We start from the raw sequence: 138,921 nt of genomic DNA on the forward strand, positions 1-138,921 counted from the left end.
TAGTGGTTCTTTTCCCTCCATGCTCTACCCCACAGCTCATCTGGGAAAAGGTACATACAACTCCTACAGCCTGAGAGGGTTCAACATTCTTTATTTTTTTTTTTTTTTAATGAAAGTAGATAGCTGCTTACCAAAAAAAAAAAAAAAAAAAAAATGCACATTTCCCCATCCCCCCCTTCTCTCCCATTCCTATACCACCCGCTTCTTTCCCCCACCCAGCCTCTCATTCACAGCTGTCTGTCAGTGGATGGGTTTGGTTCCATTTTGTTTGTTACGATCACAGAACAGAATTAAGCTGGAAAGACAAACACAAAACTGGAAAAACAAAGCCTTTGAGCACAGGGAAGGGGGCACGCTAGGTTGGCCTGCCCCTGATACCTCAAAGTAAAGCAATGATAACCCCACCCACCCATGTTACCTCCCTCCAATAACCCCAACACTACAGTGAAGGACACAGACCATCCCCCCAGATCCTAGGAAAAGGGGCTACAGACTGTAGAACTTCAGGCTCCTGTCCATGCCTGTGGAAGCGATGAATTTAGCATGGTGGCCAAAGGCCACACCCGTAGTCAGGCCACTGTGCTCTGTGGGGAGAGACACCACATGGTTAATTTGGAATTCATCCTACTAGACCTTGCCCTCCACCCCAAGGCCACCTCACACAGCGCACTCCATGGGAATGGGATCTCAGGAACACAGGGAGAGGAGCAGCTCGCTCATCCACTCGATGAGCCCAGCACAGGCACATGACTCTCCCAGCTGAGCACCTCACCTGTGAAGTGGAGGATTTCCGTCCACTGCTTGCAGATGTAGATCTGGACGTCCGTGCCACCCAGGGCCAAGTAGGTACCACTCTGGTCAAATATGAGGGACTTCACCTACAGAGAAGAGAGAGACCTGAGCCCCAGGCACAACTCTGAGCCAGACCTGGAGCAGGGGGGTGTGGAGAGATGTTCCAGGCTGCCAGGTACTCCCCCCCCACACACACATACTGGGCAACCCCCTCCCCCACACACTCACCTACTGCTACCATACACCTGGCTCCCAGAGGGACACCTCTCCCCATATACTCACCCTGGGTACCTGGGGAGAGGGAGAACCCCCAACACACACACACACACAGACCCCATACTAGGCACTGGCTCCCTGATGCAGGGAGAAGCCCAGTCAAACTAGGATGCACAAGGACGTAGAGGAAAAGCCCCCAGGTCACACCGCTCAGCTGGCTCATCATATCAGGGAGAGGGTGGGAGAGCAGGGACGGGGCTCGACAGAGCAGGAGGGTCACACGCACCTCAAAGTTATTGTCCAGCTGCAGCGTCTTGAAGTTCTTGAGCTTGCGCAGATCCCAGAGTTTGACGGAGGAGTCATCAGCGGCCGTGGCCAGGTAGTAGCCATTCTCTGAGAACGCGATGCTGGTGATGGGACCGGAGTGCCCTGGGAAGTTTGCCACGTTGGTGCGTTCCTGAGACAGACAGACAGTTAGTCGCCCGTCGCTGAAAGGCAGGCGCTGAGTCGAGCCTGGGCCAGCTGGGAAAAGATGGGGGCAGCAGGTAGGCTGGATCTTCTCTTCCCACAAAGAGAGCTTGGTCCAGGGGACAGGAGCCTTCTCCGCACCCCTTTCTGCTGTGATAGATTCTCATCCCCCACAACCAGACTCCAGCTACAGAGCGACTCTTCCCTGGGGAAAACACCCAGCTAGGACATCTGTGCACACTATCCAACAGGAGTAAGAGTGGAAGACATATGTGATAGCCAAGCTCCACCCACCACCCAAGCTCCGCCTACTCGTGGCCAGCTCTCCATAGTAAAACCATTCCTCTCTTTTCCTCCATGCTTCAAACAGCACTGAACACAATCACTGTTAATGTACAGCATCGTTACATTGCAGAGCTAACATCACTGAGCTGAATGGAGCACTTTGCCCCCACTGGTTCAGGCTGTCTGCAAACTCAGGAAGCCACTGCTGCCTCACTCACACACCAGTCACGTGGAGAATGGTTGTGACAACAAGGTAAGAGCTAGAAACATCTTTCTTTAAATGAAAGCAGAGATCGTAGTATGCCAGGGAGGAGGCCCTAGCTGGCCTGATGGCCCCATGCTCTAGAAAGTATATAGAGACCAGGCCTTAGTCTGAATGCACTCCTAGCCATGAGCCTGGAGGTGCCAAAATGCCAGCATCCTCCAGCACCAGGCTCCACAGCCATCGGGCACACCCAGTCAGCCAGCCCTACCTTCAAGTCCCAGATCTTGATTTGAGAGTCCATAGTCCCTGTCCCAAAAATGAGCCCATCAGGGTGGAACTGAGCACAGGTGAGAGCTGCAGAGACAGAGAGAGACAGAAAGATTCAGGGACACTGCCGGAGGGGACGTCTCACTTGGATAACAAAAGGACACAGCAGAAAGCAAGGCCCTCTCCCAGCCTTCCCCATGACAGGGTTCTGAAGGACTCGCGTGACACATAATACAGCCCTTCCTGCAGCCTCTTCCCCAGCAAGAGTATGGAAAAATTATCTAGGAGAAAATATTTTTTTAACATATAAAATAGTTTCTTTAAAAGGTCCTGCTAAAAATGTTACAGAAAGCAACTTTATCTGATTTTGATGTTGGACTCCACTTAAACTGTACACTAGATTAACATGCAAGAAGTGAGAACATGTAATCCAACGTTAATAGTGACCATTTTCTACAGTCTATTTCTGAAACAGATGTTCTTAACAAGCTCCTCATCTTATGCTCTAGAAAATCATCCAGCTAAAATAAAATGGAGCACAATGACCCTGCGAGCCAGGGGTCCTCAATACCCAATCCTTACCGCAGCCAGAGGTCTCATCTGTGACCTTGGTGAGCACACGGCCTGTCTGGATATCAGAGAAAGCCCAGTACTGAAAGAGAGGAACAAGGCGTGAGTGCATCCCACAGTTGCCAGCCCTCCGCTGCCTCCTGCCCACACCTGCTGATCGACATGGGGGGAAGGAGGGGCTGGGGCGACCTGAGTCTCACCTGGTCATCAGAGGAGCTCAGGAGATAGTCGCCCGTGGCATGCAAACTCAGCCCCGTCACGGCGCTCTCATGGGCCCGGACAACCTGCACGCAAGTGGCGCTTGGGACCGACCAGATCCGGATAGTGGCATCGGGAGAAGCAGAGAACACCAGCTCCTAGATGTGTGGGGAGAGAACATGCCTGGGGTTTAGAGCACCAGCATTGGGAGGGGCGAGAAGGGGTTAATACCAAGGCACATTGTAGGAGGGGACCAGACTGCGATATGGGCCTGGAGACCCCCAAGAGGTGGCCCCACAATCCCTCCCCTGGCATGGCATGGCCATAACGGAGATGGGGAGTCGGCCCTGGCCCTTACCTGGGATGGATGGAACACTACGCTGGTGACCTTCTTGGCGTGCCCTTTGAGAGTCGCCAGGATCTGCTCCGAGCTCTTGTCAAAGACAATGACGTTTTTATCCGCCCCGCCTGGAACACAAACAGAGGGGGTGGGGCCCAGAGCTGTGCAGATCTGTCTCCCCTCAACATCCACCACCTTGGAACTGAACAAGACCCACAATCCCCGGCAGCTGTGAGCAGAGAGGTCCTTACTGCCCTCTACCTCATCCCCACCAGCCCGCAGCCGGAAGAGGGGTGTCCCCAGGAAACAGGGTGACTTTTAACCCATATCCCCGCCCTCTGGCGAACATCAGCAGTAGGTCCCAGAGGCCACAATCCCCGGCAGCCCGGTGGGAGAAGCTGGCGCCGAGGCGGTTGCCTTACCTGTGAGGATCTTGTTGGTGTCGGAAGGACAAAGGTCCAGAGCGAGGATCCCAGGGATGCTGGCGCTGTGCAAGCCCTGTACAAAGAGAAGGGGATCAGACAGAACCACTGCCAAGCAGGAAGAGCCCCTCAAGACAGGGAGGGACCCTAACAAAGAGCTCTGGAAACAGACTCCATAACCAGGGCTCTTTGTTCCCACCCAGATCTGTTCCGCACCCTGCTATATCCCCCCTGCAGTGCTTGCGAGCCAGCACCTGTTCGGCTCCGATCATTAGCAGCAGCGTTAATGGCCAACAATGATGGGAGAAGCAAGCAGGAGACAGCTCAGGGTCCAGGTGCCAAGAGATGCACCAGTGCTAACGGCCCACCTACTGAGAGGAGACTCCAGAGCCTCAGTGGACCAAGAGGGAGAAGCAGCGACCATCCCCTAGCAGCACAGCGCCCCCTGCTGCCATGTCAGGGTGGTGACAAAGTGTGCCCAGGTTCTGAAGGGGGGACAGTACAGCCCAGTGTAGTTGCATAAGGGACTGTGCCATCCAGGGAAGGCATTCGCTGCCAGCAGCAAGGTTTGAGACCCCAAGTTAACCTTCAACCCTCTGCATCAGCGAACTCACCACATGTGAGGCCACCTGTCGATACTTGCTGAGCTCCTCCGGCTTCACCAACTCCTCTGGAACCGTCTTGCCTCTCTGCAGAAGGAAGAGCACCCAAAGAGAAATGACTATGCTTCTGGGAGAGCACCCAGCCCCCTGCCTTTCCCCCACCCAGCCTCCCCCACCCAGGGAGCGGAGAGATCCTCCTCCTCACAGGACAGATTCCCTCCATAGAGACCTCCAAAACCGCTGAGCTCACCTCCCTGCTTCTTTACTCCTGCTCCAATGGAGAGTCCCCTCCCAACTCAGGCCCCCCCAGATCCTGCCCCCCACCACAGGGAAGGAAGGGGATTCAGGGAGCAGGCTCTCACCTTCTTACGCTCCGTGGTCAGCACCGTGGCTTTGTCTTGAAGCTGGAAAACAGGAAAGTGAACTCAGGAAATGTGACGCTAATAGCCGAAAGGCTAGCACAGGAGGGCAGCTATCTGACTGCCTGCGCCATGCAAGCACCAGGGCACAACAGATGGGTCAGGGAGATGGAAAAGGAGTGACCTCATGGGAAGCAGGAATGAGAGTCACTCCTGCAGCAGAGCAAAGGGTGAATCTGGGACGGATGACTCCTTACCTTCTGGATGATCTCGGGGGTCATGCCTGCTAGCTCTCCCAGATCCATCGGCTCGCCAGCACCCTGGATCAGGGAAAGAAGAGGCCCGTGAGTCCAGTAGGAGGAGAGAGAGCACAGTCAGGAGACACACAGAGAGAGCTGTGCAGGGAGGACTCACCGTGATGTTGGGCTGGGAAGACGGCATGGCCTGGGGGACTATGAGGCCAGCCTGGGGTTTCAGAGTCGCCAACGCTGCGGAGACACAAACAGCAGCTAGATGGGTTAAAATGGGAGCCAACTGCAGGCTCACCGGAGTGCCACAGAGGTTTTGTTACAGCTACCTTTTCCCATCAGCACCGACCCCTGCCTGCTCCAGAGGCGCAAGCTGCTCCTCCCCCTCCTGCTCCCAGGGCATTAGAGTCAGAATCCCTCCCTGGACTGACTGTCCCCATGGTGCTGCAGCCTTTTCCTCAGTCAGACCCCCTGCCCCCACCGATTCACCTTCTCTGGCAGCAGTGACCTCTTTGGTGAGACGGGCGATGACACGGCAGGCAGCGTCATGCTGGTACAGTGCGTGCGACAGCTCCTGGCGGGTGGTCTGCAGCTGCTGGCGGAGTGTGAAGCTGTGCAGCATGACAGCGTCCTATGGAAGGACCCACAATGTGAGGGAGACAGCCAGGGTTCAATGCTCTGCCCACCCCAGCTCAGCAAGCTCCGCCCACCTGGGTAAGTAGAGTGAATGGCTCCACCCAACCTCAGCAACAAAAGAGGGCGGGTCCCCCCACCCAATCGGAGCAGAACCCTGTTCTTTCCGCTGCCCTGGCATCCATCCCATCAGCTGCCCACTTCAATGGCCCCCAACACTGTCCCCATGACAGCTCTTACCCACTCATCCTGAAGGGCTTTCAGAATGGCCGGGATGCTGGTGGCCGAGGGTGGTTTGGGCCGGATCGGGTGGGCAACTGTGAATGAGACACATGGGGGTGTTAGCCTCAGCAGCGAGGATTAATCCCTTTCCCTGTCTCCTGCATCCCTACTTCTCCATCCCCAGCGCCGACCCTCAAACACACCCGCTCACCCACCCCTTTATCCAGATCCATCTGCACCCTCATTTCATTCTCTACTTTATGCCTACATCAGTTGTTGGTGGAAGAATCCCATTGCAAAATGAGGCTGTTAACATATCTCTGCAGTCATCATACTGGGTCACAGCAGCTAAGCTGGTGTCTCAACTACTACACCAGATCAGGCTAGTAGCCCAGCTAGCCCAATAGTCTGCCTAGGACGGTGGCCAGTATCAGGTACAGCAGAGACCCCCTCCAAACCCCAGTGACGCAATTCTTGTGATACTGTGAACTGTCAATGGGAGGGAGAGGAACAGAAATCCCCAAGCAGCTGACTCCATTTAACCAGTCCTCTCAGAGGCTGCTGGGAGTAGGACGACTCTGGCCTATACAAGCCAAACCCAGCTCATTCCAACAGGGGAGAGGAAGAAGAGGCCGCATTCAAAAAGGCTGAAGGCATGTCAAGAGAAAAAACATCTCCAGAAAGGAGCCAGAGGAGAGCCAAACTCCTTGAGGAAAAGGTACAGAGTTCGGTGAGAGTGGGCCTGCCTCCCCAGGAAACTTTGGATTTGCCTGGCAAGTAAAAGGACTATGGGGAAATCCTAAAGATTTTGGGTGTCGGTGATGATAAAATGAATACTGATTCACCCCTTTCATAAGGGTTCCTACGTTCTCTTGGTGTCCTTCCTTCCCCAACCCTTTCTGTGATGGTCAGGCCCACCTGGCAATTGCTTGGTGAGTTGTGGGAGCTCAGGCAATCAGGGTAGCGATGGTCTGCCCAGCTCCCTGGAGCTGGTGAGAATCTACCAGGTCACACCTCTAGCTCTGCTCCCCTCTGCTTGATACCTTTGATGTCAATCAGTTGCTCTTCAGACAGCGGCTGGTTGTTCACTGGGTCAGTCCCATTTTCCGCGATGTATTTTTCAATCAGTCTTCGCTCATAGACATGGTTTGAGACCGGAGACACGCAGGGGTGCTCTGGCACTTCATTTGAGACTGCAAAGAGACAGAGACTGCAGGGGTGACAAGTGGACAAACAGAGCCTAAATCCCCACCCGTACCCCATACTTACCAGAGGACAGAGAAGCCCCAAGACACAGATCAATCTTTCCTACAGCCTCTACATGTGCAGCATTGTCACCAGGTTTTCTATGTACGCTACTGACACCACGGCCTAGTTTATTTTTAGCGACTTACACTTCTGTGCTCAGTCCTTCTCCCCAGGGTCTGCAGTCTAATAATGCTGTTAGTTCCTTTGTGCTACACATTTCCCTTTCAACCAGCAGCTCAGTCTTCCTCAGGGGCAGATCAGGCAGTTAATGATGAATCTAACATAACTACAAACACCATGGCTATTCTTCTGTGCTGTTACATGTAATCCATAGCGTAGGCTGCAAAACCTTGGCTTGCTTTTATACATCACAAGCTTCCAGAGGTGTGCAGACCAATGCTACATGCAACATTTGTACAGGTATAAAATGTGAGAAATACTCAGAAGTTTAATTGTTATGGTGCACATGCATAAGGGGAAGGAGCTAGCATGGAAAGCTCTATGAGCTCATTTCCGCATGAACTGGTAGGAGCTTGGCACCACTGAAAACTACACATGCAGATTTCCACCCAAACATCTAAAATGTTTTTACTGATATTTTAGCTCCACTGATTCTCCCCACCTTTATTTATTTAGCAGCACAGTGGCCAAGGCGTTACGGTGCTCTACCACAATACTGAAGGTTGTGAGTTCGAGTCCCACTAGATCTCACTCTGGAAGGCCACCTTCAATTCACCCAAGCTGCAAAATTAGTACCTGATCCCTTGGGCAGGCAAAGGCGGGTGATGCCGGCCCCATCACTGTGTTGGCTATGAAATTCCCTTGCCCTAACGCCTTGAGGTAGGGGGCGGGAATCTGTTTGTCTGTCCTTGACCCTTCCCAACCCAGAGATGGCTCCTTTCTCAAGAACCACACGGCGCCGGCGGGGGAGCGACTGGCCCCAGCGCGCCAGGCAGAAGCGGCCATGCAGAGGGATGGGTGCAGGCGCAGACTCGGGGCCCTGCGGGGGGGACGGGGTGGGGTCACTGGCTTTGCAGAGGAGCCGAGTTCCAGGCCCCCCCAAGCGAGCGGCACGTTGCGGGGGGCAGTTTTTAGAGTCTCCTCGTGGGGCTCCTTGAGCTGGGGAGACACCAGGGCCGGCGGGTGGGGGGGGGGTGTCAGCTCCACGGGGCGCGCGGCTCGGCCCGTAACTGGGGCCCACTCGGGAAGCCCCCCCGCAAGCCCCCAGCCCGTCACTCACTCGAGCAGATGAGGGACATAGCGGCGTCTCCCCGACGGGTCCCGGTTCTGCTTCCGGGTCACGGGCTCCGCTTCCGGGGCAGGGTGTCCCCTCTCCGTGCCCCAACCGAGGGCGGCCCCGTTCCGTGTCCACTCGCTCACGCGGGGCCCCAGCGCGCGGGAGACCCGGAGTCCCGCCCTCACCGGAAACGGAACTTTACTCTTCCCGGCATGCCCCGGGCCGGCTCGCCGCAGAGATCGGGACCTTCCGGCTACCGCTCGGGCGTTTCCGGAGGGGGGAACGAGCCTGGCTGGAACTGCCGCTCCCGGCATGCACCTCTTCCAGGAGACCGCAATTCCCAGAATGCACTGGGCGGACGCCTCCCGGCCCGCCCCCCAGCCCCTATGACTACAGTTCCCAGCGGGTCCGGGCCCGGTGCCGGATTTGACTTTCACTCCCAGCAGCTGCCCCAGCCGGGCAGCCTCCGCTCGGGCCCGCCCTGCCAGGAGCCGGACAGGCCCAGGCTGCCCCGCCCTCCGAGGGTGAGACGCGCGGCTGGGCCAGGGGCATTTCCTGGGAGTCACGGGCCTGGCGCTGACGTGCGAAGCCTGCAGCCCCCACGACGCTCGTTGCTCCCGCCGGGGCGACGCGCCCCCGTGTCACGCGCTGTGCTGGCTCCGCCATCGCCCGGAGGGCAGCCAGCCCTGGGGCAGCGCCGCGGCACCTGCTCCGGGCTGGCAGCTGACCTAATAGGGGACAGGAGCGGGGAGCTCACAATGACACAGGGGAGCTTGGGCCACCTGCACACCGTGATTGGAGCCAGCGAGCGGTGCCTGCGCTGCCCTCGCTGATTCCCTCTTGTTGTGTGCCACGCTGCGGCTTTGCAACATGCTGCTACGTGGGGCCTTGGCGTCAGGTCAGGAGTGGTCCTGGACCTGGCTTAGATGATTCTTCCCAAAGAAGAGGAGGACTTGTGGCACCTTAGAGACTAACCAATTTATTTGAGCATGAGCTTTCATGAGCTACACGATGAAGTGAGCTGTAGCTCACGAAAGCTTATGCTCAAATAAATTGGTTAGTCTCTAAGGTGCCACAAGTCCTCCTTTTCTTTTTGCGGATACAGACTAACACGGCTGCTACTCTGAAACCTTCCCAAAGATGGCACCTCTGGCTGCCGAGTCATTGCTGGTCCCAGTGCAGAGAGAGCGCCTCCTTTTGAGTCAGCCCGCCTGCAACACCCAGCTGTTCTTTCAATCTCTCCCATCGAAGTACTGAGCTACTGTGAACTTGCTCAGCAGGGGCTGTGTGATGCAATCACTGCCTAAGATGGGTGCAGGTTTGACCTTTGACCTCATTCCCACGTGCTGTGAATGCTTGGGGTCCAGAGGGTGGGACTTGGGTGTCAAATGACTCCCTCTAACTGGCTTGGTGCCCTGTCAGTCTGCATCATCACAGCTCACAGGCTGAAACATGAGTCACCTTTTCCTTTTCCATGGGGCTATGCAGCTCACAGGGAAATGAGGGGGGGGGGGGCTGGGGAGAGGTCACAAAGCCTATAAGTGAGGACTGGTAAGTGGCTGATTCTCAACTAAAAGGAGAGATTGCAATTGCCCTGTGGTTGCTAGGATGTTATTTGCCTACTTGGCATTCCTGACATTGCAGTTCTGGCCTGGGGCCAGCAAAATTACATGGATCCTATAACTTCATTATGATCTGTGCCTTTAGCCCTCTCTCTCGTTTCTCTCGGCAGAGATTCCTGGGGCTGAGAGGAGAGCTGGAGAGATGACTGGGTGGGATCCTAAGGTCTGGTGCTGCTGCCAAGCCCTGCTCCAACCTGCTGTGGCTATCCTGATGTCAGTCGCTTTCCTTCATGTAGCCGTGGGGAGCACTCGGCACTATCACAGGGAAGCTTGGAGAGAGGCGGCTGTCCAGGCTGACTTCCTGTCCCAGCTGGCTCAGGGCATGAGGGAGACCCTGGAGGAGTGGATTGGCCGGGACACACTTCAGCTAGTGACAGAGGTAAGGCAGGTTTCAGAGTAGCAGCTGTGTTAGTCTGTATTCGCAAAAAGAAAAGGAGTACTTGTGGCACCTTAGAGACTAACCAATTTATTTGAGCATAAGCTTTCGTGAGCTACAGCTCACTTCATCGGATGCATTCAGTGGAAAATACAGAGGAATCCTAGCTGAGTCAGGAAAAGGGGTTGGGGCTCCATGTATTTGTGTGGTGTGCTTGACTGCTTTCTAGGATCAAGGTTCACCTCCTCTGTCAGTTCCATTGAAATAACTTTATAAGCATTGCCAGAGCTGTAAAAAGAGGCCTATGGAGGGAGGCAGCATAGTCTAGTGGATTGAGCAGCCACTGGGACTCAGCAGATCAAGGTTCCATTCCCAGCTGGGCAAGGTGACCTTGGGTATGCCTCAATTTCCCCATCTATAAAATGAAGCAAAAGCTACTGTAGGGTATTTTGAGATCTAGTGATGACAAGTGATAGATATGAGCTAGGTGCTGGTAGTATTATTTTATTATCTACATTAGGCAAAATAACTGGTACAAGGGGGCATGGATCAGTGCTCACGTCACATTCCCCCGTCAGTACCCGGCCTGAGCTGGGAAAGCTAATGATCCAACCAGCGAACCAAATTTGGTGGTAAATCCTGTTCATGTGCCACCTGAAGCACATTGCGATAGGCTAGGAAGTCTGGTACAATACATTTCCAGTGCAGCCTCTATTGGCCAAAACCCAGCTTACCCATTTCCAGAAGCTTGGTATGTCCCCCCAGGGATTTCAGAGCAGGGAAGTTTAGATCAACTCAGCCATCTACTATGGCAGAAGGCAGGGTGTGCCAAAGTCTTGGGACTCTCAATTGGTTCTATTCCTAGCTCCTCTGGTGGCAACCCCCTGCAACCTCTTACCTGATCTGTCAAGTGACAGTTGCCTCCCAAGGTAGGGGGTGTTAGGCCTTGGTTTATTAAGGATCGTTAAGTGCACAGAAATGGTTATCGCAGAAGGATGGTCCATGGTTAGGGCAGTAGCCTGAGACTTGGGGACCTGGATTGAATTTCCTCCTCTGCCCCAGCTTTCCTGGTCAAGTCCGTTAGCCTCTCTGTGTCTCAGCTCCCATCTGTAAAAGGGGGACAACAGCCCTTTCCTGTCTGTGCTGTGAAGATAAATACATTAAAGATTGTGAGGTGCTCAGATAAAGGGGCTGTAAAAGTGTGTTAGAGAGAAGGAGCCCCTGTGTTTTTCGTCCGGGGTGGTGGAGCGAGCTGGCTGGTTCAGCAGCACTTCAGAGCATTAAGGCTTATTAAGTGAGTGAGATTCCAGCACCCAGGCTGACTTGTGTGTTGGGGAAACTGGCTGTGTCTCTGTCACCGGGGAAACCAGCCAGCCGGCTTTGAAAATAGCAGCATTGGCACCCAATTAGCTGAAGGTTTGGGATACGTTCCCTAAATACTTGTGCCTCTTGTATGCATTCGCTTGGATGCAAGAGCTGAGTGGAGTCTGTTTGCTCTGGGCTGGATTGCAGCCAGGATGGATAAAAATTTGTGGGTATTTTTCTTTTGTTTTTAAATTGGATTTTTTAAAATTATTTAAATCAGTTTCTTTTAAAAAATAAACCTGTCTAAAATGAAATCCTGAATTTAATCAAAATATGTTAAGGCCTGCATTTATTGTAATCTCTTAGAACATTTAAATAAAAAAATCCCTGAGCCTCTATCAAAAACTGTGAGTTAAAGGCTGCTTTACTAGATAAAGAATAAGGGGTAAAACATCTCACTTTTGAGGTCAAGCTTTCTACATATGGCACAACAGGTCATGTCCTGTATTAAGAGGGGACATGGGGGCTGGGCTACTGCACGAACGAGACTGATCTAGTCATCATGGGCATTGGGATCTGGCCTCTGACTCTAGGAGCCGCTACCATGTGTCTTATCACTAGGGAGCAAAAAGATGTACCAAATCTAGTGTCAAGGCTCTATTTAGCTGTAGATCAGCATGTTCTAAGATTAGATCAACCAATGAGAACACTTTTCTTTAGAAAATAACTGAAGTACAAATGGAACCATTAATTAAAATTGAGGCTTTCCACTTGGTGATTTAAATCACTGATGTAAATCGCCTTGATTTAAATCAATCCACCCTGATTGCAGCCCAGCTGAGCTTGGCACCAGGCCTCAGGGGTGGTGGGAAAACGGACTCCACACCACCTTTGTGGTTTTCCTATGATGAGGCTGTCTCAGCCCCTGGTAAAGTTAGGACAGCTTCAGAGGCTGCCCAAGGCCCCAAGAGCTTACCCTTGCAGTCAGGAATAGCCAGAGCACAATGACACTCAGGCCATGCCACCCCTTCCCCAAAGAAGACCGTAGCACTGTCCACCAACAGCTCCCAATGTAGTTAGAGCTCGCTTTAGGCTCTCCAGAGACTCTCCCTATGCCAGGGGAATTCCCCAGGCTCTTCCAGTTTCTATGATCTTGAAGGCAAGGGAGTGGTAGATCTGAAAGGCAGCCATGTCTCCAGACAGGCCCAAAGCCAGAGTGGAGAAATAGCCTTTGTTCTCCCCATCTTACAGCTGGGCAGCAGAGCTCTGCAGAGATGCAGTGACTTGCAGGTCACACGGGGGGTCTAACTTGGAGCCAAGAATGAGTCCTAAGCCAGCACTTTAAGCACAGCCCAGCCATCCCTCCTTCCTTTGCAGCTGGGGAGAGGGACCTGCTGGGGCTTTTCTGCTTGCCCTGGCTTCTACACAGGGCAAGCAATGGCAAGGTCTCCCTTCACCCTGGAGCAGAGGGGGGTACAGCAGGGGCACAGGGCTCCCTGTAGGAGGCAGCTTGGACAAATCTCCCATGCCAGGTGCTGCTCCCCTTACTGGCAGGGAAGGCTGTACTCACCCAGCCAGGCACCAGCTCCTGTTGGGAATCCCATGTGAATTTACCTTCCCAGCCAGAAAATTGGAGCTTGGCTCAAGTCAGGGACGAGGCTCTGTCCCGGTGCCTTTAGCAGACACGAAGGAGTGGGGTGCTCCCCCATTCTCCCCTTATTTTCCTCCATGGCCCTGTCTCCTCTCACCCTCTTGGGTACCTCCAAGCCGACTGAGAAAAGCGTTCTCACACTCTCTTCCCTGCAGAACGTCTCTGCCGGGTTCTGGATTGTGTCCTCCGGCATCTCGGCAGGTCTGATCATCCTGTCCGGAATCGCAGGGCAGATCCTAAGCACCTTCGGAGTGAATGGTAAGTTGTTTGTTATTTACCAGTGTCACCTAGAGACCCCAGCTGAGATCAGGTCCTCATTGTGCCAGGCGCTGCACAGACACACAGGGAGAGACCGTCCCTGCCCCAGCTGAGATCAGGGCCCTGTTGTGCCAGGCGCTGCACAGATAGTGAGAGATAGTCCCTGCCTCTGCTGAGATCAGGGTCCCATTGTGCCAAGTGCTGCACAGACACACAGTGAGAGACAGCCCCTGCCCCAAAGAGTTTACAGTCTAAACAGATCAAATAGGCACAGGGTGGGAGGGGAAACTGAGGCACAAAGAGTGTGAGGAAGCTGGCCCAGCAGGCCAGTGATAGAGCTGGGAATAAAACCCAGTTCTCCTGAGTCCCGGTTCAGTGTCTGATCCCCTGTTTGACACTGCCTTTGTGAGCCATCGGGACATATTCCTCACCTGCATGTGATGGAGGAGAGCGTGTGTTTCTCATTCACCTACTTTTCATCATTGTCTCTAAACGGACAAATTCATCATTGTCTCTAAACGGAGCATGAGGGACCCAGTCCCACCCTCCACAGCAAAGAGGGGTTTGTCCAACCTGCACTTGGTGCCTGTATCACTGTATGGTGCTTCTTCCCTTCCAGCACTTGATGGGTTAAAAATGGTCCTTCCCCTGAGGAAAGAGGGGCCTCCCAGTCTGATGGTGAAGGTTTGTGTCTCTCAAGGGGATCTCTCCTTCCAGTGCAGGAGGGTTACTTCACACATGCAGCCCCTAGTACCCCACCTCAGGATGCCTGAGCCTGTGTGGGGAGATCAGGAGACAACATGGTTTCTCCTTCCAGGACAGGAGGGGTTACTCCTGCAACCATCACCTCCTTCCCCATCATGCTCTTCTCTCCAGGAGCAGCCTGTCCCAGCCCTACAGGGGTGGGGATCCTCCTTCCAGCACAGGGATTAACCCACCCACCCCCCCAGCCTGTCCCAGCCCCACTAGGGTGGGGATCCTCCTGCCTGCACATGGGGGTTATCCCAGCCCCACAGAAGGTCAGCACAGCATCACGTCTCACATGCGTCTAACCACTTTCCTCCTCCTTCCCTTTCCAGGTGATCACGTGGTCCAGCCCCTTAAGCTGGGCCCTGCCCAGGTACAGACCCTGCTGCTGTGGGGCCTGGCTGCTGTGGTGGGCTATTGGCTGCTCTCGCAGCTGCTGGGCCTGTTGCTGTCCATCCTGGGACGTGTCATGTGGGGGCTGAAGGTGGTGGTCTTCCTGGGCTGCTTCCTGCTGATCGTCTCGGCGGCGCCCAACCCCTCGGTGCAGGCCTTGCTGCTGCTGTGCCTGCTCACCCTGTATGCCCTGCTGGGGAGGCTGAGTGGGGCGCGCCACTCCGGGAGCCAACTGGAGGCCAAGGTGCGCAACCTGGAGTGGCAGGTGGAGGAGCTGCGACGCCGGCAGAGGCGGGTATCCCCCAGGAACCTGGAGCAGGACGAGTGAGGGGCAGGAGGTGGCCCCTCCCAGCACACTACGGACTCTCACTCCACAATTCACAGCTACCCTGGTCCTCTGCACGTGCTCATGGGGGCATCTCCACCCTCGGGTACTCACAGCCCCTCCCCTCTGTGCACACTCACAGGCCCCATCTGCCCTATGGTCCTCCTGAGGTGCCTCCCCATTGTACAAACTGACAGACACTACCCACCTCAGGGACTCGCAGGCCCCACCCCCATGCATTAATTTACCCACACCTCTATTCCCCAGGGCACTTGCATTCTGTCCCCCACACCCACCCCAGAGACAAGCAAAGCCAAAAGGGAGCTCTCTGGAGTGGAGGAATGAACCAGTGGGAGGTGGTGTGATTTTTCCCCAGCCTGCCCTGGTCCCATGGACTGGGGATGGGAGGTGCTCCCTCAGCTGCCTGCCCCCACCCCTGCCATCTCCCATAGATTTGCTACCATGGAGCTCATCGTGCTGGGGCTTAAAAGGGCTGCTTTGATGTTGGTGAAGTCTGGGACGAAGTGAGATTTGGTCTTGGGTGCTAAGATGCTGAATTCCGCCCCTTCTTATTTCCCTGCTGTCTCCCTCTTCTCCCCTTCCCATGCTGCCCTACAGCTGCCACCGGGGTTCCTGGCATTTCCCTCCACCCTCTACCTGATCCTTTCCCCACCACCACCCCATCCTCATTTCTCCACCCCCTCACCTAGCCCCAGACCAGTCTCACTAAGAAGGCTGGGTCCTAAGGGCTTGATGCACAGAGGTTCTGAGTCTTGCCGCTCCCATTGACTTCAGCTGGAGCTGCGGGTTGCTCAGTGGTTTTAGAAATCAGATGCTGGGTAGATAAACTGGGAGCAGGGGCATTGTATCCCATTGCAGGAGGGGGTAGTGTACCCCTGGGGGATCTCTGATCAGGGAGGGTGTGTACAGGGGAAGGGTTTCCCCAAGTGCCTTCATCCAAGCCAATGGTGCCTTCTTATGCTAAGAGTGGATGGTGTTTGTTGTGGGGCGGGAGGGGAAACTGGGATATGTGGATGTGGGAAGATGTTTACAGGTCCTTTTTAAGAACCCTCCAACACCATCCAAGCCAAAGACACACAGCACATGGAAGTGGGCACATGGAAATTCCTCCTACATTTCTCACAGCTGGGGTGGGATTTGTCTTTTGGTGCCACCTCAAGCATGGCAGGTGGCCTTCGTGTTAGTCTGCCCCAGGATCGTGGTGGAGCGGGCCACGATTGATCAGAAAGGAGGGGTACGTAGCAATTCCTGTTCATCCTCCTATGTGCCCCTAGGGAACGTCTACACTTGGAGCAAGGGGTGTGATTCCCAGCTCGTGTAGACACTTGCGCTAGCTCTCATTCCGCTAGCGTGCTGAAAACAGTAGTGTACACAGCCTGGCCAAGTACAAACCCTCCTGAACCCCGTGGGTGCAGACTCGGCCCAGCTAGCCCCTTCCACCACTCTCTGCAGCTCCTGCTATCCCAGCTGCGCTGCTGTTTTTACTGTGCTAACTCCATGAGAACTAGGGCAAGCATCTCTGAGCTGCAGGGATTCGTAGCCCCATCCTGTCATGACCACAATGAGCTCAGCTGTTGTCTCCCCTGCCCCGCCAGCTAGGGGCTGGAGAGGAGGCCAGTGCGGCCGGGGCTTGGACTGGGCATGTGGTGTTGGCTGATAGTTGCCAGTCTGTGTTTTGAAAGTTCTGTCTATTTTAAACAAACAGGCCATTTTGTTACCAGGTTCGAAATAAAATCTATTTAACCACACTCTGTCCAGCCCATGGGCAAGTTTGGGTTTCTTTCTTCTGCCACTCCCAGCAGGTGGCGCTGCAGGGAATGACAGCACCCCAGTCCCAGTCTTTCCCAGCTGGGGGACTAGCGCACAGGAGTACTGGCTGTGGGGTAAACAATGTGCTACTCTGGTCCCAGCCTCTGCCAGCAAGGAGTGGGGCAGGAGCGCTGAGGGGAAGTAGAGCTGTAGAGAGTGGTGCCCTGGCTGCTGGGAGATGGATGGTGTGGGAGGTGCTGCTAGGCAAGGACAGCTGCTGCAAGCCTTGTGGGAGGGAGTCTTTGCCAACACCCTGGCTAAGCCCTTTCCTCTCCTCTCTGTGCCCAGCTGTCAGGATAGGGATTCCCAGAGCTGCTTATATTACAGTCGGGTTTTAGGCAACAAGCTCTGGTGTCTTAGGGAGGGAGGATTAAAGTCCATGAAGCTGTCTGTGCTCATCCCTCATCACCTGGAGCCCCCCGAAACCCCAGGGATGAACAAGGGTGTGTAGCGGGACAGGGGAGAGGAGTTGTGCTGCCATCCCTCACTGCGCTCGGTAGGAGAAGGGCCGGTTCCCCTGCTGGGTTACAGTCCCCCAGGGGCTGGAATTCAGGACATGCCGGGGGGAGTGGGGATACCATCCAGCAGGGTAGGAGCAAGAAGGGGCTGGAGCCCCAGAGCTCTCCCCTCTTTGGATGTGAATGGAGCGCTGGGATAGCCCAGCAGCTGGGTGGGGTCCCATCCCCTCGCCCCTGCAGGCTGATCAGTGCCTCTCAATTCCCTGCTGCTCCAGGGGTCTCAGGCATTGGCGCACCTTGTTCTCTCCTGGTCTCTGCCTCTGGCACACACTGGCCAGGTCTCCTGCAGGCTGGAATACTTTGCTGGTTGGGTTTAGCAGGTGGGTGCTGAGTGGTGGTGGTTTGGCGTGCAGGAGGTCAGGCTAGCTGACCTGATGTATCTTTGTGGCCTTAAACTCTAGGACTCTTGCAGCCCCACTTGTGGCCCAGGGCCCCATTACACTAGGCACTGTACAGTCACAGAGCGGAAAGGGGTGGGGTCCTGGGGGCTGCGTCTGGCTAGGCTGTGTCGACTCAGTATCACCCTCACCCCACCTCTCTCCCATGTCCCTTGTTTGCTTATCCTCTCTATCCCTGTATCGAATTCCTCCCCATGCCCGTGTCTGGGTCTCCCCCATGATCATCCAGCTGTTATATGATACAGGCTGAAGACTCCAAGCTCTTGCTTTTTGGCCTTTTTAACCCTTCAGTGCCTGGGCAGGTTTATTTCTGCCTTGGCATGGTGCGGGTGAAGTATGGTCCATGGCAGCCTGTGCTCTCCCAGAGCCTGAGGGCAGAGCCAACCAGCTGCAGCTCCTTGCTGCTGGCTGGCTCCTCTCGGTGGGGGGGAGGCATGTCAGAGCAAGAGCACTGGGCGTGAGCTCTCAGAGGCTCCCAGCACTCCTCCGGTGCCCGGGGGCTCTGGCAGGCTGCAGGCCTCGGCACAGGCCCTGCTGCAGCTGGGCTGGGGGAGCTGCAGGGCAACAGGCTTATGGCACTCTCAAGAATCCACTTGCTCTGTCCCGGCTGTCTGGTTATTTACAAAGCACCAGTCACCAGGGGGCTGAGCTGTCCCCACCTCTGTCTGTCCCTGTGGCTCTCTCTAGCTGTCTGCCCAGGGCCAGATTTACATCTTCAGCGCTCCCCCCGCAGCTGATCTTCGTGTTGCACACAATTTTAGAGAGAGAAGGGCACCCCTAGAATGCTGGTGCCCCTAGGCACATGTCTACTGTGCCTAATTGGAAATCCAGCCCTGTGTTTGCCTGCCTATCTGTCCCTGTGGGTCTCTTGCTGTCTGCCTGTCTGTCCCTTTCACCTTCCCTCACTCTCTCTCCTACCACTCTTCCTTGCTGCCTCTTGCTCTCTTTTGCTCTTTCTCCTTCTGCCTGTTTTTACCTCCTGCTCATGTTCTCTCTCCTTTGCACTTCCTCTCCTGTTGCTCCCTTGATCCGTCCCGTCCCTGTTATAGCCTGTATGATACTGGAGCCCCGAGCCCGAATCAGTGTTTCAGGAGCCATGGCGCCAGGCTCTGTACAAACAGCACGGGAGCCAGCCCCAGCCCCAAGCAGCTTCCAATCTCCCATGCACAGGGAAGCACCAATCCTGCCTCCAGCTGACACACCCTGTCCCCTCCCCCCTCACTGGCTTGCCCTGTCCATCCTTGGCTCCTTCTGCGCCTTGCTTGGCCGTCTCCAGCGCTCGCAGTCATTCCATTTGTCTCTTCCTCCTTCGATAGCTTCTCACTCATCCCCTTCCTCTTTCCCCTCCTTCATTTCCTTGCTCACACCTTCTCTTGTTCATTTTCTGCCATTATCTCGCTCTCTCCATTCTCCCATCTCTCCCTCACCCTCTGTCCCTCTCTACTGCTCCCTGCCTTGTTCTTTCCATCTCGGCCTCTTTCTCTCCCTCTCTGGCTCCTTCCCTCCTGCCTCTGGCTCCACCTAGGCCCCGTGTATTGCTGTTACTCTGGAATTCGCATTACTTTACCCGCTTTTCCAGGCCCCCTGCAGTGCTAGGCGCTGTACCGGGGGCGGCACTAGGATGCCGGCTGGAAAAGGAGGGGTTTAGGACCCGGCCGGGGCGCCAGGCGAGCAGCCCATGTGCTCCCTCCCTCCCCATCCGTCTATTGTCTGGGAGCGGTAGCCCCGAGCTGCCGGCTGCAGACGGAGGCGCGGCCGGGGCGCAGGGACAGAGAGGGCGCGACGCTCGGGGGCCGGGGCATGCTGCGGGTGCAGGGCGCGGGCGGGGGGATCTGAGCCCCGCGCCAGCCCCATGGCCCCAGGGCGGGCAGGGATGGGCCCCCCGCGGCTCGCTGCCCCCCTGGCCTCCGGACGCGGCTGCCTTGTCCTGCTGGCCGCACTGCTGGCCCTGGAGACGGCGAGAGGTGAGTGTGCGGGCTCGGGGTGCGCCCCTCGCTTGGCGCCCCACGGACACCCCGGCAGCGCCGCTGGGACCCCCCCCCCGCCGGGCTCCGTCGGACCTCGCAGGAGCCGTGCGCCCTGCGCGCCCCGCCCCCGTGGGATGCAGGGGGGACCCTTGCCCCAGTGACCCGGTTCTGAGCCGCATAAGACCTGTGCGGCCCCGGCCCCAATCACCTAGGTCTGAGCCCCATTGGACCCTTGAGCCCCCCCCCCGTGGTATCCAGTGGGGACCCCGTCCCAGTGACTCAGTTCTGAGCCCCAAAGGACCCGTGCAACACCCCCCATGGGATCCAGTGGGGACCCTAGTTGCAGTACCTGGCTCTGAGCTCTATTGAACCCATGGGCTCCCCCCAGGATCCAATGGGTACCCTGGCCCCAATGACCCAACTCTGAGCCCCATTGGATCCTGCAGGACCCATATACTTCCCAGACCCCCATGGGATCTAGTGGTGACTCCTGCTACTGGGACCTGGCTCTGAGCCCCATTGGACCCCACAGAACTTGTGCCCTCTCCTAATATCCATAAGAACCAACATCTCACTCCTGTGGTTTCCCTCATGCTCTATGATCCAGAGCCAGCAGGGCCCCTTGTCTTTCCTCTTAGGTCACAGTAGGGAACCCCACAGGCTTCCCCACATTCCCTTTATGGTCTGGTCCTGGTGGAACCCCAGGTCCGCCTCAGGCGCTAACAAGGTCCCCAGAGTTCTCCCCAGTTCCTCTGATCTGTTCCTGAGCCGCCGTATCTGCACCTCCCTGCATCCCCTGCTCATGATACAGCCAGGCTGGAGCCCGCGTGACAGCAGGACTCCCCCTAGAAAGAGGCCAATCAATCTTCCCTGGGGCATGCAATGCTCCTGATGTGGCTAGCCCTGACGGCAGGGCAGGTCGGGCCCTTGCGGGCACTCCCCAAGGCAGTCTAGTTGTGAAGGTCTCAAGCAATGGGGCTGACCCCCATCCCTTGGGAGGCTGCTCCCCAGGTTAATGCATCTCTCTGTTAGCAAACGCTCCCAGCTTAGCCAGTCCTTACCTCTTCTGTACCAGCCGCTGTCTGTTAGCCTGAAGGGGCCTCCTCCCTCCTGGGTATGTTGACTGTCCTCAGCTCTAGTTACTCCCTCCTGCCGTGCCCCCCCGCATCCTTTCTGCCACCTCCCCCCCAAAATCTTTCCTGCTCTGAGATGTTTAGCCCCCAGTGCTCTAGGGGCAATGGGAGCAGAACTGTGCAGGGCTTGGTGGCCCCACATGCTGGGACGGGATGGGTTGGACCTGATGGAGCAGGTGTGTCAGTTTCCCCATCTGTGCTCCACGGGGTCACCAAACCCAATCGATTCTGTGTTGCATTGGTAGCAAAATCACCTGCTTGTGATTCTACAGGGTCCGTTCCTGATCCTCTAGATCCCAAGCGTGATGGGGAACTTCTGGGATCTCAAGGCACCACCGGAGCTGTGGTTCAGAGCAAGCCATCTCTGCGGGGTTTGTTCTGTCCCACGGGGCTGGTGCCTGTGGTGGGATTGTGACATTTCATGGTGAATCCTGACCTCGGCAGGGACAAATGGAGAAGGGGCTTGGGCCATAGGAGAGAGAAGGGTCCCTGGGCTGAGTAGGAGGGTTTGGAGAGGGGTCTGGGAAGAGAGGTAGGGAGCCAGACCCCCAGCAGGAGAGGGGGCGATATGGGAGGCAGGAGGTAGGCTGGAGCTGTCAGGATGATGAGGGGAAATAGATGAGAGTGCAATGTAATTAGCAGGCCAATCAAGCAGGGGGAGGGGAGATGGCAAAGGTCACTGCCTGTGGGAGGCAGATACCAGGCTGTAAAGAACCCACCTGTTTCTTCCCACCCCCTGGATCTTGGGATGTAGTGACCCAGAGGGGGATGTCACAGTATCTCTCAGCCACCTGCTCCCTCCCCGGGGGTCAGGGACTGGGGCAGGCGTGATAAGGGATCACAACGGTGGGGAAATCAACATTTAATGGGCTGGCTGGTGGGGCAGGGGGATCATAGCCCTGGACATGCTGGGGAGGAAGGTTTGGTGATCTCCATCCCTCTGTGTGGAAGGAGCTGGCTTGTCTGGCAGAACCGTCATAGAGCCTCTTACCCCATATGTGTGACCTCCCCAGTCCCACGGTCTGTGACAGGTACCATCTTGTCCAGTGCTGATGGTAGCCCATTAGGGCCCTAAACAGGAATAGCACATATTAATAATTAATGGGGGCCCCCTTGAGCTGCTTGGGGCCTTAAGCAATTGTTTAGTCTGCTTAGGCCCCGGCTCCTATCTTCGCTGATGCTGGGGATTGAACCTGGGACCTCCAGAGCTAAAAAGCAGGAGCTGCTACTACCAGGGTTGTAACAGACGCAAATCCTCTGTAGATCGGGCACAGTTGGGGAACTTGCTAAAGACTGAAGACTCCTCATTTTTGAAAATGGCTCCTGTGCAAGCTGAAAGGTGCTAGCCCAGGCGAGATTCCTGCTAGTCCTGGCCCAGTAAGGGAAGTGGCTTTCAAGCTCCATGCAGTGACCCGCTCTGCATCCTATCTGCAGGTCGAGATGGTGCTAACATTGAGTTGCGGCTGTTAAGTAAAGATCAGCCCATTTCTGACCATCAGAGCAGGTTGGGTTATTATTTTTGGAACTGCCCTCTCTTTGAGAGGCAGGGAAATTCCAGAGTAAAGCACACCCAAGACTCTTAAAAAACACTGAAATCAACTGATTTCTGAGATCTCCCAAATGGCTGGTTCCGTTGCCATCGAAGTATTGACTCTTTGACAAATTGTGTCAACTCTAGGGCTGGGTGAAGAATAAAATAACCATTTTTGCAAACCATGTTGAAATCATTTTTGTATTGTTTTTTAATTAGTCGGGGGGGATATTGGTGGGGGTTTTTTACTGAAAATGGTATCGACCTTTTTTTGTTATCGGAAACCCAATGGGTGAAAAATCTCAATGATTTTCATCATTTTTGTGGGGTTTGGAGGGGTATGGGGGGTGTCTTTTTTTTTTTTTTTATAAAAAGAAAAAGTGAATCAGCTCCACCAGAATGCCATGTTGTTGTGTGTTCAGTTGTGTCATTTGTGTGCTTAGGTTCTGTACAGACCCAGAACAAAAACACAGCCCGTGCCCCAGAGAGCAACAATCTCAGACGCTTTTGAACCCACTAAGTTCAGATGTTAACAGAAGCAAAGACCAGCACATGATTAGCAGTCAGGCTAACGGCCCCTTCCTCTCTGTCACTCAGCTTTGGCCTTCCTGCCTCATCATGTCAAAGTCCCACTGAATCTCCAAGTGTCTGTGGAAACCCTGGGGAAACAACATCTGAATTTCCACTGGCTCTGTACATCACAAAGAAGCAGGCGAACACAAGCCTGTTTGTATTACAATTGCACCTACTCCCCGCAACGGAGATAGTGGGACTCCGTTTTGCTAGGTGCTGCACGTGTTCACGGAAGAAACAGTCCCTGCCCGGCAGAGCTAGCAAGCTCAATAGAGAAAGCTGTGGGGAGGGGGAGAGGGATCATTTGCCAAATGGAGAATTGAGGTAGAGGGAGCTTAGGCCAGTGTTTTCAAGAGCTCAGCCCTCTGCTGAGCACTTTTGATAACCCGACTCTAATTTGGATGCTGAATGAGAGCTGAACTCTGGCAGATTGAACGTAAGCTTCGTTGCTGAGCCGTAGACAATCTGGCCATAAGTGGCTTGCCAAAGGTTTGCTCAGGTTCAGAAAGTGAAATCCTGACCCTGTTGAAGCCCATGTCAAATTTCCCACTGATTTCAGTGCGGCCAGGATTTCACCCAGACTGTACTGTTCTTGTCCTGTCTGATCTGCATCACACAGGCCATGGAGCCTTGGTTGTGAGAAAGGCTGGTCTTTTGTTTAAATCACTGGACAGGGACTCTGGAGGTTTGGGTTCAACCCCATTTATGCCACAGACTCCCTGGGGGAGTCACTTAAAAAAATCTGTGCCTCAGTTTCCCACCTGTAACATGGGAGAAATAATAATTTTATGTAGATATGAACTCTTTGGGGCTGGGCCTTTCTCCCTGTGTGTCTGTGCAGCACCTGGCACAACGGGGCCCTGATCTCAGCCAGGGCAGGGTCTGTCTCTCCCTATGTGTCTGGGCAGCGCCTGGCACAACAGGGCCCTGATCTCAGCCAGGACCTCTAGATGCTGCTGTAATACAAATAATTTAGCTTCCTTTTCTCCAGCAGGAGGCAGGCTTGGTCCACCCCCTTGAATAGCTCAGGAACAGTGACGCTCCACTCCAGCTGACGTCCTGGCATCTCCTTCTCTCAGGAGGGGTTGGGTGAGGGGGAGGACACGTGCTCTGGTAAGTGTGTAGGGTAGGGGGCACATGACTACTGGCCGCAGACCTGGTTTTTCTTCTCCCCGCAGTGAGTGGAGAATCAGACCCCCATGACCTGGTGTACCTGCCGGCCGAACTCAAGGTGCTGGACATTCCAGACCATTTCCGGCTGCAGCGGGTGGATCGGTACCTGCCGGGAAATGCTTCCCTGGGCTCCCGCTCTGAGACTTACCTCCTCCTCCATCGCCGGCCCACAGCAAAGCCTGTCATCCAAGCCACCTACCTGCCCTTCACTGCCCAACAGGTAACCCTGCCCATCCAGCAGTGCCTCCACTCTGGGCTCAGCTAGGTATCTCGGTGTCCCATCTGACCCATCTCTCCTGGTCTCAACCTGTGTCTCTTTCTCCAGGTGGTGCCGGCAGCCGATCCCCACCACAGGTACGGCTCCGCGGCCTGGGACGTCCGAGCCGTGTCCATTGAGGGCACAGTGTCTCCAGCTGAGCCGTATGCCAGGGTCCTCTTCCACCTCAAGGGGCAGGACTGGCTGCCGGGACGGCATGACCTGCCCTGTGTCTCCCTGCATGCTTTCCACCAGACACGGGCCGTGCATGGAGCCTGCCGCCTCCAGGTCAGTACGTGACCCACCAACATCTGCCCTCCCAGGAGATAGAGGGTCCAGCACCCAGACATCCTTGGAGGAGTGGGGGGAGGGGGAGGGGCAGTGGGAGCTGAAAGTCCCTCTGGCTGGGTATGTTGCGCCCCTTCCTGGCACCAGATCGTGGTGTGTAGGGGTCACCATGGAGAAGATGAAGGTTGCGTGTCCCCCATAGCAAGGCTGCAGGGGCAGCTGGGGTTGGGGGGCTCCCTGGGACAAGGCTAGCTCTTCTCCAGGGGTTGAACTTGGGGTCTAAGTGATCTTAGACTTGGGGAAAGAGGGGTGCTCTGTGCTGGGGACAGCAGTGCAGTGTAGGTCGGGCTGGAGCAGGAGTTGGTTTCCCCCTGGGGTAGGTGATGGAGACTTCAGGGCCCACCCTAGAGGTGGGTGGTCAATGAAGTTGGGGTAGACCTGTGCTCTCTGAGCCCGCTCCCTGCTCTTCCCACTCAGGCACCCCTGGGAGTGTGCGTGGTGGAGCTGGAGTTCCCCCCACGCTGGTTCTCTGCCACACACCCCTCTGCACACAGCCGGCGCAGAGCTGCAGAGCCCGCCCGGCCCTCCGAGCGAGCCGAGCTGTACTACAGCCTGGGGACCGTGGAAACGTCTGCAGAGTGCAGCTATGCGGGGCCCCAGGAGAGGCCCCGGCCGGGTGCTGAGGGCACCAAGGAGAGACTGCACTATGTCGGCGCTGTGGAGCTGCGAGGCACGGACCCGCCTCGGCGCCAGGAGGTGCGGCTGGACGACAACGTGCTCATCCGGGTCCCCGACATGGCACTCCGGCCAGGGCAGCTCTTCACGGCCACCCTGATCCTCCAGCAGAACTTCACCGCCAACCTGCTGACCCTGAGGTGAGATCCAGGGGGACCCAGGGACACAGCCTAAGGCACGGGGACCCTACCCTAACCTGCTGTCCCTCAGGTGAGATCAAGGGGCCCACCCTGAGATATGGGGGACCCTACCTGACCTTCAGGTGAGATCCGGGGGACCCAGGAACCTACCCTGATACACAGGGACCCTACCCTGGCCTGCTGACCCTCAGGTGAGATCCAAGGGGATCCAGGGATCCAGCCAAGGACTCTGTAGGGTTCAGAGGGTCTCTGCTTTGGGTGACGTCTCCTCAGGAGTCCATGCTCTGACTCTGAGCCGTGCTTCTTTCAGGATCAAGGTGAAGAAGGGGCTGCAGGTCCTAGCTGCCCGCCCTGCCGTCCCCGAGGCATGGACGGCCAAGCTGGACAAGTTCAAGGGTTCAAAGCACCACACCGCTGTGGTCACCTGTCGCCGGCTGGACGCTCACCAGTTGGCCTGGAGGTAGTAACCACATGACTCCTGGAGGGGACAGGGCTGACACGCTTATTCTCCTGGGTATTGGCCAACTGGGCAGGATGTAGGGAACCATGTGACTCCTGCGGGGGGCTGGGCTGATACCTGTATTCTCCTGGGCATCAGCCAGTGGAGACAGGAGGCCATGTGACGCGGGAGAGCAGTGATAACGTAGCTGTTCTCCCAGGACCCAGCCAATCAGACTTTAGGTCTGATGCCGTTGGCCTGGGGATGGGATGGCTGTTGCTACTCCGCCACATACTGACCAATCAGATCGGAGGGAGGGAACCATGGGCCGCTGAACAGGACAGTCCCTCTCTCTGGTCACCTCCCGGTTGTGCTTGGAGGTGAAATTTGTGTGGCTCGTGATGGAGCAGGGATGAGATGCCACAGCCCCTGGGGGCGCTGTATCCGTCCTCTGCTTCACTGCCCCCTCACTTCCCTCCTGCCTCCATCTAGGGCAGCGGATTTCCCCGAGTTCCTCTACCTGGACTTGGCGGTGGAGAACGGCACGAGCGGCCTAGCCTCCACGCGCCCTGTCACCTGGCAGGTGGAGTACCCTGGCCAGGACCCTGAAGCCGAGAAGGACAAGATGGTGTGGGAGATCCAGGTGTCGGAGCGCGACGTCAGGGCCCTGGTCCCGTTGGTGAAGGTAAGGCCTTGTGGTTCTGTTCCCGCGCCAGGCAGCCCCCCAGAGGCAGGGTCTCAATCTGTGTACCCTCTTGGTCTGCCCAGGAGCAAGAGATTGTGAACACCGCCCCCCTGACGGGGATCCCGCTGGCAGTGCCGGTGAAGCTGGTCGCTGTGGAGATGGGGGGAGCTGTGTTCGAGGTCACTGAGCAGATGGGGTGTGAGTCTGCCAACAAGCAGGTCCTGAAGGTGAGAAACAAATGAACCACCCACTGACCCATAGGGAAGTGCCCTCCTGGGCCATCATCCCCCATCCTGGCCCTCTGAGACCCAGATCTCTCCCCTCTCACTGTCAGTTGCCTCCCAGAGCATCATTCCCTAGCTCTGCCCTCTGAGACACCAGGTCCCCTCTCACCATCCTCAGGTGCCCTCCTGGGCCATCATACCTTGTCCTTGCCCTCTGCAATGCGAGATCCCCCACCATCACCCTCAAGTGCCCTCCTCGCCCTCTGAGACACCAGATCCCCTCTCACCATCCTCAGGTGCCCTCTTGGGCCATCATCCCTGTCCTCACCCTCTGCAATGCCAGATCTCCCCTGACCCCTCAGGCTAGGGCAGGAGCAGAGGTTACACGGGAGTCTAGTGTGACCACTCCCCAGGTCATAGTTCAGCCCGGTCGGTAGTGGGACCGCCTCTTCCATCTGGAAGGTCTGGGCTTCCCCACTGCTCCCCCTTCAGGCTTTCAGCACCCCAGGTTCCCCTCACCCCCATTCCACAACTCAACATCTCTGCCAGGCGCCTCCTGTTCCCTCCCCAATGGCCCAGCCCCTGCTCTCTCCACCTTCAGCTCCATAGCCACATGTCCTTGGCCCCCTCCTACCGCTTGGGGCTCAGCCCCTATGTGGTTCCCATCCCCACCGCCTCTCACCCTGAGGCCAGGGGTCGCTGGTTCCCTTCTGCTCTGTTTCCTCTTTGCAAGCTACTCCCCACACCCTTTCCCTGGTTCCGTGGAGTGTCCCGAGTGGCAGGCTTGGAGGTTTGGGGGGCGGGACAGGGGTGAAGGTGTCTGGATGTTTGTCCACAGATGTGCTGTTCTTCATGCCCTCCTGGCCCCCAGGTGACGGACACATGCAACTCCGTCTATGTGGGGGGCAAGGAGAACCGGGGCGACCGCGGGGCGCGAGTGGATTTCTGGTTCCGGCGGCTCCACGCCTCGCTGCTCTTCACCGTCTGGGTGCCACTGCTGCCTCTGCGCATCGAGCTGACCGACACCACGCTGGAGCAGGTGCGCGGCTGGAGGGTGCCCGGCGCCACTCCAGACAGGTCAGTCCCTCTGGCTCCCAACCTGGAGCAGGGATTGGGGCTGCCGGAAGGGTGCCGGGGCCTTGTGGATGGGCAGGGAGAGTGCCAGGGCATGGTGTGTTGGGAGGACACCAGGGCCTGTCCAGGGGGAGGGTGGGCAGGGCCTGGCAGGCAGAGAGGGCATTGTTGCCTGGTGCATGGGAAGGATGTGTTGGAGATAGGGGAGGTGGGGACATGAAGGAAGCAGGCAGGGCTGGCACCGGGGCCATGTCCAGACTCCAGTGTACGCTATGGGGCAGCTCAGATGCCACAGTGATGGGCGCAGTCTAAGAACCTGGCCGGACTAGAACGGAGAGGGGGCCCAGGGGAGACTTCCCCTTGGAGCGGGCAGGTCGGTTGAGTGAGGAGCCCAGAGTCTCTACTGGCTGGTTGAGTGAAAGGCTCTGCACTCGGGGCGCAGGCAGTTAGGGGTGGGGGCCAGAAGCTGGCGGGGAGGAGCCGGAGTCTCTGTGATGGGGAAGGGGGACCTGCGGAGGGGTGTCACAGATCCACAGGATTGGTGCTGTGCCCCAGCTTTGGAACAGTCTCTAGGAGGAACCTCTCAGTGGCCAGACCCCCGAGGGGTCTCGCTTTTCCTCCAGGGCAAGCCACATGGTGTCACCGTGTCCTCAGCCTGAACCTCTGGGCTTTCCGCACTCCTGCGTCACACCGTGAGCTCTGTTCAGCGAGTCCCATGCAGACAGACTCCTGGCAGAGACCTGTCCACCCTTCAGGGATTAATGCACCTCACCCAGCATGAGCAGTGACACCAAACGGTGTTGTCAGAACAGCTGGGTTTATTAGTCAGTGGGAACGCGGCATAGGAAGGCCTTAGGTTAGCACAGAGGAATGAAGTAGCCGAGCTAAGCTGTAGTGACCTCCAGGGTTCAAGCTGTGTGTCTCTGTCCGTCTGGCCTCCTTCAGCTGGAGCCTGGGCACTAGGACCCTGCGAGGTGGGAGGGTCCCAGAGCCTGGGCAGCAGCCTGAGCCAATTAACCAGCCCCACAAACCTGAGTCAGCTGGCATGGGCCAGACACAGGCATCTAATTGCAGTGTGGGCATACCCTCAGAGGCTCCACTGATATGGGGACCAAGATCCAGACAGCTAGGTGACACCCATGTCTACGTCTCTTCACCTGCCCTGAGAGCAAACAGCCCTTTTCCACTCCCTAGGTAACACGGGGGAAATTGAGGCACACCTAGTCTTCATACAAAAAATTCCCACTTCATAACAGGGAGTCCCAGAGTTGCTGACTGGGCAGAGGCCGAGGGGGGGTCCCAGTGTCTCTGATGGGGCAGATGAACAGAGAGCAGGCTCTCCATGTCAGTGCAGAGGCTGGCAGCGTGGGGTCCTGGAAGCCATGGCACCGGGATGGGGTGGCTCTCGGCCACCTGCACCATGTGGGGTTAGAGCCCCATGCCTGGGCGCTCCCTGCTGAGACCGTGGCGCTCTTCTCTGCGAGCAGTGGCCTGGCGGAGCCCGAGGAGGCTGGGGAGGAGGCAGAGAAGCGAGCTCGCGGCTGTCGGCTCCAGTACCAGCGTGCTGGTGTCCGCTTCCTGGCGCACTTCGTGGCTCACCCACTGGACGGCGGATGGCACCTGACCTACATGCCGAGCTCTGACTGGCTCCTGGACGTCTCCCACCTGGTGGGCGGGCAAGCCAAGGTGCAGGACCCCCGCGTGGCCACTCTGGAGGGCGGGAGCGTGGTGATAGGCCGCGAGCCGGGAGTGACGTCAGTGGAGGTAGGGACTGGGGTAACTGGAGGGTGCCCAGGGAGGTGGGAGCTAGGGGAGGGGTACGAGGGATGGTGTGGGGTGAGCTGGGGGATGCATGTAGTAGCAGGGAATGGTGTGGGAGAGGTGCAGGGGGATGGTGTGGGGGGACAGCTGAGCAGAGGGATGGAATGGGGGACACCAGGGAGGTTGAGGGGGAGGAACAGAGGATGGGTGTGGGGTTGGCTGGGGGGGTGGGGGAAGCGTGGGAGATGGGAGGGGTGGCTGGGGAAGAGTGGCTGAGGCTGGGGGAGGCACAAGAGGTGAGTGGCGGTGGCTGCGGGAGCACGGGGGTAGCGTGGGAGATGAGGGGTGGCTGGGAGATGGGGGACATGGGAGATCGGGGGCACAGGGGGGAGTGTGGGAGATTGGGGGAGGCTTTGTGGAGGTTTTCTGTCCAGACCAGAGCTGCTGCTAGTGCCTGTATCCCCTCCTCTCCCGCCGGTGCAGGTGCGCTCCCCTGTCTCGGATTCCATCCTGGGCGAGCAGACCCTGGTGGTGTCGGATGAGAAGGTGGCCGTGTCAGAGCTGCAGGCCCAGCTGGTGTCGGGCCTCTCGCTGGCACTGAGCACGGAGCCACGACACCCCGACATCCTCACTGCCACCTGCCAGGCACTCTCTGCCCTGCACTCCCCAAAGCAGGTGAGAGGGGAGGTCCGTGGGGCCTGGGAGGCAGAGCGCAGGGCTGGGGACACGGGGTGTAGCCAGGTGATTCCTGGGGACATCCCAGGCTACTGGAGCTGAACAAGCCTGGCTATATCGGGCCTTTAAAGCTGCAGCTTCTGCCCCTCCAGTGCTGGGTCTTGGCATGCGATCCAGACCTCTCTGGTGGCAGATGAGGGTGGGGACCCTGGCTTTTGGCAGAGCCCTAGAACCCATGGGGTTGGGCCTTGCCCAGTGTCTCTCCTTGCTGCAGCACGGGTGGGAGGAGGGAGTCAAGCGCACATTGCTTGGGGGAGTTGGGAAGTGGGGCCTGCTGCAGCTGTGGCCCCCACACAAAGCGGGGAGGGCAGCAGCATCGGGATCACGGGTGTGTCTCTTCTCGCACCCTCCATTTACACCCACCCCCCTGCCTGTCTGTGTCCCGTCCCCCCTCTCCCCGCCCCCCCAACACTACATGCTTGTTGCCTGATCCCTGTGGCCCCGGATGTCCCCCCTCCAGGAAGCAGCACTCAGTGTCTGGCTGGCATTCACCGACCACACCCTGGCCCCCGTGGAGCTCTATGGCTGGCGGGACGTGGCGCTCTCTGTCTCCTCCCTGGACCCTGGTGTGGCCTGGGTGCGGCCAGACGAGGAGCTAGCTCGCCCGCTGATCGTGGCTGAGGGGCCGGGCCGGGGACCCCTCCTGCAGCTGGGCCTGCACACCGCAGACTCCTGCCGCAAAGGCAAGCACCGGGCGCCGCTGGCCACTGGCACTGCCTGGCTGGAGGTTGGCATCAGCCGGCGGCTCCCAACCCCCGGTAGCCCACGGCCCCGCAATCCCCACCCTGAGTCCCCCTTCCAGCGGGCCGAGGGGGCCATGTCGGGGGAGGCGGTGACGGCGGCAGCTACGGAGACCATGGTGGGGCCCCGGAAGCGGGCCCCAGCCAGGGTGGGACCCAACCTGACCAAGTCTGAGAGGCCCGAGGGTGGCACCTTCTCTGAGGATGGCTGGCCTGAGGAGGAGGAGGAGGAGGAGGATGAGATGGTGAAGGCCCCGGAGCGGGTGACGGACCTGGAGATCGGGATGTACGTTCTCCTGGGTGTCTTCTGCTTGGCCATCTTCATCTTCCTCGTCAACTGCATTGTCTTTGTGCTGCGCTACCAGCGCAAGGAGCCCCCCGACACCGGGCCCAGCCCGGCCCCCTCCACCCAGCAGCCCCACAACTGGGTGTGGCTGGGCACCGACCAGGAGGAGCTGAGCCGCCAGCTGGATCGCCGCAGCCAACACCAAGAGCTCAGCCCCAATCCCTCCCCCAACCCCTCCGCCGCTGCCAAAGATGGCAGCTGCTGCTGCTGCGGGACTCCCCCGGGCACGGAGGGGGGCAAAGGGGAGGCTGGTGCCCCTGAGATCACAGGGCCCGACGGGGGGGTCTCCTCCTGCACTTTCCTCCCTGCGGCTCTGGGGAGCCCAGCCCCCCCCAGCACCTTGTCCCGGAAGGAGGTGGCTGCGCCAGGGGGCAGGCGTAAGCGGGTGGAGTTTGTGACCTTTGCCTCACCCCGGGCCCCTGAGGGTGCCGTGTCCCCCCCGCCCTCCTCTGCCCCCACCGTCCAGTCCATCCTGGTGGCCAGCGAGGACGACATCCGCTGGGTATGCGAGGACATGGGGCTGCGGGACCCCGACGAGCTGAGGAGCTACATGGAGAGGATCCGAGGCAGCTCCTGACCTCGGGGCCCCTGCACCCCACTGACACCGTGAAGGGCAAAGCAGTAAGGGACCAGCCCCCGCTCCCATTGGCCACCCTCCCAGGGATCTGCCCTGGGATCCACTGGGCATTCTCTGTCCAAACCTGCTCCTTCCCAGTCAGTGTTAGGAGGAGAGCACTGTCCCCTGGGGTTGCTGCCAGGGGTCAGGGCTCTACCCACTAGGGATGAGTCGTAGGCCCCTGGATCACTGAGATAGAGGGCTGCATCCTATAGAATTGTCTCTGACTCTTTGTCCTGGGGATCCAGCCTGCGCTCCGTCAGTTTCTATCTTGATCCCAGCTGAGGCCCCTCTTTCCCTCTCACTGGAGGGAGTTTGACCTCCCGAATTTGGAACCCAGGTGTCCTGGTTATCGCCCAGGTTCTGGGGGTGCTTTCCCCGCTGATCTCCAACCCATTGAGGGGCGAGCCGGGGCCGGATTCCAATTTTGCTTTGGCTCTCATTGCAATGTTGTGTTGATTGTGATGGTCTTCATGGCGAGTGTCCTTCCTGTGGTCTGACCCTTGGGATATCCCCCCCAACCTGCCCACCATTCAGGGGTGGGCCCCCTCCCAGGGGGCGCCGGCCAGCCCCCTTCACCCTGGCCGTGCGTTCGTTTTGTACGATCTCTGGCATTTTATACCTGTAGCGTCGGGAGGCTGCCACGACGGGTCCTTTATTTATGGAAGATTTTTAATTCTTATGTTGTTACAAAAATAAAGTATTTAAAAACAAATACCCAGCCCCTGGGCGAATGGGGGGACCTGTTCCATTCCTCCCTGCCTTTGTACTCAGAGCACCCCCTGGGTGGAAGGAGGAGATGACCAGCTGCAGGCTCCCTCTGCTATCAAACTTCTCCAGTCTCTCGGCCTCATTCTCTGGCCCCATCTGCCAGTGTAGGCCATTCTTCCACTGGACTGTAGAGGGGAATGGGGGATGGCCCCTTGAGAATACCCCCTGCACTGAGGGGCCTTCCCAGCTGGTAAAGAATTGGGAGAAGAGCCTAGCTACCAGCCCCCAGCAAACGAGGTGGATCAGGGGCGAGGTGGATCAGGGGCATGACTGGATTGCATTCACTGTGACTGTTACCCGCTTGCCATAGGAAGCAGCTCATAGATCAGAGCAGCCCTGGGGCTGCTCTAAGCTATCCCTGGGCCAGGCACAGCTCAAGAATGCAGGGAGCATGACGGTGGCTTAACACCAGCCCCATGCTGGAGGCTCGAAGAGGTGAGAGGTGTCTCCATGAACAGAGTAACGTGCTGCGTGTGAGGTCAGCAGGAATATGCTCAGTGGTTTGAGCATTGGCCTGCTAAACCCAGGGTTGTGAGTTCAATCCCCAAGGGGGCTGTTTAGGGATCTGGGGCAAAAAATGGGGATTGGTCCTGCTTTGAGCAGGAGGTTGGACTAGATGACCTCCTGAGGTCCCTTCCAACCCTGATATTCTATGATTCTATGCGTGCACTCGATTCACAGCCGCACAGTGAGAACAGACCTTTTTAGAAGCAGCCTTCATCGAAAAGGGAAAGTTTCCTTCAGGGCCCGGGCCAGGCCACAGGGCTCCCCTCTCCCTGCTGTCCCAGCCTCCCCTCCCCACTGCCAGCAGCTTCAGCCTTTTTAACAGCCCAGCCCATCAGATCGATTATAATTAGATTTTCCATTGTCAAGAAAAGTAGCGGCATGGTTCCCTCCCTGGGCCTTCCTCTATGGGGGGATCCCAAATGGGAGAGATTTATAAACCTTGTTCTGAAGTTTCCATTTACAAATGGAGCTGAGTGCCGAGACACTTGGATAAATGGTTAATTTGTAGGGCTGGCAAATGAATAAAAAAATTTATTGTGAGATAAAAAAATCACGATTAATCACAGTTTTAAATCGCGTTTATTTAAATATTTTTGGATGTTTTCTACATTTTCAAATATATTGATTTCAATTACAACACAGAATACAAATATCGGGGGGAAGTCCTGTTAGTCTGTATCCACAAAAACAAGGAGTCTGATGGCACCTTAAAGACTAACAGATTTATTTGGGCATAAGCTTTCGTGGGTAAAAAACCCACTTCTTCAAATGCATGGTGTGATGCATTTTCACTCCATGCATCGAAGAAGTGGGTTTTTTACCCATGAAAGCTTATGCTGAAATAAATCTGTTAGTCTTTAAGGTGCCACCAGACACAGAATACAAAGTGTACAATGCTCACTTTAGATTATTATTTTTGGTTACATATATCTGCAGAGTAAAAAAGAAAAGAAATTGTATTTCAGTTCACCTCATACAAGTACTGTAGTGCCATCTCTTTGAAAGTGCAACTTACAAATGTAGAGTTATTTATTTTTTTTACATAACTGCACTCAAAAATAAAAAAATGTAGCACTTTAGAGCCTACAAGTCCAATCAGTCTTGGAAGCATGTCCTCTGGAATGGTGGCTAAAGCACAAAGGGGCATACAAATGTTTAGCACAGGGGTCGGCAACCTTTCAGAAGTGGTGTGCTGAGTCTTCATTTATTCACTCTAATTTAAGGTTTCGTGTGCCAGGAATACATTTTAACGTTTTTAGAAGGTCTCTTTCTATAAGTCTATAATATATAATTAAACTATTATTTTATGTAAAGTAAATAAGATTTTTAAAATGTTTAAAAAGCTTCATTTAAAATTAAATTAAAATGCAGAGCCCCCCCGGACCGGTGGTTAGGACCCGAGCAGTGTGAGTGCCACTGAAAATCAGCTTGCATGCCGCCTTTGGCACATGTGCCATAGGTTGCCAACCACTGGTTTTGCACATCTGGCACATAAATACCTTGCAATGCCGGCTACAAAAATGCCATGCGAACATCTGTTCTCGTTTTAATTGTAAATAAAAAGCAGGCAGCATTATTGCCCATAAATGTAAACAAACTTGTTTGTCTTAGTGATTGGCTGAACAAGAAGTAGGACTGAGTGGACTTGCAGGCTCTAAAGTTTTAAGCTGTTTTGAGTGCAGTTATGTAACAAAAAATCTATATTTGAAAATTGCACTTTCACCATGAAGAGATTGCACGACAGTACTTGTATGAGGTGAATTAAAAAATATTACTTATTGTTTAAAAATATTTGCACTGTAAAAAAGATAATGAAAAATAATCTAAAGAGAGCACTGTACACTTTGTATTATGTGTTGTAATTGAAATCAATAGATTTGAAAATGTAGAAGAACATGCAAAAATATAATTTCAACGGGCATTCAATTAACAGTGTGATTAAAATTGTGATGAATCACATTTTTTTAATTGAGTTAATTGTTTTGAGTTAATTGCTTGAGTTAACTGCAATTAATTGACAGCCCTATTAATTTGTTATAGATCATTAGTCCATTCTGTCCCGTGCCGCTCTGCCAGTGGTGCCAGCAGCAAACGCCCACTTGGTCAATTTTCAAACAAGCACCTTTGTGCTCTCTCCCAGGCTGCTACTCTTCATAACTATCTGCATTATCCTCCTTTCAAACTCTGCTCTGCCGGGATGCCTACCACAGACTTCCCAACTGGTGCACTGAGACCACTGAGCAATATTGCCTCATTGTTTCCTGGTGCTCCTCCAGCTGTCTGTTGTCTTTGACTTAGGTGAGGTGAGGAGGGACCAGCACCTTGTTCTGCATCTGCAACGGCACACGGCAATACTCATAATAATCTTACTAGCCACTTAACCAGCTCTAGTACCTTCTGCTGATGTGCTCATAAGCAGCTCTGGCACACACTGGTCATATTTTTAAGCTGCTTAGAACAGCCAGCCATCACGTATCAACCCCTTATAGACTGTTCGGAAGTGGACCCTTGCCATGAACTGCAATCCCCATCCTTGATAACAGTCCATTCCGTTTCAGAATCTCCAGCAGTGTTTGGGTTGCAAAGGCTCCAGGGGCAAGTCTTGTTCGTTTACAGAAATCTCCTTCCAGTGGAGTGTTGTTTTTTTACAGGAACACTTTTTTCCTTTGAGTTCTGCTGTGCTTTTCCCTGCATTATTTTCACGTGTCATAAAATCGTAAATAGATGCTGGCTGGGCACTTAAGGGCCATTGCATTCACCCCCCTGTCTTTTCCACCGGGTGCTGGTGGCTTGGAGCACCTTTATCTAACTCCCTCTCCCCCCAGAATAAATTAAAGCCCCCACGCTCTAAAATTCCATCTTTACAAACACCTCCACTTGGACCAACCCCCAGAGAACAGCCAGGCACAACCCACCACCGCTGCCCTCTCTCCATCAGATCCCATTTAGCATTACACAGAGTAACACGGATCATGGCAGTTCTGAGGTCCTATCCACCAGTGGTGCCAGCAGGTTTGCCACTCTATGAGATTGTATCCAGCCTTTGCCCAGTTGAGCCCTGATATTAGTACGGGCTGAGAAGGAGATTTTTCCCTTGTGTAGGATGGGGCAAATCTTCCACCCCCTCCTGGGCTCTGGGAATCATCCCCCAACCCCTCATTTCAAGTTCCTTCTGCCTGTTGATTTAACCTCTTACTGGTGCCCGTCCCAGGAGATCGGCCATGTCAGGACCCTGCTGGATGGCAAAATCCAGGCAAGAGAGGGAATCCTTAGGAATTCTGGGCCTGGAGGGTGGATCTTAGAGCCTGGGGGTAGCCAAGGAGGTAGGACAATGTTTCCCAAGGGTCTCCGACAAGGAGAAAGAGCAAGCCCCCAAGTGAGCCATGAGGGGGCTCTGCCCTTTAGGGCATCCCCCTCCCCGTTGGGGCTGTCCCTGCCTCCCGTGGGTGCCTTATGGGTGAGAGTCCCTGGTGTCCTACTAGGGGCATCCCTCCTCCCCCTTCCCCGGGGAGGTTTGCTGACCCAGCTGCTTGGGAGCAGTTCCATCCACCAGCCCAAGCCAGGCAAGTCACTGAGCAGAAAGGGGCAGCTGGAGGGGGGCAGGGTCCCCTCAGTCCCCTTCGTGGCCAACGCAGGCGTGGCAGTTGGGCTGCTGTTGCCTCTCGTAGCGGCCAGAGATCCAGAAGAAGAGCATGCAGGTCACAGTCTGGATCCCAGCCAGGAGGAAGAAGTAATAGTCCATGTGGCAATTGTTAATGTTCCCTGGGGAAACAAGGGGCGAGCCGTCAGAACACCCCCTCCTGGTACCAGACAGTCCCCTCCACCTCTAGCCCCTGCAGCACCCCTAACCCAGGGCACATTTCTCCCTACACAGTCAGTGCAACCTGGCACCAAGTAGACATCATCTTCTGCCACATTCCCAGCCCCAGGGACCCGTCTCCCCTGGCACTGTCAGCAGAACCCTCTCCATGGAGAGCTCCCCCTGCTGGCAGTGGGATGATGAGGCCTGAGACTGGAGAACAGACCTATCTCCCAACCTGCCTCGAGCACCCCCTGTTGGCCCCAGGGATACATTTCCCACCCCCCACTCTGCTGAGGGGCTGCCTCTCTCCCTTCGGCTCTGTATTCGCCCCCGGACCCCACACTCACCGTAGTCCTTGGGGCAGTCCATCCAGCCATGCTCCGACATTGAGAGGAGAGTCAACAGCCCAGAGCCCAGGAGCGAGCCCACGCCAGAAATGAAGAAAAAGAGCCCCATGATGGCTCCCTGCATGGACTTGGGGGCCTCAGAGTAGGCAAATTCCAGCCCTGAGGGAGAGCAGAGAGCTCTGAGGGACCTCAGTAATACTAGGGCAAATGGACACTGCTTCTAGCCACCAGGGGATGGGATCAAACAGGCTGTTTGTTACCATGTCAGCTGATTGATGAGCTGGCAGCCCCAACCCAAGCACTAGCCTTGAATGTATCAGTCACCCATCCAGCTACAGATCAAGCCTCGCATTGCTTAGCTTCATGAAATCAGAGGCCATCACCTCCTGCCAAGATACAGCTGTAGTAGAGCTCTCTGCCCCCCCCCCCCGCCTCCAGAGCACGTTGCAAGGAGGTCAGACCCGTTGCACATGCTCAGTCTAGCCCCAGCACCTGGCGCTTCACACCTCACCCGTGCTGCCTTATTGTTACTGGACCCCATCACGCTAGGCGCTGCACAAACCCAGCACAGTTACCTGGAATGCTGGCGAAGATTTCGCTGATGCCGATTAGCAGGTACTGGGGAATCTGCCACCAGATGGGCAGCGTGGCAGCAGTGTACATGTCCTCTCCAATGCGCTGTGAGATGGTCTGGTTGTTCTTCACATACTGCAGCCTCTTGGTCTCCAGGGTGCCTGCCGAGAAGGGGCAGGATGGATCAATGTGGCATTCCCCCACACACGCTCAGAAGGGGTCAGCCCCATCTGAGCAAGGCCCCATGGGCCCCTGATTTCAGGGCAGGGAGAGTCTATCAGCCATCCTCTGGGATCCCCCAACAATGCTGGTCAGCTCCAGCCCTGGCATTGGGCAGTAGCCTCCCACCCACCAGCCATGGCCTCCCTAGCCGCGGGCACCAGGCGTTACCTGCCACAATGATAGAGGTGAGGCCAAAGAACATGCCCAGGGCCATCCTCTTCAGCACTGAGGGCAGCAGCTTCCGCCTCACCAGGAACGGGTCAATGACTCGATCCTTCAGCGGGACCAGAATCAGCAGGACCACCACATTGGCTAACAGGAGCCAGGCATCAGGGAACTAGGGAGAGAGAACTGGGTCAGAACCAGCACCTGGGCTAACAGAACCAGGCATTGGGGATCTAAGGCAAAGGTGGGCAAACTACGGCTCGTGGGACCGTCCTGCTCGGCCCCTCAGCTCCTGGCCAGGGAGGCTACCCCCGACCCCTCCCCCGCTGTTCCCCCTCCCACGCAGCCACGCCGCTGCGCGGGCAGCGGGGCTGCGAGCTCCTTCCGCTCTGAGCGGCATGGTAAGGGGGCAGTGGCGGCGCACGCATGGTGGTAAGGGGGTTGGGTAGGGAGTCCCGGGGGGCAGTCAGGGGACAGGGCGCGGTTGGATGGGGCAGAGGTTCTGGGGTGGTCAGGAGTCGGGGAACGGGGGGGGGTTGGATAGGGCATGGGAGTCCCAGGGGGCCTGTCAGGGGGCAGGGGTGTGAATAGGTCGGGGAACTCAGGGCACAGGGAGGGTTGGATAGGGGGTGGGATCCTGGGGGTGGTGGTTTAGGGCGGGGGGTCCCAGGAGGGGGCAGTCAGGGGACAAGGAGCATGGGGGGTTGGATGGGTCGGGGGTTCTGAGGGGGACAGTCAGGGGGTGGGAAGTGGGAGGGGGCAAATAGGGGGCGGGGGCCAGGCTGTTTGGGGAGGCACAGCCTTCCCTACCTGGCCCTCCACACAGTTTCGCACCCCGATGTGGCCCTCTGGCCAAAAAGTTTGCCCACCCCTGATCTAAGGAGAGAGAACTGGGTCACAACCAGCACCTGGGCTAACAGAACCAGGCATCTCCTTGAGAAATGACTCTACAGCAACTGAAAACCCTTATTCTGAATCTCCTACCTCTCCCAGCCCTGACTCCCCCTGCTTCCCCATCCCCTCCCGCCCATAGGTGCTGGAACTAGGGGTGCTGCCGCACCCTCTGGCTGGAAGTGGTGTCCATCAGATACAGGGTTTACAGTTTGGTTCAATGGCTCTCAGCACCCCTGCTACACAAATTGTTCCTGGTCCCCTGCTCCTCTCCAGCTGCCCGGGGCCTGAGGAGAAGCGGAAGCAACTGGGATGGTTTCTGTTCTGTCTCCAGCCCGGCCGGTGACCACAACCAGCATCACATGCCGCTCACGCTGGGCCTCTCACAAAGGAGGGATTGTGCTGCCAGGGGCAAGTGATATCCTGGACCTGCCTCTCTGCCCAGGCTGGGCATGTCACCCGACTCGAATGGGCAGCAGGATTCACCCGTGCGGCTCAAGGTGGTCTCTTCCCTTGGCCTGGCGCCAGCCCTCTCCCCGTCACCCCCTCTTGGGGTGTCATCCTCAGCCCCAGCGATACCACTCAGCCCCTGAGCTGACGCCACTGCCTGCCCCAGCCCCTCACCGCGTAGCTGCTGCCCGCGCCGCTGCCTGTCCTGTTGTGCTGGAAGATGTTGGGGATGAAGAGGTGCAGGCCTTGCAGATAGTAAGTCGACTGCATCTGGAATGTAACAGGGAGGTCACTGTGGGGCTCAGATTCATGGAACATCCCTCCCCCCATCACACCTCTTGGGACTTCATCATCCACCCCAGTGATGTCACTTAGCGCCCTACCCCTACCCCCGCTGCCAGGGGCATTGTGCCTCCTCTTCCCCCTTGAGTTGGGGTCATTGCCTGCCATCCCCACTGCATGCCCTGGCCCGCATGGGAACTGAACCCCTCTCCTACCCCACTGAGGTAGGGCAGAGACACCCAGGAGGAGGGCATGGGCTGACACCCCCCCACCCCGACCCTACCCCAGGAAACTCTGCCAAGCCAGGACTAGGGGAGCAGTGTGTGGGTGGCCCCCAGGAGAGGGTTCATGGGTCCTACCAGCAGCCAGTGACTATTGTTCTTTAGCATTGCCCCGAGGTGGCAAACCAAAGAGGAAGGAAATGAGTTGGAAATCTTTCGAAGGAATGGACATGGTCCCTGTCCCAGGTGGCTGGCCCTTTAAGGAAAAATGAGTCTCAGCCCTACCTGGGACATGGTTCACTCCCTGCTCCAGGTGCGGAGAGTAGGCCATGTGACTCGTCTGAGAGTCACAAGGCAGAGGGCTGGGGAGGGAGAAGGCTGCTGGGCTAACAGGGGTGGGCCAGGAGAGCAGAAGAGAGGGAGGGAGGCAGGCAGGCAGGCAAACTTTTTGGCCCAAGGGCCATATCTGGGTATGGAAATTGTATGGTGGGCCATGAATGCTCATGAAATTGGGGGTTGGGGTGCAGGAGGGGATGAGGGCTCCATCTGGGGGTGTGGGCTCTGGGGTGGGGCCAGAAATGAGGAGTTTAGGCTGCAGGAGGGGGCTCAAGGCTGAGGCAGGGGGTTGGGTTGGGGTGTGGGAGAGGGTGTGGGTTCCAGCTGGGGGTGTGGGCTCTGGGGTGGGGTTGAGTATGAGGGGTTGGGGATGCAGGTGGGTGCTCCGGGCTGGGACCGAGGGGTTCGGAGGGTGGGAGGTGGATCAGGGCTGGGGCAGGTGGTTGGGGCATGGGAGGGGGTCAGGGGTGCAGGCTCTGAGCAGTACTTACCTCAAGCAGCTCCTGGAAGCAGCAGCATGTCCCTGTCCCCTCCCCCCGGCTCCTATGCAGAGGCACGGCCAAGTGGCTCTGCACGCTGCCCTGTCTGCAGGCACCATCCCTGCAGCTCCCATTGGCCTTGGCTCCCAATCAATGGGAGCTGTGGGGGCATCGCTTGAGGCAGGGGCAGCATGCATAGCCCCCTGGCTGACCCTATGTGTAGGAGCTGGAGAGCGGGTATGCTGCTGCTTCCAGAAGCCGTGTGGAGTCACGGCATGCACAGAGCAGGGCAAGCCCCTGACCCTGCTCCCTGGCTGGAGCACCAGAGTGGTGCGAGCCCCAGACCCTGCTCCCCAGCGGGAGCTCAAGGACCAGATTAAAACATCTGAAGGGCTGGATGCGGCCCCCGGGCCATAGTTTGCCCACTCCTGAGATAGGGGAATGAGCTGCTGGCCTCTTGGAGCCCGAGAGAGGACAACTCAGGGAAAGTCCTGGCGCCGATTCTGGGGGGAAGGGCAGCCTCTGGCTAGGGAGGGGTGGGAACGGCTGCTGGCTGAAGACTCAGACCAATGGGATCCGTAGCAGATGCCAGAGCTGAGGAGCTCTTGTGGAGATGGACTTGATGGATTGTTCTGTGCTGGTCATGTGATGAAACCAGGCTTGGGGGAGGGGTGGAGGTAAAAGCTTGGAGGAAGCCTTTGTGGATTATTTCAGGGACATTGAGCCAGAGCTGCCCCTGGCCACGAGGGGGCGCTCTGGAGGCAGCACCCCTGTTTGAAGCCTCCACTACCCGAGGATCTGAGGGTCTCACAAGCACTGATGGTATTGATCCTCAACTCCAAGCTCCGTGAGGATGGCTCGATGCCAACCCCACTGCCAACCCCCTCTATGCATCAGCACACCTGGTGCTGCCGCTCCGCCAGCTAGCTACCTACCTGGAAGTAGACCATCCAGTACGGAATGAAGGTCAGTAGCACCGGCAGGATCTTGGCCATCACCTGGAAGTTGGCAAGATCCTCCTCGGACGAAGGAGCCCGGGGCTGCGATTTGCCGTCAAGGAGAGGATCCGTGCCCTGGGCTTCTGATTGGAGAGAGCTCGGCCTGCAGAGAAAGGGGAGAGCACAGACGGCGTGAGGAGGCCAGCGTGGGCATGGCCCTAGAGGGGATGGGGGCAGCTGGGCCACCAGCGCCCATCCTACCTGATACGGCGCGCTCGGCTGCCACAGCTGCCCCGGAAGGCCAGCCTGAGCATGGCAGAGACCTGGCTGCCCGCAGGGGGCTTGGTGATGAAGGTGGGGGCGGCCAGGAGGAAGACGAGGAGGGCCAGGGCCACGCAGGCCGCGGGGATGGTGTAGCCGACGAGGAAGTTGACATTCTGCTGGATGAAGGCCACCACGAGCAGCGAGATCACGGCCCCGATGTTAATGCTCCAGTAGAACCAGTTGAAGAAGCGCCGTGTGGCGTTGCGGCCACGGTCCGTCACCTGCAGGGAGCGCAAGGCAGGACGGCGTGAGCCAGGCTGTGCTCTGCTTCTTCCAGTGAGGACCTCGTCCCCGTCCCCACTGTGGGAAGGGGGGGTCCCAAAGGAAATGGGGGGGGGGATTAACCCTTTATGGGCTGTGGAGAGGGAATTTCTAGATCCCTGGCGGGGGCTGCCTCCCATCTCTCCCGCCCTTTGGGGAGCCCAGCAGATTCTAGGCCTGGCAGGGGGACTTTCACCACCCCTCCACCCCAGGGACTTCCACCTGCAGGGAGCGCATGGCCAAAACTGAGCCAAAAACACGGGGTGGGGGCTCATCCTTAACCTAGACCCAGCCTCCCTCCTTCCTGTTCTCTTCCCCCTTTCCCGGCCCCCTGCTCCCTCCGTCCCCCAGCCCTTCCCATCCTCTCACCTACCCACCCAATCAGGGTTCCCCATTGCAACAGCACCCCCTGAGGGTGTGGAGGGTGATGGCCCCCCTGCCTGGCCGAGGCTCTGCCTGGCTCCCCAAAGGGAAGGAGAGATGGGAGGCAACCCCCTAAAGGGGTCTAGACATCCTCCCCCTACAGCCCGTAAGAGGTTAGCTCCCCTCCCCCATTTCCTATGAACCAGAGAAACAATCCCCTTCCTCCAGTTAGACCCCTTACCTCCCCTGATTGGTGGGGGAGAACTCCCTGACACCCGGGGGAGACAGAGAGGATTAACTCCTTGCGCTCTGGGAGGGGAGATCATCCCGAGGGACGTTCTCCCTGCCCCCAGCCACGCCTGGGAACTCTGGCTTGTTTCTGGGGTGTTAGAGAGGAGACTTTACCCATCATCTGCTGGGGGCGGGGAGAGAAACAGCCCCCTCCCCCATAGCCTGACAGGGAAAGCCCCTGCACCCCCCATGTGCATTAATCTGTGGATGCACACAGGTGGACTTGTGTGTGCCTGTATTTCCGTGTGAGTGCTTTTGCATGCCTGCGTGTGTAAGCACATGTGTGCTTGTGAATGTTCATGTAAACGTGTTCTCACATGTGTGCAAGTTTGCAGGGGGAGGGGGTCAACGTGTGCCATTGTCTGCATGGCTGCTTGCGTGGATGTGCTTTTGTGCAGGGATGTGCCAGATGTATTTGCATGTGTGTGCCCCTGTGCATGGGTATTCATGTGTGCAAACTTGTGTGTGTCTGTTTGCATGCATTGCCTGTGTGTGTGTGTGTGCGTGCGCGCACACACACGTGCTGCATGCATTGTCTCTGCCTCTGGGTGTGTGTGCGTGCGCGCATTGCATGCATTGCCTATGGGTGTGTTTGTGCGCATGCATTGTATGTGTTGCCTGTGTCTATGCACATGCACGCTCGTGTGTGTGTGCAACGTTAACCCTTTGGCACTAGCCGGGGTGAGGGTGCTGCCCAGGGGAATCTCTTTGGGAGGGCGTGTGTGTGTGTGTAGCCCTTTGTGTGCTGGACGTATTGCTCTCCAGGTTGCTTACCCTGGGGGGATGGAGGGGAAGGGCGTGCCTGTTACCTGGTCGGCGCCAAAGGGGGTGAGGTTGGCCTTGACGGAGCTGATGCCCAGTGCCAGCAGCAGCAGGCCGGTGTACATCAGAGGGGCGCAGTAGTGGCCGGGTGCCGACTGCTGGCACTCCCCACTCTGGTTCTGACAGGTATTCTGCAGCGAGTAGGCCGGCATGTCCCCGCACAGAAAGAGTCGCCCGTCCGATGAGGCCGTGGCGGGCAGCAGGCAGGCCGACACCAGGTAGAGCAGGAAGCTTAGCGTGATGGTCCAGTAGCGGCCCAGGTAGACGTCAGCCAGCCAGCCCCCGACGGGCGAGAGCAGGTAGGAGGCGCCCAGGAAGAGCAGGGAGGCCCTCGATGCCTGTGACCCTCCCCAATTGAAGTTGCTGCTGTTGAGGTAGAGGACAAGATTGGAGACAATGCCGAAGAAAGCTGCCCGCTCCAGGATTTCCACCAGCAGCACGGCCGCACAGGCCGCCTTCCGGCCCTCGAAGGCGTCCCATAAACCCCCGGCCGGGGCCTCTTCCTGCCCCAGCAGGGGCCGGCGCTCCCCTCTGGCACCATCCCGGGCCATGTACCGCCCTGCCTGGGCACCGCACGGGTCTTCCTGCTCCCCCTGGCCTTCTCAGCCTGTGCTCTGTCCGCCCTCGCTGCTCTGTCTGTCCTGAGCCTTCCCTTCCCACGCTCTGTCTGGCCGTCCTCCCCTCTCAGTTTCTGGCCGCCTGTAGCTCTGGCTGCCTCTGCCTTCCCTGCTCTGTCTCTTGCTCTCGCAGATGCTCTGTCTCACCCTTCCTGGGCGTGTTTTCTCCGATCTCTCAGGCCAGCTCCCACTTCCCCATTTCTCTGCTGAGCGGAGACATCATGTGACACCTCCCTTCCCAGAAATGAAACTTCCATCCCATGGGTTCCCCTTTCTCAGGGGATCGCTGCTGTGCCCTTTCCCCCTGCGTGACACCCTTCTTCATGCTTTTCCAGCCTTCCCCAATCTTTCCCTTTACTCTCCTTTCCCCTGCTCCAGTCTTCTCCCAAGATGATTCCCTCTGCCTAATAATCATACCTAGCACCTTTTATCAGGGGATCTCAACATTCTTTACAAAGGCACTCACTATCATTAGCACCAGACAGGGAAACTGAGGCACAGAGGGGCAAAGTGACTTGCCCATGGTCACCCTGCAGGCCAGTGGCAGAGCTGGGAATAAACCCCATCTCTCATGAGTCTCAGTCCAGTGCTCTTTCCACTAGGCCCCACTGCCCCCAAGAGCAGCTGGCCTGCTTAAAGCCAAGAGGGGCGGAAGCACTGGTGGGAGACTGTCATAGGACAGGATCTCCCATCCCAAACATGAAATGAATAGCTCAGCGTGGCAGAGATATTACAAAAAACCAAACAAACCGTCCTGTAGCAAAGGAAATGGAGGCAAACGGGAAGCAATAGTTCATTCTAGTAGCTCTTGCCCAAGAGCAGTTCTAGCCAAATGGGAACGGGTACAAACAATGGGCTCCCAACAAGAGGGATTTAACTAATAACCACCCTGAGTCACTCCCTGTTGTCTTGGAGGAGTTCTGGAGAGCCCTGCGGGAGGGGCCAGAAAATAGGTGACAAGCTGATCCATAGATTTTCAGCCCAGACTGGACCTTCAGCCCCATCCTCAGCTCCATCACACCTAGGTGGTGATGGAGCTGCAGATGAGCCTTTTGCCATGGGGCTTCTGCCCTGAATGCTGCACAGCACCATCCTGGTGTCAGAACACAGGATAGGTGTCATTACCCAAAGCCTTGCTGTGCGTAGCATGGCCTTCCAACTCCCCCAAAAGCCTTTTCCTCCCTTCTTCCCGTATGGGGTTTGCAGATTGTGTCTCTCTCTCCAGTGCCCCTAGCTTTGGCTCTTCAGAAGGGCCTTTCCTACCTCCTTCCTCTCAGGGAAGTCCAGTACACTCCACCGTTCCAAACTCCCCTGCCAATGGACAGGAGACTCCCTAGGAGGACCGGAATCGCCACGCTGGATGAGGGCAGGGAGCCATCTGTGCTGCCTCCGGCTAGTGTTTCAGAAGGTCCAAGACCCTGACTGCTGATAGTTGTAGGATCACCATCTTCCCAGCCCCCATTAGAGGTTGGTTTATGCCCTGAAGCAGCAAGCCTAGGACCAGACCTTCCATGGCTGCACATCAGCATGGCTCCACTGAAGTCAGTGCCGCGACATTGATTGATAACAGTTGAGGATCAGGCCCTTGTGGTTTTTTTAAAGTCCTTCAGACTCTAACCTCTCCCATCCTGCCTGATTTTCCCCTCCCGCCATGGGTAACTAGTGCAGCCAGAGCCCCCTCTCGCCAGCAAAACGCCAGCAAAGTTATCCATTCCCTTTTGACAGCGTGCCTCAGTAAAGTTCACTCCGCAAATTAATCCCAGTTGGTTTGTATGGCCACATGGTCGTGTGGATTGACATCTGGCAGACAGCTCTTCCTCGGAGCTGTCATCTCTCGCACTGGTATTTCAGCAGCAGCTGCTATAAAAAATACACCCCCAGAGTTTCTATTACCGGTTGATATATGTTGTGATTTCTCCTTTTGATGCTGCCTCTTACGGAGCGTGGAATTATTTAGTATCTGTCCTGTGATGTCTCCTCTAATTTTGCTTCAAAGAGGGCCCAGTATTGAATGCCCTGTGAAAAAGACTTTGTTGTCCCTCTGCTGAGCAGTCCTAGGTTTCAGGGCCTTGCAGCTCAGCCGCTCATTCGAATGAGGCGGAGTGCAGGCTTTTAGTACAGCTTGTATACCCCAGTCCCTGAAGAGAGGTGGCCACAAACAACATGCGGGCAAGCCCTTCTGTCAGGGATCTCAGTCCCAAAACCAGTGCTTGGTGCCTACGGAACAGCAAGAACTGATGCTAGTTATAGAGATGAAGGCAGACAGCAAACTCTCCTGCAGCTTGCCACAGCTAGGAACAGAGGAATTGCCAGACTGGATCAGAGCCACGGTCCATCTAATCCACTGTCCTGTCCCTTCAGGGGAAGGTGAAAGAACCCTGCAGGAGGCAGAGGTGGGATAATTTGCCCCCAAACAGAGTTCATCCTGGTCTTTAATAGAGATTGGCTTAAACCTTGAAACATATTCCTGCCAATGTTTTTGTTATCGCTAATTATGGTAACGCTGGAAGTTCTTGATCTCCATATAAACATCCAATCCCTTTTGGAAGCTTGTTCAATTCTGAACCTCAACAACTTCTAGTGGCAGTGAGTTACACAGGCTCATGGCATGTTGTGTGGAAAGTATTTCCTTTCACTGGCTTTGAATTTTCCCCCTTTCATCTAGTGTCCCCTCGTTCTTATGTTAAGGAGGCAAGAAGAGCAGAAGTGCCTGATCTCCCTTCTCTAGACCAGTCATTGTTCGATAGATGTGTACCATGTTCCCTTTCGAGTGCTCAGCCTGTACGTTCTCTCAGGGCCAAATCCTTCACCACTGGAGTCAGTAGGAGTTTAGCAGCTGACCTCAATGGGAGCAGGATCAGGGGCTTAATGCAGCTTTACTAGATGGAATATGTCACCCATCTGTGGGAGCCATCCCCATCTCCACTCACACAGTGTCACTTTCAGCCAAACATGATGTAACCCGCGGGTGAGTGTGGTTTACATGTCCCGTCCCGTCCCACCCCCCACGGTGCCTGAGCCATAGCCGCTGTGTGTCTGTTACAGCCCCAGCTAGGGAGCCTTTGCTTTTTAGCTCCTACTGCAAATGCTCTAGAGGTTCCCCAGTTCAATTCCTGGTGTGCCCGCCAGGAGGGCAGCTGTCACAATGGCAACCCACATCCTTTAGGTTTTCAGGGCTGGATCCAAAGTCCACTGAGCTCAACGGACAGATTCCTGTTACTTCCCCGGGCTTTGGTGCAGGGGCTGAGTTTGTGGGTGTGATGGGGTGTACGCCCTCTTCCATGCAGAGAGAGGGTTAATGGGAGCATGGGCACTCAGATAGCCAACCTGTCTGCACCTGGAAGGAAGGTGGGGTAATTCTGTTCGCGGGCCCAGCTGGGGAGGAGCTGGGTGGCTGATTGCAGGCAAAGAGGCCCAAGGCAGTGGGGGAGAGAGACATGGATGCACAGCAAGCCTGGGGAGAGGCAGACAGGAGCTGGGCCGCCAGGGAGAAAGTCCCGGGAGGTGTCGTTCACTACAAGAGCAGGTGAGACCGTTGCAGAGCCTGGGAAGAGGGTGCAGAGGAGCAGAGCTGGGAAAGACCTTGAGACAGACTCAGCTAGGAAGTAGCCCAGGGAGGAAGCAGCAGGTCTGAGGGAGCAGACATGAGCTGCTTGCTTTAGGGCCCCTGGGCTGGCACCTGGAGTAGAAGAAGGGCCTGGGTTCTCCCACTGGCTACGGTGAAGCTGGGGTGAAACCCCCTGACACAAGGGGCAGGAGCACCGGCAAGCCTAGAGTGGAAGACTTGGCGTGAGGCCGCCAGGCGATGGTTTTCTTGGACCCTCTGTTACCCCAGAAGGGGTGGGATTATACATGCTCTGGCTGCAGGGCCGAGTCCCAAGAAGCAGACCACCGCAGAGCTGTGGATAAAGGGTGGCAGAGGAAGAGAGCCTGCTAGGCTGTGCCCAGCCACACGGGGGCATGACAGCTGGTGAGTCGCTCTTCTGCAGTGGGGTTCCTTCTTTCACAGGGCGGTGGTAAATAGCCCACGGGGGAACCCCCCCCCCTTCCCCGCACCATGCCTCTCCCAGCTGTGCAGGGCAGCCCCGGCGCCCTGGCATCTCTATGCCGTGTCAGTGAGCCTCCTCGAGAGGGCAGCCTGGTAAAGCTCAACGGAGCATGTGTTTTGATGCCATCTGAGGCACGGCAGGGGGAGGGGGGGCGCCGATGCCCCAGGTGTCCTGCGTGTGACATTTCAGCAGTTCCCTTTGACAGATGCTTCGCGTGCCCCACATCAAGCCCTGACTAGCCACAGTCAGATGGGTGAGCAGGAATGTCAGAGCGAATAGCAACAAACTCAATAGCAGAAAGCCCCGGGGGAGTGGAAGGAGCCGTGCTTAGCAACGTCAAAATAGCACAGTGCACCTAGCAATGCTCCACTGGGATGGCTGGCTCAGAAGGGCAGAAGAAGCCCTAGAGCCTATGTCTACCCGGCTTAGTGGGTGGAAGACCGAGAAGTGGCTATAATGGTGCTGAATGCCCGAAGCTGGAACAGGAGGAGTGCTATGCCGGGAATGCCAGTGGGCGAATGTCAGGTTTCAAACAGGGCTCCTGACAGGCTCACTGCTGGGCCGTCCACACCAAAGTGCCATCAGAAGCACCCCTTCCTGTCAGTCCCACAGGACCAGCAATCCTAGGAGGGCACTGGCTCTGCTTCTTGAGGGATGCCCAGAACCCCGCCAGCACGAGCGATATGCCCACCCAGCCACTCATGTGGTGAAATACCAGGAGCAGCAAACACAAGTGCCGGGGAAGGATCTCCCTAGAGGCTGAATGGGCCATGGCAGAAGGAACTGCTTTGAGACAAGATGGGGCATGTGACCAGAAAGTCATTGTCCCTGGGGATCCTAGTGTGAATCCGGACATGCAGTCTGGTCGCGGGGTCCCTGGGGATCCAGGTGCGATTCCTGACACATGGCCTGTGCATGGGGTCCCTGGGAATCGCGGGGCACATCCTGATGCACAACCTGGGCGTAGGATTCCTGGGGATCCCGAGGTGAATCCTGGCACGCAGCCTGCAAGTGGGGTCCCTGGGGATCCCTGAGCGAATCCTAATGCATGGTCTGGGAATGGAGACCCTGGGCATCCTGGGGTGAATCTGGACATGAGGCCTGAGCACGGGGTCCCTGGGCATCCCGAGACTAATCTGGAGGTGCGGTCTGGGTGCGGGGTCCTTGGGCATCCAGGGGTGAATCCTGACATGCAGCCTGTAAGGGGGTCCCTGGGCATCCCGGGGTCAATCCAGACACATAATCTGGGTGCAGGGTCCTTGGAGATCCTAGTTCAAATTCTGAGGTATAGTCTGGGCATGGGTCTTTGGGGATGCTGGTGCAATCCTGACACACGGCCTGTGTGGGGGATCCCTGGGGATCCGGATGAATCCTGACATGTGGTCTGGTCCTGGGGTCCCTGCGAATCTTGGGGTCGGCTCCTGACATGTGGCCTGCAACCCATTTCCACTACCTAGTTTTGCTTTTGCCCAGCCCAATTGCTTTCAGGCTTGCTGCACTTTGCAGAGGTGGCGGCCGCCCCTGCTGCCTTTCAGCACCGTGCTGGGGGCTCCCTCCCCACCCCTGAGATGCTGAGTTGGCTTCCTGGAGACTGCAACCACAAGCCAGAAAACAAGAGCGAGAGAGTCTTGTGTGGGAGCCACACACCAGACAGAGAACGAACGAAAGAACCTGGTTTTGGCCCTCCCTTCCCAGCCTATAATGCGATCACGCTGCAGCCTGTGCCAGTGACAGTGATGGACGTGCTGTGGGTATCTCTGGTGGCTCTTTTCCTGATGGCGCCCAGACAAGGTACCCAGCCCTCTCTCCACCCCCGCTTCGTTACCTTCTCTCTGGGCCAGGATCCCCATGGGTTGAGCCTCTTGGCCGAGCTCTCCGGCCAAAGCACTGTTGTAGGATCTGGCCCTTCCTCTCAGCCTTCTGCATTGCACACACTCTGGGCCAGGCCCTCAGCTGGGGTAGGTCTGGGGACTGAAGTCTTCCCTTCTCCCACATCATAGGCACAGCGGGGGGAAGGTCTCTAAGCTGCCGTCAGGTGGGCGAGATGTGAGGCCCCATCCCCTCTTCTTCATCCACTTCCTCATTCCCTCCGCCCCCTCCCAGGACACATGGCACCCCGCAGAGCCAGCCCCCTCATCCCTTCCCAGCAAATACCCCAGCAAGGGCTGGTGGGAGGGAAGAGACCTGGCTGGGGATGTCCTGTTCTTTCCTGCCTGCAGAAATGCTGTCCAGCCCAGCTTAGCGTGGCACCTAACCCTGACCCTTGTGCGGCAGCCAGTCCAGATAAGCTCCTGTCCCCCCCCACTCCTGGAGACAGAGCTGGGATAGGGAAGGGTGGCCATGGGGTCCTGAGGTGGAACTGGGGGCCTCCGTCTGGCACAGAGGGAGGTGAGACTGAATGTAGAGCCGTATCAGCAAGGCCAGGGGATGGTTACTCGGGCCGAGGGACAGGCTCGCAGTGGGGTTGCCAGAGAGATGTGGCTCTAGAAATGGGCATTCTCACACAGAGGGGCATGTTCCAGAGGACGCGGGCGAGGTGCAGAGGTGTTACATTACTGTTATGCTCTGCTGTGGGGGTCTTGCTATCAATATCAGAGCACCCCCAGGAGCAGCCATCGCCCTTTCTTCTCCGGATACCACCTAAGCATAGAACAGCCGGGCCCCATGTAGCGCGATCTAGTGAGGACAAGGCACCCGAGCAATTTCTGTCGGGGTCCCCAGTGCAGAACTGATTGCTTCAGGGAGGCCCTTCCTGCTCCCCACACATCGCAGTCCCTTTGGGCATCCTTCAGGCTGAGAGGATCAAGCGTTTTCCAGATGAAGGGCCAGGCGCACAGCTGGTGTAAATCAGCATAGCGCTACCCAAGAGCTGGTGCTACGGCCATTTACTCTAGCCGGGGATCTGGCCCCTAATTAAATTAATCAAAGCATCAGCGTCATTATTTATTATTCACCCAGCCCCAGAAATGTGTGTGGCACTTTATACAAAACAGATCTCCGCCCCAGCCAGCATATAAATCCTCTTGTTCAGACTGTTACTATTGATTGACCTATTATTGTTTGTTTCCTGTGTAACTGTGCCAACTGCCACGGCCTGTTTTATTTCTTAATCAGGTTATTTGCTGCTCGCTGCAGCCCTGTGTAATTGGGCGCATGGCACCTTTTCTTAGAGCAGTCTTCTCTTAAAGTGATCTGCGGGCGTGGCCCTGGGAAATGAATGCTGATGAGGATTTTATGGGAAATGAATTTATTATTTTTGTTGGACGGGGGGAGAGGGAGAGTCTCATCCCACTTCCCAGTGAGACAGTTTCCATGTCACAACCTCTTCTTCCCCCCCGCCCCATCACAATTGCTGCTGGTTGTCCCCCTCGCTCAGTAGATGGAAAGAAGCCTGCACTTCTATAGCCCTAAAGATCAGCATTGAGCCCTATTGCTGGTCCCTTACTGAACCTGCATAACTAGACGAATTCAGTCTCCAGGGCTGTAAATTTAGAGCCTTTTCCCAGCACTAAATTCACAACGAATTAATTATTATTAATAGCCCGACTTTAACCCCCGCCCCCCTGCCCCAGATCACCATGTGTCTGTTGAGTTCTGTCCTTTATTCTTAATCACTTAATCACTGGAGACCATTCAGAAGAAAACAATTGTTGCTAGAATCCAGTCCTATTGTTATTTCTTAACTATCCTGCAATGGCTTTATTGATGCAGTGAAGTCTCAAGGGACCAAATCCTCTTATGGTGTAAACTGATCTAGCTTCATTGAGTGTGTTGATTTACATCTGCTAAGGATCAGGCTCATTATATTGTATCAGCAAAGCCATGATCGGATATTTAAGAAATAATAATAGGATTCAATTCTGGCAATGCTTTCCTCGACATTTTCTTCTGATCATCCGTTTCCATGAAATCATCTCAGAGTAAGAAACTACTGGCCATGTCTGTCCTATTGACTTTGGTGCACTCGATGAAGGTATCCCGATATAAACATGGCATCACTCATTTAACAAAATCAATACATCAACAATCAATCAATCAATCAATAATAATAAGCGCTTTGGGAGCAGGGATCCATTGTATAAAACTCCAGCGCTATGGAAATGATTAGCAACAATAATACTTGCTCTCTTTCCTCAAATCATTATTAAACTAAACATCACACTGTGAGATTAATGCCAGGTGTGATGTCCATTTTAGTCATTTGTAGAAAAATCACCTACCCTCTCCTGTTCCTGTATAATTGGTGTTGTTGAGTTAGGTATTATATTTGGCAAGAGAAGGATTAATTCTATCTTTTAAATGCATTTTATATCCCTAACAACATAACATAGCTTTCATGGTAACACGTAGGGCTAGGTTTTTAAGGTGTTTAAGCACCTAACTCCCATGGGTCTTAGCCTTATTATAGCCTCTTCAATATGCTTAGAGACAATGAATAATAAATATATTATAAAATAATATTATGTATCTATATTTCAATATATATTGGTCCATATGAAAAGGATCTTGCATTCTGGAATATAGCAAGTACATAACGCATTTTCTGCACAATCTCTCAAATTAACAGCAGGTTACAGAAACCCCTTGAAGTCAACAGTTATACCGGGGATCCATTTTTCCTTTGACCTTTACAGACAATAGTTTGCTGTTCTTTACAATTGCGTTAAGAAAACCTTCACTCTGATCTGTCCATTGGCGCCATCTTAGCACAAGAGCAGAAATATGTCACCATATTGTACAGAAGGTGCCAAATGCTGAATATCTTCCTCTGGCTGACAGTTACCGCGAAGGTGGATTAAATATGTATATACGGCCCCCATCACCATAGCATCTGGATACTTCACAGTCATTAATATATTTATCCCCACAGACACCTCAGGAGGTAGGGATGTGCTATTGTACCCATTCTGCAGAGGGGGAATGGAGAGTCAAAGTGACCTATTCCAGGTCATTGAGGGAGCTTGTGGCAGAATAAGAAATTGAACCAGGGTTTCCTGAGTCACAGGCTAGTAGCCTAAGCACTGGGCCATCCTGATGTGGATAACATGGGGTGGTAATAAGGGGATAAGGATCAGATCAGATTTGCTGTGTGCAGTCCGTTTTAAGACACTGGGCGCCGGCCAGCGATTTTTCTGTGTTGTGTCCTTTCCCCGGCCAAAGAAAACCATTTCTTCCCATCGCAGTGGAAATACCCTGACTTTAGCCATCGGCCTACATCCCCTGCAGTGAGGAAGTAGAATAATTAATTCAGACAGCATAGCATTTCTAGTGATAAACATCAAAGCATTCACAGCCGGAGAGTCTCTAGCTCAGCCAAACTGTCTACTCCCTGCTAAAAACCCTCCATAAAATGGTTTGTTGGTATATGTTATATCAACAAAGATCCTGGGAAAGCCAGCAAGGTTAGAGTGAAGGAGACAAAACTAAAATGATACAAGGCCCCAGGGGCATAGCTTACCCAGAGGGAATGAGATAAGAGTGTTTAGCCTAAAATAAAGCAATGTTAACAATGAGATTTATTAAGCTGTGGAATTGCCTCCCAGGGGAAGTCCTGTTGCTTGGAATAATTGGAAGGAACAGAGCACTCAGGGAAGCAGGGGCTAGGTCTGTGCTGTCTGGAAGTGGATGAAGTGACCTGATTTTTTAAAACCAGCCTTGCTGGTGATGCTGTCATTTTTTTCACGCACCATCAGGCACGGGCACGAATTAGAGCAGCTGCCTGCAAATCAAAAGGCAGCTGGGCATCCACCTGCCACTTTCTAAGGGCACAGTCTGTTGGCATCGGTGGATTTAATAATGAGGCGCGCACGGGCTCTTCCATCTCTGATTCTGACAGCTGCAAAAGTTGCCGCTACGTACTCCGTTTTTGGGCGCACAACTGGACACAGCCCGTTGGAGCTGTGGTGGCTAAGACCTGGGGCCCTGTAGCAGCCTCACACTGGGCACTCAGTGTCAGTGGCTGCTTTTGAAAATTTGTGTCTATGGACCAGATCCTCAGCTGGTGTGAACTGAACTTTTGCTTGAGAGGTAACTGCAAAGTCGTACAGCTCTCTCCTGCAGCAGGCAATTTCCTGCTGTCTAGCCTAGCTTTTGCTTTGCTGTGTTTGGTCCCATCTCACCTGGTTACAACCAAAGCCCCTGCTTGCATCCCAGGGTTCCGCTGTCCCGGCATTCACCCCGTTGCTCCAGAGTCACGGCTGTCATTTAAAAAGAAGAGTGTTTCTAACCCTTCAGGTCGTGAGGATAATACCAGCGATGGGAACCAAGCATCACCAGTGCAGAAATTCCTGCCTGAGGGTACGTCTACACTGCAAAAAAAGACCTGAGGCAGCTGACTCAGGCTCGCAGGGCTCAACACTACAGGGTCAATTGATTTGGAATTGTGCTTTAGGGCTAAAAATAGGTGTGTGGACATTCCTGCTCGGGCTGGAATCCGGACTCTGAAACCCAGAGGGGAGGGAGCGTCTCAAAGCCTGGGAAGCAGCCTGAGGGGGAACATCTACGCTGCTATTTTTAGCCCCCTAGCATGAGCCCAACTCAGTTGACCCAAGCTCTGAGACTTGCGGCTGCTGTGGGTTTTTTGCAGTGTGACATACTCACTACAGTTACTGCAGAGATGGACATTATGACCTGGTATCTTTTTTGTTCTTTTAGTCAGTCTGCTTTTGCCAGTCAGTTTCCTTGCTTGGCAGTATCTCAGTGGGATTCTCTATGGCTGATGATTGATCCCCCACTGCTCTGTCGCCTGAGGCTACTGGCAACAGCTTAAATCAGCTTATAATCAGAACTAAACCCCAAAAGACTGGATGGCTCTGGAGAAAAGAAACGGCACGTGAAGGCCTTACCTGAGTGTGCCGAGAGCCTGAAAAAATAGGTGTGAACTGCCCCATCCTCTTCAGCTAGGCCTTGAGGGATTCTGGAGTTCAGCATTTCCGCTGTGCAGTCGGCCATTTTGTTGCAGCCACGCGCCCGGCATTTTGTTTTCTGGCTCCCTGACCAGCTGGGACCTGCCAGCAGCTGCCTGTTGCTCGGCAGCTCTTCCAACAAGGGAGAGTTAACTGGGTGACAGGAAGGGATCCATGGAGCCAAGCAGTAGGGGGTCAGGGATCCAGAGTCCAGGAGTAGTCAGTGAGAGGGGCAGCCAGAAGTGTAGGTCTGTCTGTCTGGGGGCTGGGAATGGGAACCACGGGTGTCCATGGTGATCGACTACATTAATATTGCTGCAGGGCACAGAGGTTGCGGCCACAAGTTCTGGTCCATTGTGTGACGGGCAAATGTGACACTGCTTATACCCCATGGATCCACCTCCAAAATGCCTCTCCTCCTGGAAACCCGTCAGCAGACAGAGCCGGGTGTTTGCGCCTGATGCTGGGTAGGAGTCGGAGGAGGGAGTGGATAACCTAGGCAGTCTCTGACTGGCATGGGCCACTGGGATAACCTCAGCCGGGCTTGGGCAGCTGGTTAGTTCCACTGCCCAGCTGACCTCACCGTTCTAAGGTTTGCTTTTATATCTGTAGCTGCAATGTCTCCTTTCTCAGTGGCAGGCCGTAACTCTTTGTCTCAGCACAGCTGACTTCTGGAAGCAATCTCTCCCACTCCCTCATCTGCCATCCATGGGATCCCTTGTCCATCCTTCCAGACTCTTATCACGTCATCACCCCGTATCTAACACATGACAGTGTCCCTCAACAGGGGGCCCAGGCTACACAGGACTGTCACCCAAGGGCGCTTTAAATGAGGGGTGCCTGGCTGCCCAGTTCACTCTTGAGCTCTGGCTGCAGTGGCACGAGGAGTCTGCGCCACTTGCTGACATGTTTGTGTCACTGGGTTATTGTAGCCACTCTCCCTGATGAGTGACTAACTGGGTTAGCGCTTGTGATTCCCCGAGGAGGAGGACTTAACTGAACACGCTGGAGAGTCTCACTTCATTTGCCAGCAGCGGCTCCAGTGCGGTTCCAGAGCGTGTCTGCAGCCTGGTGCACAGATTGCCTTGTGTGGATACAATCCAGGCAGTCCACACACTGGGTTATTGGAGCCCTTCCATGTGGCTTTGCCTGCGTGGGTCAGAACTGCAGCTGGTGTAAACCAAAAAATGATGATTCACACCAGCTGAGGATCAGGCCCCCAAATACCTTGGGAGTTAGGTTGATGGGAATTAGGAACCTAAATATCTGTTTTACTTGTCCTCCCCCTGCCAAACACACTCTGAACATGAAGGACAATTCAGTCACAACGAACCAGGCGCCGATTCTGCAAACACTTAGGCACCTGCTTAACTTTAAGCTTGTGAGTTGTCCCATGGTTAATGTGAAGCCCATACCTAGGTGTTTGTGGGATCAGGGCCTGTGGCGTGTCAATTATTTGGTCACTTTGATTACATAGGGCAGCAGAGCCAAGAAAATGCAAGGAACCCCACCAAACCTCGTCTATATAGTGATGGTCCAAGAGTAGCTATCTGCATGCCAGGGAGTAGCTTATCACCAGATGCCTAGGTTCTCAGCCTGTGAGACACCCTCCGGAAGTGGGTCATGACCCATCCTAACTGGTTTGTGGCTAGAACTGGGTGGAAAATTCTGATGTTGATTTTGACAAAAGATAGGTAAATGTTTCCATTTTCCTACCAGCACTGTCCCTGCTTGGAAAATTGCAACATTTCAATGAAAAACAGAAGAAAGTCATCCATGGATTCCCCCTTCTCCAACATCTCTAGTGGAGTTTAAGTGAAAGGAATTGACAACCTAGTGAATACATACGAGGTCAGATCCTCAGCTGGTTTTCACCAACTTCAACAGAGTTAAGCAGTTCAACACCACAGCAGAGGATCTGACCCAATGTGCCTCATCAACATGAATAAATTCAGGCCAGAAATTAGAAGGTTTCTAAATATCAGAGGGGTGTTGTTCTGGAACAGCCTCCCCATAGCAGTTGTGGGGGCAAACCTCTTAATTTATTTTGAGAGAGAGCTGGCCTAATGTATGAGTGTGATTGTATGACAGGGTTGCCTGAGGTGGTGGGGGGCTGGGCTCCAGAGCTTTGGGTCTCACTTCGGTTTACATCTTCTGCTCCTAAAACTCATGCTTCAGGGTTTCAGCAAGCCACCTGCAGGGGTCAGGAAGGGATCCCACCGCAGTGTGTTCTGGGAGGTTTTGTATCTCCTTCCTCTGAGGCATCAAGGATGGCCATGGCTGGAGGTGGGACAGTGGGTTCAGAGGGCTATGAGGTGTGGTGCCTACCATTCTCTCTCTCAGGTGCTTGGCTGATTCGTGCTTGTTCATGTGCTCAGGCTCTGACTGATCACCACCTGTGGGGATGGGAAGGAGTCTTCCTCCAGGTCAGATTGGCAGTGACCGTGGGGATTTCAATTTCCTCTGCAGCACGCGGGTGGGGTCACTTGCCAGGATTTTCTGGGTGTATCTCACTTAATCATTTCCCTGCCACTGCAGGGGCCTTGGGGACTGGGGCACCTCGGTCCTTCCTATTCTCTGCCTATGGCACATAACAGTCTAGTCTCCTGTGGGCTGTAAGACTTTGGTCCAATTCCGATTGCTGGGTTTAATGTGCAGGTGGTAAGGGGTGATGGTGGCCTGTGATCTGCAGGAGGCCAGACCAGATAACCTGGTGGTCCCTTCTGGCCTTAAACTCTATGGTTCTAGTGAGTGTTGTCAATTCTCATGATTTGATTGCCAGTCTTGCAAAAGTAGTTGTTTTTCTTCAACTCCAAGCTCCTGGAGTCATGTTATTTGGGGAGAATCTCAGCTTTCATTGCAAAGTAAGTTGCTAACGCTCACAGTTGAGGAGAAAAGCTTGAAAATGCGACCAAAAAGTTCATAAATGAGAAAGCAAATCTAAAGAACCTAAAATAGATTTTTTTTTAAAAAAAGAATCTCATGATTTTTAAGCCAATTTCATTATATGGGGCGTGGTGGTTATTTTTTGAAGACTTGGATTGGCCATGCTGCACCTATGGTTTGGTTAAAATCTAAGTCACAGTTGCTTTTGAAACACAGTTGGTGATGGGATGAATTTTCAGCTTTTGGTGGGCCACAGACCCGCCCCCCCCCCCAAAAAAAAATTAGTTGAGAGTTGCTGGTCTGGCATATAGAACAGGGACTGGATATCCAGAGTTCTTGATTCTGAGCTCTGCCACTAATTCTCTATGAGTCCTGGAGCAAGTCATTTAATCTCTGAACCTCTGTGTGCCCACCAACAAGAGTCAACTTCTATAGACCCTTCTGTCCCTACTCCCTCCCACCCTAAGCAAGACCCCTATTTGCCCCTGACTTGGGAAGCCGGTGGTTCTTTGCCACCTGGGGGTTCCTGCACACTAGATAAATCTCCTAGCTTCTCCTTTAGGGCAAGTTCTGGCTTCTTTGCCTTGTCTGAAGAGCTCAGAGAAAAGGCCAGGGATCTGGCTCACAGCATTTCAAACTGCTTGAGATGATCATGCCACCATAAGCCAAAAATCATGAGGAGGAGTGGAGAGTTTATTTCACCTCTGTATTTAGCACTGGTGTGACCATCGCTGGAATGCTGTGCCCAGTTCACGTATCCGCAATTCAAGAAGGATGTTGATAAATTGGAGAGGGTTCAGAGAAGAGCTATGAGAATGATTTAAGGATTAGAAAACATGCCTTATAGTGATACATTCAAGGAACTCAATCTATTTAGCTTAACAAAGAGAAGGTTAACAGGTGACTTGATCACAGTCTATAACGAACAAATATTTAATAACGGGTTCTTCAGTCTAGCAGAGAATGGTTGAACATGGTCCAATGGCTGGAAGTTGAAGGTAGGCAAATTGAGATTGGAACTAAGGTGTAAATTTTTAACAGTGAGAGAAATTAACCACTGGAACAATTTACCAAGGGTCGTGGTGGATTCTCCAGCACTGACAATTGCTGTAGCTCACGAAAGCTTATGCTCAAATAAATTGGTTAGTCTCTAAGGTGCCGCAAGTACTCCTTTTCTTTTGGTCAAGGTTGGTTGTTTTGCTAAAAACTCAGACCTAGGAATGATTTGGGGGAAGTTCTATGGCCTGTGTTATACAGGAGGTCAGACTAGGCCATCATAGTGGTCCCTTCTGGCCTTGGAGTCTACGAATCTATGAAATTTTCCCATGGAAAGCTTTGATTTTTGTCAAAAATGAAAAAAATGGGTTTCAGCCAAAAGTGTTCAGTTTTCTGATGAAAAAATATTAAAAAAAAAAAATAAAAAAGGAAAGCAGAGACTTTACACACACTCACAAATTAATCAGTCAGAAACCCAGTTTTCCGTTGGAAAAACATTTTGGTGGAAATTTTTCAATCGTCAACAATAATAAGAATTAATAATCATGATAATAATACAAAAAAACTTAAAGCAATACAACAGCCTTAAGTGAAAAGGGTTATAGAAGTGCGGATAATGATGATAACGATCTATTATCTCCATGGTGCATATGCTGTAAACACATCCTCCCTGCGAATGTTCCTCTGTGTGTGTATATTTCACTGGCTTTTCTCTGGCACTCATCATATCCAAGCACATCATGAACATTCCTGAATTAAGGTCCCTTTTTTTCCATTCCATGGACCTTGGTTTAGTCCACATCCCGCCTCCCACTTCTGATCATGGGTCAAAGCCAAGCTGTGGTTTTTCTAAGCCTGGCCCTGCTCCAACTCCTCTAGATTCCTCTCAAAAAGGAGCCTCCGTCTGCGCCTAGCTGATCTGACACACAGAGCTCGAGGGGCCGTTATGCAGAGATGCAGGTGCAAAGAGACTAAGGCTTTGGAGAACTGAGATGATATGGGGGAGGGCAGGGAAGTCAGCAGGAAATAGGATCCACTCTGGGCCATGCTGCTAAGCTACAGAAAACAGTTAGCGCCTGAAAGACTTACTCATGCTGAGTAGCATCTTTCTGCAGTCCCATGTAAGCCCAGTGGGCCAGATCCCCAGCTGATGTAAAGCTGTGTCACTCCATGGGAGTCAATGGGCCAGATCCCCAGCTGGTGCAAATTCCCCTTCAGTCCTCGGACTCTGCTGAGCCCACCGGGATATCATTCAGCGGAAGGAGAAGCAGAATGGTCTGAAGAGGCTGAATGAAAGCCCAGGCTTGGGAGTCAGGAGCTCGCTTGCTGTTAGGCCTTGGGCAAAATACCTGAGATGATCCAATGCTCGCTGGAGTCAATGGAAAGGCTCCCACTGACTGTAGTGAGCTTTGGAACAGGCCTTTAACCTCTCCAGGCTTGTCTTCACAGCACAATCAAAGTTCCCCTGAGCCAATGGCTCATTGGGCTGATGCAGTTAAATCATGTTAATTTCACGCACAAAGGAGTGATCACATCCAATTGCCTTTGGCTGCCTTAACCCAATGGGCCAGCTACCCATTCTGCAGCTCAGTGAACTGGAGGTGGCCTTTCACTGTGAGATCAAGCAAGACTCGAACCCACGTCCTTCAGGGTTGTAATCAAGCACCTTAACCACTCAGTCATGGCTCCTCTTAATTATTAATTAGTTAATTAATTGGTGAGTTTATGTTCTTGTGCCTGGCCTCCTGCCTGTGGATAATGACACTCGTCCTAGCATGTGGGAGGACTTTATCCATTTGCGTTCTTAAAGATCTTTGGTGACGAAAGTCCTAGCAAGGGAAAGTCTTGTTACGAGTGGGAATAACAAGGAGGGAAAGAAAATGAAAGACACAGTACCCCCAGAATAAGCTAAGTGGAGCTGAAAAGAGAGATCAGTCATTCCCAGCAATGAGGATTCAGGAAATTCTTGTGTGTGCAATGAAGTCTGACTCGCAAATCATCAGGCCTGGCGTGCGGAGGAAAATGAGGCCAGGAATAGTTGTGCGCTCTATTTCCAAATTCTGCCCAAAGGGACACAGATAGGCTAAGTCAATGCGCGGCCTCAGTTCCTCATCAGCAGAATCAGAACAATTTCCCGAGTCACTGCTGTCTTTGTCCTCCTTTCCCCGCGAGGCAAAGCGGCAAGGCTCTGGGAGAGCCCTGACTTTGTTTTAATCCTCAAAGGCGTATTCGTGCTCACGCTACCTTGCCGTGTGTGCACACAACCCCCTGTTGAATGCAGCGTGTTTCCGTGGCTGCAGGAGCAGATTCTGTTCAGTGCTGCAGAGTCAACTCAGAGAGGTCAGGAATCTCAAAGATTCAGAGATGATCATTTCCACCTGGGTGGCTCAGGCTGCATTTGTGCAGGAACGATTCTTGTTCTATACAGGGCTGTTGACTGCATGCGGTTCATGCCTTGCTGCCAGGAAACTCACTATGTGATGCCAGGAAGGTGTGTAATACATTGTTAGTATTTGTGTTCTGTATCCCCATTGTGCTAGGTGCTGCACAAACCCATAGTGAGAGACACTTCCTGCCCAGAAGAACTGACAGACTAGATGGAGAAAGGAAGGTTCTTATCCCTGTATTCCATCCTTTCTTCTCGAATAACAGTGTTTCATAGAATGGTTTTCAGTGTCCTGAGTGCTGGTTTCCCAGAGCCTTTATCATTAGTATGGTGGGGGAAGGAAGCGCTTTCAGCTAAGAGATGATGCAGTGGAGAGTTACAGGAAAGCTGGTAGCAGATGCAAAGGAGAAGGCTCTCACTCTGAGATTGTGGGAAAGAAAGTGAGGCATCCGGAACAGAGAGAACAAGCAGGGAAATCGAGCTACACAATGTGGATACAATTTAGAAATAAGAAAGATAACTTTGGCCCCAATCTTTAAACAAACAGGGTGCCAGAGCACTGGGATGGGAAAAAGGGGTCGAGGAACAGAATTAAAATGCTAGAAAGCAGGGAGAAGTCCTTCACAGGAGATTGAGGGTCATAGCAATAGATGCCAAACAGGAAGGCATGGATTGGATTTCCAGTCAATGCGAAGATGGGTTATTTCCCATAAACCCCAGAGCTCACCCACTACTTCATCTCCCTAGTCTCTGCCAGGTACTTTTGCATCCTTTAAAGTCTAACCCCAGTTTATCAGAAGCACTGTCTGCGTCAGAACAGCATCTGCCGTGCTGCTTGCTAGGATGAAATGATCTGAGGAATGGATCTCCATTCTCATGCTCCAGGGCATACACAGGTGACCCAACAGGGGTCAGGAGCACAACTGGGTGAAATTATTCATCGGCAACTTTTTATGGCATACAACGAAAATTCGATAACTCCAAAACCTTTCATGAGTTCATGTTATTTTCACCAAATTGTTTTCAGTCAGGAAAAAAATATACTTTAAAAATTCAGAGAAAATTGAAATGTTCCAATTTTTTGGTTCAAAATGACTTTTTCTTCCAACTTTCCTTTAATTTTATGTTTTAAAAAAAACATCAAAACCATTTTTAAATGATCCAGACACTTCATTTTACCCCAAACTGGCAATGTGTAAATCAAGATTGGATGTTTAAAAAAAAAAAAAAAAAGCTCTAGGAATGATTTTGGGGCAGTTCTCTGGCCTGTGTTACACAGGAGGTCAGACTAGATAATCATAGTGGTCTCCTCTGGCCTTGGAATCTATGAAAAATAGTTCTGTGTGAACATTTTGATTTGCAGATTTTTTTTATTTTTGGTTCAAACTGAATCAAATCCCTTCCCGCCTCCACCCCCACTCCCCCACTCCGGGGACCAATTATTCAGAATTTCCAGCAAATAAAAAAATCCATTATTTGCCCAGATCTGGTTAGGAAGGCCCCTCCCTCCATGCCATAATTTTATTTTGATTATTATTTATGTTACCCTAGCACACAGGGGCCCTTATCATAGACCAGGTGCCCATTGTGGTAGGTACAGTACGAACAGGAGCCGGGTGAACACTGTTAGAGGCGGGGCAGCAAAAACAGATACAAGGAGACGCTCTGCAGATCAGGAAATAGTCTGAAAAGGAAAGACTCTACCAGCTTGTCTGTCATTGCGTCGTTGTAAAATGGGCTGTTATGATGATGAGACGTTGACAGTTGCTGTTATTCCTCACGTCGCTCTCTTGCTGTGCAAGGCCCTTTGCAGACACGGCATGATCCCGTCTCCAGAAAGCTTACAACTGAAATGGAAAAAATTCAAATGGTTGGAGTGGATGGGGGAATGAAGGGATGGGATATCAAAGCAAAGGGTTGGGTCCTGATGCCCTTACTCCCACTGGGTCACTCTTGGTTCTACACGTTGTCAGTGGGCCATCCAAGGTATGGCTCAGTGGGAATAAAGGGTACCACAGCCTGGTCCAAGTGGTGGGGGTTGGCAAGAGGCTTGTTAGAGTTGGTATAGGGAGGAATCCCATTGTCCATTCACATGAACAGGCTTGTTTATGGTGAGATCGCACCGGGAGCTCAGTCGAAGGGTGATGAGAGGAGTGAGGTGAGTGGGGGATGGGGCCAAAGGGAGAGGACTGGGAAGGGGGATTTGAAGGAGAGCCCGGCTGCTGGTTGCATTGGAGAGGAGGAGGCTGTCCCAGCTGGAGGGAGCTAAAGGGGGAAAAGGATGCCAGGCCAAGTCCTCAGCTGGTATGAATCATCATTGCTCTAGTGAAGTCAATGGCACTACGTTGATTTACACCAGCAGAACTCAGTGTGGTGCTGTCGAAACGCAAGGGCAGGGGTGTAGATGTGCAGGCTGTGTCAGCACAGGGCTCGCTGTAGCATTGATCAGGGAAGCCACATCGACAGACATTGCCTGGGTGAGTCTTTTCCGGGAACTGGTTGCCATGTCACTTCCCCTGTACCCCAGCCTATGCCATTCGACTGCCATGACTTTTCCAGCAGCTCAGAGCCCCAGTTGGGCTTTGCTGTTTTTTTCACCAGCTCCCTATAACACATGCTCAGAGGTGAGCCCTAATCAAGCAAACTCCTGTTACCAGGGCTGGCTTTATTAGGGTGACCAGACAGCAAGTGTGAAAAATCAGGACAGGGAGTGGGGGGTAATAGGAGCCTATATTAGAAAAAGACCCAAAAATCGGGCTGTCCCTATATAATCGGGACATCTGGTCACCCTAGGCTTCATTAGCTTCAGAGCACTCTGCTCTGGTGGAGCTTGGGAGCTTGTCTGTAGTTCTATGGTGTTTAGGAGCTCTTCAGGTGATCTGATCCCCTTGATCATCTGACGGCTTCAGATGTCCTCCAAGACCTTCAGCTAAGTGGGGCTCATCAGACTGATGGGTTCCCCCACAATATTATTGGATCTTGATGCATTTTGGTTGCGTGAGACCTTCCCACAGAACACGAAAGAAATGACCAGCCTCTGAAAACATACATTAACATAGCTAAGACAGTGCTAGATTGATGGAAGAATTCTTCCATCATAGAATAGAATCATAGAATATCAGGGTTGGAAGGGACCTCAGGATGTCATCTAGTCCAACCCCCTGCTCAAAGCAGGACCAATCCCCAATTTTTGCCCCAGATCCCTAAATGGCCCCCTCAAGGATTGAACTCACAATGCTGGGTTTAGCAGGCCAATACTCAAACCACTGAGCTATCCCTCCTCCCATTGACTCAGCTACCACCTCTCCAGTAGGTGGATTAACTACAGCGACGGGCGAACCCCTCCCATCGGCATAGTGAGTGTTTACGCTAAAGCATTATGGTGGTGTGTACCCTCCGACTGGCTCCACATTTGCAGCAATCTACTCTATCGCACTTGATTCTGTCTGTCCAGCCATCTATCCAGGCATTTGTACCTCACTCATTGCTCTAGCATGGCTCATGGCCCAGAGATCCCTCAGCAATTTTCATGGCTAGGAATCTTACATTGGCCAGAGGTCCCCGAGATCTCTCAGCTAGACTGTCTGTTCTCCTGAGATCGCCAGCCTCACTGAGTAACCTGGATAACTGGCCCCAGCTTCAGATCAGCTTCCAGAGTCTGTGGATGCTTCTCCAGAATGGAGCCATTCAGCCCAGGCCTAGACATTTGCTCAGGGTGGTTTCCTCTTCTGGATCTAAGTAGTCACCCCGGTGACAGAGATCTCATCCCATTCTAACAGTTTCCATGTTTGTTCCAGTCCAGGCAAATACAACGTCCCCTGCCATCCCCTGGAACATCACACATGGTGGACACGGGAACACGTCTGCAGAGCCAGGTAAGGACACGGCGGGGAGGCTGGGGGAAGCCCCCTGATGCTCAGTGTGACCCTCTCCATATGGAAAGGACAGGACTTGGGGCAGCAGACACCAAGGGGAGGGGTCATTACTCAAGGTGATGGACACAAAGACTCTGTAGCCTCCTGGATCTCTAGCACTGAGGCTGGGTCTGCCAAGGGAGGGATTGCTGACTCCATCATAGTGAGGAGATGGAGCAAAGGCTGTGATGGGTGAGCTGCTCCAGCAGCACTGGCAGATGGGGGTACCCAGAGGGGTGCCCAAGTTAGGACGTGCAGTAGCACAGTGACCCCCGATAATAAGGAGAGTGGGGAGATGGGGGTGCTCAGGTTATGCATGACAGCTGCCCAGCACTCCTTGTGCCTCGGCGGGACTCCTCACTGCTGAGACCAGCTAGCCTGTAGCTGTAGCTCAGAGCTGTTTTTTTGAGGTCACCATGGGGTGCTCACGCGCTCGTCTGTGACATTTGGGTTGAAGAGGAAGGAAGCAGCGTGGGCGGCAGCGTGTGGTGCACCTATCCCACCTGTAAAGAATTCAGCATCACTTGCAAAGGGCGCGGGCTTAGTCAAGCGGCTGAGCCCAGCCAACGCCCTTTGCTCCCACTAGCCGGAGCTGGAGATTTCTGCACCAGCTTCCACAGCGCTGCCCCACACCAGGCCCTTATGGGCTCCCCCCCGCCCCATGCTGCCCCATGCTCAGGCTTTATGCCCACCTGAGCCCTGCCCCATGCCTTTATGGGCAGCCACCCCTCTGCCCCACCCCTTATGGGCAGCCACCCCGCTACGCAGGATCCCATATGGCTCTGACCCATCTCATGGATTCTCTCTGAAATAATGTGTGCTGCCCTGCAGGCCTCTCAGGAGAGGGATCCATCCGTTTGGTGAATGGCAGCAGCCGCTGCAGTGGTGCCGTGGAGGTCCATCATCATGGGCAGTGGATGCCAGTCTGCCAGAAAATGTGGGACAAGGAGGCCTCCCACGTGGTCTGCAGACAGCTGCACTGTGGGGAGGCAAAGGAGACAGCAGCTAGACCCATCCCCAGCCCTGTGTGCTCGCCCAGGTCAACACCCACAAAGAAAGCCACCCTGTCCTCTCAGAGCCTCTGCCCTTCCCTGCACATCCACTGCGTGGGTCTGGAGAGCACATGGAAGCAGTGCAATGTGTCAGAGCTGTGCTGTGGTGAGAAGCCGGCCAGCGTTACCTGCACAGGTAAGAAACAGATCCATCCCATGTCTTGTAGAGCCCGGGTTAGCCATCAGCAGCTTCCAATGGGAAACCATCCATGCATGCTGGCAGCTCTCCTCTTGCTGCTGCTTCTCTATCCCCATCATCCATCCATACTCCATGGTGAGGCCAGTCCAGCTCTGCCCCTGCCCATTGGCCAAAGCCCAGCCCTCCCAGCTGCCTGTTTCTGGCCCATGAGGCAGTCTTGCCCCTCCGCACCTTGCAGGTTAGAAAATTGAGAGGGCCAGCAGGTCATTCTGCCTGTGAACTCCATTGCAGCATCCCAGGTGAGTGCCTCTGCATGCTACGCTCCTGATAAATAATTAAATGACTGATGGAGCTGAGACCAGATCCATCCACCCATCCACTGAAACCAGCTCCATGGATCCATCCATCCACCTATCCATCCATTGATACCAGCTCCACCCATCCATCCATCCATCCATCCATCCCCATACATAACCCATCATCTATCCATCCATCCCCATACATAACCTACCATCCATTGAGAGCAGATCAATCCCCCATACATACCTCTTCATCCATCCTTTCTCTCCCTCCCTGTGCCTATCTCTCTCTCTGCCATTCCCAGAGCCCCTCTCTGAGCCGTGCTCACTCCCCCTTTGCCCTCTCTGCCAGGTTCCCAATCTGTGCGCCTGGTTGGCGGGGGCAGTTGCTGTGAGGGCCGCGTGGAGGTTGAGGCGGACGGTGTCTGGGGCACAGTGTGCGACGACGCCTGGGACCTGGATGACGCTGGGGTGGTATGTCAGCAGCTGAGGTGTGGCTGGGCCGTCCAGGCTACAGTGGCCTCCTTCTTCCATAAAGGGACAGGCCCCATCCACCTGGATGAGGTGAGCTGTGCTGGGAACGAATCCTACCTGTGGGACTGTCCAGCTGAGAGGAGCCATGACTGCGGCCATAAGGAAGATGCCGGTGTGGTGTGCTCAGGTCTGTTCCTCTATCCAGAAGAGTGCACTTGTCCTTCTGTCTGGTGGAACACCCCCCACCTGTCTGTCTGGTGGAACATTACTGTCCATCTCTGTCCAGTGGAGGATTCCTGGCTGTCTGATGGAGAGCATCTGTCTGTCCACTTGTCCATCTGAAGGAGTGCTCCTGTCTGTCTGTCCATCCATTGGAGAGCTCCTGTCTGTCTGTCAGAGTACTCCTGTGTGTCTGTCCATCCAGTGGAGAGCTCCTCTCTGTCTGTCCACTAGAGCACTCCTGCATGTCCATCTGTCTGATGGATTGTTCCTGTCTCTGTCTGTCTTTCTGGGATGGGCAGTGAAATTAGACTCTGGCAGCTTGGGGCAGGGGTAAATCCCTCCTGCCTCCAGCTGGCTCCAGGTGCAGAGGGGTCTAAACTTCCATCGTGGGCAGCTCCTTAATGTCTGTGTTGCATCAGAGTGGGGACCCCTAGGCTGTTCCCTCTTTGCTGACCTGTTGCCCCCCGACTTCCGCACAGAGCACCAGGAGTGGCGCCTGTTGGGGGGCAGGGATGCCTGCGCTGGCCGCGTAGAAGCTTATTACCAGGGCGTGTGGAACATGGTATGCGACGGGACCTGGTACAAGGAGGAGATGGACGTGCTGTGCCAGTGGCTGGGTTGTGGCCCCTCTGTCCAGAAGCTGAGCTTCAACCACACACAGGAGGGCAGGATGAGCTACCTGTGCTCCGGGACTGAGGCCTCGCTGTCCTGGTGCCAATGGCACCACAACAACTTGAACCTGTGCCACCAGTCCCAGGCTGCCGGCGTGATCTGCAACGGTAACGCTGCCTCCTCCCATACTGAACCCCCACCCAGACAGACCCGAGCAGGGATCGAACCTGCCACTCTCAGGAGAAAGAACACGCGTTGCTAAGGCTTGAGCTAGGGACAAGGCAGCAACATCGCATTGTAATCTTTGAGACCAAGAGGGAGACATGGCCATACATATGCCAGCGGCGCCAGGGACTGGGGGGGAGAAGAAGGCAAACATGAGGGATGATAGAGGGGATGGATGGGGAGATGGGACGGGGCAAAAGAGGCGGATGTGGGGGGTGATCCAGGGGACATGGGCAGGGTGGCAGGAGAGGGGAAGGAAGGAAGCGGATGGGGGGGGCAATCCAGGGGATGGGGGGGGCAGTGAGAGAGGGGAGGGTCTCCACCTCCGAATGGGTCTGTCCCTCCAGCCCCGCTGACTGTTCTTCTCCCTCTGTCTGTGGTGCCCCCAGGCTCGCTGGGCTTGCTGAACACGTCTGCCGTGCCCCCCCTGGAGATGATGACTCCAGACACCGGGAGAAGTGAGTGTCTGGGGGGCAGACCCTTCCTGCCCTCCTGCAGTGCCTCTCTCCAGATCCCAGACGAGCCCTCCTCCACTGGAGCGGGAGGGGAAATTTGCCAGCCCTGCTGTAGGGCAAACCTCTCCGGGGTGACTGCACCGTGGGCAACTCTCCTCTGGCAGCATCCATTCCCCAGAGTGGGCAGCCAAAGAGGCCCCCCTCCCCTCAGCAGGATCCCCCGAGAGCCGGGGACTTGGCTTTGAGTTCCTCCTGCGTACCTGCTGTCAGCACGCCAGGAGTTCTGCCCGTACCCAGTGCCCCCACCCCTGGCAGAGCCCTACACTGCGTGCACTCCCAGGCTTCCCCCTGCTACGGCACAGCCCAGAGAGCACTAGGGAGTCGGCCCTGCCACCCCTCCTGCGACCTCCCCCATGCCAAGTTTGGGGGGCCAGGAAGAGGCTCAAGGGTCAGCCCACAGCCTGTCCCAGAGAGCTCCTGAGCTGGGCTCCTGCACGGTGCTGGGAACTCCCCTGACATCAGCAGGGATGGGGCCCTGTGCCAGGCCCTAGTGACAGTTCCCCTGTGTAGTGTGCCTCTCTGACTTGCTGTCTGTCTGTCTGTCCATCTGTCTGTCCCCTCCCTCTCTCCCCCGACCCCATTGCCAGGCACAGCTGAACCACTATGCTGGGAAGCCAAGGCCCTCTCGAACTGGACTCTCCTCCTCTGTGTCGTCCTGAGCCTTCTCTTCTTGGTCACCGTGCTGGCCTTCACCGCCGCCCTTCTGAGGATGAGGAGAAAACACGGTAGCTTTGCTGCCTGGGGCTTTGCCAGAGTGAGACTGGGCACTTGCAGGGCCAGGCAGAGCCATGGCCCGCCATGAAGAGCCGTCAGACACGCCCTTCTGCACGGGGGAGTGACATCACGGGGGCTGCACCAGGCCAAAGCACTGGTCCAGGGTGAGGCCATTGGCAGCACCCAGCCATGGGGTGACATGGAACGGGGCCAGATCCCCTGCTGGTGTCAATCGGCTTTAGCTCCATTGGAGTCCATGGGCCCGATCCCAGTGGAGCTGCTCTGATCTACACCAGGATCTGGCCCTGGTTACCCGCTCAGGGGCTCAGGATTGCTTCGCCGTGGCTGCTGTCCTGTCCCCGAACGTCCACGCAGCGCACAGGGTGTCGCTCATGCTCAGCAGAGCAGTCCCCCAGAGCAATGGCGGCCTGCAGCATGAAAGGGGGAGCCAGCCCAGCACCAGAGCATAGGGCTAGACGGGACCTGTGGGGCATGCTGGACTAGTGCGGACCCCCTCCCAGCATGGTGGTGGGGGGAGCCCTGCCCTGGCTGTGCCAGGCCCTATACGGCCTCACAGAGCAACCCATCTCCTTTCTCGCCCTCTCTGTTTGCAGCCCACACCGTGTCCTCTTCCTCATTAGCCGCCCCGGTCCTGGTGAATCATAGCGCGCAGGGCACGGAGATGCCTGCAGGGGGTGCCAATGACTACAGGAAAGTGACCCCCAAAGCAGAAGGTAGCAGCTGTTGCTCGGCCTGCCCCCACTGCCCCTTCCCCACACCCCACCTCTCTGACCAACCAACCTGCTCCTCCCCCATAGCCTCCCACACTCTCCCCCCTCACACCCAAGCTCTTTGCCCCCACCTCACCTTCCCCTCCCCCATACCCTACCTCTCTGTCCCCACCCCACCTTCCCCTCTCCTCGCAGCCCCACCCATAAACTCTGCCCCTCCCCCTCCTCTTCTCTGCCTGCCTCCCCTTCCCCTCCCACACTCCCTGCTCCTCCCCCCAACACCCCTCCCTGCCTGCCCCACATCTTGACTCTTCCCCACAACCTGCCTTTCAACCTGTCTCTGCCCCTCCCCTTCACCACACTTCTCCCTGCTTCCTGCCTCTCAGCCCTTCCTGGTAGGGTTGTCAACTTTCTAATCGCACAAAACTGAACACCCTAGCCCCGCCCCTTCCCCGAGGCCCCACCCCCCCTCACTACATTCCCCCTGCCTCTGTGGCTCAGTCTCCCCTACCCTCACTCACTTTCACTGGGCTCGGGCAAGGGGTTGAGGTGCAGGAGGGGGTGAGGGCTCTAAATGGGGGTGTGGGCTCTGGGGCCAGAAATGAGGGATTCAGGGTGCGGGAGGGGGCTCTGGGCTGGGGCAGAGAGTTGGAGTGTGGAAGGGGTGAGGGCTCAGGGCTGGGGGCGCTGGTTCTGAGGTGGGGCAGGGAATGAGGGGTTTGGGGTGCAGGATGGGGGTCCAGGCTGGGGGTGGGGCCCAGGGATTCAGACTGTGGGAGGGGACTGCGGGCTGAGGCGGGGGTTGTGGTGCAGGAGGGGGTGAGGGCTCTGGGGTGGGTCTGGGGATGAGGGGTTCAGGGTGTGGGAGAGGGAGGGGGCTCTGCACGGGGGCAGAGGGTTGGGGTGCAGGGGGGGTGAAGGCTCTGGGCTGGGGGTGCGGGCTTAGGGGTGCAGAAGGGGGCTCCGAGTTTGGGAGGGGCTCAGGGTTGGGGCACGGGCTTACCTCGGGCGGCTCCTGATCAGCGGCACAGTGGGGCTCCAGCAGGCTCGTCCCTACCTGTCCTGGGGCACTGCGCTGAGCCCCGGGAGCAGCCAGCAGGTCTGGGTGGGGCAGGAGGCTCTGCGGCACACGCTGCTCTTGCCCTCAGGCACCACACGCCAGTGCCTATTGGCTGGTTCCCAGCCAATGGGAGTGTGGAGCCGGTGCTCGGGCAGCATGTGGAGCCCCGTGGCCCCCGGGCTTAGCAGCCGGACCTGCTGGCTGCTTCCGGGGCGCAGCGCAGTGCCCCAGGACAGGTAGGGACGAGCCCGCCTTAGCACCGCCAACCGGGCTTCTACCGGCCCAGCTGGCAGTGCTGACCGGAGCCGCCAGGGTCACCTGGTCAAAAACCGGACATTTGGTCATCCTACTTCTTGGCCGCCGTCTCCCGTCCTGGCTGAGTATCCGGTCCAGAGGCTCCCCGGTCCTTGGTCCATGGGGCACTTGCTGGTAGGCTAGGAGACCCAGCTGCTTACATGGCACCGGCCCCACCCCAGCACTGTTCCCAGCTGCTCCATTTCACCCGAAGGCACTGATGGCCCCGGGCTGGGAGCCATGGCTGGGAGCCTGGGGGGTTCTGGGAGGTCAGGCAGGCACTGCCCCACACTTGGCAAGGCATGGTCCAGGCAGGTCCCCCGGTAACCGATCCCTTCATGCCCCCCAGCAGAGCCGCTGGCCGTGCCCGCTCCTGGCTCCGAGGACTCCGATTCTGACTACGAACACTATGATTTCAGCAGCAAGCCGCCCGTGGCGCTCACCACCTTCTACAGTGAGCGACCCCCCACCTGCACCATGCAGGCTCTTCGCAGCCTGGGGCTTCTGTCTCCCCATGGGGCCCTGCCTTCCCTCACACTGTCCTGTGCCAGACTGGGCTGCCCCCACACACACAGCTCTGCCAGTGCCTCCCCATCCTGACCCACAGCCACTGCTGCTCCAGCCCTGGGCTCCCCACCCCACAGCTCCCCCAATGCCCCCCCATCCCTACCCACAGCCACTGCTATCCTAGCCCTGGGATCCCCACCCCACAGCTCTGCCAGTGCCCCCCCATCCCAACCTGCAGCCACTGCTATCCTAGCCCTGGGATCCCCACCCCACAGCTCTGCCAATGCCCCCCACCCCCCGACCTGCAGCCACTGCTATCCTAGCCCTGGGATCCCCACCCCACAGCTCCCTCAATGCCCCCCCATTCCAACCTACAGCCACTGCTATCCTAGCCCTGGGATCCCAACCACACAGCTCTGCCAGTGCCCCCCCATCCCGACCCGCAGCCACTGCTGCTCCAGCCCTGGGCTTCCCACCCCACAGCTCCCCCAATGCCCCCCCATCCCAACCCATAGCCACTGCTATCTTAGCCCTGGGCTCTCCACCCCACAGCTCCCCCAGTGCCCCTCAATCCTGACCAACAGGGATTGGAGACAGGGATATATGGGGGTGGGGTCAGAGGGATCGGTGGTGGGGGTAGGGCCACAGGGGTTGGTTGGGGTCAGAGGGGATCCAGAGATCAGGGGGTATGGGGTTGGCTGGGGTCAAGGGGAGCTGGGAGCGGGTCAGGTCAGGGAGTAGTGTTAGTGGTGATCTCCCGGCTCACCCCGCTATGATGCTGGGCCAGGCGAGGTTTGCTGGAACCCTTTGCCTCTGGTTGCAGATTCGCTTCGGCACCGAGCAGCGGACGAGACCCTCCCTGCGAGCGGCTTCCCCCCAGCACCTGGCCAGGAGGTGCTGAATGAGGGCCCGGAGCCCTGGGGCCAGCCAGAGCAAAGGCCCTGCGAGGGTAAGAGCTGGTGCTGCTGACTGGATGGGTGATAAGGATGAGAAGCACAGTACCAGGAAAGGGGCCCCAAAGCCCCAGCTGGGGTGGGCAGGGGCAATGCTAGAGCTGGGGCATCAGCTCCCCTGGTGTTCGCCTCTCTGTCTGTCCTCAGTCCCCATCTGTCTGGCTTATGCCAGCGCATGGGGTGGAGTGGAGTTTTGGCTGATGGGCCATTGCTGGGGCAGAGCAAGGGTGGGCCATTTCCCAGCTCTCCCCACACCCCGGGCACTGGGGCTAGGTGGGCAGGGCAGTGCTGCAAACCCTCCATCTAGCTCCAAGGGGCTCTCTGTAGCCCCCCTGGGTGGAGCAGGCTCGGGCACTGCCGGCATTGGCCAGTGGGAGGCTGATGGAGAGGCCACTTCTCTTGCAGAGCTCCCCGCTGAGTCCAGCTCATCCTCTGAGGACAACTACTACAATAACGGCACCACCAGGCAGCAACGGTGGGGCAAGCCAGCCCCTCCTCCCACCGGCAGCCTCTTAACGCCAGTGCCTCCTGCCCAGGGCAACAGTGGCTCCCAGCTCTCCTTCCAAGGTTAGCAAGATGGGCCAGCACCCGCTGGCTCTGACGGCCGGTGGGACCACCTCTGAGCGTTGGCCCTTGAGGAGCAACATCCCAGCACATCCTCTCCTGCCCCAGGAGAGGAAAGGGGAAGGGGGGAAGTCTGGGCTGGGCCCGAGATCCAAGACTGGAAAATCCAACCCCTTCTGTTTGTAGAAGGGAAAATCTTCCCAGGAGCAATGATTCTGCCCCAACCTGCCCAGCAGGGCCTCCGTGTGTGCTGGGCCCTGGCCATCCCTCACAATCTCCAGGAGAAAGGCCTCCACAGAGCCTCCAGACTCTTCTCTGAGCATCGGTGGGACAGGGAAAGGTCACCCATGGGCCATTAAGTCTCTGACAATGCCCTGACCTGCGGGGCGGGGAATCTCTTTTCTGGGGACATCAGGGCTGATGAGCTGATCTGGACTGAGACAGCTGATGGGAAACAACCTCTGTCCCCCTCCTGCTGGATTTCCAGCAGGATAGTCACTCCTGCTGGATTCCCTGCTGGATAGTCACTCTCACTACCCTACCAGGAGCCTGGAAATGCTCCTCACCCTCTGCACCAGAAGGGTGAGCATGTCCGGGGTTGTCTCCAGCAGAGCCCTCCGGAGCCGACAGCTCCAGCACCTCATCCGGAGAATGGTATGAAAACTTCCACAGCACAGCGCACCAGGGAGCCCAGCCAGGGAACACATCGGGTGAGGAAAGGAGAGGATGGAGGGAGCATGGGGAGGGAATTGCAGACCTACTGAGTGGGGAGCAGGCAGGGGCCCTGTGTTCCCAACAGCGCTGAGCCTAATTCCGGGGGCTCATGTGAGATAACATGATTCAGATCAGGTTACAGTCCACTCACAAAGACAGAAAAAGAGAATGCAAAAGGGGAATAGGAAAGGAAATGGATAGAGATCAACAGCGGGGAGGGGGTGGAGAAAGAGAGAGAGTGAGTAACCAAGGGAGGGACAGACGGGTGACTGTGGGGATGGAAGGAGGTATGAGAGGTGGTTGTGCGGATGGAGGGAGGCAGGGAGGAAAGGTGGCTTTGGGGAGGGAGGAGAGGTGAGCATGGGGATGAATGGAGGGAGGCAGGGATGAGAGGTGGCTGTGGGGATGGAGGGAGGGAGGGATGAGAGGTGGCTGTGGGGATGGAGGGAGGGAGGCAGGGAGGAGAGGTGGCTGTGGGGATGGAAGGAGGCAGGGAGTTGATGGGATCCGTTGTTTCAGGCTGGCCGGCTGTCTCCCAGCCATTGGGGAGCTGTGAGCCTGGGAGCGACAACTCAGAGGGCAGCGATTACGATGATGTCCAAGGCCTGGCATACTAGAGCAGGGGTGTCACTGCAAGTCTGTGCCTCCAGACCTCCCTCCTGCCTTCAACACAGAGGACAGCAAATCAGTGGGTGATAATTGAACCTCACATCCCTGCACTGAGTGTGTTTGATTAGCACAAGTTCAGCCATGGGGGGAAGGTTTCTGTGCGGGTCCCAGAACCAGCCCTGAATGGACCAGCATTTTCCAGTGCAGCCCCCATGGGTCCGGAAGGAGCTGCACTCCTCTACCCACTGGCAGCTCTGACCCTGAGAAATCCACGGAGACCTTCCCAAGAACATCCCCTTCCCAGCCCACGTTCTCTGCTGATGCCCAGCTAGCCCTGACCACTCAGGCCCATAAGTGAACCCCTGGTGTCTGGGGGGTGTCCGGGACTCCATCCTCAGTGCTCAGGACACAGGCCAAGCTCTCCAGGATGGCTGCCAGGGCCGTGGGCTCTATTCCCCGCTGGGAAAGGTGCTTGGACACACGGTGATGGGTGCAGCACAGAGACCTAGCTGGAGCCCTAGGGATGATAAGCTGGAGGTCAGATGTCCTAGGGGAGCAGCCAGACTGCTTGGCTCCCTTTGGGACAGTGACTTAGGGGGCTGGGTTCAATCCTCTGTATGTAGATTCCCTGCAGCAATAACCAGTCCCCAGTGATTAGCCCGCAGACAGGAACTGGGGTGCTCAGATTCAATGCACAGGGGGTAGCTCCCCCAGGCCTCTGGCTTCATCCCCACTGGGCAGAAGCAGCTAGGAGGGGATGTTCCATACCTGGGTTCCAGCAATGGCTCTCTCCTGTCGGGGGGGCTGCCTATGAAATCCAAGCCCCTGGCTTTGAGGGGAAGGTCAGCCTGTGGTTGAGGCAGTGCCTGACACTCAGGAAGGCTGGTTTGTGTCCCCGGCCTTGCTGCTACCTCGCTGTTGGGAGTGCGGCCAAGTCACCTCCCCCATCCCCCAGTTTCCCTGTTGGAGATGGGGATAATGCAAGTCTGCATTAATGGAACGGTGTTGAGATCCTGAGACAGAAGGTGCTGTCAATGGGCAAAATATCCTCTGAAGAACTGTGGGTGATGAATGAGGCCATGGAGGATGGTTCTTCCCTCTCCCCCAAGCGAGGGGCTGCTGGCAGTGCCAGGGGATTCACAGCTGCTGCCCATGCTGTACCCGCCTCCAAAGCTGTCACTGGAGAGAAGAGGCTGGCTCCAACCTTCTATGGAGGGCTAAGGCTTTAGGGATTTTTTTTCCTTGGAAAGTGTAGATGAAAATAGAAAAAAAATTATTTCATCGACATTTTTCCCTGAGATCTTCCTGGGTTTTCATTGAACAGAATCTTTATCTTTCCCCCACGAAACCCCAAAACCTTTCAACAGAACCGGCCTCTGCTGGGGGAAAGCCCTTTTTGCACCAAAAGAACCATGTTGACAGGAGACTTCTGAGCAGCTGTAAGAGTGAGAATGAGACGCTCTGGGCTGCTTTCACTGGGGAACCCCGAGCATCCGGAACTGTAAAGTTTCCCTGCAGTCACTCACTGATCCTCCCCACGGCCCTGCCAGGTGGCTGAGGATTCCGATCTCCATTCTACGTGGGGGGGAAAATGAGGCACGGCTCGATGAAATGACTTGATCAAGGCCACCTACCGAGTCAGTTGCAGCTCCTAGCCCTATGCTTGTTCATCCACCCCCCGGGACACTCCTCTGTGGTTTGCTCCGGGGGCATTTTATTTAGCTAACAATTCCCTGCAACATGGACCTGGGACCCTGAATTGAAACCTTCCCCTCCAGTCTTGGAGCGGGGGTGGGGGTGGGGGGAGAGGAGAGCTGCATGGAAGGATGGCAATAATGAATGTATCTTCCAGGATCTGGGAGCACAAGCACTGTGTAAATAGTGGAGCAGCATGTGGCTGCCCCATATGGCTGCTCCCTCACTCTCCCGTGTGGCAGCACCATTGCAAGGCGTGTTGTGAGATTAAAAGGCTTTAACTAGAGGGGCTGGAAGGAGAATCTCTTTATTTAAACTTTTAAGAATGGTGGCTTTGGGGCAGAGTAAAATTCCAGGCCAGATCCAAGATGGTGTAAACCGGTGTCTCCCCATTGGAATCAATGGGGCCAGATCCCCACATGGGCAGTGCTAGTTGCCACCAGCAGAGGATCTGGCCTTTAGTGTGTTTGTGAGAGAGAGAAGCCTAATTTGTAGCCAGGCTGCCTGTGAGCCTGTGATACCCCAGGAGCCTCACCGAGCACCAGGCCCTGGAGCTCCACCCAGATTCACTCCGGGTCAAACCCCGGGCCTGTGTCACCTTTGTGTTGGGCTGTCAGATCATTACACCAGGGATCGGGGTCGCAGAATGTAACCCTCATTCCTGAGTTGCGCAGTGGCTCAGGAGGGCTGGGCCCGGGTAAGCTCTGCCTCAGGGAAGATGCTCTTGTTTGCCATCCAATCACTCCAGGCTAACCCACTTCCCATTGGGAACAGGGCTTGATCTGTAAAAATAGCTTTTAGGCAGTAACAGAAAGGAGGGACTGTTACCCTGAAAGAGACCCTGAAAGAGGCTCCTCAGCTCACCCAAGCACCAATTCCCTTATCACCCCCTGCCTGACAGCGAATCCAGCAGTGACTGATACCAACAAGGTAATTCTGAAGTGCATCCGTTAATACTGAGCTTAGAATAAACACCAGAGCCCACAGCTTCTCTCTGCTAATGGAGGCCAGGGCGGTCCCACTAGTGTCGCCAACTCTCAGGACTTCAGCCTCAGTCTCACAATATGTGGGGTTTTCCTTCAAGCGCCTGGTCTCATGTGATTTTGGGGAGCGTCTCAGCTTTTCTTTACAAATAAAAGTAGGTCTCTGGCCCTCATGGGTGTGGGGAAAACCTCAGAGGAATCCCAAAGGCTCAGAAAGCAGAAGGCCAAGAAAAAGAAGCCAACATTTCATAGATTTTCTTTTCAGATCTCATGATTTTTAAGCCAATGCTGTGATTATTTTTGGAGCCTGCCTCATGATGTGCTGAACTCTTGGGGTTGGCCATGCTATCTCTGCCAGAGGGAGATCTCAGCCTATCAAAGTTAAGGATTAAATAGTCCTGCTCATCATTATACACGTTGTAGAGATATCCACTGGGGAACGGCTGCCAGCTCTTGCCAGCTAAACGGGGCGCAGGCTGTGTTAATAGCACCATGGGAGGCTGGTGATGCAATAGGGGGGTTCTTCACTTGGGGTTAGCTCCAGACAAGGCCAAGCTGCAATTACCTGAGCTGGCATCTGTCCACCTCTAAGTAAGAGCCTTGTTAATTTCTCCCCAGTGGTTTGAGCTACAGCAGTTGAACTCCTCCTGGGTGCCCAAATGCTCAAGTCCTTTCCTAAGTTCTCTGATTTGATCTACTGCTTTAGCATCCTCAGGGAAGAATGATCCCTTCACAGGCAATATCCAGACTACCGGATGTGCAGCTTTGGAGATCTGCTAGAACAGGGAAAGTTTGCAAGCAAGATACAAACCCAGTTTGCAGAGCTCACTCCCATCTTCCTTCCTCTCAGTGTTGAGTCTCTGCAAAATAAATGGTTTCAGAGTAGCAGCCGTGTTAGTCTGTATTCGCAAAAAGAAAAGGTTTCAGAGTAACAGCCGTGTTAGTCTGTATTCGTAAAAAGAAAAAAGAAAAGGAGTACTTGTGGCACCTTAGAGACTAACCAGTTTATTTGAGCATGAGCTTTCGTGAGCTACAGCTCACTTCATCGGATGCATAGCATATCGTGGAAACTGCAGAAGACATTATATACACACAGAGACCATGAAACAAAACTTCCTCCCACCCCACTGTCCTGCTGCTAACAGCTTATCTAAAGTGATCATCAAGGAAGGCCATTTCCAGCACAAATCCAGGTTTTCTCACCCTTCCCCCCCCCCCCCCACACACACACAGACACACATACAAACTCACTCTCCTGCTGGTAATAGCCCATCCCTCTTTGAAACCTCTCTTTATAATGCGCATGATAATCAAGGTGGGTCATTTCCAGCACTAATCCAGGTTTTCTCACCCCCCCCCCACACACACACACACACCCCTCCAAAAACCACACACACAAACTCACTCTCCTGCTGGCAATAGCTCATCTTACAATGTGCACAGCAATAATCCAAGTTTAACCAGAACGTCTTGGGGGGGGGGGGGGGGTTTGTAGGAAAAAAACAAGGGGAGATAGGCTACCTTGCATAATGACTTAGCCACTCCCAGTCTCTATTCAAGCCCAAATTAATAGTATCCAATTTGCAAATGAATTCCAATTCAGCAGTTTCTCGCTGGAGTCTGGATTTGAAGTTTTTTTGCTTTAAGATAGCGACCCTCATGTCTGTAATTGCGTGACCAGAGAGATTGAAGTGTTCTCCGACTGGTTTATGAATGTTATAATTCTTAACATCTGATTTGTGTCCATTTATTCTTTTACGTAGAGACTGTCCAGTTTGACCAATGTACATGGCAGAGGGGCATTGCTGGCACATGATGGCATATATCACATTGGTGGATGTGCAGGTGAACGAGCCTCTGATAGTGTGGCTGATGTTGTTAGGCCCTGTGATGGTGTTCCCTGAATAGATATGTGGGCACAGTTGGCAACGGGCTTTGTTGCAAGGATAGGTTCCTGGGTTAGTGGTTCTGTTGTGTGGTATGTGGTTGTTGGTGAGTATTCGCTTCAGGTTGGGGGGCTGTCTGTAGGCAAGGACTGGCCTTTCTCCCAAGATTTGTGAGAGTGTTGGGTCATCCTTCAGGATAGGTTGTAGATCTTTAATAATGCGTTGGAGGGGTTTTAGTTGGGGGCTGAAGGTGACGGCTAGTGGCGTTCTGTTATTTTCTTTGTTAGGCCTGTCCTGTAGTAGGTGACTTCTGGGAACTCTTCTGGCTCTATCAATCTGTTTCTTCACTTCCGCAGGTGGGTATTGTAGTTGTAAGAATGCTTGATAGAGATCTTGTAGGTGTTTGTCTCTGTCTGAGGGGTTGGAGCAAATGCGGTTGTATCGCAGAGCTTGGCTGTAGACGATGGATCGTGTGGTGTGGTCAGGGTGAAAGCTGGAGGCATGTAGGTAGGAATAGCGGTCAGTAGGTTTCCGGTATAGGGTGGTGTTGATGTGACCATCGTTTATTAGCACTGTAGTGTCCAGGAAGTGGACAAACCCCCCCCCCCCCCCCAAGACGTTCTGGTTAAACTTGGATTATTGCTGTGCACATTGTAAGATGAGCTATTGCCAGCAGGAGAGTGAGTTTGTGTGTGTGGTTTTTGGAGGGGGGTGTGTGTGGGGGGGGGGGGGGTGAGAAAACCTGGATTAGTGCTGGAAATGACCCACCTTGATTATCATGCGCATTATAAAGAGAGGTTTCAAAGAGGGATGGGCTATTACCAGCAGGAGAGTGAGTTTGTATGTGTGTCTGTGTGTGTGGGGGGGGGGGGGGAAGGGTGAGAAAACCTGGATTTGTGCTGGAAATGGCCTTCCTTGATGATCACTTTAGATAAGCTGTTAGCAGCAGGACAGTGGGGTGGGAGGAAGTTTTGTTTCATGGTCTCTGTGTGTATATAATGTCTTCTGCAGTTTCCACGATATGCTATGCATCCGATGAAGTGAGCTGTAGCTCACGAAAGCTCATGCTCAAATAAACTGGTTAGTCTCTAAGGTGCCACAAGTACTCCTTTTCTTTTTGCAAAATAAATGTAAGAAGACACATCACCATTGTTTACATGTTAGTTTGAATGTTCTGAGGAAAGCTCAGATGTGGATTGGCGTCTCCCAAAGTCCATTGTCAGTTGTCATTGTCAGTTAAGTGTTTCTTGATTGGGCACTTACTGAGAATAGTCCTTTCTCAAGAAGCTGACCAAATGCTTCGCTGAGGCTACTTAGAATCAAACAAATACATAGCCAATATTCAAAACTTCAAATTCAAAAATGATACAGACAGCATAATCATAACCAGCAAACTACAACTTTTCCATAGACACCCCACTTGGCCTCCTCTCTACAAGAACTGGTGCAACCATAGGACCCTGGTTGCAACAATGATCTATGCGGTCACAGTTTATGTCAATAATGTCACACTGCCACATGGGGTGTAGATCTCGACAATACATTATCGCTTCTCAACAGAACTGCATGTCAAGTCACCTATCAGAAAAAGCCCAGGCTCCAGGGGAGTGCGCACGTGGGGCCAGACTGACAGGGCCGTCCCTACCCATACGCAAATTATGCAGCTGCATAGGGCACCAGGAAATTTGGCACCAAATTTCTTGGTGCCCTGTGCAGCTGCGTGCTCCTCCAGCCCCAGCCCTGCCTCTTCCCACCCCTGCTCCACCCCAGCCCTGCTCCCACTCCACCCCTTCCCCAAAGCCCCCATCCTGCTCCGCCCCCACCCCACCCCTTCCCGCCCCTGCTCCAACCGCACTCCCCTGAGGACTGCAGCAGGGCCGAGCCTGCACTCACCGGCGGCGCGGCTGGGGCCGGGTCGCTGCACTTCCCACCACCAGTGAGTGCTGGGGGGTGGTGCCCCCCTACCCCCCCAAGCCAGCCCTGCCCCTCCGCAGACACCTGCCCCCCCATGGGGGGGCTGTGTAGGGCCCCAGAATAGCTTGGGACGGCCCTGCAGACTGATATTGTACAGTACGTCTCTCGCTTGTAGGACTTACGCTGAGTGTCAGCCGAAGGGGCTATCCACCAGTTGAGTATGTTCAGCTGATGTGTGGGCAGGGTCTTGACTCTCGCCTGTTCAGAATGAACTACAGCAACGTGTGTGCAAAAATGAGCCACACAACTAGCATTGGGGGTGGGGGGTTTTTATAGTTTTTTTCTGCCAAAACATGTATTTTTCAGGGTCCAAAACTATTCTTCAAATTCAATGGAGAGTTTCGACTGCGGAAATTTTTTTTGAATGAGTTGAAATGTTTTGTTTCACTCTTTTTGTGTTGAAACAGCATTTCCTGTGTAAAGCCAGCCCGTTTAAAAAAATAAAATGCAAAAAGGCTGACAAACATCTTGTGATATGGGTAGTGGGGCCTAGGGGTTGCTCCACCCCCATGACAGGGAGTGGCCCTTTAAGATTTTGGGAGGTCTAAGATAGACAAGCACCTAGGAGATAGTGATAGAGAGAAAGTAGTGTTTGGAAGGCAGGGTTGCCGCCTCTGAGGCACAGAAAAACTGGCCACTGGCTCTGTCGCACTTCCCCAGCCTGACCTCTTAGGTTCTGCCCCCCAGCAGTCTGACCCTTCTGGCCCATGAACCCCTCCACCCATCCCCGCCCAAGAGCCTCAGTCCTTGAGGAAGCCCCCCTACCATCCCTTCTGAGGAGTCCCTGTGTTCTATAACCCTCTCTGCCAGCAGGGAGAGCCTCGCCCTCTGGGTCCCATTTCCCAACCAGTCCCCAATGCCGAGAGACCTGGCATGCTGCGCACACACAGAGTGAGACCCAGGTGCTGGCTGGGCCGTGGCGTGCCCCCAGCCGTGACATGCGCAGCCAATAGTTAAGACCACTGAGCATACGCCAACATGAGCGCAGCAAGAAAACCAGCGCATTAGATCTTTTGACCAGTGTGACATACCAGGATACAATCCAGACTAATAAGTAGTGGTGTCACCCTTGCCCTCTAGCCTGGGGTGCCCTTTACAATGCTTTGCCACAGTAGCCCCCATCTTGGACTGCTCACAAACAGCCTCCCTCATGCAAGTCACTTCCAGCTATGGCTGTGTGTGTGCTGCAGCCAGCCAGTCACACCCTGGCTCTTACCAGCCTGGGTTATACTGCAGGGCGACCCCCAACTCATTCCCAGTCTTAGATTTCCCCCCAGTTATATGTCCTGTACTTCTCAACCCTCTCCTGGACAATACAAGTTTAGATAAGGTTCATTATTGCTTTAATAGAAATAATATGCACACATCTTCTTACACCAAATGGAGTTTCCCAAACACTTCAATTTAAACACACTGGATTAGATAAAACAATAAAACAAGTTTATTAACTACAAAGAGAGATTTTAAGTGAATACAAGTAATGAGGCATAAAAGTCAGAAATATAAAAATGAAAAATAAAGAAAAATAAAGATGAATAAGGATGAAATGCAACTAGTGCCTAACGCAACAAATTATGTTAAATTCAAAGCACCCCCCAGCAGATAGAACCTCAGCACCTATGTCCTCGGCCCCGCACCCCCGTAGGGACAGCCCTGCTTACTCGTGTCATTTAGAGTAGCCCTTAGGCTGCTCCAAGCTACACAAGGGGCTTAAACAACCCCCCACCATGAGCAGCTGATCCCAGGATCACTGGAGCAGAAATATAGCTTAGAGCCACCCTTTCTCATCCCCCCCACTCAGTAGTGCTGTGCATAGCTCAGCCATCACCAGAGAGCTGGCCTAGGATGTGCACAGCAAAGGTTGCCTGAGTTAAGGATACCCTGGTTAAGGACAGAAGGACTCTGTTCAGGGTGGACTGTTGCTAAATTGATTTGGTAGCACTCAGGTTGTTCCCAAGCATTTAGCCGTGGTTTTCTTTTTCCTCAAATTCCATCCCCCCATCCCACGGAAATGAAATACCAAAATGAGTGTAAAATGGCAAGGAACCAGAAGATGGGTCCCAATTCAACAAACAAGGACTCATTGCCAACACACAGATCCATTTCTAGCCTTTTCCTTTATTAAATGCAATGCATAGGTGCGGTATTACAGGTGAAAACATAGGCCATCGGACAGCAGAGTCACCTTTACCAGCGATGCATTGAAAATTTAGGAGACGATGAAATGTGCACTGCTGGTTTTTACCTTGTCTCTACCCCCCTCCACATAAACACACAAAGCCCCCCCTCTCTCCCCAGTCATTGTGTAACCGTCACAGGATGCGGTTTCCCCTTTCACTGTTGCCCGCCGGCCAGCGTGTGTAATAGCTGCGCTGTGCTGTGCCATGCAGAAGCTTGGTCGATTCTGTGCCCGACTAGGGGCAATAAGGAGACCCAGACTCTCATGTTGACCAGTGGATGGATCATCTTAGCACCTCCAGGGTCCAGACTAACATGGTGCATGGGCCGCTGAGCCCTCTCTTCTCTCCCTGGGATCCGTGGGAATTGAGGGCAGTCAGCGCTTCAAAGGGTTGCCCCCCTGGTTGGCATTGCTCTGGCTCTACCATCACTCTAAAGAACTAACCCTGCCCTGAAGGGGTCCCCTCCTCCCCAGCTCCTAGGTGATCCTGCTGCACATTCCTGGAGTTAGCAATTTAGGGGCTGATCCAAAGCCCATTGAACTCAATGGGAGTCTGTCCAATCAACTTCAAAGGGATTAGGATCAAGGCCTCTCAGAAGAAGCATGACAGTCAGAAATTCCCTCGGCCATTCCTGCCATCTACAGGCCAAGCTAAGAAAAAGCAACATCCCTCTTATGCTTTTACATACTAGGCTGAGCCTGGATTGGCATTATAACCTTAACCTCCTATCACTGCTGCTCTGCTAGGTATGAGCTCAGTTCCCCCTCCCCCATCCGCCGGTGCTTTAACCCCATGGTGTCTCTCTCGCAAGCAGGGTTGAAGGACATGGCGGTAAAAAGACCAGCAGTTGACCTGATACTTGCGGAGGCTGTAAGAAATATGCCAGTACAGCCTCAGCCCTCTGCTTGTAGCTATGTTGTTTAAAATCCTTCCAGCCCTGCTGTAGCAACCTAATCTCATTCCTTTACTAGCAGGGGAAGAAAGCAGAATTGTAATACAATGCAGTGCACAATACTGCATTGTGCCTGCTACAATACACGTTAACACCACCCAGTGTACTGCATTATAATGGATTATGATCAAAAGCATCGCAATACACTGCAGCGTAGTGCAAGCCAATGCACTGAAAAGATACGGTGCACAGGAATGTGTTCTATTGCACCACATTCTAGTGTTCTAATGCGGGGCAGATGGTGTATATGTTTTCTCAGATACACCATCAAACGCACTGATCTATAAGACAGTGCCCTGTAATACAGGATCCAGTACAGAAAACTGCATTACATGGCAAAGCTATGCCAACATTAAGGTCGAGTGCGTAACCTTAACTCTGACCGCTCCCCGTGCATCTGCCACATTAGAACATGGTCTGTATTCCAGGATCACAGACTATTTCTCACATTTTGTGAAGTTAGGGTGCCCGCGGGCAAGAGCGGCACGTGGAGCCTCCTGGCCCCTCCACCTAGGACCCGGACCTGCTGGCTGCTTCCGGGGTGCGCACAGCGCGGTGCCAGGGCAGGCAGGCAGCCTCGCCTTATCCCCCATGCTGCACTGCTGACCGGGAGCCTCCTGAGGAAAGCTCACGCCCCAACCCTGAATCCCAACCCCCTACCCCAGCCCTGAACCCCCCCCCCAAACCTGGAGCACCCTCTTGCACCCCAAACCCCACATCCCCAGCCCCACCCCAGAGCCAGCACCCCCAGCCCAGAGCCCTCACCTCGTCTCACACCCCAACCTCCTGCCTCAACCCACAGCCCCCTCCCGCACTCCAAATCCCTCAGCTCCATCCCACAGCCTGGAGCCCCATCCTGCACCCCAAATCCCTCATCCCCAGCCCCGCCCCAGCGTCCGCGCCCTTAGCCAGAGCCCTCACCCCCTCCCACACCCCAACTCCCTGCCCCAGCCCAGAGCCCCCTCCAGCACCCTGAACCCCTCATTTCTGGCCCCACCCCAAAGCCCCAGTTAGAGCCTTCACGTCCTCCCACACCCCATCCTCTACCCCAGCCCAGTGAAAGTGAATGAGGATGGGGGAGAGCAAGCCACCGAGAGAGGGGGAATGTAGTGAGCGGGGGCCGTGCCTCAGGGAAGCAGCAGAACCTCGGGGGAAGGGGCAGGGCTAGGATGTTCAGTTTTGTGTGACTAGAAAGTTGACAACCCTAGTGGGGTGGTCCCGATCCCCAGAACCCCAGCACTAGGTCTTATGAGGAAGAATGGAGAAAGATCACCAACCCAGGTCTGTGATCTCCTGAGCAAAGCCATCCCAGGTGTTTCATGTATAATGGATTATAACAGGAGAGGACTCATTGACATTCATAGCACCATAGAATATCAGGATTGGAAGGGACCTCAGGAGGTCATCTAGTCCAACCCCCTGCTCAAAGCAGGACCAATCCCCAATTTTTGCCCCACATCCCTAAATGGCCCACTTCAAGGATTGAACTCACAACCCTGGGTTTAGCTGTTTCTAAAACTAAAGAGATTCTTTATTAAGAGAACTATTTCCAGAAACATTGCAACTCCAGGGAGTATTCCAACCATGTGCACACAGACACAACTTCCTGGTGCCTCCTCCAAAATTCTTCCCTCCCGCAACTTGTGCTTCTCCCATCAAGTTCCACGCAGCTGACATTAGACAGCTGTGGAGTTGCGTAGATTCTAAGGCCAGAAGGGACTGTTGTGATCATCTAGTCTGACTTCCCGTATAACACAGACCTTCCCCAAAATAATCCCTAGAGCAGATCTTTTAGACAAACATCCGATTTTCATTTAGAAATGGTCAGTGATGGAGAATCCACCCCAACCCTTGGCGAATTGTTCTGGTGGCTAACTACTCCCACTTAAAAATGTATTCCTTAATCACAGTCTGAATTTGTCTAGCTTTGGCTTCCAGACATTGGCTCAAGGCCTACCTTTCTCTGCTGCCCTTCTGTTAAGGGGACGGGCGTCACTTGCTGCTCCCTTTATAAGCATATAAGCTAACGCCCCTTGACACCAGTGGGGCCTCAGTGAAGACATCTACTGTACAGGAGTAGTTAGGATCAATTAGGGGTTAGAACGGAAATTGTTGTGCAGCCTTAACTACGGCAGGCGGCACGCAATGCCCCGTGATAGAAACATGCATTCACCTTGAGGTGGTGCATGCACTGCAGCCAAGTGCAATACAGCAAAGCACCACGCAGCGCATTAGGATCAATGACCAGCTCGCTCTCTGTCCACGAGTCTCCACCAGCCCCATCACCATGGCACCTGAGCACATGACACTACACACCCAGCAGAATACATCACAGTGCAGTAGGCCGGGGAGCTGTTTCCACTGGAAACCTAAGCCCTGATATGGATCTCCCCTCTCCATGCCCTCAGCAATTTTATCAGCTCCATCTGTGGGTTTCCATTTCCCGCCCTGGTGGTACCAGTCCCCTGTTGTGTGTGCTGGGGGAGGAGTTCATTTCCTCTTGCTTAGACCCTTCTCCCCGTCAAGCTGTTTTGAAGCACTGACACTCACTGGGGTTGCTTTGCAGGCTGCGAGAGGGGGGAGGGGAGAGGTGACGTGGTGTTGGGGTGGGGGGGTGAGGGAGACCTACCTTGACGGGACTAGTTCAAACCAGCCTTAGTGGAAAATTCACTCTCTGCCACATCCTTCAGCTGTTTACCAACTCGGAGAGGGTCTGGCAGCCCCAGAACAAAGGAGATTTTGCCCTACACCGCAAAGCTAGAGGAAGCACCAGAATAGCAACAAAGCCGAAGCAGCCAACAGTGAAGAAAGAAAGAAAGAAAGAAAGAAAGAAAGAAAGAAAGAAAGAAAGAAAGAAAGGGTGGATGGGGTGAATAGGTAGGATGGATGGATGGACAGATGAGATAAAATGGAATGATCAGCTGGACTGGGAAGGGATGGGTGGATGAAATGAAATGGGGTGGAATGGATGAATGGGTGGATGAATTGCTGGATAGGCTGAGGGTGGGTGGAAGGATGGATGAGATTAAATGGGATATGCAGTGATGTTGTAGCCATGTTGGTCCCAAGATATTAGAGAGCCAAGGTGGGTGAGGTAATACTTTTCATTGGACCAACTTCTGTAGTTGAGAGAGACAAGCTTTTGAGCTTACAAGAAGAGCTACCTCCCTCACCTTGTCTCATTAAATGGGATAGATGAGATGGGGTGGGATGGGTGGATGAGATAGGATGGATGGTTGGCAAAAATTTTCCCAAACCCTTGAAATTGTGGCGCTTATTTGTGGAAAAGATTTAGAAAGATCCCAGTCTGTCAGGTGCTTGGAGGAAAGAGGCTGAGACCTTATTGGTAACATAGGAGGCAAACCCTCCCTGGGCCATGCTCTGACCTGTACCTGTTAGTACATTTTATTGGATGATGATTTAATCGCTGTTGATCCCATACAGACACCGACACAGTCAGGTAACATTTGTCTTGCTATCTGCATAACAGTCATCTAACTGTAATCCTAACCTTAACCCCAATCCTAACTTTGATCATGGGGCTGATTCTTCTCTCATTCACAGTGGTGTAAATGAGGAGTTAAATGCTGAATCAGATGGATATTACAAATAATAAAAAATACTCACAACACACAATATTTAGTTGTGGCAGAATTCCATTTTTTGTTTATAGTTTTGACAGAGAACATCGATGTTCATTTCTAAGCATTTTTTCTGACGTCAATTAAAAATTTTCACACTTGCAGAAAATTATGGGGCAGTCAGATAATGGTGGGGTCACACAATAATTATTTATGACAGTAGATACTGAGATTCAAAAAGCTAACGATTTATAATAGGGTTGTCAATTAATCACAGTTAACTCACATGATTAATGCAAAACAAATTAACTAGCTTAAAAAATAGTCACAATTAATTACAATGTTAAACAGTAATAGAATACCAATTCAAATTTATTATAAATATTTTTGAATGTTTTTCTGCATTTTCAAATATATTGAGTTCAATTACAACACAGAATACAAAGTGTACACTTCTGAATTTATTTTACAACAGTGCCATGCGAATGCCTGTTCTCACTTTCAGGTGACATTGTAAATAAGAAGTGGGCAGCATTATCTCCTGTAAATGTAAACAAACTTGTTTCTCTTAGTGATTGGCTGAACAAGAAGTAGGACTGAGTGGACTTCTGGGTGCTGAAGTTTTACATTGTTTTGTTTTTGAGTGCAGTTATGTAACAAAAAATAATTCTACATTTGTAAGTAGCACTTTCACAATGGAGATTGCACTACAGTACTTGTATGAGGTGAGTTGAAAAATACTATTTCTTCTTTTTTTACAGTGCAAATATTTGTCTCTTTCACCAACAGAAGTTGGTCTAATAAAAAATATTACCTTCCCCACCTTGTCTTTCTGTCACCATGTACAAATGAAATATGCCCTTAATAAGTTTCCAAGCAGCATTTTTCTTACTTTGCTTATCTGCCCGTTTGTTATTATCAATTAAAATATTTTTTCATCGGGATGTGTGTGTGTTTGTGGGTGTGTGTGTGTGTTCGGTGAAATCAATGTTTACTGACATTTACCAGTAAAAATCAAATTCTTCCAAGCATAAAAACTGCACACACATCTTTTAGCACCAACATCTATTACATCCCCATTTCAGAGAAGCACTGAAAGCATCATCAAACCTAAATCTCAGGCCAGATCCCCAGCTGGGGTAAACTCATATATCTCCATTGACTTTAATAGAGCTGTGCTAATTTATACCGGCTGAGGATCTGGTCTCAGACTGCTTTTTGCAGACGGAATCCAAATTCCGGTGTGACTGGCATCAGCTTGCCAGCGCCCTCAGTCTAGGTAGCTCTTCAAGCCCATGTTGGTTTCAGGTTCTGAAAGAGAGACATCAAGACAACAATCTCTTTTACAGTTGCTCCCAGACACCAGAAGAAATGTAGTGATCACAACTAAGGGGCCTCATTCCTATTTACACTAAGGTTGCTCTTCACTCACTTTAAGGCCCCTTTATGCGGCAAGAGCAGTGTAAAGTTGCCTTAGTGTAAATGAGAATCAGCCTCAATAAAGATATAATAATAATAATATCACATAATGCATAAATACACCATTCACCTGAAGAAATAAAAGGCCAAGCTGATCTGCATTTCAAACCCAATTGAAAGGGACACTGTAACATTCAAACCCATATAAAGTAAAACCTTATCCAAACCCTGGTTAACTGGATTTCAGATCACCTAACATTTGTATTAACTCTCCAACTCTGAAATTCATATCAAAAGTGAATTTTGTTCACCTGGGCCCAAATCCACAAAGGTATTTAAGCTCCTAACTTCCAGTGGTTTGTAGAACTCCAAATATTCCAGGTTTCAGAGGTCTCCTCAGACATTTACAGAATGAGTTGTTTAAATACTTCTGGGGCCAGAGCCCCAGCTGGTGTAAACTGACATAACTCTATGGAAATCAATGGAGCTGGATTGTTACACCATCTGAATATCTGGCCCATTTCCTTACTAGGATCTTGCATTACTCTAACTACAGAAATTTAAAATATTCAGTTCATCATTCACCTTTTAGTCTGTTGGTTTAATTTTTGCTTTTCACTCTTTTGTATAAGGAAAAGAGGACGTCAGTTTTTCGTCGATTTCACTGTGCATTTGGCATAGCTAGCACCACACTGTTTAGGTTGGTTGCAAACACTGCCAGGGAAAGTTAAGGCAAAAATATCCTGTTTTCAATGAAGTGGTTTGTTTTGGGTTCTTTTTGCCTCGTGAGAACATGGCTATTAATACAGGGGTTTGCAAAACACTTCTTTTGAACCAAAGCTGAATTTTGGTCTTAAACTACTCTAACTGCACAACTGAACACGAACCTTTTCAGTGTTGACTTGAAAACCGTAACAGATCCAGCTTTCAGACGGTCCATAAAAGGGCAGTGCCATAGCTACAGGGTATAAATACCGAAAATGTGTGTTTCCAGCATTTCTAGATGATAATTAGGGCAAACCAATAACACAGGCATCACTGACGCAGAGTGGACCACAAGAAAAAAAGCAAGCAATTCTTTTGGTCTGGACATGCTCCACGTGACTAGCACTGAAAATTATTTAGGACTTTGAAAGAACATTTCGATTTCACCTTTTAATACAAACATTTGCTCACTCTAGCTCAGTAGATTGCTTATAATATAAAGAGTGACTGATGTACTTATAAAGAAAAGGAGTACTTGTGGGTGCCACAAGTCCTCCTTTTCTTTTTGCGAATACAGACTAACACGGCTGTTACTCTGAAACCTGATGTACTTATAACCATCTCTAACACATGCTACTCATGTCTCTAATATGCTTATGGGATCTATTAATTATTTAATTTTATAAACTATTTATGAATGTCCCCTTATTATGAAGTATGATCAAACATTAAAATGTTAAAACTTTGCTAGCTCCAATAGTTACAAAATGAGCGTTTCACTTGAATTTTCAAGTATTCACCCCAAGTGTATATAACTATCCAATAACAGAGCAAATTGTGAATTACTTAGGATTTTGTCATTAATAATGTACCCTGAACTAACCAATAAGGGATCAGAAAGGATAAACATGGTTTGACTATGTAACTAGAAAACTAAACAGTTTTCTTCAGGAAAAATCACCTTTCAAATTTATTTAAAATAAAAACATTTTGGGTTTTCCACAGGAATTTACATTTAGAATCAAAATGAAAATTTCCATTTAATTTTGACTTAAACTGCTGTTTATGGAAATAGAAAGATTTTTATTTCCATTTCAAATTTGGGGATTTGGGGGTATATTTTCCCGCTTTCTTTTCCTTTTTTATTTTTCATCCTTTTTTCCATTGGAAAAATTTGAAAATAGTAAGAGCGTGAAAAGTAGCAGGAAAACTACTTTCTTAGTGTTTTCCAATTTTTTCCAGGTGGAAAATAGTAAAAAAGAAAAGGTGTGAAAAATTAACTTTCCCCCATTTTCACACACATTCTTACCCTTTACTCCTTATTATAGTTGGGGGTGGTGGTGGAAATGAGGTTGGGATAAAATAGATGGACAAATGGGGGAATAACCCTGAAAACCCCCAAATTGAGAATAACCCTCCCCCAAAATTTTCTGTTTCCAAAAACTGAAGCAAAACTACATATTAAGTTGAAGCTAAATTTGAGTCAAATCAGCCTTTCAAAATGAATTTTTTTTCAGTTTGAATCAACATATCAAAATGAAAAATTCATTTAATCTTGAAATGATGAGTCAAATGAATTCTTTCATTTTGATTTTCCCTATCAGAAAATAAAAAAATCACATCTGAACTGACATCTTCCCATGGAAGACATTAATTTCAACATAACCATATTTTCTGATGGAGGAAGAGGGAGAAATTCAGCTGAAAATTTTTGATCAGGTGTTTATGTAAGCATCTAATGTGTGAAATTCACCTTTATGCAGGGCTGAAGAGGGACATCGATGTATAAGCCTTGTGCTAAAGGGTTAATTTTCCCTCACATAGGTGATGCCTACACTTTGGGGGGGGGGGCGTAAATTATACGCCTTTTGAATCTTTGCAATGCACATTTCATCTGCAATCTGCAGGTTGAGACTTGTTTGCTGAAGACACTTGTGAATGAGATTCCAGCCAACAAGCACATCTGAGAATTTCACCATTTATCTGCAGAAAAATTGTGAACAGGAAAATAGGCAAAAATCATTGAAGAATTTGTTACAAATTATTTATCCAATTCTGGACCAATAGCCTTAATGCATAACTAAGCAAAGGAATTTTAAACAAGACATAGTTGTGTAGTCCTTACTCAGGCAAAACTCCCACTGGCTTTGAGGGGCTGCAAATCAGTACAAAATTCTGAGGGTAACAGCTCTATCAGAAGAAAACGATCAAATGATCTTAACATAGTACAGAGACAAGGAGAGTGAGCTCATATAGTTTACTGGTGAAAAAGACACGCTTTTGAGCTTATGCTGAGCTCTTCTTCAGGGCTGGGAAAGGTACTCAGAGTGTCACAGCTAAATACCAGGTGGGACAGATTGTTTAGCACAAGTAGTTAACACCTTGTAAGAGACCATTCAAGGTGAAGTGGGCAGTTAACACCTCTGCAGTTTTAGGACAAAGCAGGGCTAGCGGGTTACAGATTGTTATAATGAGCCATAAATCCAGTGTCTTGATTGTGTCTGCAAAAAGAAAAGGAGGACTTGTGGCACCTTAGAGACTAACCAATTTATTTGAGCATAAGCTTTCGTGATCCGATGAAGTGAGCTGTAGCTCACGAAAGCTCATGCTCAAATAAATTGGTTAGTCTCTAAGGTGCCACAAGTCCTCCTTTTCTTTTTGCGAATACAGACTAACACGGCTGTTACTCTGAAACTTGATTGTGTCTGTGATTTTTAGTGTCCAGCAAAATTATGAATTTAAGCTTCCAAGCTTGAGATTAGGCTTTTACTAAACCTAGTAAAAATTCAGAGAACAGCATTTGTGAATCAACCACCCATGCAGCCTGTTAGCAGCTCAGACCAGCACACCTGAAAATCATATGGGGGGGGAAATAATGCTATCAAAATAAGAATAAGGACCCTTATTCTTGACTCAGTCCAATTGAAGTCAATGGGTCCAATGTGTGAGCTCAGTTACACTGGTATAAATCTAGAGTAAGGCTGTTGGCATCAGTGGGACAGATCCCCAGCTGGTGTATGTCATTGTCGCATGTCACTCTGTTGACTTAAATGGGGCTCTGCCATTTTACACCAGCTGGGGAGTTGACCCAGTCACGCCAATCTGGCTTTACACCAACTAAGCTCAGAATCAGGCCCTCCTGACCTGCACTGGTATAAGTGAGAGCAGAATCCAACTTATTGAGCCTGCTCGCATGAGTAAGGACTGCCAGCTGAGCCTCTCAGAGAGCAGCTAGATACATTGTGAGTCTGGCTCACTATTGTATGACTCCAGTTTTACACTGGATCCCATGGTGTTACCCCAGTGTAAAAGTGGTGGAACACAGGGCAAAATCAGGCCCTCGACGTTCACTCACTTGCACCAGCGTCTCATTGGTGCAAATTACTCTGGATTTACACCAATTACTCCCATTTAACACCAAAAAAGGCAAGAGGAGAATTAGGGCCATTGTGATTAGGTGCCTGTCCGTTTTGTTATTGGATCAGGCTCTGAGAAGCACTTGGATACATCAGCATTTTTGGAACTAAACTGCCTTCTTACAAAAGCCCTGATAGATTTAGGGCCAGATCCTCGGCTGCTGCAAATTGTCATAAGTCCATTGGAGTCAGTGGGCCAGATCCCTCGCTGGCATAAATGGGTGCAGCTCTACTGATTTCGGTGGCGTTACCAGGTGTACAACTGAAGTAACACAGTATCAAACCAGCCTGGCCGTATATACATCTACCACGTAACACCTATGGATTTCCACAGAGATGTGTCAGTTTACACCTCCTGAGGATCTAATTTTTTTTTCTTTCTCCAGCAAATACTTTCCCCTTCAGAGCAATTTAACTCTAGAACCGCCAAAGCACTGGACGAGTGCGGCAACAAACCCGTTGACTCTGGTGGGTAGACAAATCACCCCAGAGGATCTATTCTCTGTCTCTCTAAGTTCCATGACTCTGTCACTCAGCCGTGCTTGAAGAAAGAGCTGAGGGGAAAGGGGAGCAAGCGTGGGTGGGGGGAAATCTGTCCCCAATTCTGCAGGCTTTGCATTGTTAAAAACCTCTTGCAGCTTGGGTTTGTCATGAGCCACTTCCTGCGGCAGAGCAGTTGTTGCTGCAAAGAATCAATACCCGCACGCCCACCCCCCAGGCGTGCAAAAACAGCAGCATCCCTGATGCACACGGCTGCTGCAAAATCCTTTGGGGTCAGTGGTGTTACTAACACCCATCAGTCATCAGGTGAATAGCTTAGGCATGACTGTGCAGCCAGAGCTGTGCAAGAACAACCCCTCTCTGTTTAATGCTCTAAGGGCCTGATCCCGACATGTGTCAATCGCCGGCACCTGCCTTTAAAGTCAAGGAAGCCTGACTCTCTCAGGATCGGGCCCTAACTTCAGTGCAGTGTTCTATATGATCCTGCTACGAAGGTGGGAGCTTTTCTCTCATTTCGCTTTTAATGGGTCAGGCTGGTGTACAAACCCTTGACTTCAGTGTTGATTTACACCAGTTGGGGATCTGCCCCATGAATCCGTCTCTACTGATCACATGAAAAACAAGTCAGGATGGAGCTCAGCTGTTCTCAGTGGTGGCAGATGACAGACCAAGAAGCAATGGTCTCACATTGCAGTGGGGGACGTCTAGGTTGGATATTAGGAAAACCTATTTCACTAGGAGGGTGGTGGAGCACTGGAATGCGTTACCTAGGGAGGTGGTGGAATCTCCTTCCTTAGAGGTTTTTAAAGCCCAGCTTGACAAAGCCTTGGCTGTGATGATTTAGTTGGTGTTGGTCCTGCTTTGAGCAGGGGGTTGGACTAGATGACCTCCTGAGGTGTCTTACAACCCTAATCTTCCATGATTCTATGACCCAAATAAAAAAGCATCTCCTCTATGTCTGCTGGGGATCAGTTTTTAGCATCAGCTCTTTGAGTTTCCTTCGGCCCTGATTTTCAGGGACTAATGTCCCATGGAATTATCCCCATGGAATAATTAACCCATTCATATTCCCCAGAGCTAGAACTTTCACCTCCACCCCATTTACTGAGGCTAAAGCCCAGCCTAACAAGGTCATCTCCACCGTGTGACGGGATCTGGCAACAATTAACAACGTGATGTGCATCCAGTGGGACCAGCCCATGTTTTAGCTGCGCCCCCCAGTCTCCTTGCAGCCAGGCAGAGGTCTAAGGGCCAAATTTGGAGCTGTGGTTGTGTAGAAACTGCCAGATCCCAACTTCAAAAGAGCTGAGTAAAAGTCCCAATCCTGCAGCCTTCCCCACTGAAGTCAGTGGGCTTCAGGCTGTGGCACCGAGCCCTGTGTTTTGCTGTCTTGGATTTTTGCTGATTTGATTTGTTGGTAGGATGATTTATGAGCAGCCGTCACCCCAGCAACCCCACTGGATTTCATGAGAGCTGCTGCAGCTGCTGCTAAATTTAGACCCAGCCAAAGAAGTGGGAGTGAAAGATTTGTTTGGAGATTTCAGTGGCTGTCATTAACTATTTCATTTATTAGGAAAAGGGGTGTGTGAGAAGGACGAGAATGACACAGCAGGCAGGCTAAGGTGCTTCATGCAGTGCAGAGATCAAAGGGTTTGAGCCCAATTGCGACAGTTTTCTATTTCTTCATAAAAGGCAATTCAGCAACAGATCAGATAGAGATAGGAGCAATGCAGTGAGAACATTAAGGCAGAAAACAGCCTCTGCCTTCCCTCTAAGGATCTAATGCTGCATCTCATTGGAACGTGGCACTAATTGTACATGGATGGATCCCCAAATGGTTTAAATTGGCCGCAGCTCCTCTGGGGTCAGTGGGCCAGATCCCCAGTTGATCCAAATTGTCTGACGTCGGTAGAGTGACACTGATTTACACTAGCTCAGTATCTGTCTCACAGAGGCAAATTCTGCTGTCCTTTACATGCAAACCCCACCGAAGCTGCTTCCACCCGATCTGAGTTTGGCCCGTGGGTGCTGTGTCATTGTTTTACCATTCTTCCACTCTGGTGTGTGTTGTCCCTTAGGAGGGAAGAAAGAAAGATGGATTATAACATCTGCCAGACAGCTATGATGGTGATGGATGGGCATACGTACAAACACAGATAGCTCGATTTCACAAGACCATGAACACTTTGCTTGTATGTTACATCCCCTTCCTCTCACCCCTCATCTGTTGCTGGCTATTTAGCATGTACACTCTTAGGGGCAGGGCCTGTGTCTTCATATACGATGATGGGAAACAGACAGGCAGGGAGGTGAAATGATTGTCCAAGGCCACCCGGGGAGTAAGGCGCAGGTCTCAGCCCTATTCTGGAGGGCCAGAGATAAGGAGCCAGAGGGGAGTTGGGTCTCCACGGCCCATTACAGTGGCTTCATGGAGCTTCACCCATTGACACCAAGGATCTGGCGCAGTGTGGGAGACAAGCCTCCACCAGACCCCAAGGGATTGAATGGCAGAGAAGCTAACAGATCGTTCCCATCTCTAGGGCCTGGACTACACCTAAAACTTAGGGCGACCTAGCTACATTGCTCAGGGATCTGAAAAATTCACACTTTGAGCAACGTAGTTAAGCCGACCTAAGTCCCTGTAAAAAGAAAAGGAGTACTTGTGGCACCTTAGAGACTAACCAATTTATTTGAGCATAAGCTTTCGTGAGCTACAGCTCACTTCATCGGATGTAGTCCCTGTGTAGACACTGGGAGGTTGACGGAAGAATTCTTCTGTCAACCTAGCTACTGCCTCTCAAGGGGGCTGGATTTACTACAACAATGGAAAATCCCCTTCCAAGCAAGTGTCTCCAAGTACAGCGGTGCCGCCATAGCACTTCTAGTGTAGACAAACCTTAGTAGGACTCCACAGAGTTAGACGTGTTTTGAGACTTTCTCTTAACTTCAAACAAGGCCCTGAGCCCCAGGGAGCTAGACACAGAAGCGGGAGGGAATGGATCATATTCTTGGTTGCCCTAGTGTAAACCAGGAGTAACCCCATTGACGTCAGTGCAGTTAATCTGGATTTACTCTGTGTTCACACAGCAGTGAGAGCAGGATCTGTCCCATTTCAGCACATGTTGAAATACAGATGCTGGGCTGAATGCAGAGCAAATTTGAAGAAAGTCTCAGGTCAGCCGAGAAGGTGCGACAGTGGATGACATGCACACCTTCCCCTCAGACTTGGGGTTCAATTCCTGGCTCTGTGTGACCCTGGGCAAATCACTTAGTCTCTCCAGGCCTCCATTTCCCATGTGGGGATAACAATGATCCCTTTGTCTTGTCCAGTTAGAGAGTCGGCGCTTCAGGGCACGGACCGTCTCTTAGTGTGTGTGCACAGCACCTAGCACAACAGGCCCCGGATTTCTCATGGGGTGTTTGGCACTACAGGAAACAATAACAATCGCTAATCCTGTTATTAGACTCCCTGAGACAAAACCCTCCCCAGGGTAACTCCACTCATTTCAGGGAAGTTACCCCGAGGGATGGATTTGGTCCTATCCCACTTAGATTCACCCCCTCTGACACAGTATCACCTCGCAATCTGCCCCACCCCCCAGTCCAGGGGCTCGCTGGTGCTGAAGGGCTGGGAGAGAGTGCCCCAGGGAAAGCCTCTCCCATGTGGGGGCAAGGCCGAGCAGCCCCCTCCCTGCTTTCAGTTGCACTTTTGTCTGTTTCCTTGGAAGCTCTGCGCCCTCACACACAATCTCAACTGGGTCTGAGGGGAGACCACGAAGTGCTGGGGGTCTGCCTCACCCCATCTCACATGCGCGAGGCCCCTGGGCTTTTATTCTGGCAGGGATGAACTGGAACAAACGCAATCAGTTACAGAAGCCAGTGGGGGCAGGTTGGGGCTGCAGCACCTCTGACCACGTGGCCACTTATTTAGATCCTTAAATACAGGGGTGACGGGGAACACCTCCTCCTTGGGCTGGTGGGGCAGAAGCTCTCCCTCCCACTCCAGTCCGCTTTAACCTCTGCCTAGACAGGGGGTTAGCTGCTAACCGCCAGCCCTAACTGACTTGTCCGAGGGCAGCAGGGGTAGATCTATCTTGTCCCGTCATTCATACTGCAGGGAGCCCCTGGCTCCCAGCCTGGGATCAGACCTCCCGACTGCTCCCCTCTCTCTCCATGCTGCTTGTACCCAGTGCGTTTTCACTCAGCGTGGGTTGCGCCAGAGGCCCAGGTTGCACACGCCCGTGCAGTGCGAGCCGTGCGCAGACGAGACGGGCGGGCTGACGGAGGGTCGGAAAGGGACGGGGATTGCTCCCAATATACCCAGGAGGTTTCACGGGAGGGAGCGAGGGAGGGAGGAAGCTCTGCAGCTCCTAAGGCTTGGAGGAGGGAGGGGTCCTGCTAAGGTGGATGGGCACAGGTCGTCGTGTCTAGGCTGTAGAATTGCCCCGTGCGATGGCCCGGTCTGCAGAGCCCTAGGGAAGGAAGCTCCTGCTTTTTATCTCGTTTCTTTTTTAAAGGCCGTCCCATGCAGCAATAACAACTGCAGTCAGAGCATGGTCAGGCTGCACCGTTAACCTTCGCCCTTCTGCCTCGTGCTTCTGTAGCACGGCAATAAGGCCCAGACTCTCTGCTCCGGCCCAGCTGCCCTCGGCCCAGGCCCAGCCTGGGGGCCAAAGGTGGATTTAAAGTACACGACTGGTGAATCCCACAAAGGGTTTTACTGGGACTTAGGCGCCTACCCTGCTTTGGGGCTTTTGGCAATCCCGCTGGGCACCCAGCTGCATCTTTAGGGGCCTAAATCACTTGGAAAAGCTGGCCCCCTGTCTGCTAGCTCCAGCAGCAGACTGCTGGGCTGGCGGCTGGTGCTTTCAAACTTGATCTCCTACCAGTGAGCACTCGAGAACCCTGTCCCTGCCTGTAACCGTCCGAGCTGCACTCTGCGGGTTGCTCATTGAAACTGGAGGCTGAAGGTCCGTGACCAAAGGAAATCACTTCCCATCCACATAGCGGTGACACTTTTTAGCTCTCCAGACTAAACTCGGAGCATCCATGTCAACCTGAGCACAGTTACTTTCTGTGTAGAGCTAGACACAAAGGCAACAGGCCTTTCTCTGTGATCTTCCACCATGTGTGAAATTACCCCTCGGATTTTATATTTCAGCCTTTTGTAGACCCTGTGGCTAGCCAGGCACCTCAGTGTGGCTGCTCTAATGTATGCCCAGCTGCCCACAGCTCCCAGAGCCATTGCTAAAGCTGGGAATAGCCCGAGCACAGCTGCACCTCAGCCACACCTCCCATGCTGGAGTGGAGCAACCCAGCCGCAGGACGTGTGGGGTGGAGAGACCGGAATTGACCCACAGTCATGAAGCAGCAGATGTAGTCAGCAACATCCGGCTTAGGTGCTCCGCAGCCATTCTACCTGGGACTAGGGTAGGGGGAGTGCTAGACAGGGGCAGCCCCTCAGTGCTGGTATCCCTGCCCTCTATGCAGATGGCCCAAGAATCGAGCCAGGAGGGATTTCCCCCATGGCGCTTCTGACACCTGTGGGGCTGGAGAGCCTGGGTCAGCACTCCCTACCATTCCTGGGAACATGATGTTTCTGGGCCTACACAGCTGCCAGGCTGGGCGGACAATCTCCTCCTCATCCCCACCCCTGCAAGTTTTGCCCAGGCCGTGGGGTGGCAGGGACTGGCTCTTCTTTGCTGACGAGCTCTGGGTGGGGGAGAGAAGCGAAAGGAGCACAGCGGCATAAGCTCAAAATGTTATTTACCTCGTTGGAACCTCTCCAAGATGCCACTTCCCATCCGCTCTGGCCCCAGGAGCCGGAGGCACTGAGCAGGGCTGTGTCGCCTGCAGCTCCATACCAAGCTCTCTCTGTCCCCCTCCTCCAAACCCCAGCTCATGACCTTGCCGGCTGACAGGCAAGTACCACACACCCGGCCCGTGCAAGCAAACTTCCTCTTGTGTCATGGAAAATCATTAGCCTGTCAATAGTTGTGAGTGCAGGAAATGCCGGAAAGGGATGGAGCATGTGGTGAGAGCAGGGCACCCGGGACACGTATTGCTGCACTGCCACCAGGATGTCACAGGGGTGGGGGGATGTGGGTACACCCCTGTGTCCCTCAACAGGCCAGATCTGCAGCTGGTGTAAATCAGTGTTGCTCCATTGAAGCTTGGGGCGGGGGGGGGGGGGGATAATGCCCATTTATACCAGATGAGGATCAGGTCCCATATGCTTGATTCTTAATCCCATGTTTACCAGTGAAAATCCAGCCCCCTGCACATGAGAAAAGCTGCGATGCGAGCAGAATCAGGCCCCATCTGTGCACAGGAGATCAGAATTGGGCCTATCGGGCCCTCTCCTTCCCTGGGGTAATGGCATTGACTTCAGCCCTGCTCAGCATGTCTAGATCCCTGTATCATGGGGGAGAAGGAACTGGAGCCAGTGGCCAAGCTCCTGCTGACTCCACTGGAAGCAGGATCAGGGCGGAGAAAAGCGGGACGAGGTGTGAAGGCAAAGGGAGCTGGAAGAGGAGACAATTAAAACAGACAATGCTCTCTCCAGCCAGCACGCAATGCCCATGCCAGTCAATGAGGGATGCCGTCTGAGAGCCTGGAACACACCCCAGGGGCCTTAGCACCCAGGAATAGATGGGCAATTCTCCCCGCGGTGGAAGTGCTGGCCGGTCGATGGGAAATGACCTCCTTTATTAACATACTTGAACTGAATTCCAGAAAATTAATTAGGGGATGATTGATCGCCCTTCCCCACCCCTCCACCACTCCCTTACAGGCAATAGCAGGCTATGCCCTTCTGGGAGTGCAGGGGGGTGTCTCTGGGGTGAGCTGTGCCATGGGGAGTCTGGGGGAGAATGGATCGGTCCAGCTGCCCCGTCACACCTCGGGTCAGAACAGCTGCCCCTGGGATCACAGTGTGAATGGGAGACCGAGGTTTGTACCTGCAGGGTGCATTCTCCCAATGACCCCATGCGAAATTAACCAGGAGACTCAGGACAGGTCCATGGCGGGCCAGACGGGCCAGAGACAATGGACAGAATCCCACTGGCCCCAATGAGTTTTGATCAAGCCCAAAGCCAGTTGTTGGCAACCTCCTCAGAGAAGCCGAGGGCTGAACAGGCCGTGGAGACTGAGCTCCCATCTCAGTCCTGGGCTCTGCAGAGCAGGTGCCAGCTGGTGTAAATCAGCCATAGCCTCATTGGTGTCAATGGGCCAGATCCCAGCTGGTGTAAATCAGCCATAGCCCCATTGGAGTCAATGGGCCAGATCCCCAGCTGGGGTAAATCAGCCACAGCTCCATTGGAGTCAGTGGCCCAGCTCCCCGCAATGGGGTAAATCAACCATAGCTTCATTGGAGTCCACGGCCAGAGCCTCAGCTCGTGTAAATCAACATTGCTCAATTTGTGCCAATACTGATTTACACCAGCGAGGACCTGGCCCCTGTGTTTAGCCCCAGGCTATAGAAATCATGGGCACATGAACCGGATTCTGTGAGTCTCAGGCGTCTCCAGGAACTGCCCGACTTGCCCGGCTGGGGTTCACCTTCTCGTTTAACGCAGGGCAGGAATTCTGGCGCGCCTGTTTCTCAGTAACTGCCATTTGAAAGCCAGTTCCTGGCGCCAGTCGAGGCGGCGCAGGCGAGCAATGCCTCAGTGACCTTTGGCGGTGCACAGGGGAGGGGACTGGTGCGCAATCATCAAGATGAAGCTAAACTGCCACCGTATGTCGGTTGCTGCAGTGGCCCTGTGCAGATAACGGTGCTGGTTTTCATGCGTGTGCCTGCAGGGTCCTGTCCCCACCGAGTGTCTCCGCTGTGCAGACAACAGCGAGCCGGCGCTGAGCAGTGGGGGTGCCGTTCACGCCCCGCTCTGGGACTTTTGCTGCACTGCGCGTTTGGCTGCAAATTTCCTGCCATTGAGCAGAAAACTTTCTCACCTCAAACGACGACCGCAGGCGGAGATAAGAGAATAAATATAGCAGGGAGAAAAAAACACACTGCCTCAGGGACAAGGGGAGGTTATTATTGAAATGGATCAGGTTATTTCTGTCGGGGCTGGGCGTTACGTAACAACCACATCAGTATCTCCTCAGCAATGGCTCTGCCACTGACAATAAGGGCCAGATCCTTAGCAGAGGTGATGCCAATTTACACCTTGCAAGATGTGGAGCATAGACTCCAATAGGGCGACACTGATTTACACCAGCTGGCCCCTTTGACTCTGATAATGCAATGCTGATTTACACCAGCTGAGGAGCTGGCTTACTGACTCCGATAGAGAGACACTGATTTACACCCAATGGGGATCTGGCCCTTTGACTCCAATGGAGCTATAGCTGATTTACGCCAGCTGGGGATCTGGCACTTCTAAATCTTTAGTCTCCCCTGGCACCCACAGCCCCTTCCTCACCCCCATATCAGGGTCACCCCCTGAATTCCCTGCTCAGTGGGATCTCACCACTACCCCTCATTTCTGAGAGGAATTCAATCTCCATGGTGATTCAGTCTTGGGGGCTCGGGGCTCCTACACTGATCACCCCAGTGGGACCCTAGTCCCTGACCTGGGAGGGAGTCCCCATCTCCTAGAGTAGGAGGGGGATTCTGCCCCTAGGTTTATTCAGCCCTGGGCTGTGTTCTGCCCTGCTCCCCTCCAATGGGAGCCCAGCCCCTTATTGTGGGACCCTTCCCTGGTGCTCCATAGACACTCAGTCTACACTCGTGACACACACAGTGCTCCCCCTCTCTCCTGGCCCTGGGAATTCATGTGCTCAGGCCTTGGGGATACTGGCTGTGAGGAGGCATGAGCATGAACCTCATTGCGAGACGTCTGCGCCTCTCTTAGGCTCTGTCAAGGAAGCTGGCAGGCTGGGCTTCAACTCAGCGAGCCGTGACGCAGAGAACCACAGAGGGAGGAAAAGCAGCCTCTTCCTCCCGCCCCCCTCCCTTTCCCCGTGCCAGGTAGCAGAGCCAGCTGGGGTGCAAACGCCCGCTCACTCAGCCCTGAGCTCACAGATTCAGACGGGGTGGAGGAGGGAGAGACCCAGCCCGATGGGAGTCCAGCAGCCGGCATTCATCTCGTTGGTCTTGGTGGGGATGTGGGGTGAGTACTCAAACTGGCCTCTGCCATTCAGGGACTCAGCGCGGCTGCCCTGATCTACAGAGGAGTCCCAGTGTGTGTGAGCGCCCTTCCCTCTGCAGTCGGGGCATGCAGCAATCACACATTTTCTTGCCACTCCAGGCGTCCAGCCAGGGGAACCAGGGCAGGATAGATGAGGTCCTACTGAACTCGTGCAGAGATGCAGAGATCCCCTAGGTGGAGTGGTAGATTTCACCCTGTCCTAGCTTTGGTTTTCAGGAACTTAAAACAATGAGCTAGAGCCCCAAATGTGGTAAATTGGTATCACTCCATTGGTGTCAGTGGGCCAGATCCCTAATCAGTGTAAATTGGCTTTGCTCCATTGGCATCGATGGGCCAGATCCCCAAATGGGGTCTATCTATCTCGCTCCACTGGGGCTGATTTATACCAGATGAGGAGTTCCCAAAGAACATCTGCTATGTCTTTGTATTTGCGGCCTTGGTCGGACATTGTGCTTAGCAGTTTAACATAATAACAATACGTCGTATTTACGTGGCGCCAAAGTGTGTTTGGTGATTTACTCTTCAACATAGGCTGATTAAAGGACTAAAAACCAAACATTGATGGTCAAAACATCAGCCAATAAAATGAGCAGAGCCCCATAAATGAAACCAGCCTGCTATTTAGCACTGCACCTTTTGAAATAAAGCAGGGCTCTAAACCATGAAGAAATATGAGGCCGAGCCTCAGCAGGTGTAAAAGGGCATTGGCGTCAATGGAGTTACAGTCGATCTGGGGATCTGACCCATTGACTGCAATGGAGCTATGCAAATTTACACTGCCTGAGGATCAGGTGCAAAAAGCAGTTATGCCATGGCTCCGTCTTGTGCAACTACCAGGTCTTCCATCACTCCCTTTTGTCTATTTATCCACCAATTGCATCTTGTTGTAATCATAGATCAGGAGCTCTCTGGGGCAGGAACTAGTCTCTCTCTGTTTGTTCAGCACTGAGTACAACAGGCCTTGACCACTGACTGGGCCCTGTAGCCACTTCTGCAATACAAATAAGAAGCATAACAACATGCAAAGTGGTAATTCTGTGAGTCCTGTAAAGTGTGTGAGTGAGGACTCGAAATAAGGGAAAGCAGCGTCAGTTTTTCTTGAGTCATTTCAATCTGGATGTGCTGAGCTTCAGTTGGTCAGGAGATTTTCAGTGAAGTGGTTTTTCACCGGAGAATGCTGATTCGTCAAAACCAAATATTTATGCAGGAAAGGAAATGTTCTTTGGGATGGTTGCTCAGGTCCAGGATGGAATTTCTGGTCAAAGCGAGAGACAGAGCCCCACCAGGGCCTAGCCAATAGCCTTCCGGTTTGGGCACTGCCCTGCAAGATGGCTGGTTTCAACTCGTTTATCCGAGTCAGGCAGAGCAGGGATTTAAACCAGAGCCTCTCATACAATGGGTGAATACCCTAACCACTGGCTTATTCTGGGGCCTCTCTCCTGCTCTGTTTTTTCTGAAAAAAATTTGAAAAGGCCTCTCCTTTGTCCCAGTGCATCACAGGAACTTTTTTTGAAATCTCAAACACTGTTGCAGGACAGGAAAACCATTTCCCGCTGAGCTCTGTTGAGAATGTACTGATGCACGTGTCCCAAACACAGGGCGGGCGGGCTGGTTGCCCCTCTGTCTCCTTGTCTGGTCTCTCTGAGCGCACCTACAGCAGGTTTCGGGCCTCTTGCCCCCGTCTCAGGGTGGGATCTCACAATTCTTCCACTCTTAGACCAGGAGCTAGGAACACAGTCCCGCTTACACAAACCGGCTACCATCCTGCAGGCCCTACTGGGCTTGGGGAACCTATGACCAGGTATAGCAGCCAACAGCTGCCTTAAACACAGGATTTTTTATTTAGCAGCTGGAACAAAGCATGAGAGAAAAAGGGATTTGAAATCAACAGCCAGCCTTCATGCGTGTCTAATTTAGGGTTTAAAAGGAGCTATTCAGAAATGCCACCTCAAATTCACACTCTATTAATCCAGAATAACTCTCACGTGTGGACAAGCCCTTACCTAAGTTCTGCCATCCCACCACGGTGACCGAAGCAGGTCACATTTCCTCAAACACCCCGCAGACTCCCATGTCTCAATCTGGTTCCCTTTGGCATCCCTTTTTAAAATCTTGCCAAGATTTTTTGCTCCTGAGGAGGTTTATTCCAGGGTTGGTAGGTTTTGGCCCCTCTTGGCAAAACCAATCCTGAAGGCTCAAAGGGGATCAAGCGAGAGCCACTGGAGCTAATTGCTCAGCATTGTCCCGTAATGACTCTTAAGCGGCGAGTGATAGTGACCATCACAAACCACCTCCTCTTTCCTGCCTGACCCTGTGAGAAACAGACCAAAATGTCCATGCAGAAAACACCATCCTAATAACCAGGCCAATATACAATCGCTACAGGGTGCACCATATTCACCACAGTGCCACTGGGAAACCAGCCCTCCTGTTCCCCAGACAGCCCACGGATTGTGTCCAGATTGCACGGTCCATCTAACTGAGGTCGTAAGCACCTTAGGGTGAGGGGCGCATATTCTGGAGGCATTGCGCAGGGCCCGCTGTGCTGTCGATGCTTAACAAATGCATAACAAACCTCCTCATTGATAACAACAGCCCGGGGACTAATCCTACCCTGGCCCAGGCTGGGGGACCCAGAAATGACTCGAGAAGAAGTAAATGTCTAGATCTTTTCCAACTCTTCTCTCTCTGGGACAACCTGGCTCTAGGGCTTTATTCAGTCCCTGTTTGGGCAAAATTTCTGCTGGGCTAGCACAGCACCAGTCAGGATGTAGCCCATCGACTTCAATGGGCGTTTGCCCTGAATAGTTATTTCAGGTCTGTAATAAGCCCCCCTCCCCACCCGCCAACACCAGCCAAAGAAGAAGCAGAGGGGGGACTCTGGAAGAGGAAGGGAAGAGGGGAGACACAAGACTTGATAAATTAGACTGCTATACTGAACCAGCCTCTCGGCCCAGCCAGTCTGCAGCTGAGACCCAATGGCTGGGAGGAAGGCAAGCTGCCAATCATCTGTCTGCCAATCACCATGGCATCTAGGCACCAAATACAAGATCTAAAGGCCTCAATATGGGGGTCAAACCCACCCAGACAAGGGCATGCATTAGTAGGAGCATTGGCAGCAGATGGAGGGAAGTGATTATTCCCCTCTATTTGGCACTGGTGAGGCCATATCTGGAGTACTGCGTCCCCCACTGCAGAAAGGATGTGGACAAATTGGAGAGAGTCCAGCGGAGGGCAACAAAAATGATTAGGGGGCTGAGGCACATGACTTACGAGGAGAGGCTGAGGGAACTGGGTTTATTTAGTCTGCAGAAGAGAAGAGTCAGGGGGGATTTGATAGCAGCCTTCATTACCTGAAGGGGGGGGGTTCCAAACAGGATGGAGCTAGGCTGTTCTCAGTGGCGGCAGATGACAAAACAAGAAGCAATGGTCTCAAGTTGTCGTGGGGGAGGTCTAGGTTGGATATTAGGAAAAACGATTTCACTAGGAGGGTGGTGAAGCATTGGAATGGGTTACCTACGGAGGTGGTGGAATCTCCATCCTTAGCGGTTTTTAAGGCCCGGCTTGACAAAGTCCAGGCTGCGATTATTTAGTTGGGGTTGGTCCTGCTTCGAGCAGAGGGTTGGACTAGATGACCTCCTGAGGCCTCTTCCAACCCTAATCTTCTATGATTCTATGATCAAGGAGGGATCATAGAATCATAGAACTATAGGGCTGGAAGGGACATTGAGACATCATCAACTCCAGGCTCCTGCACTGTAGCAGGACCAAATAAGCCTACGGCTCAGTCCATTTTCCCCTTTGCCCCCATTTATCTGATACACCTTAGGCCCCTCCCCCTCTAATTTTTCTCCCATTGGTGCTCAACTACCCTGGAGGCGGCAATCTCTTTGCATGGGGCCATATGTTGCCCGCTTTACTCACCCTAGAGGTGCCCAAAGGGGTCAGTAGGGCTCTGCGTGTGCCAGTGATGCAAGCCAATTTGGGTTCCAAACCTCGTCATGTAGCTAAGCCAGCCTTGCAAAAAACCCTCAGGCACATTTGCCAACACATGCACAAAATCTGCTAGCAGCCCTGAGTAATGAGAAAGAGGAATCTAACTCTATCGGACTCACCCCTCAGAAAAATAAAATAAAAACCACAATCACTGGCACCAGGAGAGTTGAAATCTGCAAGGCTGCATTAATAAAACACAGTCCTGGCCATTGGAGGCCACTTTGTCTTCCCCACCACTTGTCTGTTCATGCTCCTGCTGTGTGTCATGGATCAGGGCCCCACTGTGCTAGGCATTGTACAGACATGCATAACAAACAAATGGCCCCTGCCTAAAGGCCTGGTCTACAGGCAGCTTCTGTACTGGTCTATCTATTTCGTTTAGAGGTGTGATTTTTACCAGCACAACCCCCAGTGTGGACACAGCTATACCAGTATCAAGTTACCTTATACCGCTTTGTACTTCATTCCACTTCTCATAAGGAAATAAGCTATGCCGGTATAAGCACAGTTATGCCAATATAACAATGTCCACACTCGAGGAATTGTGCCCCTTTTAACTACACTGGGATTGTTAAAGCGGTACAACTTTCTAGTGTAGACAAGGTTAAATATTGTCTAAATCCTAGACTGTGAGCATTCTGGGGCAACGGCTGCTTTTGTATTGTTTATACTGAGCCTAGTACAAAGGGGTCTTGATCCCTGACTGGGATCTGGAAGTGCAATAGCAGCCACACACAATAATAAATCAAGATTGAATGCCTTTCTTAAAACTACACTCTAGCTCAACCTCAAGAAATGTGCTTGATTCAGGAATCACTGGGTGAATTCCATGGCCTCTGTTATATTGGATGATTATAATGGCCCCCTTCTGACCCTAAAATGCTGATTTTCAGCAGGTCTTGTAATACAGGGAAAGTTCCAGAAGACTGGGAAGAAAGCTAATGTTGTGTCAATATTTTAAAAGGATAAACGGGATGAATCGGATAATTATAGGCCTGTCAGCATGACATCGATCCCAAGCAAGATAATGGAGGGGCTGATACAGGACTCAGTTAATAAAGAATTAAAGGGAGGTAATATAATTAATACCAATCAACATGGGTTTATGGAAAGCAGATCTTGTCAAACTAACTTGATATCTTTTTTTTTTCTTTTTATGAGATTACAAGTTTGGTTGATAAAGGTAATAGGGTTGATGTAATATACTTAGACTTCTGTAAGGCATTTGACTTGGTATCGCATGACATTTGGATGAAAAATCTAGAAAGATATCAAATTAACATAGCATGCATTAAATGGATTAAAAGCTGGCAAACGATAGGTCTCAAAATGTAACCGCAAACAGGGAATCGTCATCAAATGGATGTGTTTCTAGTGGGGTCCCACAGGATCAGTTCTTGGCCCTATGCTACTAACATTTTTATTAATGACCTGGAAGAAAATGTAAAATCATCACTGATAACATTTTCAGATAACATAATAATCCAGGAGTGGTAAATAATGATACAGAGCAATCTGAATCACTTGGTAAACTGGGGGCAAGCAGACAATATGTGTTTTAATACGTATGCACCCGGGAACAAAGGATGTAGGCCATCCTTACAGAATGGAGGACTCTATCCTGGGAAGCAGTGACTCTGAAACAGATTTGGGGGTTATGGTGGATAATCAGCTGAACAGGCGCTCCCATGCGATGCTGTGGCCAGAAGGGTAATGCTATCCTGGGATGCTTCTATGGGAATCTCAAATAGGAGCAGAGAGGTTTTTTTTACCTCTGTATTTGGCACTGGCATGATTGCTGCTGAAATCCTGTGTCCAGTTCTGGTGTCGATAATTCAAGAAAGATGCTGATAAATTGGAGAGGGTTCGGAGAGAAGCCTCAAGAATGATTAAAGAATGAAAACCCATGCCATATAGTGAAAGACTCAAAGAGCTCAATCTATTTCACTTAACAAGAGAAGGTTATGGGCGAGTTGATTACACTCTATAAGTACCTACATGAGTGACAAATATTTAATAATAGGTGTTATGTTGTCTGGAGTAGCTCGTGATTAAGAGTGCCTAGTTCAGGGCAGACTGTCAAAAACACCCCAAACGGGAGGTACATTCTATAATTAGATTTCACCAACCCAGTACCAGAGTGATACAATAGTCTTATAATGGAGTTCACAGACAGTCCCCTTAGACTCTCCAGTCTATCTTGCTACCAAGGCAAGCTGGACTATGTGACAAATGGTCCCTTAAACCAAAATAAATAAATAAATCACAAAATATACAGGTTACCTCCAGTCCCAAGAGACCAATCATTCACCCAGATCAATTTGTGTCTTAGATCTCACATCAAAGACAGTGCTGGTAGCCAATTCTAAAGTAAACTAACTAAAGGTTTATTAGCTAAAAAAAAAGGAATGAGAGTTACTGAGAGGTTAAAGCAGGTGAAAATATCTGGACAGTCTATAATTCCAAATGGTAGCAGAGATGTAATAATCTGTCAGTTTCCCAAATAAAAAACAAACAAAAAAAAGTCTCTCAGGGCTACCCAGAATAACTCTGGAGATCTCCGTCTTCTTGTTCTGTTATTCTACCCTGTTAGAATCTAAACAGTCCAGAGCTGAAGAATTTTTCCCTGTGTCCATACTTATAGCTTCTCACAGAAACCAAGCTGACACATGGACTCTTTCTCTGATGCCAGAGAATGAGGAGTGCACTTAGAGTCTTTGATCTCCGATCATCACACACAGTGACCACTTGCTTTGAAATTAGCACTCTCCTGTTAAAGTTCTTCAATTGCATTCCACAAGGCTTCTTTCTCATTTGAAGGGTTATTTATAGGGCTGTCAATTAATCGCAGTTAACTCAAAAAAATTAATCACGATTTTAAAAATAAATGTGATTAATCACATTTTAATTGCACTGTTAAACAATAGAATACCAATTTAAATGTATTAAATATTTTGGATGTTTTTCTACATTTTCATATATATTGTATTCTGTGTTGTAACTGAAATAAAAAAGTGTACAAAACTAACACAACGTAAAACTTCTGCGCCTACAAGTCCACTCAGTCCTTCTTGTTCAGCCAATTGCTAAAACAAAAAAGTTTGTTTACATTTACAGGAGATAATGCTGCCCTCTTCTTAGTATCATAGAAGATTAGGGTTGGAAGAGACCTCAGGAGGTCATCTAGTCCAACCCCCTGCTCAAAGCAGGACCAACCTTAACTAAATCATCTCAGCCAGGGCTTTGTCAAGCTGGGCCTTAAAAACCGCTAAGGATGGAGATTCCACCACCTCCCTAGGTAACCCATTCCAGTACTTCACCACCATCCTAGTGAAATAGGTTTTCCTAATATCCAACCTAGATGTCCCCCACTGCAACTTGAGACCATTGCTTCTTGTTCTGTCATCTGCCACCACTGAGAACAGCCTAGCTCCATCCTGTTTGGAACCCGCTTTCAGGTAGTTGAAAGCAGCTATCAAATCCCCCCTCACTCTTCTCTTCTGCAGACTAAATAAACCCAGTTCCCTCAGCCTCTTCTCGTAAGTCATGTGCCCCAGCCCCCTAATCATTTTTGTTGCCCTCCGCTGGACTCTCTCCAATTTGTCCACATCCTTTCTGCAGTGGGGGACCCAACGCTGGATGCAGTACTCCAGATGTGGCCTCACCAGTGCCAAATAGAGGGGAATAATCACTTCCCTCGATCTGCTGGCAATGCTCCTACTTTTGTAGCTGGCATTGCAAAGTATTTACATGCCAGATATGCTAAACATTCGTTTGCCCCTTTGTACTTCAGCCATTGTTCCAGAGGACATGCTTCCATGCTGGTGACGCTCGTTAAAAAAATAATCTGTTAATTAAATTTGTGAGTGAACTCCTTGGGGGAGAATTGTATGTCCCCTGCTCTGTTCTACCCGTATCCTGCCATATATTTCATGTTATAGCAGTCTCAGATGATGACCAGCATATGTGGTTCATTTTAAGAACACTTTCACTGCAGATTTGACAAAACCCAAAGAAGGTACCAATGTGAGATTTCTAAAGATAGCTACAACACTCGACCCAAGATTTAAGAATCTCAAGTGCCTTCCAAAATCTGATCAGGACGGGGTGTGGAGCATGCTTTTAGAAATCTTAAAAGAGCAACACTCTGATGCGGAAACTACAGAACCCGAACCACCAAAAAAGAAAATCAACCTTCTGCTGGTGGCATCTGACTCAGATAATGAAAATGAACATGCATCGGCCCATCCTGCTTTGGATTGTTATTGAGTAGAACCCATCATCAGCATGGACGCATGTGCCCTAGAATGGTGGTTGAAACATGAGGGAACACATGAATATTTACCATATCTGGCACTGACGCTGGCTACAACAGTGCCACGAGAATGCCTGTTCTCACTTTCAAGTGACATTGTAAACAAGAAGCGGGCAGCATTATCTCCTACACATGTAAACAAACTTGTTTGTCTGAGCAATTGGCTGAACAAGAAGTAGGACTAAGTGATTTTGCAGGCTCTAAAATTTTACATTGTTTTATTTTTGAATGCAGTTTATTTTGTACATAATTCTATATTTATAAGTTCAACTTTCATGATAAAGAGATTGCACTACAGTACTTGTATTAAGTGAATTGCAAAATACTATTTCTTTTGGTTTTTTACAGTGCAAATACTCGTAATCAAAAATAAATATAAAGTGAGTACTGTACACTTTGTATTCTGTGCTGTAATTGAAATTAATATATTTGAAAATGTAGAAAGCATCCAAAAATATTTAAATAAATGGTATTCTATTATTGTTTAATAGTGCGATTAATCGTGAATAATTTTTTTAATCGCACGATTAATCATGATTAATTTTTTTAATCGCTTGACAGCCTTAGTTATTTAGTTACAGGGGTGCACAAAATATAAATTTTTGCCATTACATTATAACAGGATACAAATAAGTGATAACAATGCATGCAGCATTCCTTTTGTTTTCATGAAGTTCAAACACCAAAGACATTCTTATACATTTAACAATCACTTTGATCTATACTAATACACAAGTGGGTCGGCCTGGCTTCCAGCTCTGCATTTGTAAGTGTTCAGTGAAGCCTGGGGCGTTGGCATGCACTGGCACCTGGCCTGCCTGTGTCACAATGGGCTCTTCAGTCTAGCAGAGAAAGGTAGAACACCGATCCAACGGCTGGAAGTTGAAGCTAGAAAAATTCAGACTGGAAAAAAGGTGTCAATTTTTAATGGTGAGGGCAGTTAGCTAGTGGAACAATTTACCAAGGGTTGTGGTGGATTTCTTGATCACTGACAGTTTTTAAATCAAGATACAATGTTTTTCTAACAGATCTGTTCTCGGAATTATTTTCTAAGGCCTATGTTGTACAGGAGGTCAGACTAGCTGATCACCAGTGAATCTATAAAGTCACGCTAGTGCGGAGGGCCTGCCCAAGATCCCATGCCCTATTTATATTCTGTGTTAAGGATACTATAGGCCAGATCTTCAGCTGAGGTAAACTGATGTAGCCCCATTGACTCTAATGGAGCTAGGGCCTATTTATACCAGCTGGGCCACTGATTTCATTGGAGTAACGCTGATTTCTACCAGCTGGGGATCTGGCCCATTGAGTCCAATGCAGTTATGCTGATTTGCACCAGCTGGGGATCTGGCCCATTGATTCCAATGGAGCTATGCTGATTTGCACCAGCTGGAGATCTGGATCCAAGTATTTAAAAATAACCAAAAATTCAATATTCAGGTGCGACATGAGCGGGAAAGTGCATGGAAACATGGCCCGTTCCTCACAGTGTCTTTGAATCACCTTAGATTGTCCCTGCACCAGTCCTGTGAGCATTGCACAGCTGTGGGAGAGTGAGCAGGGGGGGTGGTCTATTCTGCTTCTGGCAATCAGCAGGCTTGCCCGCTCTGGACTCTGTATTCCTGGCAATGACAATGGTGCAGGAGGCAGGAACGGCTAAGCTGGATTTCCAGATCCCGCAGGGAGCTTGTTGCGCTTATGGCGGTTAGAAAAATCCACCTTGGATTTGCGAATTGAGCACGTGGTATCTAGACTTGCGGGTGGGAATCAGTGTGGAGCCCGTGATCTCCTTGGAACAGACTGACTAGAACCACAGTTTAAATACTAGCACCAATGTCTTCCACTGGGGCTTTAACTTAGCATCACCCAAAGGAAGGGGAAGTGAATAATTGATGTGCCACCGGGGAAAGCTGCTAAGCATGTTACACATTTAATTAAACTGAAAGCCAGATGCTCAGCTGGTGTAAATTGATGTAGCTGCATTAATATCAAATAGAGCTACATTGATTTACACCATTTAGGGATTTGGCCCTGAGTCTTTATATCAATAGCAAAAATCTTGAGCTACAGTCAAGCCGGGGAAAGGAAGGCTAGAATGCACAAGAGCTCAAAGCATATCCTTCCTCCAGAAATCTGAAATGCTAACAGACTAGCTCACAGCAGTTAGGAGTGTGGTCTGGTAGTGATTTTTTAATGTGCATCCAAACAGAAATTACCTGTGAATTCAACCAGTCAAAGTGACCCATCCTAAATACTAATGTGAATTTACACCAGATGTGGATCAGGTATAAACAGCCATTCTGTATCATGGATCCATCTTTTCCTGATACCTTGTCCTCTACCCCATCCCTCCGCTGTTTGTGTATCCACTGATTGCATCTTGTTACAATTCTAGATTGTATACAAGGATCATACTAATAACAAAAATTTCACAAGAGCCAGGAGCCTGGGGATATTTGCTTATAAAAATACATGACAATATTCTACAGCTATGGGCCCAAGGCTACAGCTTACCCTGGTTTTACGGTGGCATGGTCAGGCCTTCATTGCAGAATGCAGAGCTGGTTTTGATAGGGGTTTAAAAACACAGGTTTACTCTGAAAAGTGACCATATAGATATAATGGGCCAGATCCTCACCTGGTGTAAATTGGCCATAGCTCAATGGGAGTCATTGAGTCAATGGACCAGATCCCGAGCTCATGTAGATCACCTATTGATCTCAGTAGTGGACTAGTTCTTCTTATTCCACAGCCTTTCTCTGGCCCCGTGTCCTTTCCCCCTAAGTACCCCATGAGATCGGAGCCCATCCGCGTGGGTGAGACGCTCTGACCATTCTTTCCAGCATGCATTGTCTTACATTAGATCAGAGTCAGACTCCTCTCCCCGAGCCTGATCTCCTCCCGTAGTTCCACGAGCTCCTGGCGCACCACCACCAGCTGTACTAACCCGGCGAAGACTGTGTGCTCTGCCGATGTCCTTACTTTGCTGCCCACTCCTTCCTCAAGATCACGGTTGGTAAGGGTTTCCTGGTGATTTTCCAGACAGAGCCCTTGGGGTAGGAATCCGCCTGCACTGCACAACTTCCCATCGGCTTCAGTGGCACACAGCGAATCAGAGAATGCATTTAGTTTTGCTGGAGCTTTGCAATCCTTCTTTCAGCTGCCCCCACACCCTCTGCAGCCTTTGGTGATCACTGAAGGTGTTGGAGCTGCTACCATCTCACTCCAAATACTTTCAAGCAAGCTGGGCCAAATTTCCTTTAAAATGGGGTTTTCAGACGTGAACATGATCCCACTGGGGTGCTGGCAGGGCTTGAACCCAAGGTCTTCAGCACTAAGGACACGAGCTGCAGGAGTGAATCTTCACCCTAGAAGCAGGGCCAGACTCATAAAGGTCTGTAGGCCAGCCATTGGCAGGGCATGTGTCACACACACTGAGAGGCAGGTTGGGCTAATGGATAGGGCCACAGATGGGAACTCAGGAGACGTCATGTGACACTTCCCAGGAGTTTCCAGGGTTGTGAGGCACCTCTCCACCACCTGCCCTTAGCATGAGGGAGCCTTGTCTGTGCCTGCCGGGGGTCAGCCCCCTGACTCCTCCGCCCACGCAAGCACTGCCCTCTCAGTCTACACAGCCCCACTGTCCCTCTGCAGGTTAGCAATTGGCACAATCCACCCCCAAGTCCCTGTGAGCATCTCCCTGTAGTGCCCAGCCCTCAGTCCACAGGACACTCACAGATGTCACACAGCTGCTGTTCCCAAAGGAACAGTATCCAGTAGCTTCCCAGTTACACCTCAGATCACTGCTCGGCTCAACTCACAGTACGTCGATACGTTTATAGGGAAATCAAGGATAAGTGTATTTAACAAGGAACAGCGGTTCAAGTCATAGCAAGTAAGTAGAAATATTGGAAATGATTGGTTACATGTCAAATAAAACCACCTCCTGCTGTCCAGGCCTAGACTTAACAAACAAGACACTTTTCTGGCTCATGAAGTTTAGCTCACCCAGAGTCTTTCTCCCAGCACCTAACAACCAGGCCAGCTAAACAAGCATGCTGGTGGCTTTTCCCGTAGGTGATGGTTAATGCGGTACCTCTGTACCCCCAGATAGAGTTCCAACCACCCAGTGTCTTCACTTGTAAATGGGGTACCCCCCTGCTGCTTGTTATTGCCTGTCTAGAATCAACCCTGGAGACTTTGTTATCTCTTGATTAGCATGGCTCAGACTGTAAATAGTTGTTCATTGTGAAGCAAACAATACCCAATTTGCATATAGCCAGACAGATAGATAAGTGTCTCCTGCTGGAAAGAAGGTTGTTTGTCACCTTTTGGTGACCGGCCCTAACTCACAAACCCGAAGAGCCTAATTTTCAGAATATATAAACAGCACCTTACATATTATCCATACCTACATTTCACAGTGGTGATGCTGATCAGCGTGACACAAGCTTTCAGCAGAGCCCTTACATGATGCCCTCTGATGAACTATTATGTAGAGACCAGACCCAGGGGATTCCTAGAACCCTTAGGCACCCCTGTATCCTCTGCCAGTAGGCATCAAGAGGTTGCTGCCCCACACCTAGCTTCTATCCCCAGCTCTGACCTGCTGCGTGACCTTAGGCAAGTCCTTTCCCCTCTCGTGCCTCAGTTTCCCCTCCCACCCTTTCCCTGTCTTGTCTCTCTAGACTGTAAGCTCTTTGGGAGCAGAGACTGTCTCTCACTATCTGTTTGTACCATGCACCACAGGGCCCCAGTCTCCACTGGGGCTTGAGGTGCTTTTGTAATTAAATAATAATAATTGAACTGTGGATCAGAAAAGGCCCCAGACATGTAAGTAGCAGCAGCTCTATCACTTAGGACATTTAAAACAGGCTTGATATAGGGAACGATTCTGTACTGGTCTCATTGGGCCCCAAGAAATCCTTTGCATTGCTGAGGCTTGCTGTGCTTAGCTCCGTTCGGAGAGGGTATAGTTTGTGGTGTGATGGTTTTATTGAAGGATAGCGAAGGCTCTTCCAAAAATGTTGCAGGGATGGACAGAAGATGTAGAGGAGACTGTTCTAGCAGGAAATGTCCCTCAGCGGGAGCATACTTTAGAACCAGGTGCCAAGGTTCCCTGGCCAAGGGGAATGGCGCAGCATTAGCTGCCTGTTTCCTAATGAGAAGTAGGTTTGAACTGTAGTCATGGCTGCCCTGCACACTTCACTTCTCCTGACAGTCTCTTCTCTTTGCAGTGACCTCCTACCACAGTGGAGAAGGCCAGAAACCTGCAGGTCAGTGCATCTGTTGAAGCCTCTTTCAAGCCATGTTGATCTTGGATATAAAATAAAATCCAATCAGGCAGCCGTCAGTTACTTAGCTTGTCAGCAACCGGCTTAGTGTTCTGTGGCATCATGAGATAGACTTATGCTGGGTTCCCGGCCCTGGTGTGGACATGGCCCCAGGATGTCATTGCAGCAAGGGTTAGCCAACCAGGCATAGCGCCCCCTCGTAGCCCTGGGATGCCTTGGACCCTGAGAAATCTTTGCGGGAGGATTGAATCAAGCAACCCAGGCTCCGATGACTATATTTACCCCTCAACACTTCTGGGGCACACAAGCCTTAGCTACAGAAGGGGGAGGGATAGCTCAGTGGTTTGAGCATTGGCCTGCTAAACCCAGGGTTGTGAGTTCAATCCTTGAGGGGGCCATTTAGGGATCTGGGGCAAAAATTGGGGATTGGTCCTGCTTTGAGGAGGGGGTTGGACTAGATGACCTCCTGAGGTCTCTGATATTCTAAGTTTTCCAAAAATGTCTCACCATTGCAAACAGCTCCACTGAGGTTAGCGATGTTGGGAGCCCTAATGCAGACATACTGCTATCTGCCGCAGGGCTTTTAGCATCGTGTCTTCTATCGCTGATCAGCCCAAGGCTAATCCACCTGGCAGCCCATCTATCCAGTGTTTTAACATCATGGAGCTGCAACAGCGTCAGCAACATTTCTCTAGTATAGACCAGCTAGACAGGCAGGCCTTCTCCCCATGCATACTAGTGTGTCTACACGCTCAGAGAGAGAGACACACACACACTACTACACATCTGAGAGTCACACAAACAAACGAGCACCATTTCCTTCCTGCTCTGCTTCGCAAAACACCTGCTGACATTTCAGACAGCACTGGAGCAAAGGGAACTAACAGGAGACGAGTGAGTTGAAGGCTAACTTCACTGCAGAAAAGGTGGGGTTTACATGGGGATAATTAACGTGCATTCACTAGCCTAATGTAAAATCCTAGTGGAGACAAGGCACCTGTAGCTTTTACAAGGGTCAGGTTAGCACTAGAGCTCAGTGAATTTTTTTTTTCCTTTGGTGAATAGTAAATTTGCAGAAAAATGCATTTTTCAGGGCACCAGAACCATTCACAAAATTGTGTCAAATTTGGTAAATAGCGTTGGCTGAAAAAAATGAATTTTTTTTTTTGAAAATGTCAAAACAGTCCATTTTAGCCATTTCAAAATGATGTTTCCTTTCAAATTGTTTGCGGTGTTGTTGTAGCCGTGTTGGTCCCAGCATATTAGAGAGACAAGGTGGGGAAAGTAATCACTTTTATTGGATTGACTTGTGTTGGTGAAAGAGACAAGTGTCTGAGCTCACACAGAGCTCTTCTTCAAGTCTGAAGCTCTGTGTAAGCTGGAAAGCTTGTCTCTCTCTCACCAACAAAAGATGGTCTAATAAAAGATATTACCTCCCCCACCTTGTTGCATTTCAAAGTTTAGCTACATTTAAAAACAAAGGGTGAAAAACACCCAAAAAGGAAATTTTAAAAAAATTCATTTGAGAATGAAACATTTAGTTTAACCTGAAATTAAACAAAAACTAAAACAAATGTCATTTGGGGTCAAAAACAATGTTTCGATTGACCTGAAAAGATTTGTTGTTGTTTAATTTCAGCAAGAAAAAACTGCAAAATTTGGTTTCAGTTCAAACCAAACTGATTTTTTTCCTGAGTCTTTCAGGTCAGCCCACAAACTGAAAAATCAATTATTTGCTTAGCTTTGGTCAGCACTATCTCCCCCGCTGCCCGTAGTCAATCTTACCTATTTAACAGCTAAAGTGCCCTGTCTCCACTGCAACTGGACAGCAGGGGAGCTAACATGTACTGGTTATCCTGCCATAAAACATACACTTTTTTGTTTCAGAGTAGCAGCCGTGTTAGTCTGTATTCGCAAAAAGAAAAGGAGTACTAGTGGCACCTTAGAGACTAACCAATTTATTTGAGCATAAGCTTTCGTGAGCTACAGCTCACTTCATTGGATTTTTACACTTTTTTGTGGCAAAGAAGACAAAGCTAAAGGGAGGGAGACAGACACAAGGGGAGAGAGAGGAGAGATTTCCTAAACACTGCTCTTCTCTCTAACATGCTGTTTTACTTTCTCAGCAGAGTGGACCATGAGACTCACAGGCTTTGACTGCAGATGTTCTGGCCTACTGGAGGTTAACCATAGGGGCCACTGGGAGAGAGTCTGTAGAAGTGGTTGGAATCAGACGGTCACAAAAATGGTCTGTGAATGGCTGGGCTGTGGCTCCCCCTCCAGTGAAATAGTCTCAGAGCAGAAACCCACTGAAGGGATAAAGCTGAGCTGCCAGGGGAATGAGGCTGCCCTCAGGAACTGCCACTGGGAGAAATCCAACTGCACGCAGGTTCTGACCGTGGTCTGCAAAGGTAGGTCTGGTCTTCCCCTCTGGGGTGTATTGAGGACTGTATTGGAATTACAAGCTACCACTAAGAGCAGGGGAACAGATGTTCTTGGTCCTGCTTGCAATCGGAGTCAGGCAGGAAAGAGCCAGCTTAAAGCAAGGTGGGTGAGTTGTGTCTCGCTGCCGTAGGGAGCAGCCTGTGTTCTCTCTCTGTGTTTTTGAGTTTTCATGTGCTACTGTTCTGAATTCTAAGAAATAAAGTAGAATTACACTGCAACCTTCCAGCAAGGAAATTTATCTTTTTTATTTAATTTCTCGCTGTGTCTATTCAGTGAACATAACACTCTTCCTGACTGCCTCCCTTAGAACTTTTGCCTGGGGCTGGGTCTGCACCCTACTAAAACATTTTGGACATCCTTATCATTTCAGATCCGAAAAAAACCACCACTGCACCAACAACAACTACACCAGAACCCACCGGTAAGGAAAATCCACGCATCCAGGTTCACCAAATCCGTTCAGATCCACATTCACTCTTCTGATAGAAATGGTTGCAAGTTACCACAGTTAAAGGTGATCATTAGGAGAGAAGATGCAAGAAATCAAAGGAGTCCCTCAGTGAAATTAGCATCTAGCAAATCAAAGCAAATGCTTCTTTGCACAGTGAGACATCTATCCATGGAACTCACTGCTGCAGGAGGCCGTCTGTGTATGGGTTTTTAAGAGAGACAGATGATCTTATGATGGATAATAACATTTGTAGGGAGGCCAGCTAAAATGTGGTAATTGTATCTCATGCTTCAGGGGCATAAACAGATCTCTTCTGCGGCTGGAATGTAATTCCCCTTTCCCACCCCAATGAACAGCACTGCACATTGGGCAAGCTGGATTATGGGGGTTTCACCTGGCCCTGAAGCATCACGTACAGGCTGGTAGTGGAAACACAGTACTGGACTAGGTGGACAGCTGTCTGAACTGGTGCAGCAGGAGGCAGGATATTGAACTCTGTGGATCAATGGTCTAATCTAGTATGGCATTGGCAGGGGGTGAGATATGAGATAAAATAGGCCAATGGTCTCTTATGGTAAAGCAGGGGAGGGAGCAGTAATTAGATCTAATATGGCAAATCCTATGTTACTCTGATTATTAGCAAAAAGAAAAGGAGTGCTTGTGGCACCTTAGGGACTAACCAATTTATTTGAGCATAAGCTTTCGTGAGCTACAGCTCACTTCATCGGATGCATACTGTGGAAAATACAGAAGATGTTTTTATACACACAAACCATGAAAAAATTGGTTGTTTATCACTACAAAAGGTTTCCACCTGGGGGTGGGGAGAAAACCTGGATTTGTGCTGGAAATGGCCCACCTTGATTATCATACACATTGTAAGGCGAGTGATCACTTTAGATAAGCTATTACCAGCAAGAGAGTGGGGTGGGGGGAGAGAAAACCTTTTGTAGTGATAAACAACCAATTTTTTCATGGTTTGTGTGTATAAAAACATCTTCTGTATTTTCCACAGTATGCATCCGATGAAGTGAGCTGTAGCTCACGAAAGCTTATGCTCAAATAAATTGGTTCGTCTCTAAGGTGCCACAAGTCCTCCTTTTCTTTTTGCGAATACAGACTAACACGGCTGTTACTCTAAAATCTGATTATTAGATAGATCTGTATCGTGATGATAGATAGATCGATTACATTTTCAATTTAATGGGCATTTGGGTGATTTAATTTAAATTATTGATGAAAACTCTGCTCAGGAACTGAACTACCCCACAGGGTCACAGCAGCCCCCTATGGCTGAGCAGATGTGGGCTGGAAAACACCCCCAGAGCTGTTCCCATTGTGTCAGGTGTAGATGAGAAGCTGGAATAAGGAAGGTGGTGGGAAGGGATATGCTGTCAATGCAGGTACGTGCCCGCAGTGGGATTTCACTTACCTACTGGGCCCAAGCTGTCTCCTAACAATCACCCACAGCTTACCACAGCTGGAGTCTACCAGGGTATGCCTATCAAATGCCTAGGGAGAGAAAACACCAAAATACTCCCCTGGTTAATGTGACCAAAAAAAGCAGCAGAAAGGCATCCCAGGACCTTTATCACAGGCAATGTCGGTAAATTATGTGAGATGATGTCACTGTCTGTAACAATCCCCTTCTCTTTGTCCTTCTCCCAGGCCCCCCCAGGATGCGGCTGGTCGATGGGAGGTTCTACTGCTCAGGGATTGTGGAGCTCTACATGGGAGGCCACTGGGGAACAGTCCAGTCAAATCCAGAAAATGAGACAGAGCTGGCCCGCTGGGTTTGCCGGAAGATAGGCTGCGGTGATGCCTTAGAGCAGAAAGATCGGTCTTTCTTGGTGAAAAATGAAAGGCAGCATCTACCTGTCCACTGGGAGATGGTGGCATCATGTGGAAGTGACTCTATCCCAGACTGTTTCAACAGAACCAGGAACTCTCAGGACAAAACTCCAGCCTCTGTCATCTGCTCCAGTGAGTGAGTCCATCTTAGGACAGCCAAGTCAAGTTCCTTTTCGCTTTCCTCTCCTGCCACGTTTAACCTTTACTCCTGTGCATTCTAAAGAGGCCAATCCATCCCCGCAGCCAATTTATTGCACGAGGTGGGCAGAGGGGACTTACCCCACTGGCAGCCTGCATGGCCATGAACCTAGTGTCAGATTGTGGTACAACATTTCTCGAATAGCAAGGAAACTCCTCAAAAATATCCCACTCTCTTCTATCTCCACGCTTGCTGCTGGCCTCTGCTGCCTGTAACTGCCAGCAGTTTTGACCCTCACCTCCTCTTTTCCTCCCTCATCCCTTAGTCTGCAAATCTAAAAGTGTCAAGATTGGCATCACTTTTCCACACAACGGCATCCTCTGCATTAGCCTCAGAAATGCCGACTGTCAGTCAAAATTATTACCAAGTTTATTTCTAGTAACAACTAATTCTGACCCTGAGAATTTTCAGACTCTTGGGTTGAGAACAGTGCAAGCCAATGCAATGCAACACTGTACAAATGCAATGCTGTAGGTTAAAATGCAATACAATGCAAATATAATATAAATACTCTGCAGCACAATACATGGCAATGCAATGCCATATGATGCAATACTGTTGAAATACAGTACCATAGATAGCATCCATTGCAATGCAAGCCTATATGATACAATACAGTGCAATTAATATCCCATATGATGCAGTACAATACTACTTTACTAATACTCTGAACTTCTCTAGCCACTTGTAGATGAGGATTTCCAAGCACTGTTCACACATTAATCATTAACCCTTATAATTTCCCTATGAGGCGTGATTATTGTCCCCATTTTACAGGAGGCAAAACCATAGACTTGCCCCGGATCACACAATGAGTCAGGATTGGAACTCGGAGCACCTGCCACCCCAGCCTGGGGTCTAACCAACAAACCATGAGATCACTAGAATCGATAGGAATTTAGTGCAATATCATGGGCTGTGAAATGCAGCAGTGAATGGGGTGGTTTTCATGGCCACGTACACCACACAAACCACTATTAACTAGCAGCATTAGGTATGAAATGCACTGGAACCCCATCAGTCTGCCCATTGTTGTTAATTATTTGTATAACCGCAGCACCTGAAGGCCTCATATGAGATCAGGATCCCACTGTGCTAGGCGCTGTATAGACACATCATGAGAGACAGCTTCCACCCCCAAGAGCTTCCATTCTTCCTGCACAGGACAAAGGATGGGAGGGGACACGGAAGTGAAGTACCTTGTCCATGATCACCCAGCAGACTAGCAGCAGGGATGGGAACAGAATCCAGGTCTCCCCATTGGCAGGCTAGTGTTCTACCCACTAGGCCACGTTGCCTGTAGTCAGCTGGGTCATTCAGACATCCACTCGCCTTGGGTCTCACCAATCCCTGCTTGTCTCCTCCCCAGGTTCCCAGCCAAGGGTGATGCGAAGGCTTGGGGACAGCCAGAGCCCCTGTGAAGGGGTCATGGAGGTGTTCCATGAGGGGAAATGGGAAGTCCTGTGCGATTCCAATTCATGGAAGAAATCTAGGGGGCAGCAGGTGTGCCAAGAGTTGCAGTGCGGGAAGCTCTCCTTGAGCGTCCAAGTCCCAGGTGCCAAGACACGGGGAGTGTCCTGCAGCCAACCGCACCTCCAGGAGTGTTCCACTTTCAAAAGAGAAAGCTGCTCCAAAACGAGAGTCACGTGTAAGCCAACAGGTTCTCTTGTGTTTTAGACCAGTGCTTATCCCTCATGGGATAGGACCACTTTACATCAGGAAACAGGTCGGTGATGACCCTTGGGCTAGGTCATCCATGGGGATGGAACACAGGATCTCTGGATCTCACATGAGCTGCTACTCGTAGGCTAAAGAACTAATGCCATTAGCCTGGCGGCAGTAGCAGACTCATAAATCTTTTACGTGGACCAGCCACTCAAAAGGGACAAAGACCCACATGTGGCTGATGTACTAAGGAAATGGGGAGGAAGAGAAATTTGCCTGATCTACAGTCAACCTTTGCAAATTCCTGGGGTTGGAAATTGGGTAGAAGGTGGTGTTTAGGGGCAGAAGATGTGAGTTGAGTGAGATTTGCGATATAGATTGGGAGCTTGGGAAGGGCTTGGCATGGGGATTTTCGGTTGTAATTGAGTCTTTGGGGCGGAGTGGAGGGATTGGGGTTTAAGGTGGGACTCTTCTCCTAGGGATCACCAGAGGCTGGCTAAGCTGTCAAACCTGTCCGAAGCACTGGATGTCTCTGGAGAGATGGGAATTAATCAGTAACTGCAGCTCCTTTTCCCAGGCCAGAATTTCAAGCCCCGCTCAGCTGGGGTGGGAGCAGGAACCATTGTGAGCATCCTCCTGGCTCTGATCCTCCTTGGAGTTCTCATCATTATCTGTGGACCTCCCGCCTACAAGAAGCTACAGAAGAAATGTACGTGACAAACTCTTGCTGTAGGTGTGAGACCACTGATCCTGTTGTCCTTATACCATAGCATGTCTGACTCCCTCAGCTTCACTCCTCCAAGGAGTCTAGGGAAAGTTCTCATCTCACTCACACAGCTGGGAGTCACTGTCCCTCTAGCTCTTATGTCTATTTCCCGTCTTCTTCTCTCTCTCTTTTTCTCCCAGTCTCTTGCTCTCTTCCTCCTGCTCTGTTGCTGGCTGTCTTCCCATGCCCTCCCCTTCTTTTGGCCTCTTTCCCACTCCATTATCTCCGGAGCGGTGGCATCACGGAGCTACATTGGCTGATGTATTGCTCTTAAACAAAAGGAGTTTTATATATCGTCCCTTTGAGGATTCAGGAGACACACACACATTTCTCCTGTTGATCTTGTACAGCAGTTTTTGGAATGTGAGTTCCTGAGTCAGAGGGGTTTGGAGCTATCCCTTTCCCAGTCTTTGAAACACACCACAAATGCCTCTCCTCGAGATCCGTAATTGTCTAGCCCACACAATGCAGGCAAAATAAAAAAGGAGTTCAGAATGAAAAAGCCTCTTGAATCACCCAGCGTTGTGTATTTCACAGGCTCTTGAGAGGCTTAGACATGGAAATGACACAAAGGATCAGCCAGGCCCTGTCTTATCCAAATGATTTCTAGCACCTCAAGTGTCTAGCCAGGAAGCAGAGGGATTATTTGATGTGGCTCATGGGGCTAGGAGGAGACAAAAGGGAAATTAAGGCAGAACATCCAGAAAAAACTGCTCCTGACAGCAAGATCAATCAGGATGGGGAATAGTCTCCAAGGGAATCCCCATTGCTGGAGCTGTGTGAAATCCAAATGGACAAAGCACTAGAAAATGCACTGTAGGGACAACCCTAGGACAAGCTGATCTAATGGGGCTCTCCAGCCCCTAGTGCCTGTGATTCTGTGATGCGTATAAAATGACAGACTGGTCTGTACCCATCTAACTTCACCCTTCCCTCCTCTACCGCACTTGCCTCTCCCTCTCCTTGCAGACTCCAAGAAGCAGCAGCGCCAGTGGATAGGCCCAACTGGATTACAGCAAACCGGTAAGGAGCAAGCACAAGACAGAGGCAGGTCTCTGCAGGTCACCCCTAACACTCTCATCTCTTCAGCTTCCTCTGAAGCATCTGATGCACTGCTGCGGTCAGTTTGATCTGAGGCACACAGGCCCCCTGGGCTCCGCAACTCAGCAACAGGATGGCTATTGTTCAGCCTGAGGGTTAAGTGGTTTACAGCCAACAGCCACCACAGGTGCTGAGGTTTCCCTCTGATCCCACCATTTCACCACCTTCATTCAGGCTGTCTGAATGATCAGAGGGCCAGAAAACAGCCCAGGTACAAGATGTGTCTGAAGCAGAAAATAAGGCCGAGGCCTCAGGAACTTCATATGTGACAGGGCTCTGGGACGAAAGATCCTATCCAAGCCCTTGAAATGTTACTAAGTATCCCTGAACACTGCATAGAAAAGGTTGTACACTCACCCCTGAAATGCAGCCATCTCTGGGGTGGAACACAGCAACATTGTACTGCTTTAAGGAGGCACAGTGAAGGATAATCTCTCCCATTGAAACTGCTGGGAGTTTTAGGCAGGAAGAACGTTATTACCCAGCTTAAATGACACTGGGATTTTAATGACCACAAGTGGCCAGGACTGGGGCTTTATACCTCAACCAAAAGGCAGCACCTCCAGCAACACAACACCCCCTCCTCACCAGACTAGTGGCTAGTTTCATACTTGCTCAGAAGGAAGAACGCCCCCTATTGATCACTTGTTGCAGGACTGTAATTCTTAGTACCACGCATGACTCACCACTATCACGTAGTGGGATGCGTAGTGCAGCATCCCACCTTGGGCCCATGCTGACTCAATGGTTCTTTAGTGACTCAGATGGGAAAGTTGAGTCACACACCAATTCCAGTGGCACAGTACACTTCCACTGTGTTCCCGCACTGGTTCAGTTCTTACTCAGCCCCGCTGACTGACAAACACTGGCCTGTTTGGGTTTGGGAGGTGCTACTGGCGGTTGGCGAATGAGGGTGAGGAGTTTCAACCACGGCTTTGGGGGAAAATGTTGAAAAAAGACTCGATATTTTGGTTAAACAATAAGACAGTTCTGCAGCTCAAAAGAAGAGGGAGTAGGGATGGTCTAGGTATACTTAATCCTGCCTCTGCATGGGGGACTGGAGTAGATTCTTACATTGCTATGATTCTACCTTAAAGATGCAGTGACTAACAATTCTCCATTGTGCTGCCATCTAGTTTCATTCCATCGCAACAGCACTGTCACTCTCAGGCCCCGTCAGGAAGGTCAAGGCGCACAGGGCGAAGACAACGACTATTCTCAGACCCCTAAGAAGAACTCCTACCTTTCGGCTTATCCAGGTAAGAGACAGAACAGTGTATAGTGACCAGGTATGACACAAAAAAAGAAGTGGACAGGTAAGAACAAGGGAGCAGGGAAGGGAGACAGTCAGGCCTGCTTTGCAGAGATGGACTACAGTGTTTCCCTAGAATAGAGTGGGAATCACTCTAGAGGGGTTCTTCTTCCAGCTCTTCCACTCTGTAGCTTCAGGCAGATCAGTTAAACTCTCTGTGCCTTAGTTCCCCATCTGTAAATGAGGGGTAGTAACCACTTTTGTGATAGCTGGCTGAAAGGCACTTATGTGAATGCATGAAGTAGTTGTTACATCTTATGATTTTTGCATGACTTAAGAGGTACTGGGGATGGAGGACCTGATATTCATTCCTACATCCCTGGTACTCCTCACAGAGGTCATTAGCACCTTGATCTCTGGCTGTGTAGTGAAGAGAGTGATGGTTTCTTCCTTTTACAGCTCTGGAAGGGGCGATCAGGTCTTCCAACCCTCCAGACAACTCCTCCGACAGTGACTATGACTTGCATTCTGCTCAGCGACTTTAGCCTCTTTCCCCTAGGTAAGCCATTCCCTAACCTTGGCACTGTATCACCAGGCTGAGCCATTCCCAAATCATGTCATCACCAAACCCAAGCAGGGGAGGGGAGGCACATGAGAGCTGAATCAAGAGCTGTATTTGTGCTTCTCAAACTCTGGCAGCTGTTAAGTAATTTCTTGCCCTGCAGACAAGACGACTTGAAAAACTGACAGAAGAGAAGAAAAAAAATACCTGAGACGATCCTGCACTGGAATCTTTTCCGTGTTACTACATGCAGCTGTAAAGGCTTTTCCCACACTGCCAGAGACATGAGATGGGGGAATCTGTACAGCCCCAAATTACACATCCCTTTCCATGCATAGGGGCAAAGAGAATCAGGATGTCTGCCTTCTTTTCCCCCTAGTGACCTTTGGCAAGTCACTTAGGCCCAAAATTTCAAAAGCACCCCTAATTGTGCATGTCTTTATTTTTTGGTGTACAGCTTCAGACCCACCGGACCTAATTTTCAGCGGTATTGAGCTGAAGTCAAGGGGCCTGTGTGTTTCAAGCTAGGCATCTAAAATTTGGGGCACCCATGATCAGTGGATTTGATTTTTATATGTTGGTCATTAACCTCTGTATTCTATTCTATTCAGGTTCTTGTATTATGCCCATCGCTATGGTATGTGAGCACCTTCCTATGACAAATTCATCTAGCATTCATCGCTTGTGGTTTCTTCTCCATTCCTCTCACTGGGAGGAAGTGTGTGTGTGTGTTTAAGTTGATTTGTTGTTGTTTGTTAAGGGCAGGCAAGTGTAAGAATTGTGCTTTACATTTGGGCTGTGAAGTGGTGGTGTTTGTTTACTTAAGATATGTCTACATAACAAGCTGTAGTATAGATGCTTCCAACATTAATGGAAGGGTTTTTTCCCATTGCTGCAATTAATCCACCTCTCCGAGAGGCAGTAGCTAGGTCGACAGAAGAATTCTTTCATCGACCTAGCTGCTTCTACAGTGGGGGTTAGGTCAACCTAACTGTGGTGTTTGGGGTGTGAAATTTTTCACAGCCCTGAGCAATGTAGCTAGGTTGATCTAATTTTTAAGTGTATACCAGGCCTTAGTCGTTGGAGGAGTGGATTGCAGAATCGCCATGCCTGCTCTTGCACTCTAAATCAGTCGAATACTTCACTATCTTCCAAGGATATAGTGAAGCTAACTTCATGATTGTCTGCAAGGTGCTCAGATACCAGAGTAATAAGCACCATGGAAAAGATTAGGAATAAACTGTCTTCTTACGTCACTTAGGAAGCTGTGATGATGCATGTTTGGCTCAGCAAATGGCTGGATGGTTGGAGTACCCGAGGAGTACAATATCCTGTGGTAATGTGTATGTGAGTGGGGCTGGTGTGTATGTGTGGGGGTGTGCGTGGCTAGGTGAGAAGAGAAGGCATATGTAAGATCGAAGCAAGCTGGATGTGTGATGAGAGTGGGAGGAGATAATGCTGAACACAAACATGACTGAGATATTTAATAAGCAATAACAGTTGTAATAAAACTTTTTTTCCTAGTAGTTATGCTTCTTTTTTCAATACAATAGAACGAGCTACACACTCTGGGGTGGGGGTGGGGGGTTAAGGCACTCGTCGTGGTTCTGCCACAAACTCTCTGGGTGACTGTGGGAAAGCCACTTATTCTCTCTGGACCTCAGTTTCCCATCTGTAAAATGGGGATAATAATACTTCTCTTGTCTATTTATAGTGTAAACCCTCCAGAGCCGGGGCTGTCTCTTACTTGGTGCATCTCCAGTGCCTAGCACAATTCAGGCACTATTGTAAAACAAATTAAGAAGAAGATTTTCCTAAAACCTGGTTCTGAAGTAACATGGCAAAAATGGCATTGTCAAGCTCCATGCTTATTTCTCATGGTGAATTTCATATCAGTTCTCTCAGATGACATGAGAAAAGATGTTTCTACTAAGTGCCACAAGCTCAGCCTGTTATCTGACAGTTACGCTGGGATCTTACTGGCTTGCATAATGCTGACAATAAAGATTCAGCACCTGGAATTTAGCTGACGTGTGCTGATGATCCCAGACCCAGAATAGAATTCAAGTAATTCTTCCAAAGCTGCATAGGGACTAAGAAGTCAAAAACACAAAAGCCTCATTTGTCACTGAAGTCAACAGAGCCAACTCTGACTACACACAGGGAGCAGGCCTTTGGAGTAAGGCAATAACATTTTTATGTAATCACTTTTCACAGCAAAATTATGCTTTAATCTATTTAATCTAAAAGGAGACTCAGTCTCATCCAGAGACCACTATAATTAATGCAGTATAAGTTCCTAGAAAAATAAGATAGATATTTGGAGATTTTTAAGAGCCTTCTCTTAGACTCCTCCTGAAATACACTTCACAGCCTACCCCACACTGTGGTGCTATTAAATAATTGGTGACACCATGCAGAAAATGTACCAAACCAATTCTTTTTAGAGAGGTTTCTGCTTCTGTCTTTCCCCTTCCCTATGACTAAAGAACATGTATGTGAAAACAGATTATCACAACTGATTCTGAGTTCATCCAACCATTCTTTGTTTTAACTCACTGTCCTATAATATCACTAACTCCACAGCAGCCAGCTGTTATGTCACAGACAGGCATATGATATCACTTGTGAAATAAACAACAAAACCCAGCAACACTCTTCTCACCCAGACAAAATGAAGAAGAAACTCACTCCTTATATCTGCAGAGAGACTGTTTGAAACATATGAGTTTGTGCTATTGTTGCCGTTTCCAGTAGATAAAGAAACAGTGAGCCGGGGGGGAACACACAGAGAACTTATATTTCCATGAATTTAGGGAACTAGTTAGTAGAACTTCACAAAACCAATATTAGAAGAATTCTCTTTCACAGAAAGCTCTTCACAGTGAAGGTCACACCATGCATCCTGGGCGCTAAAGAACTGCTCAGCTGGTGCTGTAGAGGGAACAGACCAAACAATACTGATATGACAAGACTCGCCCTTTTAAAAAAAAAATTTAAAAACTTCGGCAATAGTCTTTGCTGGGTTTGTAATTGGACTGGGCGTGTGTAACCATGGAGAGTGAACTACCCTCTCATTCAAGCTGAGACAATCCGATCAGGTCAGCTTCAAGACACCAAAAGCTGCAGAAATGGGGGCTGAGGTGGTCAATATTAAACCAAGACAGAAAGGAAATGAGACAAAGGAATGAGGCGTGGGAAGGGAAAATGGAGGATAGAAACTACAGTGCAGAGAAGAGGAAGGTAAAGGAGAAATGATGCTGAAGCATGAGATCAGTTAGCCCCTGGAGAAGAGGATTGCACAAATGGGCACCTAGGGTATGTTGCAGACTGAAAGGCAGGAAGGATGATGCATAGAAAATTTGGTAGTGAGAGATAGAAGAGGAAAGATTATATGGACATCATCAAAGGGAAATCAATGCAAGGATGCTGAGTTGGCAAAAAAACAAAATCAATAAAAAATTTCAACCAGGCAACACTTCATATCCCAAAACAATCACAGCTGCAACCCTGTGTGCAATTAATCAAGTTTTATTACTCTAATTAATCACAGCTAGAGAACTGTTTCCATCAAATTCCAAAAGCATTCAACTTGGTCTAGTCCATTAGTCATCTATCTTTATAAATAACTTACAGGCAAGCAAACAGAATTTGGTAGGTAAGTGCAGACCAAAGCAAAATACCATTTTTGTTAAGAATCCTTCATTCTCTCTGTTGGGTCCATTGTTTCCTCAGGTCAACATAGGAGGAAGGGGGGAGCGGGGGGGGAATATGCAAGGGATACTGGATGCTTCTTGATCCAGTGTACCTTCACCCCTACCGCAGGTCACTAGAGAGGAGGAAGAGACATTGCAGACCTTACATACCTCAGTGTTTCACTGAACCATTACCAAAGTTTGGATAGTAGTGTTGTTTTCCACCATCAACCAGCAAATAAGGCTTAGTCACCCAGATTTCTACAGGTCAAGGCACATGCTGCCTTGCCTCCAAATTATTAGCAGCTCCAGAAGCATCACGCCAACTCATTTTATCTCCATGGCAGAACAGATATTCCACATATCAAATCCCAGGCATATTTCATGACCCTGATGCCTTCTCTGTGATAATCCACATCCTGCAAAGGAGGGCTCTGCCTGCCTCGTAGCTAAAAGGGGCCAGTGCTAAAGGGGCCTTTCCCCACGAGTAGGCTGGAAACAGCTGAAATGGATAGACAGTGGCAGCACTGGACAGACCTTTGCTTTGCAGTAAAATCGTAACATCAGTATGGTTAGACGGACAGAGGCAGTGGTAAGGAAATGTTGGTCCTGCAGTATCCTGGGAATGGCAGGACTGGAGCCGGTTTTGAATTACGCTACAGTGACATGGGGCATATCAAGGGGTGACCTATCCCAACATGCTAGCTAGTCGCTTCTCATTGACAAGATAAATTATGCATTGATTCTGAATCTGGCTGACTCTGCTAGTCTAGTTTCCAGACTTGAGTTCCCTAGGAAGCAATAAGAGCATTTCCGGTCAAATACTGTCAGAGATTCTCACTCCATCTCTCTCACACCTGTGTCTTTAGAATTCTTTTGGTATATATCTATATATGTAGAAAACTATACACACAGGCATCTCACACACAGGTCCTCAGCTGGTGTAAATCAGTGCATGTTTTGCCCATTTATAGTAGTAGAGAATCTGGCCCACTATTTATATTTTCTAACATGGCTTCAAAAGACCAAGCAGTACAAGTGGCCACTGAAGAATGCCAGCAGCCATCACACGGCATTATTCATTAACCAAAACCTAAAATAGTGCAATCCTCAGATGTGCTGTTACGGTGTCACTTTGTCTTACATCTCATGCTGCTAGCATGTATAGGACACCAGAACCACACCTCTCACCTTACATAATGCTTATACATGTATGGGTCTGAGGACAACACTCCCAGCTCTTTCTTCTTTTGCTTATTTCTCAGCAAGGATCGATATCTCAGACCATGACAGAGGAGAGGATGATGAAGCAAGCTCTCCAGAAGTACTGACTAGTATCCAGGCCAAGCAGGGCCTCGAGGTGGCGGAGGTGGTGGGTATCCAAAGGGAGAATGTGAAGCTGGGGGATACGGAGGCTGGGATGGAATTGGAAAACTAGGTAGCGGTGGCTGGGTTGGGTATGGACACTGTGGTCTTCCACCTCCTGGTGGAAAATATGGAGGCTGTGGAGGCTGGGGGTACCCTAGTCCAGATGGAGCTCTGGGCTGGGGTTGAGAGTAACCAGAGGCAGATGGTGGCCCTCTGCATGGAGCCCAAGGGTACCCTGGGGCTGAAGATGAGCCTCTTGTCTGAGGCTGGGAGTATCCTGGTGCCGAGCCTCCAGGTGGGGCCTGTGGGTATCCGGGAGCTGGAGGTGGTTTATAGGGAAATGTGGGTTGGGTGCTTGGCTGAGAGGAGGTGAGGGGTCCCATTATAACTGGTGCTCCAGAGAAAGGAGCAGGTTGGAGAGTTCCATGGACTGTGGGGCCTACAGGCATGCGTGGGGCTGGACTATAGGGCAAAGGGAAGGATGGTGTTCCTGATAGGAAGGGCTGTGGCTGCTGCTCATCAGCAGGCCCAGGAGTTACGTGAGGAGCAGGATGCTGGTGGTTAAAATGAGAGTCACTGGCTGGTTCCTGTGAAGCTTCGGACTTCCTCAGTACCTCTTGGAGCTTTTCCACTCTGACCCGTCGCAGGTGGGACAACGTCCTCATGGAGGAAAACTGCTCAAGAAATATCTCCAGTGGCACTTCGCCCTCCAGGAACTTCTCGGCCATAGTCTGAAACACAAGACACCACTGATACCAACGCTGCCCCCTCCAATGTTCTCTCCCAGCTCCAGCTCAGACCCCATGTTCTCAGACATGGCCTAGATCACATGGAAACAATTAAACCACTCAACTGTAAAGGAGTGATAATCCCAATCTTTAAGACAATGGCTTCAATCTATGGGAGATAATCTCCAATTTAGGGTGCTGGTTGGGGAAGGTAATTTCAAGTTTTCAGGGAGATTTCCATTAGTCAATTTTATTTTCATTTGAACTTAAATTTTAGTATCACCTCAGATTCCTCTTCAATCCTTTGGCCCTCCACCTGCAGAAGATTTAACAAGGTCCCAGGCTGCATCGCCGCAGAAAATTTCTCTGGGGAGGAAAAATGTGATGACCAAAATGTGACATACAAAAACTAGGCAAAATTACCATGTCTCCAGCTCTGTCAGAGACAATACTAGGCACCTATCCCAAGACTCTATGTTCTAACTCATGATCCCAGCAAAGCGTAAAGTAGAAACTATGTCACCTTCCTGCCCCATGCCACCAAGACTTTGTTAAACCCCTCACATTCACAATGGGAACCTTCGCTGCCTTGGGGAGTTTTGATATAGGGAGAAAACCCAAGGAGAAACCAACATTGTGCAGTCTCTTGGCTAGGGAATCACCTCTACTCTGTCCATGTCAGTCTGAACAAAAACCAGAAGACAGATTCAGAATACAGACCTCCTATACAGAAAGGGAGCTCCTCAGTCCACTGGGCGGGGGGGGGGGGGGGGGTGGGGAGAGATGGGAAAAAGTCCTGGTTACAGACGACCTGACTACACTGGGGAGGGTGGGTGGTTTGGGAGACACGTACCCAATTTTGCCTTCTGCTCCTGGCACTGTTCAGCCAGCTTCTGCAGCTTCTGGTATCTGTCGGAAAGGTTTGTGCGGCCAGTTTCCAGCGGCGTCTGGAATTCTAGGTTCTGTTCTGCCAGGCTCCGGTTTGTGGCCAAGGCCATCTCCCTTTCCAGCTGTAGTTCCTGGACCTGAGAGGGGAGATCAAAAGCCACAGCCAATGAGGAGCAGCACCTCCTATCTGCATCCACACTTTCCTTACCCTGCAGCATGCATGTTACCTCTGTTGATTCCAGTGCCAGACGCTCTATCTCCTCAGAATTCTCCTGCAGCTCCTGGAGCTCCTTCACAGATAGGTCCCTTAAGGTCTCCATTTTCACTGGGGAATGTGAATTCCTAAGAGATGAGGAGTGTAAATGGACAATTACTAGGTTTCACAAAGCCAGCTGCACACTGACAATATATAGATATTAATCCCATGACAGACTTAACAAGAGGGGCTTTGATAAATTATGTCAATCAACAGAGGTAGGGGGGATTCTGTCACAACAGAGAATCTGAGGACAGAGAGAAAAAGAAAACAGCAAATCTAGCCATTTTGATTTTGGCAACGGTCTTTCCATTTCAGGGAGACAAGGTGAATGAGCTAATATCTTTTTTTGGACCAACTTCTGCTGGCGAGAGAGGTAAGCTCGAAGGCTTGTCACTCTCACCAACAGAAGTTGGTCCAGTAAAAGATATTATCCATCTACCTTGTCTCTCTAGTATCCTGGGACAAACACAGCTACAACAACAGCGTATTTCCATTTCAGGGACAATAGAGGGAGATGATTCCTCCTCTGTGCCAAGACAAAGGCATTTAAAAGTGGAGAAAAACACCTTCTCAGTCATACCAAAGTGTGTGGCTATATCAATCCAATTCTTAAACACTAGCTGGCCATTTATTTCAAGATTCTGCTCAGCATGATCTCCCTTTGTTTTTAAAACCAATCGTCTATCTCTAGACACACTTCCCTGCTCATTTTCCTGCTAGTCTTCTACACATCACCTGATGTAAATGCCTTCCACTCTGGCACTCCTGCCACCTGGAACAGCCTTCCTGTATCTCCCTACCTTTTCAAATCATGTCTGACAATACGTTTTTATCTTCTTGCCCATGTCACACCTGAATTTCCCTTTCCTTTCTTTTCCCTTTATGAATAAATACTTTCATATTTTCCATGCAATGGGCTCTCACACCTTTGTAAATCAGGATTAACTCCACTGAGGTCAGTGGAATAAACCCTTTGCAGCACTCTTTTCCATCATTTATATATGCTCTGGCTTTCTTGTGCCATTTAGCTTTGTTATGCATTAAGGTCACACTTTGTCAGAAAAGTGCTATACACAGTAACTGTGAACAGAATAAAAACTAAACAGGAAAAAAAAAAAGAGAGGTACATTCCTGCAGAGGTGCGAAAAGGGACCAATGAGACAACTAGTGCAGATTTTAACCTAGTACTAGCTACGGGTGTCTCTTCTACCTCTGATTCAAGTGAAATATCTCACAGATTCTGGCTCTGGAGATGTTACATCAGTCTCTGCAAATAACATATTATGTCAAATGAACATTCAGGTCTCCAAATCCCCTCCAGCCAGGACACAACCAAACCCATCTAATAATCACGTTGTGAAACCAGAAGGCATATGTGCATCAGCAAATTTTGCCATCACGCTGTGGACTCTTAAACAAACTCAGGGCTCTTAGCTGTCTCACAAGCCACACTCACAAGATGAATGATACAGGGCAGTGAGAACTGGGGCAGCTGGAAACCCTACCCCCTGCTTCAGTGTATCTATAATCTCCTAGAGAACAAAAACAATTCTAATGGCATGGCCATACCTATACCAGAAGAATTTCAGTAGAGGATGTTCACTATTAGAACTGGCTTCTGCTGAAGAAGCCCAGAATCAGAAGCCTGGAAAGCACAGTGTGAAGGGGATCGGGGTATCTATTTAGTAAGCCCTTTGATGAGTAGCAATGTTATTTCTCAGCTGATGAGGCCCATTCATTAGTAATAGTGAAAGCAAGCGGTTTATGGGGCGGCCCATGGGGTCACATCCACAGAGCTTGTTGGCATGAGTCACCCACACAGGCCAGGTCTGGGAGGGTTGGTGCAAGTCACATGCATGGGGCAGCCCTGGGTGCAATAGCACAAGTCACTCACCTGGCAGCAGCATTAGGAGTGTTGGCATGAGTCATCCACTTAAGGCTGGTGTTAGGCACATTGGGTACAGCCCACTCCCAGGCGGGCAGAGTATAGTGTGAGTCATGAACACAGGGTGTGTGCAGCTGGGTGTGTTGGCATAATTCACCCACACAGGGACAGCACTGGACACTGATGCAAGTCACCTGCACGAGGGCCAGTGCTAGCAGCATCGACCTGAGCCGCCCGCACGAGGAAGGGCCAGCACTGGGCACATTGGGCTGAGCCGCCCACATGAGGGCCAGCACTGGCCGCATCGGCGCAAGTCACCCGCTCCAGCTATACCAGGGGCAAGTTACCCACCTTGATGGCACTGCACCGAGCAGTGCCAGGTTTATAATGGTGCCAGTGGCTCCATAGAGCCGGGCCCATGCTCAGAAGCAGCCCTGACCTACTCCACTTGCACTGTACCCCGAGACCCCACTCCTCCCGCCACCCACCACTTGCTTCTGGCTCCTCTCTGCCCCCTGGCCGGACCCCAGTGCACTGCTGGCTCCAGGCCTGTGGGGCTCCGCCTGTCTCCCTGGAGCTGAGCCGCCTGGGACTGGTGCAGAAGCCTGGCCAGTCTCAGTCTGGGCAGGGGGACAGTGTGAGGGGCTTAGCTGGGCCCCTCCAGGCAAGAGCCTCTTGAGGGAGCCTGGCGGAGCAGGCCTTGGCCTGGCTGATCGCACCACTAGTGAACGGACAGAGCAATTGTTGGCCCTGGGACCAGCCCTAACTGCACTGCCAGCTCAGCCCAGCAGACACAGTCACCTCCCAGCAGGGCCAGTGAGTGCAGCCGGGAGGCAGGGCTTGGGGGAGTGGGTCTCTGGAGAACCTGGGGGGGAGAGGGTGCTGGGTTGTGAGGGGGCAGGGAAGATGTGTGTGTTGGGGCAATAGGGAGTGGGGGTTCTGTGGGGGGTGCTGGGCAGTTGTGATGGGGCTGTGGGCAGGGGAGTGCTGGGCAGGGGTGGTGTTGTGCACGGCGCTGTGCATTTCCGGGGGAGGTCTGGGGGGGCTCTGGTCATAGGAAGTCAGTGGGGTGTTGGGCGGGGGGCTCTTTGGCGTGGGATGGGGCATGCTGGCATCACAGGGCCACTGTGTGTCTGGTAACTGCCGGTTTGTAAATAGTGGCCTCGCACTGGGCTGGGCGGAGCGGGGCCGCCCCTGCCATGCCATGCGCCTGGCGGGCCCCTCGCCCTGGGGACTGACCTCGCCGCGCCATGCTCCATTGCCCCTGTGGGGGCCCACAAATATGTTTGGCACTGGGCCCACAAAAGGTTAATCTGGCCCTGGCACCGGGTGTGTTGGTGCGAGGACAGGGTGGGGTACGGGCAGAGACAGTCACGGGGGCTCCCAGCATAACAGCCTCTCCCCTCCCCCCACCGCCGGCGAAGGGCGGGAAGGGCACGCGCTGGGCTGGACAGCTGGGGCTGATGCACGTGCCACGCCACCTGGGGAGGAGGAGAAAGAGATCGGCGCGCGACAGGGGAGGGCGGGGAGCATGGAATGTCGGTGCTTCGTCGCACGCACAGTCCCGCCTCTGTTGCTAGCTGAGGGGAGGAAGAGAGCCAATCCCCACTGTTCTCGCGAGACCTGGCCGGGAAGGGGTTAAGCGATAAGGAGCCGATAATCGGTAAGAGAATACTCACCTGTGAGCAGCCGGGGAGCCCCCAGGGCCACACACTTCCGGGTTCCGGTCCTCGTCCGGAAGTGAGCCTCACCATTGCTGTGGAGGTAGGGGGGTGGGAAGACGGTGGCAATGTGAGGAGGATGGTACGCTCCGGCAGCTGGTCCGGTCTAGAGCGCTTTCAGCCGCGCGCCATCTTTGTTCCGCTGCGGTGGGGGCGGGGTTGGGCCGGGCCTCAAGCGGCTGACTCTGAGCGCCCGTCCCCCGACAGCCCGTGCCCTGTATGGGATGCGGGCCACCCCCAGCATGGGGGGAGGGGTAAATCCTACACCTGGCCCAGCTCTGACCTGGTGGACACAACAGGCCGAACCCCTCCAGGGCTCGGCTGCCACCAACAGCCGTGCGGGGGCAGGGCACCGGAGTGCTGGAGCTGAGGAGTGGGGCATATTTGGGGGGGAGACGCC

At 52.0% G+C, this 138,921-nt stretch overlaps 7 protein-coding genes across 13 annotated transcripts; 4 read left to right on the forward strand and 3 right to left on the reverse strand.

Moving 5' to 3' along the window:
- Positions 1-222: 222 nt before the first annotated feature.
- Positions 223-8,536, reverse strand: PRPF19 (pre-mRNA processing factor 19). The gene is made up of 16 exons (XM_074954619.1): positions 8,316-8,536; positions 6,871-7,020; positions 5,846-5,922; positions 5,462-5,603; positions 5,139-5,212; positions 4,982-5,044; positions 4,728-4,769; positions 4,378-4,452; positions 3,764-3,839; positions 3,360-3,469; positions 3,004-3,159; positions 2,816-2,885; positions 2,235-2,320; positions 1,295-1,465; positions 773-878; positions 223-584 (listed from the first exon to the last, which is right to left on the reverse strand). The coding sequence occupies exons 1-16, from the start codon at positions 8,332-8,334 to the stop codon at positions 487-489; spliced, it is 1,515 nt and encodes a 504-aa protein (XP_074810720.1). The 5' UTR covers positions 8,335-8,536; the 3' UTR covers positions 223-486.
- Positions 8,537-8,685: 149 nt separating this feature from the next.
- Positions 8,686-15,672, forward strand: TMEM109 (transmembrane protein 109). Of its 4 annotated transcripts, none has more exons than XM_074954623.1 (4): positions 8,686-8,836; positions 10,045-10,313; positions 13,422-13,524; positions 14,604-15,672. In XM_074954623.1, exons 2-4 carry the CDS (start codon positions 10,077-10,079, stop codon positions 14,990-14,992), a joined length of 729 nt encoding a protein of 242 aa, XP_074810724.1. In that variant the 5' UTR covers positions 8,686-8,836; positions 10,045-10,076; the 3' UTR covers positions 14,993-15,672. The 4 variants fall into 4 exon arrangements, with proteins under 4 accessions (XP_074810724.1, XP_074810722.1, XP_074810721.1 ...); XM_074954621.1 differs by lacking the exon at positions 8,686-8,836 and adding an exon at positions 9,102-9,210; XM_074954620.1 differs by lacking the exon at positions 8,686-8,836 and adding an exon at positions 9,511-9,630.
- Positions 15,673-19,542: 3,870 nt separating this feature from the next.
- On the forward strand, positions 19,543-32,836 carry TMEM132A (transmembrane protein 132A). 2 transcript variants are annotated; one of them, XM_074954624.1, is made up of 11 exons: positions 19,543-19,699; positions 24,118-24,332; positions 24,438-24,656; positions 25,134-25,531; positions 25,842-25,991; positions 26,463-26,655; positions 26,739-26,882; positions 27,718-27,956; positions 29,441-29,717; positions 30,198-30,389; positions 30,910-32,836. In XM_074954624.1, the coding sequence occupies exons 1-11, from the start codon at positions 19,588-19,590 to the stop codon at positions 32,110-32,112; spliced, it is 3,342 nt and encodes a 1,113-aa protein (XP_074810725.1). In that variant the 5' UTR covers positions 19,543-19,587; the 3' UTR covers positions 32,113-32,836. The 2 variants fall into 2 exon arrangements, with proteins under 2 accessions (XP_074810725.1, XP_074810726.1); XM_074954625.1 differs by having other exon boundaries at positions 27,751-27,956.
- Positions 32,837-36,178: 3,342 nt separating this feature from the next.
- Positions 36,179-44,747, reverse strand: SLC15A3 (solute carrier family 15 member 3). Its single transcript, XM_074956863.1, has 8 exons — positions 44,184-44,747; positions 42,397-42,680; positions 42,133-42,298; positions 40,054-40,149; positions 38,542-38,710; positions 38,154-38,312; positions 37,579-37,737; positions 36,179-37,191 (listed from the first exon to the last, which is right to left on the reverse strand). Exons 1-8 carry the CDS (start codon positions 44,745-44,747, stop codon positions 37,040-37,042), a joined length of 1,749 nt encoding a protein of 582 aa, XP_074812964.1. The 3' UTR covers positions 36,179-37,039.
- Positions 44,748-48,773: 4,026 nt separating this feature from the next.
- Positions 48,774-75,144, forward strand: CD6 (CD6 molecule). The gene is given in 14 exon segments (XM_074956651.1): positions 48,774-48,783; positions 50,369-50,653; positions 65,833-65,910; positions 66,781-67,137; positions 67,792-68,100; positions 68,615-68,914; positions 69,362-69,430; positions 70,075-70,212; positions 70,816-70,935; positions 72,636-72,740; positions 73,617-73,742; positions 74,152-74,313; positions 74,919-75,025; positions 75,028-75,144. Coding segments are annotated over 14 exon segments (2,283 nt in total).
- A 28,761-nt stretch (positions 75,145-103,905) lies between these two features.
- Positions 103,906-129,448, forward strand: CD5 (CD5 molecule). 2 transcript variants are annotated; one of them, XM_074956865.1, is made up of 11 exons: positions 103,906-104,041; positions 117,629-117,667; positions 119,812-120,096; positions 120,501-120,551; positions 122,250-122,564; positions 124,001-124,279; positions 124,874-125,005; positions 126,032-126,085; positions 127,300-127,422; positions 127,875-127,974; positions 128,141-129,448. In XM_074956865.1, exons 1-10 carry the CDS (start codon positions 103,990-103,992, stop codon positions 127,958-127,960), a joined length of 1,416 nt encoding a protein of 471 aa, XP_074812966.1. In that variant the 5' UTR covers positions 103,906-103,989; the 3' UTR covers positions 127,961-127,974; positions 128,141-129,448. The 2 variants fall into 2 exon arrangements, with proteins under 2 accessions (XP_074812966.1, XP_074812965.1); XM_074956864.1 differs by having other exon boundaries at positions 127,875-129,448.
- Positions 129,449-131,546: 2,098 nt separating this feature from the next.
- On the reverse strand, positions 131,547-138,624 carry VPS37C (VPS37C subunit of ESCRT-I). 2 transcript variants are annotated; one of them, XM_074954628.1, is made up of 5 exons: positions 138,480-138,624; positions 134,884-134,998; positions 134,622-134,793; positions 134,052-134,134; positions 131,547-133,771 (listed from the first exon to the last, which is right to left on the reverse strand). In XM_074954628.1, the coding sequence occupies exons 2-5, from the start codon at positions 134,974-134,976 to the stop codon at positions 133,004-133,006; spliced, it is 1,116 nt and encodes a 371-aa protein (XP_074810729.1). In that variant the 5' UTR covers positions 134,977-134,998; positions 138,480-138,624; the 3' UTR covers positions 131,547-133,003. The 2 variants fall into 2 exon arrangements, with proteins under 2 accessions (XP_074810729.1, XP_074810727.1); XM_074954626.1 differs by lacking the exon at positions 138,480-138,624 and adding an exon at positions 136,810-136,827.
- Positions 138,625-138,921: the final 297 nt, after the last annotated feature.

This window comes from Natator depressus, chromosome 6 (genome assembly GCF_965152275.1).
Source record: "Natator depressus isolate rNatDep1 chromosome 6, rNatDep2.hap1, whole genome shotgun sequence".
Lineage (NCBI taxonomy): Eukaryota > Metazoa > Chordata > Testudines > Cheloniidae > Natator > Natator depressus.

What these genes read in the sequence shown, in the direction of transcription:
- PRPF19 (XM_074954619.1), bottom strand. An exon ending in CTTCCCAGCCCAACATCACG is followed by an intron (nt 5,045 to 5,138) that starts GTGAGTCCTCCC and finishes TCCCTGATCCAG; the next exon opens with GGTGCTGGCGAGCCGATGGA. An exon ending in GACAGGTGGCCTCACATGTG is followed by an intron (nt 3,840 to 4,377) that starts GTGAGTTCGCTG and finishes CTCTTTGTACAG; the next exon opens with GGCTTGCACAGCGCCAGCAT.
- VPS37C (XM_074954628.1), bottom strand. Translation starts at nt 134,976, where the DNA reads ATGGAGACCTTAAGGGACCTATCTGTGAAGGAGCTCCAGGAGCTGCAG. An exon ending in TGGCACTGGAATCAACAGAG is followed by an intron (nt 134,794 to 134,883) that starts GTAACATGCATG and finishes CTCCCCTCTCAG; the next exon opens with GTCCAGGAACTACAGCTGGA. An exon ending in GGAGCAGAAGGCAAAATTGG is followed by an intron (nt 134,135 to 134,621) that starts GTACGTGTCTCC and finishes TTTCCTCCCCAG; the next exon opens with AGAAATTTTCTGCGGCGATG.
- SLC15A3 (XM_074956863.1), bottom strand. Translation starts at nt 44,747, where the DNA reads ATGGCCCGGGATGGTGCCAGAGGGGAGCGCCGGCCCCTGCTGGGGCAG. An exon ending in AGCCGAGCGCGCCGTATCAG is followed by an intron (nt 42,299 to 42,396) that starts GTAGGATGGGCG and finishes CTTTCTCTGCAG; the next exon opens with GCCGAGCTCTCTCCAATCAG. An exon ending in AATCTTCGCCAGCATTCCAG is followed by an intron (nt 37,738 to 38,153) that starts GTAACTGTGCTG and finishes GCTCTCCCTCAG; the next exon opens with GGCTGGAATTTGCCTACTCT.
- TMEM109 (XM_074954621.1), top strand. Translation starts at nt 9,183, where the DNA reads ATGCTGCTACGTGGGGCCTTGGCGTCAG. An exon ending in ACGTGGGGCCTTGGCGTCAG is followed by an intron (nt 9,211 to 10,044) that starts GTCAGGAGTGGT and finishes TTCTCTCGGCAG; the next exon opens with AGATTCCTGGGGCTGAGAGG. An exon ending in AAGCACCTTCGGAGTGAATG is followed by an intron (nt 13,525 to 14,603) that starts GTAAGTTGTTTG and finishes TTCCCTTTCCAG; the next exon opens with GTGATCACGTGGTCCAGCCC.
- TMEM132A (XM_074954624.1), top strand. Translation starts at nt 19,588, where the DNA reads ATGGCCCCAGGGCGGGCAGGGATGGGCCCCCCGCGGCTCGCTGCCCCC. An exon ending in CCCTGGTCCCGTTGGTGAAG is followed by an intron (nt 26,656 to 26,738) that starts GTAAGGCCTTGT and finishes TGGTCTGCCCAG; the next exon opens with GAGCAAGAGATTGTGAACAC. An exon ending in CCAACAAGCAGGTCCTGAAG is followed by an intron (nt 26,883 to 27,717) that starts GTGAGAAACAAA and finishes GTTTGTCCACAG; the next exon opens with ATGTGCTGTTCTTCATGCCC.
- CD5 (XM_074956864.1), top strand. Translation starts at nt 103,990, where the DNA reads ATGGGAGTCCAGCAGCCGGCATTCATCTCGTTGGTCTTGGTGGGGATG. An exon ending in AGAAGGCCAGAAACCTGCAG is followed by an intron (nt 117,668 to 119,811) that starts GTCAGTGCATCT and finishes TTACTTTCTCAG; the next exon opens with CAGAGTGGACCATGAGACTC. An exon ending in AACTACACCAGAACCCACCG is followed by an intron (nt 120,552 to 122,249) that starts GTAAGGAAAATC and finishes TCCTTCTCCCAG; the next exon opens with GCCCCCCCAGGATGCGGCTG.